At 37.6% G+C, this 144,179-nt stretch overlaps 1 protein-coding gene and 1 long non-coding RNA gene across 4 annotated transcripts; one reads left to right on the forward strand and one right to left on the reverse strand.

The window, feature by feature from the left end:
* The first annotated feature begins 3,258 nt into the window (after positions 1-3,258).
* Positions 3,259-87,844, forward strand: UGT8 (UDP glycosyltransferase 8). Of its 3 annotated transcripts, XM_036920793.2 has the most exons (7): positions 3,259-3,540; positions 23,032-23,073; positions 27,670-28,493; positions 76,006-76,148; positions 77,649-77,725; positions 80,221-80,440; positions 85,247-87,844. In XM_036920793.2, exons 3-7 carry the CDS (start codon positions 27,672-27,674, stop codon positions 85,608-85,610), a joined length of 1,626 nt encoding a protein of 541 aa, XP_036776688.1. In that variant the 5' UTR covers positions 3,259-3,540; positions 23,032-23,073; positions 27,670-27,671; the 3' UTR covers positions 85,611-87,844. The 3 variants fall into 3 exon arrangements, with proteins under 3 accessions (XP_036776688.1, XP_036776689.1, XP_036776687.1); XM_036920794.2 differs by lacking the exon at positions 23,032-23,073 and having other exon boundaries at positions 3,259-3,462; XM_036920792.2 differs by lacking the exon at positions 23,032-23,073 and having other exon boundaries at positions 3,261-3,540.
* A 3,343-nt stretch (positions 87,845-91,187) lies between these two features.
* On the reverse strand, positions 91,188-93,455 carry LOC130683830 (uncharacterized). The gene is made up of 2 exons (XR_008997830.1): positions 92,421-93,455; positions 91,188-91,435 (listed from the first exon to the last, which is right to left on the reverse strand). It is a non-coding gene; the product is annotated as an uncharacterized LOC130683830 (long non-coding RNA).
* Positions 93,456-144,179: the final 50,724 nt, after the last annotated feature.

The raw sequence follows: 144,179 nt of genomic DNA on the forward strand, positions 1-144,179 counted from the left end.
TGGCAAAGATTTTAAATTAGGCAATAGGAAATTAAGCCCCACTTATCAGGAGGCATCTTCACATTGTGGCTTGCCTATTAAGCAGTTGTTCTGAGGTGAAAGAGGAGACACAGCAAGGGTGTGTTGGGTGCTTCTTCAATTTCAAGGCTTCCTCAAATGGCCAGCCTGGATGGACGTACTTCAGCTTTTTCTCTGACCAAAATTTACACTGCACTGTAAAATCCAGTCTGAATAGCTCGAGTAGTTTAGGGCATGATCTTTGCCTCAGATAGATTTCCATTACACTCTCAGTTTTTCAGCTTTCCAGCTGTGAACTTGGAAAAGTTTTACTCCCCAATGTGCTCCTATACTACCTTCAAGAGGGAAAAGAATAGCACCTACCTCCAGGATTTTAATGACTGAGATCACTCTTGCTAACTGCTTAGCATTGTGCCTGGAATACACTTTCAAAACTTGAGTAGAAGCCAAAATAATCACTATTATTATCATGGAAAGCAGCATCAAATTAGACCTAATGAGTGTTTGTGTACAATTCAGGCTATGCTTCTCAGAGCTTCAAAATGGACAGTCACATTTCAAGGGAATTTAGCAGAGCTCCAAGGCTTGGTTCATGAAGCCAGTGAGGGTTTCAGTCATGTAATGCCCCACTGCAATATATTCAAATATTTGGGACTGTTAACAAAGGGGTATTGAAATGTACAAAATCTTCCCATGACTGAACTTAAATCCACTCAGCCTAATTCTATATTATACGACCTACATTACATGGTCAAATGACACAAAATTATGCCATTTATAACTGAAGTTCAATTCTAGGGAGGCTGGTTCCAGAGATCATGGTTAATAATCACCAGGCAAAGCTAGTATCTCTCATAGGTTATTGTTTATTGTTTTCCAGTGAAATCCTATGGGCGCAAGTGGATGAAGAATCATAACAAGCATTTTTTAAAAATTAACAATGAGTATACTGATATACGTAGCTTACAGAAATGACGAGGAAATTTTGATATCATACTCTACATTGACTAGAACTTCCTTACTACAGATATTTGTCCAAATCAACATCTATAAACTAAAGATAGGGAGATTTTTGTGTGAATCTGGATGGGAGCTTGGCAGATGGATTAAATATGCATTCTACCTAAAGAAAAGTAGCACATGCTTTCATTATTCACTTTAGCCTGTCATTAAGTCAATAATATTCAGTGCTAACTGTTGGTAAATTTTGTTAGAGAGAAACTTACCACTCTTTTATAATTTCAAGTTCCAAAAATGCAATTCAACTATTTATATTTAATTATTGACTTGTCTTAAGTTGTGCAATGTCCTTTGCGTGCAGAGCTGTGAGAAATTCAATAATCATATAGAACCTGTGGAAGAAAATAGAGAGACCATAGAAACAGTAAACATGGATATATCCACGCCTAATAGAGTAATATATTTTCTACCCAAAAGTCTAAGAAAAATCTTCTATGATGGTCAGTTTGCATGATTTCATTACGAAAAGGTATGTGATACAAATTTTAGAAGTATTTTAATAAATTAAAAAAAGGTTTTGCTTAAATTCTAATGATTTTTTAACCAAGAATTTACATACGCATTACCAAACACTGGCTTGCAATTCCTTCAATAGCTTGATGCTTGACGCTTGCGAATCAGAGTTTTTAAAGTAATGCTTAAATTGTCTTATTCCGGATGGTTATCCATTATGTTCAATTATTTTTAAGTTTTCCTAGTGTAATTTAAATAAGAAATATAGGGAATAGTAAACTTAGGTCAGATACAAAACCTGGGGAAGTATATACCCTGAGTTTTTCATATTTGAAATTTCTAACCTGCAAAGGAAAGCCCATTCTTTTTGAAATCGGCACTTGAAAAGACTCTCCATTCTTGATCATTCTTTAGTATATGGACTTTAGTCTCGGCACTTATTAAACATAGAAACACTAATACGGTGAGAACAATGGTGTATATTATTGTTTTTTCCCTATTTATCAAGTAATAATATACACAATAAAATATAATTTTCGTCTTCTTATCTAAGGACAGAAAATATCAACCTATTTCTGAAATTCGGTTTGGAGCAAGGGAAAAAAAAAAAAAAAGGCTGACTTGGCAGTTTTTGATTCCCAGGGTTTAAATGCTTAACTTTTGTGTGGAGTGTTCTTTCTTCGCTTCTGGAGTTTATGCCCGACGTTGAGTTTTGCTTTTGTGAAAGTTCAAACAAACGGTTCCACTCATGTATATATATTTATTGAATACAACGCCAATCACGCTCAGAGGAAAAGCGAACAACATTATTAGATTTTCCTGGTTCCCAGGAAGCCCACAATCTACCATGAGACTCTTAAAGGCGCTGGCCTCTCAGATGTGAGGCGACACAGGAAGGCTGCTCCAGGAGGCCTAGGTGTAAAATCGCTCCCTGGCCGGGAAGCCAACTAGGCAAAGATCTGCTGCTGGCAAACACTGATTACTCAGGTTAAAGTCGCCACAGACTCAACCAAGCAAAGCATAAATGGCCCTTTCAGCACGAGCCTGCGAGGAGGGGTGTTACTGAGCCCCGCAACCCAGCTTACTTTTTTGGATTCCCTAAAGTCACGTTTTCTAACGCTTTCCGACTCACGACGCAGGTGCAGATCACCTAAACCTCCTTCCACCCCCACTCCCACCCTTCTTTCGCATTATCTCCTGCACCTCCCACGTCCAAGTTCGACTTTTTTAAGGGTTCGTGTGGAGAGAGGTAGGCTAGGAAGCTGGGAAGGTGAGAGAAGGCGCGCTACCACCACGCAGATAAGCGCCTCGCTGGCACGCTTTAAAAAAGGCGGGCACGGGGAGCAGACGGGTGGCAGAGCGAGCACAGGGCACGCCTTGCAGGGGGAGCGGGGGCGGGGCCACGTGCCAGTCCCAGGGTTCCCAGCTCGTGCGCGACCGAGGGCCCGCGAGCGTCTCATCTGGCCAGCCGACCGCCGCTCCGCAGCCGAGCATCCCAGTCCCAGCCGGCTGACCCTCGCCCAGCCCGCGAGCGCGCGGCACGAAGGCGCGTCCGCATCCATGCCCCAGCCCGGGGAGCAGGCGGCGCTCCAAGCACCAGGCGTGTGATGCGAGGCTGAGCGCGTGGCACTCGCGTCGTGCCCCGCTGAGCCAGGCGCGGTAGGAGCGGGGAGTGCTACAGCTCTGCTCGCCGCACGCGGGGCGGGGCGGGGCGGCCGGCAGCCGGGTGTGCGGCGGAGGAGCAGGCGCGCTGCCGCCCGAGGGAGGGCCCCGTTAGAGCTTTGCCATCAATCGTGAACTCGGAGCGTCCGTCCTAAGCTAACTAACTCTGCAGCCTCCCTCACTCCCCCAAACAACCGGAGGTGGCGACACCCGATCCAGCGCACAAACACGGGTCTCCTCTGTCCCCGGATACAGTTACGCGGCAGACACGCACTCACTCAGACTCACGCGCAGCAGCCAAGAGCCGAGGTAAGCGAAGGGACCACGCCGCTCCAGCGGATGAAGGGGGGCGGGCCGGGAGGAGGAGACGGGCGTTGTTTGCTGGAGGTGAGTGCTGGGCGAATGGCTGCGATCCAGGGGAGGGGGGTGAGGATCGGAAAGCGCAGACGTGGTCGGGCTGAGGGAGTTAAGAGTCTAGGAAGTTGGCGGTGGGGTGCGTAGTGGAGAGAACGCCGGGGGTTGGGCGGAAAGGAGATCTTTCCCGGGATTTTCCCCATCGTGCTCGCACTCCTTTCCCTCCCATATGGCACAGGCTTGAGGGTCCTCACGGGTTCGTGCGTGCCGGCGCAGCGGTGGGGGGAGAACCGGGCGCGGGTTTGACTGAGGACCTTGTAGCTGGCCCTGGAGGGATTGGCACCACCGAGGCCCGAGGCCGGAGCCACGCCTAGGCGGGGATGGGGAACTGCGAGGTGCTTCGGGACGTCTCCAACTCTCCTCTACCTCGTCCTGCCCCTAAGGGGGAGCTAGAGCTGGTGCGTTGGGGGGTGGGGAGTGTCTCAGGGCGCTACACACACCTAGTCACACACTCTGGGACCTTCCAGCATCTGCGGGACCCACATGCCCACTCGACCCCCGGAGTGGTCCGTGGTGCCCGGGTCGCTCCCAGGTTCCCACGCGGCTGAGAGAACCGAACGGCGTGCCCTTAGAGTCGAGCGCGGGGGCGGACCGCCGGGGCTGGAGAGGAGATGAGAAGGACGCGCCGCGTGAAGTAGGGCGCCTTCCACGGGCGGGAGGAGCGGCGAGGGGGCCTGAGATGCCTGGTTTGGGTTGTAGGAGGCAAACCGCGTCGTGCAGGGCGACGGGGCCAAAGGACAGTGGCAATGGTGTACGCAATCTTTAGGTGTAAATTGGTTTAACAAGGATTTATGAAGTTGAGTACGGTGAATGTACCAGTCTGCATCACTTCTTCAGGTAAAGGACCGCCTCTGTAACTACTGCTGGTTTCCACCACCTTTTAAAACATGGGGGTGCTGGGGAGCAGTGAAGGTGGGAGAACTTGAGAGTCCCGCAGACTAACTCGGAAAGCTCGATTGTGTTAACTAGCCTTTTCTCAAGGGTGAGAGGTCGTATTACAAGGGGACGGGGTGGGTGGAGGTCTCAACCAGGTTTGACCCCAAGTCACCTCTATTATGAGTCAATGTTAGTTAATAGGGACAGCCTTGCATTTCAGATGGGTTCTACCCAGAAAAGATTAAGACACACACACACACACACACACACACACACACACACACACACACACACACACACACACACAAAACAACTACTCTAAAACCCTCCATTCCCTCAGGCTGTCACCATGTATAATGAACTTTTCAAGATTAATGACATGAAGGTGTGGCCATTTGGCACTATGCCAGTGTTGTTTCTGTGTATGGTAATTTCATACATAGAAAAGTCATCACTCAGAAGTGGTGTGCTTTTTTTCCACCTATCCCCAGAAAAAAAATGACTGCCCTTTGAGGGAAGCATAGAAAGTGCTTTTTAATTGGTATTTTATTAGTATTAGGGGTAATCACACTTTGTTCCCTGGAGACATTTAAATTAATTGAAGCATCATGCGCTTTGATGTTATATGGTAAAGGAGTCCAGAACTTTGTGATCCTAAGTCAGCCTGTGTTTTTTCTATCTTAGAAAGGAAATGGTAATCAGTGAATGAAGTTTACTCCTATAGAAACTTTCTTTTGGTAGTTTGAGGTTTTGCTTTGGATATGTATCTCTGTTTTAGAACTATTTTAGGTAATTCCAGAGGGAAATACTTTAGTATTGTTTGATTGGCCTGCCACTTATTGTTGTGTGATTTAGTCCTACTGGAATGTTTAAAACTACAGTGAAGCATGGTACCCTAATAAGTAAAAACTTGGTAGTGTATTAGTAGTTTGCGCCCCACTGAGTGGAAACTGTATTTCAGACTCTGTCTGGGTAATACTACAGTAGTTTCAAACTCTTAAATCTAAAGTTTCCAGAGCTTATGCTTGTTGTATTAATACCTAGTGCACATAATAGAATAAGTAAGCTGATGGAGTAAATACATTTGTAACAAATGTTATTTTTTGTATAATCTATTTTTCATGTAAAGATTTGACAGTTAACATTTAAATTTTTAAAACATTTTATGGTACCTTATAAATAACCACCAGCTTAATTACTATTGAGTACTGATCACAAAGGAAACAATAAGCATAGTCTTATTCTCAAACTCCTTTTCAAAGTTATTTATGTGCTTATTTATCAAATAATACTGATTTGGTTCTGTATAATTCACACTAGATTCCCAAAGTACACAGGAGAATAAGAACTTCGGGTTGTTTATGTTTATATACATATATAAAATAGTATCTCACATATTTTACACCATCAGTGTTGTTGCTTGTTTACATAAAGCACATTTTCTGAGAAACTTGACCCCCAATACCATTAATTGCTGAAACTTAGATAAATCGGCTGTTAAAACAAGAAATTTCTAAAAAGTTAAACTTGCTCTCCTCAGTATGAGTTAATTTTTTTGTTAGATTGTCTTTTTTGAGCATGAAGTCATAAAGAATTGAACAGTGCTAATCGTTGAGGTGTATAGAGCTGTTTTTGTTTATAACAAATGGTCTCAGCCTGCATAGTTGAAATACTAGAATGTAGACAGAAGTATTATTCTTTCTATGGTTTTTCCCAGTCCTCTTTCTGTTCTGGCTGTTACCATTTTCTACTTTTGTCAGGCTGTGAGCAGGCCCTGCTGCTATATTATCTGTTGTGTTTTTTAACATGAAATGATGTGGGCTAGCGCCTGAATATAAAGGCTATGGACATTGTGACAGATACTTGCTGTTCTCATGCTTTATTTCTGGGCTGGATTGTGAGCTCAATGGCTGAAGCTCCTAGAATGGTGGCCTCTATAAAAATGTTTTTTATTCGTTTATTTTTTTAATAGAAAATATTGTCTGTGAGATCTTTAGAAGGGTGTCTTAATTTCAGACAATCTTCTGGAAAATCCTTGCTTTTCTGAGAAATTGAAACAGCCCTTTAAAAAAGTTAACTTTTCTTATAGTAGGTCCATAACATCTTTGTTTAGGAATATGTACAATGTGATATTTTACATACCACTAGATTCTGCCATTGAAACTCACTGCTATATATGATGTTGGTAATATTTCCTTACTATGGAAGCCAGGAATAAGTATGATTTGATAATTGTGATAACCTGCTTGAGGCTGGGTCAACCTTTTCAATATTCCTTTGCATATCTACCTTTGGAGGAGCTACATAATCACATTAGTTCATATAAAGTAGTTTAATTTAGTCTTGGAACAGTAGGAATCATGTCTTCCTAATCTATTCACATTCGTTCTTTTATTCAATAAATGTTTATTAAAAGCATGCAATGCATCAGGCACTATGCTCTTGTGCTCTGAGGATACACAGACATTTAAGACCCTGGAAAGGTTCTGGGTTTAAGAGGATTAAATAGACAACAAATTTGTTACAGTAAACGCAATACAGTGCCATGAATTCTGTGAGTGCTGTGATAGAGGTATGTGCAGAGCACCCTGAACTGGCATTTGGAAGTAGCTGGTTCTACACGGGGGCAGGAGACTAGAGAGGCATCACAGAGAAGATGACACAACAGACCAGTGTAGGCAGAGGCAGGATCAGGGAGGGCTGTTCACCATCCCAAGGAGTACGGATGAACTTTCTTTTTAAGATTATTTCAAACAAAGGATGACATGATGAGAAGACAGCTCTAACAGTCTACAAGGGTGGCCTGAGGAATGTGAGACAGGAACAGCGGTTTTGAAGGTAACAGGGTAATGGTGTTAGAGAGATTGAAGACTTTACACCCACGCGGTAGCAGTGAGATGAAGAAAAGTGTGTGATCACACAGATGTTGAGGTGGAAGAATGTCTTGCATTAAGTGAGTGATTAGATGGGGGTGCTACAGGAGGATGGGACAGAACTTTAAAGAGAGGGAGGCTGGAGGAGCAAGGATGATAGAGTTCAGTTTTGGACATGTAGAATATGATGTGCTTATAGAAAATCCAACTGGTGTTGAGTGCCTGATGGATCACTGCATAGAAGTTCTGAGTGGAGAGGTCTGAGCTAGATAGGGAGGCAAATAAATGTGCAACCTGATTTAGCAGTTTTTAGCATATAGGTTGGTTGTAGAATAAAAGGAGTCAGGTCTTCCAGGGCTGGTACAAAGAGTAAGAGGGAAATAGAGACCTAGAGAGATCCTAAAAATTAAGTGTTGGGTAGAAAGATAGGGAGCAGTAAAGAATGAGAAAGTACAGAGTGAAAGACAGGAAGAGAATTAGGGGAAAGCAGCTCTTTAGTAGTTGAAGGACGAAAGTATTTCAACAAGTAAGAGGTCGGGTACTAAAATGAGGAGTATCAAGACAGTACTGCTTCTGTCCCTGACTAGCTCTGTGGCCTTGAATCAGAATTTAGTTCCCTTTCTCCATCTACAAAATGAGGATCAAAGCACCTACTTCATAGGGCTACTGTGAGGATCAAATGAGATAAAGTCTGCCAAGCTCAGTGCCTGGAAGGCTATACTAGTTTGTGGTCATAGATGCTAGCTGTTTTTATGAGAAGCAGAATTTGGATTTGGTGATGAGGAAGTCTGTAGAAACTTACTGCTTTCAGCAGTACTCGCTCTCAGGTCTTGGGGAGGGTGATTAAAAGATACATTTAAGATGAAAACGTCATCATATTTATAGCCTTTGGGAAAGAATAGAGGTTGCTGAAGGTGGAACAGAGAAAGCCATTGGAACACATTTCTTAAGGTGAGGGTCGGGGCTGCATCAAGAGCTCTTAGGAGATGTTACGTTAGCTTCTTCTGGAGACGCCACGCTTCTACCAGCCTTGAGGGATCAGTAGCATATAGGTTGTATTTTTTCAAAGCATCTGTTAACCAACTCGTAGACATATTTAATATCTTGTTGAACAGATTCTTGGAACTCTAAGTGAACTCTTATTTCTTAGGTAATCTATTAAAGACAAAGTGTGCATTTCAAAAGACTGAAAACAAAAACAAAACAATGATGGTATTAAAACTGAAAAAAATTAAATATTAATGATTCAGATGGTACTTCCATATTTTCTGGGGGTCCAAGACTATGGAAAAAAATTATTAACCTGTGTAATAGGGGAAGGACTGATTTGTAGATTTTTTTTTTTAATTGAACCTATAGTTAATATTGAAAAACACCTACTTTTTCCTCTAGGATTCTATTTGGATGAAGTAATGCCTTATATTAAACATCTCAAATTAGGTTTCTAATTTAATATGTCTATGGATTTTTTACCCTGTAGTTCATAGGTATTTTGAGAAAATGTTTACATCAGTGAACTGGTTTGGGAACCAATCAACAATTGAACAGAGTGCATATTGTTTACTAATTGGTTATAAGGCACATTGGTTATTAATTGATTAGAAATGATATCTATTGTCTATTTAAATTCAAATTAGAAAATCTGTTTCAATACATACAAGTTGTTACTCACTAACAATCATTTGTTTATAGAGCACATAGAGTAGTACATAGTTTTTAGGACATACAGTAACTGTTTTTTGAGTAAAATGAAATAAGATATTCAGTATTTTGGGGTGAACTGAAGTCTACTATGTATGTAGATTTTAATCTTTGATGATATCTTTGTCTGAAATTTTCTAGCCACACATTTTGCTATCAAGACCTCTCCATTTTAATGCTGAGTTTCAATGCTTTTTGCCCACTGTGCCAACTCCCTCACAGTATATGATCCTATCTTGCAAAGATAATGATCTGTGCAGGTGATTTATAGCTTAGGACTTCTGACATCTCCATGTTGTATATTCACCAACTCAATTTTAGGCCGTGTAGTGTCCTGCTCAGCACTCCCGTACAGAGATGACAAAGCCAAGCTGAAGTTGGCTTAGACATGAGCACCATACTTAGCTCAGCATTCAGGAGTATGGAGCCAGAAGAAAAGGAAATTTTAGCTTTAGGAATGGCAGGGTATCTAGGACAACCTAGGTCAGTTCCTACTTTGGCTGGAAATTTATGTAAGTATTATAGCATGTGGATTAAATGGAAGAATGTATAGTTAGGAACATTTCAGAAATACTGTGTGTTTTGCTCATAGTTTGTGCTATTTACAAACTTTTCATAATCGAAGTCATCACTGTATTGGTTTTATAGTGAAGGCATACTCAGTTCTCTTTGACAATTTATATAACTGAAATCCATTTGCAGGTATTCCAGTTCACTGAATACATTTACATTATAGCTGATTTGGTTAATATTTGCTTGATTTTGGAAAATTATTATTATAAAATATGTGTACAATTATTTTGCACTTTTCAATTCTCTGTTGAAGCAATTTAATACCTGAAATATTTTCAAGACACTGAGCTATAATTTTTTGGCTATTATATTGGTTTCACTTGCTTTCATAAATAATAACCATGGGGCTGATTTTCCTCCAAGTGAGACATTTTAGTTTAAATAATATGTTCCCATGAATTTAAACAATTTTAAGAAAAGGAAGTAGAATCAAGTATATAAATGTGCTGTGTATTCTATATGTTCCTGAAAAATTTCATAAAATTCACTTTTTGTAAAGTGAATTGTATTTATAGAATTTAAAATTTTCAAAGCATCCAAAGAAAATAGGCAAAATTTTAACACTTTTTAGATATAGGTTGTAGGTATGCAGATGTTTGTTCTATTAATCTTTATATTTTTCTATATCTTTGAACTGTTTTACAGTTTAAAAAAACGTGGACAAGGATTTTAAAGCATTTCATACCCTAAATGTACCAGAGACTTTGCTATTTAAAGCAGCATCAAAGTAAATCTTTCTATAAAAAGAATCCTATCTTGATCCTGTTTTGCAAATTCAAATTCTCCTAGTTGTACATAAGCAAACACATACATCAACAAAACTTGGGCATGACTCTATACCACATTTTGAATGTAGTTACATCCACCAGAATTATTTAACCTTTAAATTTAAGATGAAGGCTTAATCTGATTCTTAACCTCATCCTCTTCATAATATCCCTTATTAAGAAGAGAAGGCCTGGACTGGGAGAATTTTTTTTCTTAGGAGCATGGGATGAATGATTCAGTGGCCTGGTCTCCCGGCTTAGGGGGAGCCACTCTTAAGACTGGGTGGTTGGTGCGTGCTCAGTCCTAGGCTCTTCGCTGCTGCTCTCTTTATGAAGAAGGTTAAGGCCTTGGGCATTCTGTAGCTTTTGCATTTGTGCTACTGTGTCTGTGCATTTGTACTCAGCGGCCAATCAGGAGAGCAGGGCTGGAGGAAAACTAGTCAAACAGGTTTGCTTGTCTTTTTAAAAGGGGGGAAAAAGCAGTGAAATTTGTGGATAAGGTCAAGGCTGAAACTGTTTTAAGGACTATTAATGCTAATCACTGACTCATTCATTCTCCTGGTTTTGAAAATACTTTAGTCCTTTGTGAAGATATATCTTAATGGAGCTAGAGTGAGTTGTAAGGGAAACTGGAAGGAGAAGTAAATAAGGAATAGGAATTGGAATAAGGTGGACAGAGGGAAAAGCAAAACAATAGTGGAGGAAATAAAAAGACCAAGCGTTTCAATGTCCCTTCTGTGCTTTGTATAAACTGGTGTGTGAGAGCAGGAAACCGTGGTATTAATCTGACAAGGAGTTTTAAGTAAAGTGAACAAGCTCCCGTGGTCTTCAACAACCCCGACGGGAAACACCCTACCAGGTCAGGGTTGAGGTTTACTAGGAGTGGTGTGTTGGTGGTAAAACGTAGTTCCTGTCTCCAACACTAACTTTGCCTTGGAAATATTCAATTCCCTTGAGCAATAGTAAAATATTAACATTCAGTGCAGCTTTTTTGTAGTTTACAAATCTCTTACACATTTTATCCTCATTCCTCCTGTGAGCTTGTCCAGTAGGTAGTCACATTTTGCAAACCATTATTTGGGGGTGCAGGACTCTTAAGTAACTTCTGGAGACCACGGGACAATCTGGGGGATTTGATGTTGGGACCCTGCTTTCTTGCCTAGAGTAGTGACCTGGTTCTGCAGCTCACCATCTGCTGGAACCTTGATGCCATTGAAATGGCCTTTATGTAGTCACTCTTTAGTCCCTGCCACACACTTCTTCTTCCCACTTACTGAGGTCTTCTTGCTCTTTACTTCTGGAATGGTTATTCCTGCTCATGGATTGGATGTTTATCTATAGATGATTCACAGTTCTGTACTTCTAGCTCTACCCTCTTAGGTACTCTCTCAAGACCTCAAGTTCCCAGCTCAGCATCTAAACTGAACTCTGACACCATCATTTGCACCAGTCTTCAAATAGAGACTTTGGTATTATTTTGGAGTTCACCCTCTCCTCTATCCCTTATATCTAGTCTGGTCCCTAATGCCACCAGAATCGTTTTCATTAAGACCTTTTACACACTGATGTTGATGCTTCCCACTCCCCACCTGCTGTCTTTGTGCAGTCCCTGTCCCATGACCATGTTAGTGCCTCCTCCTCACCATCTCCTTGGTGGTTGATTCCCTCCCTTCTCCACTGGTCAGATGTCCTTACTGGGACCCATCTGCCTCCGGTGAGCACCATTCACTCATTTACCCAGGGGAATTTTCGACTTTCCATGCTCTTCGTGTACAGCTGCACTCTGATCATCCCTATTTATTTCCTCCTGCTCCCCAGCAGGATTGCATTTATCCTTGCAGGCATTTGCTTCAGGATATGCCCCTACCTGAATGGTCCTTTTCTCCTTTGTTCTTGCAAATTCTTAATCTTCAAGGTTTTGGTACTCAAGTCCCACTTCAGACTATTGCTCCCCAATCTCTTGTACTTTTCTTTGACTCTCATTTTATGTATGTTGATAATCCATTAAAACTTGATTATGTTGATTCTCCCTCTAAGGAAGTATGAGCTCTTTGGACTCACTCTTAGTTTCCCCATAATGACATAGACAAACATATTGATCAGAAATAAGATGTTGAAGATGTCAAATATAATAGAATGGTACCTTTAGTGACTTATAAGATAGCAAAGGAGGTAAGTTCCCCAGTTTTCTGTATGTATATTGATGCTTTTTTCCTTTTGATTTTTCTAAAACTCTATCATTCAATCTTCAAATGCTCCCTTTTTGGTTTTTAAATGAAATGTTCTTTATCGACTGCTGTATCATTTAGTCACAACAGGAAAAAAAAAGTGTGATCTGTAGAATGGTCATATTATAGGTTCTTTGAACTCTATATTCCCTTTTCCTCCATCCCCCACCCCCCACCCAGATAAAATCTTTTATACCAAGATATTCAAAGCACTAGCCCAGAGTTCTTTTTTCCCACTTTTGTGTTTATTTCCTCCTTTGGTAATCGCCAAAATTCTTTCAGACTCTTCCATCCCCTTCTGGGCAAGGCAGTAGGAATAGGCATATATATATACATATATATATAACATAACATATTATTATGCATAATATAGAATAATTAAAATATGTATAATAATATACTATATATTATACTATAAATTTTACATATATTATATAATTTAGGAATAGGAACAAGAACACATTTTAAGAAACCTCTTCAGGAAATAGAAGGGAAATAAAAGGCTATGTAAGACTGTTAATAAGAAGGAATGCCTGGCTCTCATTTGCCAGTTTTAAGTAATTCTTGAGAGTATGGAGAGGTAACTGTTATTCTGATCTGTTAGACTTTATCAGAGCATATTCTTTGAAATATACTTTTTGTCCAGATTTCCAGATGATATAACATATGCAGAAGCAAAGGCCCTCTGGCTGTCCTCCCTTTCTTTGCTATTCCACTCTTTTTTCCTTCCTTCCTTTCTCGCTCTCTCTTTTTCTCCCTCCCCTCCTTCCTTCCTTCTTTTCTTCCTTTACTCTCTTTTCTTCTTTCTTTGTCCTCTCTTAACATCTGTCTGCCCTCTTGGAGATAAAGCCCTTGCCTTTGGTGGTGAATCAGAGGAGGGATTGTCTTACAGATTGGTTGTGGTATTGGGTAGAAGTGGAAAGACAGGGGTCTGTCCATCACTAGCATAGAGTCTGGTCGTTTTATTCAAATCATTCTGTACAGAGGTTCACCAGCCTCTATATGGGCCCTAAATGCTTTGTGCTTCCTCATTAGTTTTTCCAGTAAAAATAACTCAGTTTATTATTTTGATGCTACTCAAATGCATTCCTACTTCATTCCTACTTGTCCTGGTCTGCCCCAAAGGGCATGAAAGGGGAGACATTTTGAACCAGATGTGTTGACTTCCTAGAGGTTTGTATAGTGAGCATCTGTAACATATAAGAATTAATTTAATCATTACTCAACAAGCAGCCTATTATATGATAGAATTCTTCTATGGTGATTTTTAAATCTGGTATAAAATTTAAATGTTTTGTGTATAAAGATTTAAGAAGGTCATGACTAAGGCTTTTTAAAGACTGTTGTTTTGATTTATGCATCCCAGAATTCAAGTAAAAGTCGATCTATTATCAACATATGGCAGTGGCAACTCTGAAGGGTCTTTATATGGTACAGGTAAGATATAGTGCATTAGGACCTAGGAAACTGGACTGCTAGTTCCGACTCTGCCAGTGAGTAACTGTGAACCAGCCAAGTGATGCTCAGCAACCACCCCACTGAAGGCCCTGGTCCTTTCTCTACAAGTGAGAGGGTTTGGACTCAGTTATCTTTAGTTTGTAAATTGAAATTCTAGTTTTTTTTAAATGAAAATATGTATCTTAAAAAATATTTGGTATCATTTATAGCAAGTATGTTAAGTATCAGTGTTTAAGTATGTTTGCAAAACTAATAATAATGACAGTGAGATACAAAAGATTTCTCTGCATTTGCTTCATTATGCTGAGCATCAGGTATAATCATGCTTAGAAGACACAAAAATACATTTTTAATTGTTAGTAAGGGAGCTTCAGAGAAATGCATTCTGCCTTTCTGAAGAACTGCCAAAATCTTTCTTTTCTGGGGAATAATTTAACTTTTCTGTTCTAGCTAATACTCCATGACAACCTTTCCTTAGAAATTATACTGGCATTTCATAAGACAACAGTTGGGAAAGTTTATTTATTCACTCTGTAGGACTTCTAAGGAATTGAGTAGGGAAATATCCTGACTTTTTTTAGTTTTTATTTCTTGGGGGTTATATTTGGCCAAAAATCTTTGGTCCCCCAAACTGTTAAAGACATCACATGGGAATTTATTTTGTGACTCTTAATAAGGTTAATGTAGATAATGTTAAAAATCCAATTAAACTAGTGATATTAAAGAAAAGATATTATTAGTAAGTTAGGGAAATAATCTTATGATCTATTGTGATCCTGGTTCATTTCTTAAACCTTAAGAATCTCTAAGTAACGTGTTTTGAAAAGCAATTTCCCCCATATGTGAATTTGTCTCATTCTGGGAGAAGATGAAAATTTGATCTGGATTTCCTCCCATTCACTGGTTCGCTGTGGTATTCCATTAATTAAAATCCCAATACAAGAGATATATTAAAAGCCTTAAGGAAACATTTTGAAACATTAACCATCTTTTTTTTTAAGAAAGCATATACCTATCAGAACTTAAAGCCTGATACAATCTTAATTGTATGATTAATGAAACTTTTCTCATTTGTTTAAGGATGAGATCAGAACTAAAACAAAGAATTTCCTTATTCTTTGCTGAATGTAATCATGTGATGCAGACACATGGAGATAACTGGTACCAAGCTGCTCTTGAGGAGTTGTGGAAAGAGAAATCCACACCTTATTCTTGTAGAGGATATGTGTATGTATTCTCTCTATATATAAAATAGATATATGTACATAATATATATATCTTAAAGCTAGGTATGTAATAAGGGTTGAAAGTATTTAACGCCAATGTTTCCATTATTAAAAAAGAAAATTGTAGTTTTTAAAATTGCAAACTTTTATCTCTGTCAGTAATTCTCAAAATGGTCCCTGGTCCAGCAGCAGTAGCATCATGCGGGAATTTGTTAAACATGCAGATTCTTGGGCCCATCCCAGATCTATGGCATCAGAAACTCTGAGGGCAGGCCCAACAATGATTCTCATGCATGTTAAAGTTTGAGAATCACTGATCTATAATGCTAAATATAGTCAGTTCCATTTTAACTTATGATGACAGAAGTTCTGATCATTTTAGGGACAAAGGAAAGATTCAGTTTTGGTTTCAAAATGCTTTCCTGGTTACCACTTTCCTGATTAGTTTTTATAACTGAAACTTATGTTGTTGTATTCTGTTTACTAATTGGTTATTTAGACAAATGCAAGTATTTTTACTTAAGTTCAAACACACACACACAAGCTCCTCAGTTTATTGAACAAAATAGCAACAAATGGATTGGCTCAGTTGTTTACTTTTGTATATTTCACTATGACTTTGTATAATTGTAGTCCAGTGGTTCTCAATATTATGATCACTTGAGGAGCATTTAAAAAAAAGCAAAAAACCTAGGCCTCCTCTCCAGAAATTCTAGTTTAATTGACCTAGATTGATGTCAGATAGTCAGGCATCTCTAGTTTTAACAAGCTCCCCGGGGGATTATATTGGGTAGTCAGAGTTGAGAGCCACTGGAATGGAACCATATATTCAAAGATTGGCTCATGTACCATATATCATTCCCTTAAATAAATTGTATTTTAGGTCCATTAGGTCCTTTCATTATTTTAAGAAAATTGTTTCTTATGCTTCTGTGATCAGAAATAATTTGTTTTTCAGTAGGCTATTGGTATTGTTGACTGGTTGGCCATGTTATTGATCCTGTTTTATTGTTCTTTATTCTACTTCTTGGCTCTACCCTGACTCCCTGTTTACTTAAAGTGCAGCAGTATTCCTTATCACTAGAGAGCTTGTTAGAAATAACTAACTTGGGGCCCCACACCTAACATACTGAGTCAGAATTTGCATTTTAACAGTAACTCTATGAAATTAGGCACAGAGAAATCGAGTGACCTGGCCAAAATTACAAAGGCTACTAATTTGGGGATCCATAAATGCATGCCATATATATTTTTATTTTTTCTTTCATTTATGACATCACTTAAAATGATATTATTTTAATAATATAAACAACTTGAAATGTGATCTACCTGAGAAGACAGTCTTAGATTACCCAAATATGACACATACACAGGAAACCAAAATTTTCAGTACACATTGACATTTAAATGATCTAAAGTGATAATTGATAATACTTTACCAATACACTAATATTTCAAATTATCTTAAAATTTGTGTAATTAAGTGATATGGGAAAGTTGAATATTAATTTTAAATTAAATGAAAAGGGAAAGTTACTGCCGTGTCCTTATAAATTACTAAAACTGTATTCATGTGCCCCTGAGAGATCACAGGTACTTTGTACCAGGACATTAAAAAAAAATGGGATTATTTGTTTATTCTGAGTTTGTCAGGATCAGGCCTGGGCATTATGCTTTTCTGAATTCGCCAGGACAGGGCTTTATGTTTCAGTTCCACTTGTCCATTATTTGTATTTGTCCTTCTGTTATTGCACAAAAGGATTTAGTATTAGTTCCTTGTCTGTCCAAAATCTCCAGCTGCTTATTAAAAATGCAGACTTGGTTTTTTTTCCTCAGCTTCATAAAAGTGTGCAGTGTGCTGAAGAGACCCTGGAAGCTGCCTTTTTAGTAAAGCACCACAGGTGATTCTCTGGCACAAACATTTGAGAACCATTTCATGAAGTGATTTAAGTTTGTGGGTTTACTATAAATGTCATCACCATCGTCAAGCATTAATTGGATAATATTATAAACAAGGTGCCCAATTCAATGTCTGTAGCTATTTATATCATCCTGTTTTTCTCTTCTATTTTCTTGTGTTGCTCTAACCTTCCCACCCTGATGATTTCAGGGATGTGCCCCAGGCGGGCCTGAGCCAGCTGTCACTGATAAGCAAGTAGCATTGAGTTTCCCATTACAGCTTCACCACCTGTACTGTAGATGTCTGAAAGGAGATAGCTGCAGGTACTGGCAGCATAGATGAGTGGTTAGTGCCTCCAGCTTGGCATGCTACAAGAGCAAACAACAACAGAAACATTCTTTACAACCTCTCCTTCAAGGTGAAGTTTTTTGCATGTCCGTTGGCAGTCATCAAAGTCCTAGATTCAGAATTGCACTTCTTGAATGGTACTGCAAATGGTTTATTCCATTCAGTATTTTGTATATATAAAGAAAAGTTCTGCTTGTGTGGGACTTCTACAAATTTATATTAGTTTTATTTTCTTTAAGATGACATGTTAGTATAAGGAATGTAGTAATAGAATTTTTTCCATTATGCCCTTTTTCACGTGATTCTGTTATTAGACAAAAATATTTTTAAAAAAGCAAAAGTGACTGTGTTAGAAATTTTGACTAAAAACTTTTGACAAGTAGCTTTGGATTATTTTATTTTGTTAAATTTGTGAAGTGGAACCAGATTTCTTCCTTTGATTCAGTATATTCCAGTTGTATTTCTGTAGTTAAGCTGTGCACTTCCATACAAATAAATAAGCTTCTTTAATTCTACTGAATGAATCAAAAACTAATTTGGTGAAATGGCAGATATGAAGATCTGAGACTTAACCTGTCATTATTTTTTAACTGCTGACAGCCAGCCTGAGTTGTTTTACTCCCAATGTGGGGTTTTTACCCAGATTGCACTCTTAGTTAATTAAAGATGCCGGACTATTGCCAGATCACCAGTTTTTGCAAGGTGGGAGGGCTTATTGACAGAAGGGCTCATTGACAGGGAGGGCTCAGAACAGAAGGTGTTGCCTATATATGAAACATAAGTGTTTAAACCTGGGCTATTTAACAACTCTGACACAAAAGCATATGGATCTTCTTCAGCAAGAATATGGATAGCTTGCTTTAATTTGAAATGCTGTCTCCTCATCACTGCACCCCAAGTCAAGGTGTTTCCATTTCACAGTGTGATTTTTGAGGATTTCTTGCGTTTAGTAGTTTACTTGAAAATATAATCATATTTATTTCAGAACAGAAGGTGTTGCCTATATATGAAACATAAGTGTTTAAACCTGGGCTATTTAACAACTCTGACACAAAAGCAGAGTTTTCCTCCAATTTGCCCATGGTTACATCTTTTTCAGTTTTACTTTCTTCCTTTCTATACATGGTGGGATAAAAATGGGTTAAAAATGGAGAGCAGTTCTGCAACATACTAGATCCTAGATCTTGCTCAAGTTTAATCCCCCTCAATCTTACTCTCTCTATAAATGGGAACAACTATTTTTGCCTTTGAATGGTCTCTCAGTATAAAATGAGATAAAGTGCAGGAAGGTACACAGCACATAATAGAGCTCTTTTTTAAGAGCTTCTGTTGGTAGTTTTAAGTTAGGACATAAATTCCGAGCTATAGGATGCCTGGCTTCTTCTGGTGTGCCCAGGACTTTCCCAGTTTTAGCACTGCAAGCCCCATATCCTGCAAATCCCCTCAGTTCTGGGCAAACCAGGATGGCTGGTCACCCATGTGCTTGAGTCAGAGACTGAAAATAACTGGCTTCAAAAAGGCAGTTTAGTTGCCTCACAGATGTGGGCATAATGGACATAAGCAGGCAGGGCTTACATTCTGGGCCACACTGTCAACCCAAGTGTCTTTGTTGTTATGCCTGGTTTATACTTCTGCCTGCATGGTCCAGGATGTTAGTCATTACCATGTCCTCATTCCAGCCAGCAGGAAGGTGAAAAATGAAACCTCTAAGGGCGTAAGTTAGAAATCATCCTTATCACTTCTGCTTCTACCTCATGCCCATTTACTTGAACTTACTTAGGTGGCTAAAACTAGCTCCTGGAGAGGCTGGGAAATGTCTGAATCTTTTTGACTTTAAGCCAAGCTGAAGTAGAAGATTCCATTACTAGAAAAGAGGAGGAAACTTACGACAGTCATCTCTTGTATGCTTATGTATGGCATTCCCCAAATTCCAGCTTCCTGTCATATAGTTGTTGCTATTTAATCTAACGGTAATTTTCTTGGTTGCTATTTACTCTAATGGTAATTTACGACATTGAAGAGAGTGTCTAAGAAGTTAACAAGATGAAAAAAGACCTCTGGACTTCAGAAAATGCTGTAATGAAATCTATACTTTGACTTATTACTTTCTTCCTCCAGCTGCATGCAGACCCATTACCCCAGAGATTTTCTCCTTGATATAGATGTGTGACTAACTTGGGTGCCTCAGACAAAAGATTTTAATTTAGAATTGTGTTCAGAAGTAAGACTATTGATAAACTTACAAGTTCACTCATTTAAAATTAAAGAAAAAAATGGGGCTATTTGTGAAGTGCCTGTGGTCCAGCTACATATCCTGGTTCAAAATCACTTACTACATGGTGACCCAATGGGGTTAAAACAGTAACCAACTTTTACTAAAATCTCTACCCGTAGGGCCTTAAATTGTGTTGGAAGGATACAGAAAATAGATTTTTAAAGTAAAGTTTATATAAATTAAAATCACTTGTAATGATGCCCAATTAGGCTTTCCTTTGGTGGGTTGCTTTGTTTATTTTTTATTTTACTGGATGATATTTTCCAAGGCTTACCTGTAGACAGTGCTTTGAAGAGAGATGAAATTCTTCTAGCAGTATTTCATATAGTTCCAAGTTGACCTTTGGTGGCAGTCAGTTATGACCGATATATTTTCTCACTTTATTGCCATACTTATAACACTAAAAGTGAAGGCAACTTAAAAGTACTAAGAATTTCAGCTGTTTGCCAGACTACATAGTCTGCCATGAGACTAAATCATCCACTTCATGTTTCTAAATAGCCCAATTCACCGTGTACAGACTTGATTTTCAATTTCTCATGAGCCGTTCTTTGGTTTTTCTTTTAATTCGAAAACGCTTTAATTCTTGCTGAAAATGATAGACGTGAATCGCGATGGTAGGCTGTCATAACCTCAATTCTCTCCTGTAGTTTATATTATATGCTTGCCGTTTTTTGCCTGTGTAGTTCATCCTCGTGTGCTTTCCAGTTCAGGGTTATTAATGACCTCTCCTCAAAAAGGAAGAACTAGAGAAAGAATTCTTTCATGTGGTGGCCACAGGTGATTCCTCCACATTTTCTTTTTCTTTTTTTTTCTTTAAGTAAGTAGATGGGAACAGCATTTTAAAGTAAGGTTGTCAGAGGTCTAGTATGGTATTAGGCTCTGGTATCTTACATTCTTGTTTGAAAAAATGGGAAAAACAAGTGATGTATAAAGTCTGTTTTCCATCTTAAAAAAATCTCACTAGTAAATTGAGGTGAGCCTGTGTCCAATTTCCGTCTATTTGAACCACTGATGCTTAGGAGCTGGAACAGTATAGCTAATCTAATTTTTGTTTGATGCTCTAGGGGTTTAGAGCCTTGGAGCGGTCACTTTTGAAAGTGAGTGCTTTGGGTATGCAATATATAAGTGAGGTGCAATCCCAATAGCCTTGTTGTTTTGCCTGAATCAGTTCACATTTGAATATTGACTGGCTTCCTTATATGGTTGGGGTGGGTGCACTTAGTAAAACTGACATTCTTTCTTGTCTGGAATGCAGGCATGGAAATAATTTTTAGTATAAAGAAGAAAGGGTTAGCTGATAAATAAAATGAAATTTGTTTGGAGTCTTTGAATATGGATCTTCTTCAGTATTCCGGCAGTGGGGTCCAGTCCAGTAACAGTAGCATCTCAGAAGCCAAAAGAGAATTTGGAGGAGGAGGGGTTCAGTGTTGTCTAGTGTTAGAAGCCCAGTCAGATAAGTGCTGGAAAAGAGAGCAGTGCGTGCACATCAGGGGGTATTAGTGCCCTTGACAAGGAGTGTTTGGGCAGAGGTGCAGGGAATCAAGGGCCCACTGTGACCATCTGGGGTGTAAGTGGAGCCCAGCAAATAGAGATTGCTGTTTTAAGACCCCTGATACCCATGGGAGAGTGAGAGTAAGGTGCAGGTCAAGGGGGGTGTAAATTGAATAAGTATGTTGTAAATATTATGTATTTTTGGCAGAAAACTTCAAAAAATCCAGAAATACAAAAATAAGAGAACTAAATCAATTTGGCAATTCAAACTTACTACTGATAACAGTTTGATATTTACTTTGTTGTCATTATTTTGTGTATATATATTGTTTATTATATATATATACACACACACACACACATATCATTTTCTTAATCTTAGGAGGATTTTATCATATTAGAATTTTTTAAAACATGGTTTTTGATGGTTCCATAATGTTTCATTATAAAATATACTATAATATGATTAATCCTCTACTGCTAGATTCTTAGTGATTTCCAGCTCTTTGCTGTTGGAAGTGAATGGAGGGAACATCCTTGGACATGTGTGTTGGTATTTCTGATTTAGAGTAGTTTCATGAATGGAAAAAAAAATGTGCCAGCTGTTTTTCAGAACATTGCACCAATTTACATTTTTTAACAGCTGCCTAAGACTGTGGTATATCTTTGCAAGGGCTGAGCATTACCAATAAAAATGATACCTTGTTACTTTTATGAAAGAAAAGTCTGGTTTGTTCATATGTTCAGTCATTTAGCAAGTTGTTAGCTCCTTGGACTACCTGGAGATGGAGTGCAAACTGCATGTATGGGTGTGGCTTATTCAATGACCAGTGCCTTTATCTAGGGTACACGGATGAGGAACAGTATGTTACCTCCCATATACCAGTTAGCAGGGTTTTCCCCAAGTTATCAGTCTAATCCCTCTTCACGCAGATGACCCACTCTATCTAGAGAATTGATCTACATTTTTATTTTTGTGAGTAAATGCAGTATGCCCCTGGGGGAGTGAAGGGAAAATGGGATAGATGTGGAAAACTGGCAGAGGGAGCTCCTCATCAGAGAGCTCTTCCTCTTGATTGCTTGCTCTGCCCAACTCTTACTCTCATGGCATGTGCACTTGGACTCTTCACTGAGCTGGAGCAGTTTTCATCTCTGCTGCAGGCTTCTCCTCTGTGCTTTGGGTTATGACGTTCTCTGTTCACTTTTATACCTCAGTAAGTTATTCTTAGAATTTGTTTTCTAGGCATTTGTCAAAAATCCATTCCACTGATGATGTAGCCTCATCTCCTCATGCTAATTCTCAGAGATATTAGTTATTTGTTCTCTTTGGTATTCTTTGGAGCTTTGGGGGAAAGGAGTAGAAACACTGTGCTCAGCCAGCCATCTTGAATTGGAAACGTTTGGTCCAAATGTTCCAAATAATTTAAGAAATTTAATGATTATGTAATTGAATCTAATAATATTTGTAGTAGTGATTTTTTTTCTTTGCTTTGTGCTCAGAAAGATTTTCTCCTTCTAGAGATCATTTAAAGCTCCACATTTTTAATGGCTTTGTTAAACAGTTCTGTCACACACAATTCTATCTGAAGGTAAGAAACTTCAGGTAAAAAACTTAGTGATTTTGTTTCTCAAATATAAAGCCAATTTTTAACACACCATATTGACTATGCTGTTGCTTCCTCATCTACTTGTTGTATTTACTTGACCCCAAATCTTGTTCATATTTATTCAAATAATTCTTACAGGCTACCTGCTCTGATCCATTGATTTTAAACTAGGATTTTTGGGTGAGTTTCACAATATTTTAATTGCTTTTTAAAATAGGTTTTAATATTTACTTTGCTGTCCCACATCATCACTGTTTCTTTGTAAAAAGTGCATTCTGTTTTCTTGCCTATTCCAACAAATGAATGGGTATAATTTGGTCAAATTCCAAACAGAGAACAAAACAAACCATCAGGTGGGATTTTGAAAGGAATTTATTCAAGTTTATTTATAATGGGAAAAGATTGGCTTTTTTAGAATATTGTCTTCTATTAATATAATATTTCTGTACATTTAGTATTATTTATATGAATGTATCTTCAGAGAAAGTCTTGCCATACTTAATATAGCAAACAAATATCCTTCCCAGTTAATGTTAAAGGTATCTTATGTACTTTCTTATTATTGTGAATGAGTACTTTTTTCATTACATATTATTTTTAAATAATATTCTTTTAATTAAGAGAACATGTTCACTGTAGAAAAAGTTAAAATCCCTTATAATTCACATTTTCCAGAAAGCAAAAAAAACACTGCTCTTTGGGTGCTTATCATTCCTATGTATATATATGGTACACACTATGTATATTGTTTAGTAGACTAATTTTCAGTCAGTGGTAAATGTTGATTGTCTTTTCATGCCATTAAATATTATTTTACATATTATTTTAGTGGCTACATTGTATGAATGAATGAATGTTTATTTAACCAGTCTCCAATCGTTGAGAATTTAACATATCCCCAAAGGTTTGCAATTAGTAACAGTCCTCTCCTGCCCTAAATAATGACTTCATGAAAATGCTCATGGAAGTTAAATGATCTATTCATATTGCAGGTGTTTTTCTAGGATATCATTTTCCATTTAATTTTGTGGATAGTGAATTTGATACAATATCATCCATTTTTTAATTGTCTAGTTGACTTTCTTTTTATTAATTTAAGTTTTTGTTTTTCAGCTCGCTTTCAGTTTTTTTCTTAAATTCATGAAGTCCATTTTTGTAGTGTGTTTAGGTCTACAACAAAATTGAGCTGGAAGTACACAGAGTTCCCATACCCCTTGCCCCCACATATTTATACCTTTCTCAGCTATCAACATCTTTCACCACAGTGGTACATTTGTTAAAATCCATGACCCTACATTGACACATCATTATCTCCCAAAGTCCATGCTTTACATTAGGGTTCACTCTTGGTTTTGTACCTTCTGTGGGTTTGGGCAAATGTATAATGACATGTATCTAGCATCGTAGCATCAATACAATAGTTTCAATAATAGCCCTAAAAATCCAATGTTCTGTCTGTTCATCCCTACCTGTCTTCCCCACCCTCAACGCCTCATTTTTTTACTTCTCCCTAGTTTTGCCTTTTCTAGAATGTTGTATAATTGGAATCATACAGTATGTAGCCTTTTGAGATTGGCTTCTTTCACTTAGCAAGGCGCATTTAAGTTTCCTCCCTCCCTTACCATGACACAGGCTCATTTCTTTTTAACACTGAATAATATTCCCTTGTCTGTATGTACCACAGTTTATTTATCCATTCCCCTACTGAAGGACATCTTGGCTGCTTCTAAGTTTTGGCAATTATGAGTAAAGTCACTATAAACATCCATATGCAGGTCTTTGTGTGGACATAAGTTTTCAGCTCCTTTGAGTAAATACCAAGGAATACAGTTACTGGATCATATGGTAAAAGTATGTTTAGTTTTGTTAAGAAACCAACGACCTATCTTCTAAAGTGGCTGTACCATATGGGGCATTCCCACCAGCAATGAATGAGAGTTCCTGGTACTCCATACCCTCTCCATCATTTGGTGGTGTTAGTGCTCTGGATTTTGGCTCTTCTACTAGGTGTGTAGTGATATCTCATTACTGTTTTAATTTGCATTTCCCTAATGGTGTACGATGTGGAGCATCTCATATGCTCAATTGCCATCTGTATATTTGCTTTGCGAGGTACTTATTAAGGTCTTTGGCCCATTTTTAAATCAAGTTGTTTCTTATTATTGAGTTTTAAGAGTTCTTTGTATATTTTGGAAAAAAATCCTTTGTCAGATAGGCCTTTTGCAAATATTTTCTCCCAGTCTGTGGCTTGTCTTTTCATTCTCTTGACATTATTTTTCTCTGAGCAGAAGTTTTTAGTATTAATGAAGTCCAACTTATCAATAGGTACACTCTGGGAACTCTGGACCAGCAAGAATCTCACCATTTTTTTGTAGTTGTGTTACACATTTTGTTATCCACCACAATGATGTTTATGAGATTAAAGTGTTGCTGTAGTCCTTCATAATTAACTTTGAACATCAGAATAACACACTTGTACATGTGACACTTCTTTGTTGGTGATCAGTATTTTTTCATGAAGACATAAGATATAGTGGACATTATTTTTAGAAGTTATTTTGCCACATGAATATTGGTATTTCTGAGTAGTTACCTTGAGAATCTATATTACAGAATCTATGTGCTTTTTCTAACCTTATTTTAATATGGTAGCCCTTAGTACTAAGTTAACTGAAAATTTAGTTCCTCAGTCATGCTAACCACATTTCAGCTCCTCAGTAGGGGCTGCTGTGTTGGAAGTGAGGGTGTAGAACGTTTTCAGACATCACAGAAAACTCTATTGGACAGTGCTATTCTAGAACACTAGCAGTTGTGCCTTTAAAAAAATAACAACCATTTTGTGTGATTTCTTTTTACTTTGTAGTAATTATTGAAATAAGATCTGAATAAAAGAGTAAAAGAAGAGACCCAGTGAAAAAAATTGTTTCCCTACTATTATTTTTTGTTTTGTTATTTATTTATTTATTATGGATAAGGTAATAGTTGTAGCTGCTGCTGAATGAGCTGAGTTGAGTGTGCCGTCTCTCAAGTGGATGCGGAGCACCACAGGCAGAGCGCTGCCTCCCATTGGCCCATCCTTCGGTGTGTCTTCCTGGGTGTATGAACAGGGACAGGCAATACCAATCACAGGAGTGGACAACAGCTGCTGAAATGACTGTTTTGCATAAATCTCATTCCTGGAATTAATAACATGTCTACTTAACATCCCTGATTTTTTCTTATTTGGAATCAGAAGAAGGACACACCAGAAAGGCACATTGGAGAGGCAGTGAGAAAGAATAAAAGGTCTGCAAAGTTTTCTCCAAGATGGGCTGCTTTATTTTCTTCCTTCATTGACTTTGTAATAAACTTTGTAATACTTCATTGTCATAGACACAGTGTTTTTTCCAAGTTTATTTGTTAAAGACCTCAAATTCAAGCAACATTTACCATAGGCTTTTATATGTTTATAATATGCATTGCTTCTGTTTACACTTAATGTTACAGTGCCAGTTCATCTAGAAGTAGTTTGAACATTTCCCTGGTGTGAGAGAGGGAAGCGGTACCTGGAAATAGAACTTTTTATTTAGTTTAATCTTGATAGTGAAAGAATTTATCATTTGCCTGATATTTAATTCTTTCTTCTTTCCTACTTTTTTCTTTAGGTTGCAGTGTTTGATTGTTGAGAAGATATAGTTGTTAAAACTGCATTTAAATGGTGGGAATTTTACAAGTAGGAAGGTTAATATATGATAATGAGTAAAAATAGATAATGATTTTGGTAATGTGCATATAAATTTATTCCTTGAAGTAAAAGTGCCTGGTTTGCATGGCTACTCTATTTGAACATATATTTAGAGTCTAAGAAAAAATTATATTTGGTAGCATAGGTGGAGTTCACACACTGTATGGCCCCACAGGTAGTGTACTTATTTCTAAAAAATGATAGACGTTGACTCTAATTATTGTACATAATCCATCAGAATGAAAGAGTAGGAGAAGTGTTAGCCATCAAGTGTACATCCATCATCTGACTTGCCATTTGCACCTGAGTTATAGGTACAACATAGGAAATGTGGTCAGGGACATACTCATTCATCATTCACCTCTACTGTAAGCATTTACAGAGATCCAGTTAACCCTCTTGAACTTTCCTATTAAAAGTTTCTCTTGTAGATAATGTCCTGAAATGAATCAGCAAATTACATAGAGATATAAATTATATACAGAGAGACTGCCAGCCTACTTAAGTGTATTTAGCTAAAGAGGAAACTCAGATTAAAGAGCATTTGTTGTGTAGGAAATATATTTTCTATAGAACTGCTAATTGAGTTATTTTCTAAAACATATTCTTTTTTTGGTATGCTTTGGTCATAATTGGGAATGTAACTGCTATGGTAAAATGACTTACAAAGAGACACACACATATGCTGATATACCTGGAAATCAAAAACCTTGTTTTTTAATCCTGGGGTTAACATTGCTGTTATTCAAGAAGATCTTTTTTTGTCCAGTCTTATAGATTATTTTTTTGAATTCTAAGAGATGTAGTTCTGCATTATTGATGCAGTTGTGTGCTCCAGAACGGACACATTTTTAATTAATTTCAGTTTATGTCAGTTTTGCTGTCAGTTCTTTCACAAATACAAAGGTAATTATACAGGATAATTTTTTAAAGTGGACCATAGACAAAGAATTGTATCATCTGGATACTTTGATAAGAAGTCTTTTGTGATTGTTGTTTTGAATGGCAAGTAGTTCATGCTGTTTTAAGTCTCTTTCTGGTTGTCATTTCAGCTATGAGGTCTTACACTTCGTATTTCATGCTCCTATGGAGTGCTGTCGGGATAGTGGAGGCTGCCAAAATCATCATCGTGCCGCCAATTATGTTTGAAAGCCATATGTACATTTTCAAGACACTAGCCTCAGCCTTACATGAGAGAGGCCACCATACAGTGTTCCTCCTCTCAGAAGGACGGGACATCGCGCCATCTAATCACTACAGCCTCCAGCGCTACCCAGGGATATTTAACAGTACCACCTCAGATGCTTTCCTGCAGTCCAAAATGCGGAATATTTTCTCTGGGAGACTGACAGCAGTCGAACTGTTTGACATACTGGATCACTACACAAAGAACTGCGATATGATGGTTGGCAACCGTGCCCTGATCGAGGGTCTGAAAAAGGAAGAGTTTGATCTGCTGCTGGTGGACCCTAATGACATGTGTGGATTTCTGATAGCTCACCTTTTAGGGGTTAAATATGCTGTATTTTCGACTGGCCTTTGGTATCCTGCTGAAGTGGGTGCTCCTGCCCCATTAGCTTATGTCCCAGAGTTTAACTCACTCCTCACAGACCACATGAACTTGCTGCAAAGGATGAAAAACACCGGCGTTTACCTCATTTCCAGACTAGGGGTCAGCTTTCTGGTTCTCCCCAAATATGAAAGGATAATGCAGAAGTACAACCTGCTGCCGGAGAAGTCCATGTATGATTTGGTCCATGGCTCCAGCCTGTGGATGCTGTGTACTGATGTAGCACTGGAGTTTCCAAGACCCACTCTGCCTAATGTTGTTTATGTGGGAGGAATCCTAACCAAGCCAGCTAGCCCACTGCCAGAAGTAAGGTTTGCTGAACTCCTTGGTAATCTTTTCTAAACATAAAGGTCAATTTGTTAGTTTTGAGTTTTGGAAGAGATATGATTGGTTATTGTTGGAAAGCAAATTCTACTCAAAAAGTGATTAAGACACAGAGTCTACCAAGGTCCCTGTGTTTGTGGTGCCTCATTCCCCTGGAACACATTCCTGCTTTAAATGAGCATTTCTGTAGTGCTGAGAGGCCATTCTGCCATCTGGTCAAAAAACTGACAGGGAAATAGATTTTTGATTTTGTGGAACTGTAGTATGTGAGGAGAACATAGTTAGATAGTTAGTTTTAATGAGTGTAAGTGATTTTCTGTTAATTAAACAGAGCTCCCTCTGTTCTCACCCAGAGAGGACAATCACAAGTTTCTAGGCCAGATTCAGTTCAGTGAATTCAAAGAGACAGAAACCATGTGACTAGAGGTTCTTCTTCCAGCAGCCATAACCACTAGAAAGTTTACGTCCAGCAATGGAAACAAGGTTGTGGTTTCCATCAAACTAGGGAGCCAACCAGTTTTAAGTTAGTAAGCAAATGTAACTGTTTTAAGGGAGTCGTGCCCCACTGCAATTTAATTTCAGAGGTGGAATTCATTGCACCTGCCCCAAACCTTGTACTCTCTAAGTCAAACCTAAATCCTCTGCTGGCTGAGCTGTCAGTGAATCCCTGGTGTTCTGTTCTCCAGCCTAGTTTGTTTTCTTTTTAGCTCCCTCACACTCACAGGAGCCATGCTTGCATATCTATTTTTGTAGTGTGTTTTCTAACTTCAGGTTGACCCTCTGCATTTAATCTTAACCTCTGATGGCATTCACCCAGAATCGAAGAAATTTAGCTATGATTTTCTCTATTGAAATTAACTCTAGTCTTGAAATTCTAGAAGTAGTCACTCACAACTCTGCTCAATTGTTTGTTTCTAGCTCTGGTCACTGCATAGTAAAAATTCTGTCAATGCCTTGATGAAGAGTATATCCAGATTTTCTCATATAGCCATCAGAAAAAGGCAATCACTGGGCAGAATTTCCTCTTGAAGAAGTACTGTGACCAGAATATACAACCTGCAGACCCTTCTAACACATCCATTAGAAGTGTAATTAATAAATAATACATTGATATATTTCATGTGACATGAAAAAATAAAACTTGCCAGATCTTTCTTTGGCCCATACAGCCCTAGCAGTTGAAAAGGATGCCCCTGGTGGAGGCTATTGAGGGCACAATTTCCTCTGACATCAACTGTAAAGGAAGGAGATCAATCTCAGCCTGTCACAGCCATTTATGACTTTATCCAAGCCCATTTTTGAATCCTCAGTATTCTCTACCAGAGTCACTGTGTGATGGTGACTAAGATAGCTAAGATCAGATTTTAGAAGCGGCTTCTAAAAGACTTGGTAAGTAAATCTGTCATTAACAGTCATTCATAATGTCCCACAGATCAAACCTGTTCCTTCCAGGTCTTTCCCTTTTCCCAGCCTGCCCGTCTGCCTGCTCCTCCTGGGTCTTGTTTGCATGCTGTCTCCCTTCTTTAGTCACCTGGTTGAAGAAGCAAACCAGTGGTGAAAAGACATCTTCTGATTGCCTTTTTGTCCCCTTCGGTCCTGGTACATTTTTCTTTAGTTGCAGCAACTTGAAATATGCAGTACATTTTTACAGAATTTACAGTACAGAATTATTTTTTATGCTTTGTTTTCTGTACTCTGTCCTTCATTAAGGTACATGGCATGTGAGAAGGTTTCTCTTTTTTCCCTATAACCCAAGTTCATCTTTTCCACCATGGGTCTCTTCACCCACTAGTTGCACTATTTTGTTTTACTTCTAAGTGTATTTTGAGTGTTTTTTTGTAGCCTCATATAAATGTTATTAGTCAAAATGTTTTCTGATTTGCCATCATTTCTAGCTTGACTCTGGCTTGATCTATTTAGTGGGCATCCTTGTTCTCCTTTCCTCTTGGCTTTTTGCAATGACTCCTTTGAAAATGTGCTTTTTATTTACAGTAATCATTTTGACTGTGCCAATTAGATCACACACACGCACAGATACATATGCATATGGCATGTACATGTGTTACAAGGTGGGCCTGATAAGCATATTATTATTGAAAGTCTATTAGGTTATAAGTGTGAAGGGTCATTTTCATTTCAGAGTGCCATTTACAAAGCTCTTCAATAGCAAGTATTTAAGAATGGTGTGTCTTATTCTTTCAGATATTCCTTACTCTGGTGAGGTTTTATATGCTTAGGAGGAAATTCTTTACTGGAATTTCTCTAGTAGATCTGATTGATATGGTAAATGGTACTTTAGGATTCTACAAGTCAGTGAGTTTCTCAAATGCCTGTATTATTTACAGGTCATGGTGTGACTCTAAAATGCTAGGGCCCAACAAGTGGCTGCTTAGAACACATGATTACTAATAAATGCTTAGTTGTTAACTGCCATTGTAGCTACATGGGAATGGATTAGGTTTTCCAGATGTCTGGAGTGATTTGGCAGTGGAATTTCATTTCACAACCTGTGATGAAAGGCTAGAGAAAATTTCTGAAAGACATTTTTTAGAAGCTTTCATAATATGTGGGCCTAAAGAAACTCTAGATAGTATCTAGTTCAGCTCCATTTACTTAATTTTCCTTCTCAAAATATGGAGAATAATCCATTCATCACATAGAAGATTCAGAGAGGTTGAATGTCTTGTTCAAGACACACAGATAGTTTGTGGCACAGCCAAGTGAAACGAGGATTGTTTTGCTATTGATTAGCTATTTCATCAAGATACCTGTATCTCTTGTCACTCATTTTACTCACACATTTACCATTTATATGAAACTATGCAGAGACAACAGTTTCTCTAATATTTATTTGATAACTCAAAGATTGTAAAGACTTTATGAGACTCAAACTATTTGGACCCTTACTTATGTTTTAGAGATTTAATAATAGAAATCATCCAGAATCTAATTACTTTTGATAACAAAGTGTTTCCTTGGTATAGAGTGAAGAAATTCTATGCCTTGTTAATAGAATTATTTTAACATACATGTTAGCAATAGGACAAACTTATTATACCATTTACTACCTGGCTGCCTATAGTAGGAGTCCTTAAAATGTGTGGTTTAAAGGGGTGGAGATCTGGGTTGATTGTATCCATATAATGGCTCATCTGCTCTTTCATTGCAGGTGTGGAGAGCATGGATACAAATTTTTTAAAAAAAGGTTTGCTCTTGCCAGGAAGGAGGTCTGTAAACAGATCTCTCATTAGGTCCTATAAGTATTAAAATTGAATGAAATAATATCATCTGGTAAGGAGTGATTGTAGCTTTTAGTAGTTTTATTAGGGAGTAGTAACAATAATACCACTAAAGAAGAGCACATTAACATAAGGAGTTAATGCTTATTAAAAGTAACATGTTTCAGGTATAATTTTTAGATAATTTTCCATTGGCTGAAGTGGTCTGGCTCTGCCAGACAGTCGATCTCTGCCATGTTTCTGCTTCTGCAGCCATGAACTGTAATTGCACCTAACAGATTGTACCTTAACTACTGGTTTTCCTCACTACTGTCTCCCTAACTAGAGTGTGGATGTCAAAGGATGAAAACCCTACTTATTCACCTTTGTACCCTGAGTACCTTGAAAATGGTAGGTGCTCACTAAATGTTTAAAATTAAATGAACCACATCAAATGGAGATAGTTGCAAAAGAAAATAGGTGATTCAGTTAGTGTACAATTCATTAACATTATAACCATTATCTAATCTATTCCAAATGTGTGTCCACCTACCACCCTAGCCATTAAGTGACCAAACATTCCAGGCTAAGTTATTTTAATGAACTAAAAGAGCTACCAAATCTTAGTGATCTTGAGAAAAGGAGATCACCATACATTACCCAGTTGATGAACTTAATGGTCTGTGGTGGGTTTCAAATGTGCATATTAACAAGAGTAGTAATGCAAGTCAGGCCAGCTGCTGCTCCCCTGAATGATGATTTGGGGTGGATTGGCACTCATTTGGTGTAACTCAGCGGTGCTTTATTGCCAGGCTAAGAGTAGTAAGAGCATTCATTTCACCAGTTGTAGAGACATTTTTAGTTTAGGGAAATGCAGTCCTGGGGAGAGAGACAGGCAAGATAAGAGATAAACAAAGATAAGAAAAGGCATGAGGCCAAGGACAGGCTCATGAGATACTCACAGTTTGCCATTTTGTCATTTGCCAGAACTCCCTCACAGAGAAAAGTTTTGGAGAAAATGAGACAACATTGACCAACAGATTAACAATTTGTGATTAGATCAGGTTATGAGACAATAAAATCAACAAGCAACACAGTGGCTTTCCATATTCAGTTTTCATTGACTCACCAGAAGTCATTTCTTACTATTATGTGTGGTGATGGAAAGCTGACTACCTCAGTAATGAATGAGGGTCTAGGCTGAGAGTGTCCTTGGGGCTAAGACACTTGTTCTAGAATTGCAGCGGATGTGGAAATTGAGGGGCATTTTAATAATATGTTACATACAAGTTAACTCATGAAATGAAAAGCTAAAGATGGTATTATAACCACTGCACCGTAATGTCCACTTGAAAATAAGTATCATTAAATCAAAATATGTCCTCTGTAGATGGTTCCTTATTTTGGATACCATCACTCAGAAATAAATAATGTCTTACAATGTCTTTATCTGCATAGTATTACTTTATTGGGAACTATGTGAGGAGCAGAAAATTGAGAACTGTAATGTTTGGAACAGAATAGTGATTAATCCCAATTAATAATATTCTCCACAACATGATAGTTGAGCAGAAATGATAGATTCCCTTTGAGAACTCATTAATGTAAAATGTTGTTGCAGATATTTCTTACAGAAGTTTTGTAGGTTGATTGTGCATTTTGTCTTTATTTTGTAGTAAGAAACCATGTTACCTTGCTAAGTGACTTTGTCCAGGAAGTAAATCAGGCACTATTGAAACCATCAATAACTTACTGTTCACTTCACTGATACGGTAATTTTCTAAGCTGCACTGAACTTTTAAATAGCTTATCAGTTTCTTCTGTAAGCATTATGGGCTCACAAGGATTTTGTGATAAAATAGAAGACCCAAATATAATTGAAATTGCAGAGTCTGACATGATTTTTAAACACCTTCCTCCCTCTGCTATTAAGTATTTAAGCTTTAAGATGCCCTACAGAATCGTTCATTTAGATACTAATTCAAAACACTGGCGATGATAGGGGAAATATTTTTAACTAATCATTTTTACAAATAGTAATTTTCATAATTAAATTACTGTTGGCACTGGTGTTTTGGTATCATACTCTTCACAGATACCCTCCTTCCAAGCCACACTGTTGTATTTTTGAAATTAGAATCTCTGCTGTCAGTGAGTTGGTCAGATTGCTTCCTGAGTGCAGATTCTGATGGAGAGGGTGGAGCAAGCCCGCGCTTCTGAAGAGTCAGTGTCACTGGGGACAAACCACCTAATTCATGGTTTTGCTTATGGATCAGGAACTCTTGTTTCTTCACATGAGCTGCAGTTACTGAATCACTGTCGCTTGCTGTCCACGTGGGAAATGGAGAGTTTCAGGGGTGTAGGAGGGGTGGAGGACGTGTCTTCGGCTGCACCTCTACTTATTTTAGGAGCGGGCACTCGGTGCTTCTGCTTCCACCTCGGGAATGTTTATTTCTCTTTCCTTCACCCTCTTTCTCCCCAAAGCATAAAGAAAATGCCAGTTGAGATATGTGGGGTTTATACCAGCTGAATGTCTTAAGAAATGAGCAGAAGCTGGCATGCTTATCTTCTCATGGGTGAGAGAAGAGAGTGGCGGATGGCTGGCCTCCTTGGGCTCAGTGGTTTTGCCCTTAAGTGGAGGAGCTGGAACTCCAGCCCTTTCTAATGGCTCCGCCCCCCGCTAGGCTCCTGCTTCTTTGCTTCCCATTCTTAAGGGAGCTTAGGGGAAACTCCAGGCAAACGACTGCCTGCCTTCTAGCCAGATATTTTACCCAGATTCTCCTCCACACACAGTCCCTCTAACTTGATTATTAGGTTATATAACTAGAAACCTCAAAAAAAAATGTTTTAAGGTTTTCTTCTCAGACCTGGAGTGCAGACTTGGTAACCACCCAGTCCGTATCCTGACTTCTCCCACATCTCTGTAGCGTGGCCCAGTGTTACTCTCTGTCTTCTCCTTTAGTGTTGTTTATATCAGCATGCCATGGAGTTCTTGTTGAAACGTGGACTGTAGAGCCATTTAATGAGTCTGGGATAGACCTACTAATCTGTAACCAGCTCCCAGGTGAAATGGATGCTGCTGGTCAGAGCACCAGCTACACTTTGAGAACCAATGATGCAGATTCAGACTATCTATGTGATTCCTAAATTTTAATTACATTATGTAATGTATTTTGTATACAAGATATATAATTTTTTTTCATATTTGATCATTAGAGGCCTTCTCTTTTTTTAGTAAATCATTTTCAATGTAAGTTTTGTGTGTGTGTGTGTGTGTGTGTGTGTGTGTATTTCAAGTAGTAGAAAAGCCCTGGGTTCGATTGTATATCTGCAGAATTCATTACCTTATAATTCTATTTTGTGAAATTAAGATACTACTGAATTATCAATCTTTGCTTTAAGAAAACAGCTTTAAACAGAATGTCCATGTGCAGCCTTATTAATAATAGGGGTAAGGCTTTCAGAACTAATACCCTCAATTCTTCTCCCTATTTTTATTCCTTTACACCATTTTCCTTCTTTTTTTAGAACATTCTAAAACTGTTTTTTCTCAAGTTAATATACAGTATTAAATAAAAGCAGTCTTTGATTTTATAGTTATATTACATAAATGCCTATTTTCTAAAATTCCAAGAATTTATATGCTGAAATAACTTTTTTACCTGCAGTCTTATATCCAAAATTTAACAGCAAACATTATGCCTTATACTCTATATAATATTCTGTAAATGTTCACTACTGATTGATGTATTATAAATATTAAAAAAATGAGAAAGAGGGTTTTTGGTTTTTAGTATCCAAACTTTATGTTGGCTTACTTATTCAGGAATTATTTTTATGCTGTGAGAACCACTTTATTTTTTACTTTGAAGGTATCTCTCTCATATGTTTGCAAACCCTGAGCATGCACTTAAGCAAGCTTAATTCTGGTCCCTGTCTGATATGCCCAGTGTGAACCTGGGGCAAAGACTTGCTTTGTAATGGGTATTTTTTTTTTTTTTGGTAGCAAAAGAACAGGAGAAATAGGCAAAGAGAACTAGGCATTGAAGTAATGGGACAGAGTTTTTCAGGCACTTCTTATTCCAGAATGTGTTCTAATGCCATCTAAAATCAGAGGTGTGCAGAAAGCTCCTCCAAGCACAGAGCCGATGGAAGCTCATTTCACAGGACCTAGGGTTGAGGGCTGAAGGGCACTCACAAGCCTGTTCTTCCTCCATTACCTGTCCTCAGGGACAGGAACTGGACACCAAAATAAAAATGACAGAACTATTCAGACAAGAACCCTGGCTTTTATGAAGGATGGCCTGTATTTTAACTGTGAACACAAAGCAATGGCTGCCCACACACCTTTGTGCTACCAAATAGGGTACAGAATGGACCAGCATGGGGTTCCGATAACCCCACCATTTTCTTTCAGCTTTTTGTCAAGGTATATTTTTGTAAAGCAACACTTATTGCTAATATAAGAACCACTTTTAGTAGGAGATTCAAGAATTCTGATTCTATCAGTGTAAATATATTCAGTTAATCTAACAAAGCATCCATTCTAGGATGTCCTATGAGAGATAAAAGTTCTGTGAAATGAGAATGAGAGAAGGAAGGCCGCACAGAGAGGCAGACAACTTTTCCAAAGTTTACTTCACAGAAGAGTTCCTAAGAAATGGTCATTTATTGATAAGTACACTATTTCCTATGAGTGCTTTATTCTGACATGGTGGCTTTTAAGGAGAGTTATGGTGTTCAAATTCAAGAGGGGAAATTATTTAGAGGAAATTTCCATGTGGAGGAAATTATGTACTTTCCCTCAATTCTCCTCTGCTTTTTTCTTTTCTAAATATATGACATAGTAAAAGTAAACTTTATCAAAGTAAGCTGGACTGATTTTATACTTCTTGAGTATAACAAATATTTAATAAGCATCTGTTGAATTGTTTTATACTCAAATCAGGAGAAAAGTCCTTTGAATAGAAGTTGAAAAAATTTAATTTGCATAGATCTTTAAGAAAAATCCTAGGTGCTAAAAAAAACTGGCAACTTATCAAAAAGAGAAATGGAGGAAGCAAAACTCTTTGAGAGCAGGGATCCCAGCTCATCTTTTATATCCCACCCATTTTCATACCTACCACAGCACTTGGCTTAGTATAGGCCTTCATACGTGTATTTTGAATGAATATAATTTCAAGTTGTAAAAACTGATGCATTCACCCAATTATTTATTTTTTTTCAAGTGAGATTTATTGAGGCATACTTGACATTCAGTGAAATTCATACTTTTCTATGTACAGTTCTATGAATTTTGACAAATGCACATAATCATGTAATTACCATCACAATCATAATATGGAATATGTCCATCACTATCCAAAATCCTCTTGTGTCCCTTTTACACACATTATTTAAGCATCCTCACTACTTTATAGGTATTCACATTTACTATTCTCATTTTTTTTGGAGAAGAGAAGCTGGGGCTAAGAGCAGCTGAGTAACTTACTCAGGCTTACACAGTAAGTGGTAGCAATTGGATTCCAGCCCAACATCTGGTTGATCATAATCCTATGATTCAAGCACTCTACCATATTTATTATTTTGCTGTATTCTATTTCTTCAGCATTATATTTCAAATTTCGTTACACAGAATAGCCATAGAGCTGTGACATTAAGAGGAAATTTAAATGACACTTTCGAAATTACTAAGAATGGGGTAAATGAGTTATGAGATAAATTTTATGTGAAGTTAGAGGTGGACATTTTTTGCACAAGATGAACAGCAAGCACATTTTCAGTTTATGAATGTGGTAGTAAACATTTCAGTAGTGGTGAGTTTTTTTTTGGGGGGATCATTAATCTACAATTACATGAAGAACATTATGTTTACTAGGCTCCCCCCTTCACCAAGTCCCCCCCACATACCCCTTCACAGTCACTGTCCATCTGCATAGTAAGATGCTGTAAAATCACTACTTGTCTTCTCTGTGTTGCACAGCCCTCCCCATGCGCCCCCCAACATTATACATGCTAATCATAATGCCCCTTTTCTTTTTCCCCGCCCTTATCCCTCCCTTCCCACCCATCCTCCCCAGTCCCTTTCCCTTTGGTAACTGTTAGTCCATTCTTGGGTTCTGTGATTCTGCTACTGTTTTGTTCCTTCAGTTTTCCTTTGTTCTTATACTACACATATGAGTGAAATCATTTGGTACTTGTCTTTCACCACCTGGCTTATTTCACTGAGCGTAATACCCTCTAGCTCCATCCATGTTGTTGCGAATGGTAGGATATGTTTTTTCCTTATGGCTGAATAATATTCCATTGTGTATATGTACCACATCTTCTTTATCCATTCATCTTCTGATGGACATTAAGGCTGCTTCCATATCTTGGCTATTGTAAATAGTGCAGCGATAAACATAGGGGTGCATCTGTCTTTTTCAAAATGGAGTGCTGCATTCTTAGGGTAAATTCCTAGAAGTGGAATTCCTGGGTCAAATGGTATTTCTATTTTGAGCATTCTGAGGAACCTCCATACTGCTTTCCACAATGGCTGAACTAATTTACATTCCCACCAGCAGTGTAGGAGGGTTCCCCTTTCTCCACAACCTAGCCAACATTTGTTGTTTGTCTTTTCGATGATGGCGATCCTTACTGGTGTGAGGTGATATCTCATTGTGGTTTTAATTTGCATTTCTCTGATGACAAGAGATGTGGAGCATCTTTTCATGTGTCTGTTGGCCATCTGAATTTCTTCTTTAGAGAACTGTCTATTCAGCTCCTCTGCCCATTTTTTAATTGAATTATTTGCTTTTTGTTTGTTGAGGTGTCTGAGCTCTTTATATATTTTGGATGTCAATCCTTTATTGGATTAGTCATTTATGAATGTATTCTCTCATACTGTAGGTAGGCTGCCTTTTTGTTCTATTGATGATGTCCTTTGCTGTACAGAAGCTTTTTAGCTTGATATAGTCCCACTTGTTCATTTTTGCTTTGGTTTCCCTTGTCCTGGGAGATATGTTCATGAAGAAGTCACTCATGTTTATGTCCATGAGATTTTTGCCTATGCTTTTTTCTAAGAGTTCTATGGTTTCATGACTTACATTCAGGTCTTTGATCCATTTCGAATTTACTTTTGTGTATGGGGTTAGACAGTGATCAGTTTCATTCTCTTACATGTAGCTGTCCAGTTTTGCCAGCACCATCTGTTGAATAGACTGTCATTTACCCATTGTATGTCCATGGCTCCTATACGTTTTGGGTTACGAATTGGCCATATACGTTTGGGTTAATGTTTGGAATCTTTGTTCTGTTCCGCTGGTCTGTGGCTCTGTTCTTGTGCCAGTACCAAATTGTCTTGATTACTGTGGCTTTGTAGTAGAGCTTGAAGTTGGGGAGCGAGATCCCCCCCACTTTATTCTTCTTTCTCAGGATTGCTTTGGCTGTTCGGGTTCTTTGGTGTTTCCATATGAATTTTTGAACTATTTGTTCCAGTTCATTGAAGAATGCTGTTGGTAATTTGATAGGGATTGCATCAAATCTGTATATTGCTTTGGGCAGGATGGCCATTTTGACAATATTAATTTTTTCTAGCCAGGAACATGGGATGAGTTTCCATTGGTCAGTGTCCTCTTTAATTTCTCTTAAGAGTGTCTTGTAGTTTTCAGGGTATAGGTCTTTCACTTCTTTGGTTTGGTTTATTCCTAGGTATTTTATTCTTTTTGATGCAATTGTGAATGGAGTTGTTTTCCTGATTTCTCTTTCTATTGGTTCATTGTTAGTGTATAGGAAAGCCACAGATTTCTGTGTGTTAATTTTGTATCCTGCAACTTTGCTGAATTTCAATATTAGTTCTAGTAGTTCTGCAGTGTAGTCTTCAGGGTTTTTTATGTACAGTATCATGTCATCAAATAGTGACAGTTTGACTTCTTCTTTACCAATCTGGATTCCTTGTATTTCTTTGTTTTGTCTGATTGCCATGGCTAGGACCTCCAGTACTATGTTAAATAACAGTGGAGAGAGTGGGCATCCCTGTCTAGTTCCCGATCTCAGAGGAAATGCTTTCAGCTTCTCGCTGTTCAATATAATGTTGGCTGTGGGTTTATCATAGATGGCCTTTATTATGTTGAGGTACTTGCCCTCTATTCCCATTTTGCTGAGAGTTTTTATCATGAATGGATGTTGAACTTTGTCAAATGCTTTTTCAGCATCTATGGAGATGATCATGTGGTTTTTGTCTTTCTTTTTGTTGATGTGGTGGATGATGTTGATGGACTTTCGAATGTTGTACCATCCTTGCATCCCTGGGATGAATCCCACTTGTTCATGGTGTATGATCCTTTTGATGTATTTTTGAATTCGGTTTGCTAATATTTTGTTGAGTATTTATGCATCTACGTTCATCAGGGATATTGGTCTGTAGTTTTCTATTTTGGTGGTGTCTTTGCCTGGTTTTGGTATTAGGGTGATGTTAGCTTCATAGAATGAGTTTGGGAGTATCCCCTCCTCATCTATTTTTTGGAAAACTTTAAGGAGAATGGGTATTATGTCTTCCCTGTATGTCTGATAAAAGTCCGATGTAAATCCATCTGGCCCGGGGGTTTTGTTCTTGGGTAGTTTTTTGATTACTGATTCAGTTTCGTTGTTGGTAATTGGTCTGTTTAGATTTTCTGTTTCTTTCTGGGTCAGTCTTGGAAGGTTGTATTTTTCTAGGCAGTTGTCCAATTCTCCTAGGTTTTCCAGCTTGTTAGCATATAGGTTTTTATAGTATTTTCTAATAATTCTTCGTATCTCTCTGGGGTCCGTCGTCTCGTTTTTGATTCTGTTGATGTGTGTTGACTCTCTTTTTCTCTTAATAAGTCTGGCTAGAGGTTTATCTATTTTGTTTATTTTCTTGAAGAACCAGCTCTTGGTTTCATTGATTTTTTTTTCTATTGTTTTAGTCTTCTCAATTTTATTTTTTTTTTCTCTGATCTTTATTATGTCCCTCCGTCTGCTGAACTTAGGCCTCATTTGTTCTTCTTTTTCCAATTTCGATAATTGTGACATTAGACTATTCATTTGGGATTGTTGTTCCTTCTTTAAATATGCCTGGATTGCTATATACTTTCCTCTTAAGACTGCTTTTGCTGTGTCCCACAGAAGTTGGGGCTTTGTGTTGTTGTTGTCATTTGTTTCCATATATTGCTGGATCTCCATTTTAATTTGGTCGTTGATCCATTGATTATTAGGAACATGTTGTTAAGCCTCCATGTGTTTGTAGCCTTTTTGCTTTCTTTGTACAGTTTATTTCTAGTTTTATACCTTTGTGGTCTGAAAAGTTGGTTGGTAGGATTTCAATCTTTTGGAATTTACTGAGGCTCTTTTTGTGGCCTAGTATGTGGTCTATTCTGGAGAATGTTCCATGTGCACTTGAGAAGAATGTATATCCCGCTGCTTTTGGATGTAGAGTTCTATAGATGTCTATTAGGTCCATCTGTTCTAGTGTGTTCTTCAGTGCCTCTGTGTCCTTACTTATTTTCTGTCAGGTGGATCTGTCCTTTGCAGTGAGTGGTGTGTTAACATCTCCCAAAATGAGTGCATTGCATTCTATTTCCTCCTTTAATTCTGTTAGTATTTGTTTTACATATATTGGTGCTCCTGTATAGGGTTCATATATGTTTATAATGGTTATATCCTCTTGTTGGACTGAGCCCTTTATCATTACATAATGTCCTTCTTTATCTCTTGTTACTTTCTTTATTTTGAATCTTTTTTGTATGATACTAGTATTGCAACACCTGCTTTTTTCTCCCTGTTGTTTGCATGAAATATCTTTTTCCATCCCTTGACTTTTAATTTGTGCATGTCTTTGGGTTTGAGGTGAGTCTCTTGTAAGCAGCATATAGATGGGTTTTTCTTTTTTATCCATTCTATTACTCTGTGTCTTTTGATTGGTGCATTCAGTCCATTTATATTTAGGGTGATTTTTGTAAGATATTTACTTATTGCCATTGCAGGCATTAGATTTGGGTTACCAAGCGTTCAAGGTTAGCTTCTTTACTATCTTACTGTCTAACTTAACTCACTTATTGAGTTACTATAAACACAGTCTGATGATTATTTCTCTCCCTTCTTATTCCTCCTCCTCCATTCTTCATATGTTTCGTGTTTTGTTGTGTGCTCTTTTTAGAAGTGCTCCCATCTGGAGCAGTCCCTCTAAGATACCCTTTAGAGGTGGTTTTGGGGAGGCAAATTCCCTCAATTTTTGCTTGTCTGGCAATTGTTTAATCCCTCCTTCATATTTAAATGATAATCATGCTGGATACAGTATCCTTGATTCAAGGCCCTTCTGTTTCATTGCATTAAATATATCATGCCATTCTCTTCTGGCCTGTAAGGTTTCTGTTGAGAAGTGTGATGATAACCTGATATGTTTTCCTTTGTAGGTGACCTTTTTTCTCTTTCTGGCTGCCTTTAATACTCTGTTCTTGTTCTTGATCTTTGTCATTTTAATTATTATGTGTCTTGGTGTTGTCCTCTTTGGGTCCCTTGTCATGGGAGTTCTGTGTGCTTCCGTAGTCTGAGCAACTATTTCCTCTCCCAGTTTGGGGAAGTTCTCAGCAATTATTTCTTCATAAACACTTTCTATCCCTTTTTCCCTCTCTTCTTCTTCTGGTACCCCTATAATGCAGATATTGTTCCTTTTAGATTGGTCACGCAGTTCTCTTAATATTGTTTCATTCCTGGAGATCCTTTTTTCTCTCTCTGCGTCAGCTTCTATTCATTCCTATTCTCTGGTTTCTATTCCATCAATGTCCTCTTGCCTCTTATCCATTCTGCTTGTATATCATTCCAGAGATTGTTTCACTTCTGTAGTCTCCCTCCGGACATCATCCCTTAGCTCTTGTATATTTCTCTGCAGCTCTGTCAGCATGTTTATGATTTTTATTTTGAATTCTTTTTCAGGGAGACTGGTTAGGTGTGTCCCTGCGGATCTTCTCTCAGGTGTTGTCTGAACTATCTTGGACTGGACTAAATATTTTTGCCTTTTCATGGTGATAGCAGTGGCTGTAGGCATGTTGCGGGTGTGTCAGCTGGGAGAAGAAAGTCCTTTCCTGCTTGCTGGATACCTTGCCCTTCTCCACTGCCTGTGTCGGTTGCCCGCACTCCTGGAACAGCCACCGGATTAATCCCCTAAGCTGCTGTGGGCGCGGTCTCTGTCAGAGCAGTGCGGAGCTCTGCGGTGGAGTGGTAGGCACGCCAGGTGTGCTCCTCTGTGATAGTGGCGCTCCTGCCGGGCAGCTGTGTACCACCAGCGGCCTTTGGGTCTGGCCTGGGCGGCTGTGGATTGGGCTGGGATTCTGGTCTTCTGCTGGGTGCATGGCTGCTCCCTCTAGCACTGCTGCAGGTGCACGCGGGCCTCTCCCCACGCGGACCTCTCCCGGGCTCCTCTGGCCCCACTGCCCCCTGCGCATGTGGGCTGCACCCGGGCTGTTTGGTCGCTGCCGCGGCAGGCTCTCACAAGCCACTCCTGGTCCCCTCTGGCACCGCCGGCGCATGCGATCCACTCCCAGTCCCCTCTGGCGCCGCCACCCCGGCACGTGCTGCCATTCTTCCACTACTGCGCCAGTGTGTCAGGGTCTGCACCCATTGAGGAACGACTGGCAGGCTGCTTAGTGCCAGGAGGTGCTTCAGATCTATGCTGCTGCCCCGGGGTTTAGAGCGCCTAAAGTTCCCCAGGATTCCCAGTGGCTAAGTGTGCTGGGACAACTTTGTCCAGCTGTGGGGTCCCTGTCTCTTTAAGACTTGCAGAAAGCACTCGCTTTTCTTTTGTCTCAGGGGTGCCAGTTGCAGGCATCTGCCCGCAGATTTTGCTTTTCCGTTTCTCTAATATCCAGCACCCCGTGCACCTTGCGTCTGCTCTCCGGGTGTGGATTTCTAGAGCTGGTTGTTTAGCAGTCCAGGGCTTTCACTCCCCGTTCCGACTCCTTTCTTCCTGCCGGGTTCTGGTGTGAGGGAGCATTCGGGTCCCGCCTGGCCACAGCTTGTATCTTACCCCCTTCGTGTGATGTTGAGTTCTCGCAGATGTAGATGTATCCTGGCTGTTGTACTGCATCCACTGGTGTCTCTTTTAGGAATAGTTGTTTTTATTGTATTTTCATAAATATATATGTTTTGGGGAGGAGATTTCCACTGAACTACTCATGCCGCCATCTTCCCTTGATCACCACCCAATTATTTTGCAAAAATGGGATAAAATTGTTTTTACACTATAGAGTCACCAGGCTTTTATCAGTGAAAAGCAGCTCAAGAGGCTTGATAAATGTTACTAAAACCTTGAGGCTAACTGCCGGAGTCCAGCTCCAGCTGAGGTGTGGGTCAAGGAGGAAAGGACAGCGTCAGCGAGTGAGGAGACAAAACACCCAGTTAAAGTTGTAACATCTCCTGACATTAAGCAGCAGGGTCTTTATTTTTATGTTTTTAAAGTTTACATAATGTTAAACATTTTTCTTTAATCATGAATAATACAATTCTTTTCCTGTCAATCTACATAAATCCGGCTTGTTACCCTTAAGTAAATATCTTCATTTCTTTTAACTTTCCCCTAGTCTATTGTGATTAGTTATTCATAAAAGCTACGTGCTAAGTGCTAAACAGGAAATGGCGTGAGACAGTATGTGAGCTAAGCATGTGGGCTATGATTTTTACTTTAAGCATGTAAAATTATATTAAGTTTAAGATATGTGTCTAAGGCTACATAAAGTTTAAGCGGGTTATATAAAATGCAAGCTATATGTCTTTTGGTTATTGAGTGTAACTATATTATTATTTAAATCCTGTCCTACACATGTGGGTTGAGGCTTACATCTAAAGTCTAGGGATGGTACTCCTATCACCCATTCCTCAACATTCCTACAAATACAATAAAAACACCTTATTCTTTCATAATATTCATTCCACAATTTCAGATGTTAACACTTTCCTCCTGCATCTACAGGCACTAGGGCCTTGCAGTCTTCTTTATCCTTTACATAATAACACTAAATCTGCTCTTACCACCTTACCGTTAATATAATAATATTTTATCATAAATTTATTATAAACTTTTATATATGGGATATTTATAAATATAAATTTTCTTATTTTGCTCATAAATTCTTTCTATGAGGGGGATTCCATAGGTGTCTTCTAATATTATAAGCAACATAAGGGGGACCCTGGGCAGTGGGGACTATTAATTTTATTACTTTGCTGTTTCATATAAATTTCTTGGAAAAATGGATTTTTCTATGGGGATTTTTCTAAGGCCCAGTTTACCATAACTCCTGGTTAATCATGTTTCAATTGTTACAAAAGGAGGAACAAACTGCATCTAGTTTTGAGAGGCCTGAGTTGTTCTGCCTCACTTATTTGTGGCAATATACTTGGAACAGTTGGTCCCATAACACTGCTTTCATTTCTGCTTTGATCAATATTTTGGGTTATGTTATTTACTAAAGATAAATAAATCTTAAATACATAAGATTTCCCATATATGAGCCCAATCACCAACATCATAACTGCAAAAATAAGTGCAGGAATTAGCGGTGGCCAGCTATGAGGTTTCCTGTTTTCAGAATTCCTCCTCATGCCTGGACCTTGTCAAACAGCATGAGCAGCATGGCCTGCGCCAGCTAACTAAATTCCCTACCACTTATAACCTTAGTGAGGAATAGCTCAACCGTCTTGACATTTTGTTTTTCACTGCTAAGTCCTTTTAGAACTTTTTCATGTGTGTAGGAGTGAAAAGTTTTTATAATTCACAAAGGGGTGGCCACTCATAAAAGGTACAGATTGCTATTTTGTTATATAGTCAATGCCTATTTATTAGGTGCCTGATGTGTACTGGGCACTGGGCCAGCAGTGGGAGGTGCAAGTCATAGTTTCTTTGTGTTTTGCCACCTGTAGTCTAATGGGAGAAATGATTAATAAATATAGACACAAATTTATAAGATGCATAATGTCAGTGTTGTAGTGCTACAAAAAAAGAAAAAACCCAACAGGATGCACTGCTAAAGAACCAGGAGTCTTCTCAGGGGAGAGAGCAGGTCCTCAGGAGAAGGTGGAGCCAGTCAGAGGAAAGAGCATTCCAGGCAATAAGCATGCCTATCCTGTGTAGCAGGGGCAACTTGCATATTGAAGACCTAAGTTCGTAACGCTGAAGAGCTGAAGGCATGGGGCTGGGGCAGGTGGCTCGGGTGAATGTTGAGAGCTAAGCAGAGATCATTTCTTGGAAGTTCTTATACACGACCAGGGGTTAGGGTTTCATTCAGTGAGTTTAAGCATGATTGGATTTGCTTTTAGAAAGAAACACTCTGGTTTGTGGAGAAAATATTGTAGAAGGGAAAGAAAGGAAAGAGGAGGACCCTTGGAGTGTGAATGTTGTCATAGCTCAGAACACAGGTGGGTTGGTGGGGGTGGTGAGAAGAGGTTTGATACTGTGTGTATTTGGGAGGTAGAGTTAACTGTGCAGAGGTGGATGAAAGGGGATTCTGTGAAAACAGCAGGTCTCCTAGTTGAGTAACCAGCAGATGTCATTTCCTTGATGAGAAAGATGGAGGGTTGAACCAGCTTTTGAGGGAAAGTTCATTCTTTAGTTTGGGGCATACTGGATTTTAGAAAACTTGAATATATGAGTACAAATGTTAAGTTGACCTTTGAATATGTAAGTATGGAGTTGATAGGAAAGGTCAGGGCTGGGTATTCAAATGTGGGGTTTATCTTAAGGAGATTTAACTAATGTGGTGCAGATAAATAGAATTACTTACAAAGAGGGATAGAAGGAGAGGAGGGCTTATGTTTGAGCCAACAACACTGCCAGGGAGAGGCTGGATGAAGGAAGAGAAGCCTCCGAGAAAATGCTGAGAAGTCATGATCTAAGAGAAGGCGTATCCAGGAAAAAAGCAGTATTTTAGAATCCCAAGAAATGAGTGTTTCAAGAAGACAGATTACCAGTTAATGTTGCTGCTAAATCAGATGTTTCCATATGTTAGCTGGGGACAGATACACATGGTCCTACATCACTAGATAATTTTACTTGTAACTAAGTAGATTAATAACAACAAAAAGCTAAAGTCTGGCTCACCTTTAACTGTCCACTTGCATCTGCTCCGCCAGTCCACTGGTGAAGTGGAAAGATCACCCGCTGGCAAATATGTGTGCGAGGTTTCCCTAGTGAGGCCTTTGGGATGGTCACTTTATCTTTCCAGAGACCCAGTTTCTTTATCACTAAATTGTGAGTGGGTCAGTTGGAGTGGGGGATGATTGGACTGGTTTTAAGTTTCTTTCATTTAAGTGATGGTGTGAAATAGAACATTTTGACCATCATGCACCCCTTAAAATACACACATATTCTGAAACCATTTTGATTTCTGGTGCATTTATGTTGACAGAACCAAAGTCAAGTTGACCTTTCTGTGTAGGTGATTATAAGTAATAGTTCATAGAGGTGGAGACTTGCAGAGGATGGACAAGGGTTAGGTTTGGAAAGGGTTTGATTTTACAATTTATATATAGTGAGCTTTGATTTTCTAACAAATCAAGCAGTAATTAGAAACAGTATTATGATTCATAGTTTTTGATTTGTAAAAAAAATTTATTAAAAATTCAGACTATCATTTGATTTTATTTTGCATAATACAGAAAAATGCATGTTTTGGCAAAGATAATTGAATTATCACTTTTACTGAAGGATTTTTTCTTTATACTCTTAAAAAGAATTTTAAAACATATCAAGCCACATAATTTTTCTTTGCGCTTTAGAAATTGTATCTGAATTTTAGCTTTTTGTGACAGAATTTGTGAATAAGATTTTGTAAAATATGTTTCTTTTAAAAGGCAAAAACTGAAATTAATAGGGAAATGCTTAAAGCCTTTGCAAATTAGATTTCATTTTGGTGAAGTTCATACTTTCTTAAATACTAACAGAGTAGTAAAAAGGAGGAAATTCACCCCCCTATGCTGTGAACACGTAGATGCATGAAAATGTGGCTTATAAACAGAAATATCTAGATTGAGAATCAGTTATCTGAGGCGTTTAGCACTAACCTGTTTTCTTTTGACAATGCCTATCAAGGAATGCATTTATTTTTTATTTTTATAATTTATAGTTATTTAAGTTAAGTCTTCTATAACTTGCTTCATAAATAAAACTTCAAATGAGCCTTACTAGATCTTTATGTCTTAAGGGGTAGAAGTTGATACTGACACATAAAATTTGGGTCACCTTTCTGTTATGAAGACAGAAAAGCGTCCAGCGTTTTCAGCTATTTAAAAGTGTTACATATTACCAAGCATAAAGTTACATTAAGTTTAAAAGTGAAGTTATTTATGTACTAGATTATGTACAATTTTTTGAAAGGCAGAAAAGTTCATTTTTCTCAAAAATAATAGGCTTCCTATAAAAATGTTGAAATACAGTTTCTCTATACTTGCTTAGTAATAAAGACTTTAAATTATGATGATTTAATGGAGATCATATTTAGTATGTTATAATGTGAGTTCAATTAGATGAGTTACTTACGATAGGCTCATTTGCTTTCTAGTCTAAATAGCTTTTCAACAAAGGTGGCAAATACTACATAGCTATTAGCTTTATTCACATATTCTATGTAATCACTGTTTACATTGACAACTTTACTTCTTTCAGCTGAATAGGGCCTCAAAAGTTTTATATCCAGTGTTTGAGTACTATTGTTTTTCTCTTTAAAAGTCAGTATTAGGCACTACTGGTTACTACCAGCTGAAGCCTCACACAGCTGTGTACTTAGCATTTAATCATGCTGAGAATTGCTAATTAGAAGATCAAACTGGACAAAGCGTACCCAGTGGAGTTGATACAATACCATTTTTGTTTGAGAAACATAAATAAATAATCTTTACACATTAGTGGTTTCATTAATAAGCATTTGTGCAGAATATGTAAAGCAGGCAATCTTTAACAAAATGTTTTAACCTGCTAGGAATATTTGTCAGTATCATCCTTTTACCAAAACCCATAATCTGAAATATGGCCAGCTTTAGTAAACATTTTCAAGTTTACATGTGGCCTTTGGATTTCAGTTTCTATTTTTCACCTTATTCAGCCCCCAGATGCCCCCAGTCCAGTGCCTCCTCCTCCCCTACCGCAAACACACATAAATTTCCTACTGCTTTGTGTTCACCTGAACCCTGGGGCCAGGAACATCACTAGAGCGCCCTCAGTCAACTTTACTTGGGCTCAGGCTGCCTAAACCTCCCAAATCTCCTTCTCCTTTTCTTGTTTTAAAACCACCTTATTTGTAAAAACGACGTGTAGCTAGCTGTAGCAACGATGAAGACTGAGAAATCATTCAGTGCTGTATTAATGGCTGATAGCAATTTAATGTATTACCTTTCTACGAGTAGTAAATATTTTATACTGAAGTCGGAGGTCTAGTGACAGTAAGACATTAGTCAGAAGACTCAGTATCTGCAGCTTAATTAGTCTGGTTAGAAAGAGGGAGGGTAGTGGTCCCAGGGGATGAGGGGCACACTCTGTGTGTCCTTAATACCAGTTCTTGTCACCCACTCATGTGGGTGATTATACTCTTATTAAAGTTTCAAGCCTTTTCCAGGAAGGATGTATTGTATGTAGCACTGGTAGCTTTTACAGCATCAGATCTTTTATAGTCATTGTGATTCAGAGGTAATAGGAATGCTACAAGGTCTGATGTGGTGCTACTGTAATAGGTGCTTAACACTCCTTCAGGTTTGACTTTCCCTTTTCTGGTTTAAGGATTCAATAGGCCAGATAAGTATAATACTATATGAGAAGCTAAGATACGTGGAAAATATTTAAATACAGTGTGTGAATGATTAAATGGAACAGCTTTTGTTGAAACATTTCCATTTAGAAATATGCATTTGGGGAAGTACTGAAGTAATGACTGTGTGAAATTCAACAAGTGCCCACTTCTTAGTGTTTTCCTGTTGGTTTTAGCCTTTGCAGACTAACTCTGCTGCACAAATTCTAAATGATCAAACCTGTGTCCCTGTAGTAGCAGAGGAGACCTGGGATTCAAGAGACTGGAGTGAATCTCATGTCTGCCACTTACCTGTTTCTCACCATGTGCTTGTCACATGAACTCTCCAGGTGCAGTTTTCTTATTTGTAAAAAGAGAGGAATAATAATATTATTGTCTATATCAAAAATGTCCATTGACGATCACTTGAAATCATATATGTAAGTACCTATAAATTATAGAGCTTTATATATAAGTAAAGGATTATTGTAACATTATGTAGGAGATTTACCTTATGAATTTCAAAAAATAAGTCATTTACTAAGACAAGCTGCAATTTTAAGAGAACATTTGGTGGAGATCTGAGTTTTAGTGCCATTTCTCCAACTCCAATTACAAACATGCTTTTTCTGGTAGTCTTATTTATCTGGATGCAAACAAGAGCTAAAAAGAAGTCAAAAAGACATTTGAGAAGCCAAAATAAATGCCCAAAATGTCCAAGAACAAAAGTTCATGTACTGGACTCAAAAGTAGATACCTTTAGGCCTTCTTCACCCAGAGGTAATTTACTCGAATTATACATCCAAAAAACACCTTGTTATTTTATTTCAAAGCCCATCAATGATTAAAACAGCAAATAAATTTTTGAGATAGACATGCTGAAAACAGTGAAAAGTGACAATTTAATAACCTGACAGAAAAAGAGACTCTTGCAGAATAACTACAGAATGAATATAAGTAACTTAAAAAGCATAGGTCTTTTTGGGTCATTTAGTGTCACAAACCCTGAAGACAGCACTCTGATATAGTCACATGAAATATAATTAGGTTCATATATTAGATATTTATCCTGTATAATGAAGAAAGGAAGTTCATAGCATCTTTTATAAGTACTTCCATCAACAATAGGCCTTAGCTATCCTATAAACTAAAGGATCCAGAATGACACAATTCACAGCAGGCATCAGATATATATTTATACTTAGGTTAAGGGATCCAGAAATACTTCATCAAGATGAGCCCAGTTTATTGATTTGCAAAATGAAGAATTTGAGCTAAACTTCAGAATTATAGAATAAAATATGTAACCTCATGTATCGCTTCTACTAGAATAATAATGTTTTAAAACTCTGCCAGATTTCTTGAAATCAGTTTTCCCATAGAATATATATGATATAGATACAGAATGGCATGTCATACCTGTTATGTTCACTTAAAAACACCAAAAAATGTCATTTGTCATTATAATTAGACCATAAAATAATACTTAGAAATTTAGGTTATTTATTTAATAAACATACGTTAAGCAATTTCCAAATCCAGGGACTGTGTTAGCTCCTGAGAACGGAGAATTTAGCAAAGTACTCTTATGCTGTTAAGGAACTAAAATTTGGTGGGAGAGATCGATGTTAAACTTCAAGTCACATTAAATGACATTTGGAAATGCAATGGAGATGACAGGGACCTGGAGAAGGTGACATTAGAACCTAGGGATAAGAAACAGACAGGGTCCATTAAGAGCTCTTTACCTGAGGGTCCTAAGAATATTCCTCGGTAGTTTTCTATCCCCAGCTTCTGGATCTGTGCTGTGGAAATGCTTACGGTGTAAGACCTTTACCTCTACCTTATAACAAGACCCTCTGGGGAACCAGAACTAAATTCCTTGAAAGGAGTAGTAAAGAAAACTCCAGACCAGGCAAGTGTGGGGGGCATTTGTCTGCTCCTCTCTTCCTGGTTCCCTTCTGCCCACCCTACCTCTGACTCTCTTTTCCTTCTTTTGCCAGCCTTTCTGCAAAAATGTATTGAAGGTCACCATGTGTGGAGCATTATTCACTGTCCTATTTTAAAACTCATCTTTGACAAGGAGCAAGGATCTCCTGCTACCATTGTGATTAACATTTTAGGTCATTCTGATCTTTGGTTCATGTTAAATGTTCTCTACTTACTGGAACATTGGAACATTTCCTTGTTCACTCCCACTAGCTGCTGTTTGAGTAATGAATTCTCTTCATCCTTTTGCAGTTTCACTGTTTTGCAGGTTTCCTGAAATTTTATGGATCTGTAACCAGCATATCCATACTCAGGCCCAGCTGTCAATCTTAGATATCTTTTACTGCAGAAGCTTTTTCTGTTTCCATCCCAAGCTCACTGAGGATGTTTAGGTCTCACAGACTTTACTAATTTGATGGGGATCTCGGCTGAGGGCATCACTTCATCGTTACTAAATTCCCAGTCCTTCATACCTATATCCTTGGTTTATTCACTCATTCACTTATTGAGCTATGTTTGTGAGTGCCTACCATACTCAAGGTACTCCATTAAATGCTTGGGATGCAAAATAAACCATTATAGTCCCTAAAGCTTTGAAGGATCTTACATGCAATCTATCAGTTTTATAGCCCACTAGTTCCACTTGTGAAATAAAGTCCCAAGTGGAAATAAAGCACATCCATTTTTGGCTTTCTGCCCCCCTCTTTACCAGAATCCATTCACTTATTTCATTCACTCCTCAGTTCTGTCAGCAGTACTTATTCAGAGCTAGGCATTATTCTAACTGCCATGGCCAAGTAGTGTATTAACCATGGCCCCTCTGTTAAAGGAACTGCAAGAGCCTGCCATCCCCAGACCTGACCTGTGGACACTCTGATGCCCCTAGCTCTCTTGTTTAACAAGGGCTTTCATATATCCATTGTGCCTAAGCACACAGTTGAAACAAAGATGGAATAGGATTATGTCCTTAGAAAGTGGTGCCAGGAAGAGCAGCCTTGCTGGACTCCAGTTAATTTGCAATGAAAAATCTGTGCCCTATAAGCTTTCCCATTTCTTTGTTTTGCCTTTTTTTATTGTTCCTTGATGTTTCCCATCAGGTCCAAGTGCAGTTACTTTTGGAATCCATCTTTATTGGGACTGACCTAAGGAGGCCACCTGGTCCTGGCCTTAACACAGGCAAATCTGTGTTTCAACCATGGTTTTATTATTACTAGTTTTAGGTTATTGGGCAAGTTATTTAGTTCCTCTGAGCCTCAGCTTGTTTATCCATGAAATAAGAAAAATAATGCTGTTGTAACATGAACATGACAAATTGTAAGTACCTGGAACACAGAGACTCACTCTCCTTTGGTCGCTGAGCACAGACTCTCAGCAATGGCTTGCGGGGTTCATGGGTGAGCACGGCGCTGGAAAGGAGGTGGCGGATGCTTTACTGGATGCATGAAACCCAAAGTGTTGACTTCACTTTCATGGGACATTCTCTGCATTTTCCTTTTCACTGTTACACTCAGATTAGATTATGATCAGTTAGATTGAGAGTTTCCATATAAGACATATTAGAAAAGTTCTTCGGAATTTTTCTTAGAAACATTCCTCAGGTTCCTACTTCTGTAATATTCTTCGGGAGAAATAAATTCATAACGATTGTCCCCAGTAGATGTTAGCTGCCATCCAAAATAAATCCTTAAGTGTATTTTTAAATAGTATTAAAATAGTATTAAAGTAAAAAAAAAATATATATATATATATATATATGATATCCTAGGGTCATATATTGCTAGGTTTATCTCAAAGATCTAGCCTAGAAAATATCAATAAAAGGACAGGATATTCTCACCTTAAAAGTGAAACCCTGGTTTTTGTGACACTTTAATTATTGTTGTCAATCATAGTGTAATTTATTTGGAAAAATTCCACTAAACTTGAGTGTCACTGTGTTCAAAAACCTGACAGCAAAATGTACATTTATTTTAAAAAATTATGTAATAATTTTAGCCTTGAGAAAGGCTAAAGATGAAGTTTGAATTAATCATCTATAATGAATCTTTGTCAACTGATAATTGCTGAAAAAAGACCCACACAAGCCTATTATGGATCGCACTGCTGTCTTCATAGATAATAACGTAACTATAAAATACAACCTAATTGTTAGTTTGTTCCTTCCCTTGCCTCCAACCATGTAAGAGATCTGCCCCTCTTTGCTCAATCTCACTTTGTTTTTGTTTCCATAAAGCAACACTTGAATTGGGATTATATTCAGTTTTGGTCTGCTGACCATCCTATGACCTAGTCATAGATTCCAGTTCATACAGGTGGTGAGAAAGTTATGTCATTATCTGAATTATTAGGTCTAGACATTTTTCATAATATAATGTTAGTTGAAAAGGGGAAAAAAAAGCATATTTGGAGTCTACAAACTTCTACGGATGTTAAACATAGGTTTATTTGTGTACGCTTATGTAACTGGGGTTATAATGAGATTAAGACCCCAGGTATATTGACATTATTTACTGATTCATAAAATGATTAACCATGGAAGCAAATGATAGAAAAATGAGTGAGAGGGATGGAGAAAAAATTGTTAATTATTTTTAGAAGACAATTTAAGAGTAGTTTTAGGTTCATAGCAAAATTGAGATGGTACAGAGATTTCCTGTATATACCCCCTGACCCCACACATGCACAGCCTCCCCCTTTTTCAGCGTCCCCCACCACAGTGGTACATTTGTTATAATTGGTGAACCTACATGGACACATCATAGTCACCCAATTTCCATAGTTTATCTTAGGGTTCACTCTTGGTGGTGTACATTCTGTGGGTTTGGATAAATGCATAATGGCATGTATCCATCCTTACAGTATCAGACAGAGTATTCTCACTGCCCTAAAGGTTCCCCGTGCTCTGCCTATTCATACCTTCCCACCCCTCCACCCCTGGCAACCATTTATCTTTTTTCACTGTCTTCACAGTTTTGCTTTTTTAAAAATGTCATATAGTTGAAACCACATAGTCTGTAGTCTTTTCAGATTGGCTTATTTCACTTAGTAATACAGATTTAAGTTTTCCCCAGGTCTTTTCATGGATTGACAGCTCATTTTTTTTCCAGTGCTGATAAATACTGCATTGTCTTGAAGTATCATGGTTTATTTATCCACTCACGTACTGAAGGACATCTTGGTTGCTTCAGAGTTTGACAGTTATAAATAAAGCTGCTGCAAATATCTGTGTGCAGGATTTTGTGTGGACAGAAGTTTTCATTCCTTTCTGATAAATACCAAGGAGTGTGATTGTTGGGTTACATAGTAAGAATATGTTTAGTTTTGTAAGAAACCACCAAACTCTTTCAAAGTGCCTGTATCACTTTGCTTTCCCACCAGCAGTGAGTGAAAGTTCCTATTGTTCCAAATGCTTTTCAGCATTTAGGGTTGTAGGTGGGTGTTCTGGATTTTCTCATTCCAGCAGGTGTGTAGTGGTGTCTCATTGTTATTTTAATTTACATTTCCCTGATGACACATGTGTGGGACATCATTTCATATGCTTATTTGCTGTCTGTCTATCTTTGGTGAGGTGTAAGAGGCAGGTCTTCGGCTTAGTTTTAAATAAAATGCTTGTTTTCTTATTGTTGAGTTCTAAGAGGTCTTTGTTTATTATGGATAGTGGTCCTTTATCAGATGTGTCGTTTGCAAATATTTCCTCCTAGACTGTGGCTTATCTTATTCTCTTGTAATTGCCTTTTGCAGAGCATAAGTTTTTAAATTTTAATATAGTCCAGCTTTTTGGTTCTGTCTTTCAAGGACGGTGCCTTTGCTGTTTATCTAAAATGGTGTCACCACACCAAGGTCATGTAGGTTTTCTCCTGTTATCCTCTCTGAGTTTCATAGTTTTGTGTTTTACATTTGTGTCTGTGATCCATTTTGAGTTCATTTCTGTGAAGAGTGTAGGGTCTTTGTCAGATTCACTTTTTTTGCATGTGGATGTCCATCTGGCCTAGCACTGTTTGTTGAAGAGACTGTCTTTGCCCCATTGTGTTGCCTTTCTTCCTGTGTCAAAGATCAGTTGACTTTGTTTATGTGGCTCTCTTTCTGAGCTCTCTATTCTGTTCCATTGACCTGTTTGTCCGCTCTTTTGTTAATACCATAGTGTCTTGGTTACTGTATATAGTAAATCCTGAGGTCGGGTAGTGCCAGTCCTCCAACTTTATTGTTCTCGTTCAATATTGTGTTGGCCATTCTGGTTATTTTGCCTCTCTGTATAAACTTTAAAGCACTTTGCTGATACCCACAAGATAACTTCCTGGAATTTTTATTGGGATTGCATCAAATCTATTGATGGAGTTAGGAAAAACTGATATCTTCACAATTTGTATTCTTCCTGCCCATGGACATGGAATATCTCTTTATTTAGTTCTTTAATTTCATTCATCAGAATCATGTAGTTTTCCTCACATAGCTCTTGTACATATTTTGCTCGATTTATAACTAAGCATTTCATTTTTGGAGATGCTAATTTAAATGGTATTGTGTTTTCAAATTCAAATTGCACTTGTTCATTGATTGTGTATAGGAAAGTGATTGACTTTTGTATGTTACCTTTGTATCCTGAAACCTTGTTAGAATCACTTACTAGTTTCAGTGGTTATTTTGTCATTCTTTTGGATTTTCTACAGAGACAATCATGCCATCCGTGAACAAAGACAGTTTTATTTCTAACTTCCCAATCTGTATATGTTCATTTCATTTTCTTGTCTTAATGTATTAGCTAGGACTTCCAGTACATAACTAAAAAGGAGGAGTGAGGAGGACACCCTTGCCTTGTTCTGATCTTTAATAGGGAAGCTTCAAGTTTCTCACCACTAAGTATTGATATTAGATGTGGGGTTTTTGTAGAAAGTCTTTGTCAAGTTGAAGAAGTCCAACTTTATTCCTAGTTTACTAAGAGTCTTTGTCATGAATGGGTGTTAGATATTGTCAATTTTTTTTCCATATAAATTGATACGATCATGCAATTTCTGTTTTAGTCTACTGATATGATAGAATATATCAATTTATTTTTTAATGTTGAACCAACCCTGCATGCATGGGGTTTTATTACATTTTTAGAACCTGTAACAGATGTAGTTGAACTTGAAGGAATAGGGTCTAAATTTCTCCATTGCTTGAATTAGTGTTCTTATCTTCATTTCAATCTAACTGAAAAACACAAATATATAGCCATTATATTTTTCCATTCATCTGTGCTCTGAAAGATATTACAACATGACTGATAACTTAAAAAATCAATTTGAAATGTTATGAGCTGAGATTTCATAGTTTTTAAGTACATGAAAATTCCTATTAAAAAGAAAAGATAAACTTCAATTAAAGGAGGGGATGGGCTCATTATGCCTTTTAAGGTAGTCGATCTGGGAGTTAGTGTTACATATAGGTTGAGTGATAATCTCCTCTTATTAAAACTGTTAACACAATCCTCATGTATTTAATAGAATTGTACGTCAGGTGCAGCAACGGCTGGCAGAAAGATCATGAGCTTTTTCAGCTTATGTTAACCTTAGATTTTTTAATTTTAATTATTTATATCTTTGAGATACTGGGTCTTTGAGCTTGCAGTTTTCTCATCTGTATAACAGAAAAACTATCTACTTTATAGAGATTTTTTCAGTTTAGATAGGATAGTAGAGTGAGTAAAGCACATTATTTAATGCCATGACCAGCATATATTAGGCACACAGTAATCAGTAGCTATTAGCTTTTAGCCACTTAAATGTTCTCTTACAATTTTTCTAGTTGTAGAATGTATTCTTTTCAATATTAGATTCTTTAGCACCTGTTCTTTTTGCCGACTTTTTATGTATATTTTGCTTCCTGAATTCTACTCGTATATTTTCACTTGAAAGAGCAGCTGTTAACTGACTCACCCAGCATGGACAGCTGAAATAAACTGGCACTCACCAAGTCAGTAAATAAAACTTCATTTGTATATTTCTCCTTACTCACTGATAGCTATTTTAGTTTGTAAGTAACAGGACTTAAGTTTGCTGCATTTTTCTGTTGAGTTTAGAGGAATTCTTTTTAATGCAAATTATGGTGCTTTTCTTTTGTGAGTTATTATCTGTGGGTTTCTGAGGTAAGATATGTGGTAAATTGAACATTTCAATCAGAACAAAATGAGGAACAGCTGCCTCTTTAAAGGATTATTTTTCTCCTAGAGTGGGAAATCACTTTTGGGGTGCTTTGATAGGAAAACAAAAAAAACTTCTTGGTTCTTGGTATTTTAATGGTGTTCTGGTTTGTACAATTTTGGTTTAACGTCCACAGTAAAACCTGTGAAAGAGCAGAGCCCAGTACTGAAGGCACACAGTCCCGTTTTGTCTGAATTTTTTATTTATATTAAGTCATAAAAACGATGTCTGGAGGCAGGACAGTGGCAGTGCTTCAGTGCAGCTGCTGGGCGGTTAGGCGCTGGTGTTCCAGCGGGTGGAAAGGACAGCAAACCTTACTTTAAATTTTAATACTTACACAGTACTGGTAAATGATAAAGCACCTAGGTAAGCCCTTTGAATTACAGTGGGGACAATTAGACAAGAACATCCTTGAAAAGAATTGTGTGGAGCCATCTGGCAGCGGGAGGAGATGCTCATGTGCTTTGTGGTGGTCCATTGGCTGCTAATATAAAAAGGCACTGGTGAGCCTTAGAAAAAGTGTTATCACATGTTCCGAGTGAGTTAATGTTCAGCTTTTAAATAGCTTCTTCAGGGCATTATTTAAGATTAAGACACTGTCTCACAAACAAAAAATAAATCACTCAAACCTTAATTCTGATAATGCTGTGCTCAGTATTTGGCATATACACAGCAGGGAAACAGAGAATCTCTGATGGAGCATGAATGCATTTGTAATTTTTATATTAGTTTCTCAGGTGCAAGCTAAAATGTCAAGCGTGGTATGTAGCCAAGTTATAGAAAGGGAACCACTTGGCTAACTTAGGCTTTTTTTTTTTTAAATGTTCTGTTGAAAACTCTTGAAACCTATGGCATATCAAAAACAATATACATATTTGGTAAACTCCTTCAATGCATCTTCCTTATTTCAGCAAATACTGGTGGTCCTTTCTTGGAATGTTATCTGTCCCTCTCTGTTCCTCTTTTTTTTCCTCACTCCCATTTTCTGCAGATTGTTACAACCTCATGGGTGAACAATACAGAGCCTGCTAACCTGTTTCCCAGGCTTTACCCTTCGGTCATGGGGCCCCTTTTCCCTGAATCTAATCACCCTAAAAACAATAACTGATTAATCTTCCCACAGTACAGCACTGGTCAGTTATTTCTCTCTTGACAAACTCTCTGTAGTTTCCTTACATAAATGGTCAGGTTCCAAAACCTGCGACTGGCGGGGAGGCCTTGTATCTTCCTAATCTGATTCCTCACAATTCACTCACAAATGATGCATGCCCTATTTTTAACATCACTTCATTTGAAAAGCTTCCTGGACCCTTTGATATTTTTATTAAATTCCATAATCTGTTTTAGCACATCCCGTTGAGTTGCAATTCTTCACTCACCTTTCCCTTGATGGACTATGAGCCTCTTGAGGAAGGCACCTTGTTTCATCATTTTTCCATCCCTCAAGTTAGGATATTGTAGGCCTTCCATAGACATGCACTGAGTGAATGAATTCACATAACTTAAAATTTGTAGTGTATGCCTTTTAAAAATCTTTCACTGCCTGAATTGACCTATCTTTGTTTTCTGCCTGTTACAATTCCCACATCTCCTTCTTTCTTTTGTTCAGTGAAAGCTTACTTCATGTTGACACGATGCTAGGTGCTTAGTATCTGGTGGCTTGTGTGCTCTCCTTGTTGGTCCGCCTACCGAGAAAGCGGTGTGCTTGCTTTGGTTTGGATGTGCTTATGTTACCATTCTGATGGGTGCCGTTGCTGGCACTCATCACATTGCTAGTTATTCACTTGGGTCTTTATTATTCCTAACCTGGTTATTACCTCACTAAAGTCACACTCAGTTTCTACTACAATTAAATACTTATAAAACACTCCCTACATACAAGGTACAGAAGTACAGGTTTCCTGTCTATCTTCAAGGACTGGAAATAAACAAGGAAACTTTGTGGGAGGAATTCAGACAGTGTTTACAGAGGAGAAATGTTAAAGAGCAAATCCATTAACGAGTCTAAGAATTTCTCAAAAATTGTTTGGAAAGCCATTGTAGAATTTCTTGAATGAGAATAAGTATCAAGAATTTCACTACCTCTTTGTTGGGGATGAACAAAGAGAGGCACACTCACCAGATACTAAGCACCTAGCACCGTGTCAACATGCAGTAAGCTTTCACTGAACAAAAGTAAGAAGGAGACGTGGGAAATAATCCCAGGGGTTGTCATTTGGTGCAGGCTTATCATTGAAGAGGTGTGGTCTTGAGTGTTGTACAGGCACCATTTCATTTTATCCTCATGCTTGTTAACTGACAGACCCGTGGAAGATATTCCAGCTCATGCATAATGTAGGGCTCTTGCTTATTATTATAGTTAGTTTATGTCAATTCACTGTCTTTTGTTTGCCAGCTGGGAGGTTTTCTACCCTGATGAATCTAATATTTAGTGGGTTTAGCCTTTCTTCTAAGTCCTTTGCTTATTTAGTACCTGGGCATATATAATGAAAGATTCCTTATTTTGAGTCCCTATATGTATCTTCATTGTATGAAATGGAATGTCACTCCAGCATATTGAGCTTATGCTGAGTGGATCAGTATGTGCTAACATCTACATGTTTTACTAATATTCAAAAGCATTTGAGAAATGAGGAGTATGTGCTTCTTTTGCCTGTGGTGAGGAAGGAGGTCTAAGTGTCATGTACATGTATGGTCAGTAGTGTCATTTATATGAGACCTCAAACACAGTCTATCTATTTTTTTAGTCAAACACAGGGTACTTAATGACTGATATTTAGGTTGTATGTAACAGTTCTGGAGAAAGGCATTTTTTTTTAATCTTGCCATCGTGACACAGAATGAGATTTGAGATATATGTACTTTTAGTCCAGTTTTATCATGAATCACAATTAAATAAAAATACATTTATGAGGAAGAAGCATTTCATACATTGTTTTTATCTTCCTTTCAGCACTGTGAAGGGGAAAGTAAAATGCAGTCTTGGAGGATATAATACAGCATAGTATCTTTCTATGGAGCAAGTAAAAGAAAAAATTATGAGCTACTTGGATAAATACATAATATTACAAAATCAGTTTACATAACATTATTCTTCTGAGAAACTTAAAATAGTCTTCACATTATCTCTTAGAAATATGTGGCCATGCTAACATTCTAGAAGAGAGGGTCCTGGAATTTAGACACGCAGTTCTAGCTCTGGTTCTGATTACCTATCAGTTCACATCATACTTCATTTTCTTCAGCTGTAAAATAAATCATTAGGACAACATGAATTTCAGCTCTTCTTCAAGCTTTATGACACTGGGGTGATGTTGGTTTTTCAGATGCAGCTCCTGGTCACTAGGGTACTAGAGGTTGGTAATATAGTATGGGTAGAGTATTGCAATGTTAAAGCAACCTGAATGACCCAGAAATTAGTATTATGTTAATATCTTGCATCACAGTACTTTGCAAACCTACGCACGACAGAGTAATGAGTTTGTTCACCTGGGTCATGCTGGGAAAGCCATATACAGTCGGCTGTAAGTATGGACATTTATTTGAAGTCTCCTGTGTTGCATCCTTCTTCATGACTGTGTCATTTAGGGTTATGTTTTAATGCAGATTAACAGAAAACAAGTAGCCATACACAATGGAAATTTTTTTGTGTGTCACATAAAGGAAGTTCTAAGGTAGGCAGTCCTGGATGGGTGGCAACTCTGGGCCCTCAGCAGATATCCAGCCTTCTGTTCTGCACCCTGAGTGCAGATCTCATCCTCATGGTCAGGACGGCTGCTGCATTCCAGCTATTGCAAGACCCACTTAACTTCTGTTTACGTCTCACTGTACAGGGCAGTGGCTAGTCACATATTCTTGCTCAGCTTCAGCCAAGGCTGACAGTCATCTTTACTTGGGCTGTAGTGTGCCCAGCTCAAAGTTAGGAATGGTTCCAAAGGAAGTAGAGGAAATGGATATTACTAGGCAACTAGCAGTCTTTCTTATAATGACATACCCTCATTTGTTTTATTATAAGGAGGGATTTCAATGCTATTTATGGGTTAATATTAACATTCCAGGATAATGTATTTCTGTTACGGCTTTATAGTGTGCATTCCCTGGTACACGTTGGTTTATCCCCACTTTGAAAAGTACAGATTTACATGTTGATTGTTTAAAATCAATCAAAATTGATTTAAATGTCATGTTAATTAAAAGCAGCAGTGTTTGGGACCAGCGGGTTTTTTTATTTTTGTTTTTGTGTTTTTAACCACACTGGATTGGTTTGCAGAGATTTTCCCAAACTGAGCTCACATGGAGATTCTGCTTTTGCCCTGAGGACCTGATGTGTGTTGGGATCACTGATTTCCCTCTTCCCAGGTGCTGAATTCTTGCAGTGATTCCAGCTTTGCAGTCACACTTGTTGCCTTTGGAATTGTATTATTTCAGAATGACTGGCAGTGAGCCAGCCTTGCACCCCTTTTCCTTACAAATCTTTTCTGCATGTTAATACATGTACAGTATTAAATAGCACTTGTTGGGTGATTTTCCACATTCATATTCCTCTTATGTATGAGCTATTTTTTAAAGGCTCATATGCTTTGAAGCAGTCCATGTACTCTGCATACAAATTTGTTAAGGTAAATTTGTCCATTTTTACTTTAAAATGATATGTGTGCATTCTTACATTTTTATGAAATAGCACAGTATTATGACTATAATTTCTATAATGTTTTTCATGGTGTTGTTTTTGACTTTTGGTTGTTTTTCATCTGTTTTGAGAGTTATTCATTTTGTAAGAATCACAAATCCTATTACAGTCAGGTAGCAGGAACCCAGGATGAACTCATAAACTCAGGGGTTTTGGGTTCTGTTATTATTATTATTATTATTATTTTTTTTAACCTTTGAGACCTCTGGCACCTACCTGGTCACTTATCATACTCATTTCTTGCTTTTCCATAGAAAGGATTTTTCCTTCTTAGATGTGCAAATTCTCTTTATATTCTATAACATATTTCTTACTGCTTTTTTCCATTGAACGTGCCCTTTCCTTTGCCCAAAAAGTCCATTTTCACTCTACCATTTCCTGTCTCTAATATCACAAAATTTCTTACCTCTTCAAAACTCCTTCTTGATTGATCCTGGAAAAATATGATCTCTGCTTTACTCAGTATTTCTTCTGTACTTTTGTTCTCAGTTTACCCAGCTTTAGGCTCACATTTTCAGAGCTAGGTGAGATATTTGAGATCTTTGGCATCAAACTTTGTCTTTATATAGCTCTCAATTAGGGGGAAAGTTTGTTTATCCATTTTTCCAATTTTTCATTCATTCTAGTGAATTCTGATCATTCATTCTTGTGGGTGATTGTCATACAAATTTTACTTTGGAGTCACATAGTAAAATAAGTCACATATACCAAGAAAATATGTGAACAATTTGACTTAAAAAGATTTCTTTTTGGTTCTTCCCATTTTTTCTCAGCTGAGATTTGAAGAGTCCTCTTCTTAGAAGTATTACTTAAGCCTTTTTCTTTGGCTTTGTCTTTCTTACATAATATAAAGGTCTCACATGTTTTAATTTTATGTGAAATTTAAGACAGTTTCAAGAATAGAAATAAGTAAGGGCTGCTTTCCTGTATGTACATCATTTCTGCTCCCATGCTGAATTGCTCTTCTCTGGATTTCCTTCAAGTCCCCTCTGCTACAAACATCTCTTAGATTCATAGACTCCTTAGGATACTTACCATTAAGCATATCCAGAGAGATTATTTGTTTGAAAAGATGCAGCATGCCTATCAGTTTTGGATACCCAGGAATGGGAGTAGAGAATGTGATTTTTTCTTTTTCTGAAGTTCCCATTGGAATAGGAACTACAGCTAATTTCTTAAGGCATCACCCAATGTCTTTTAAATTATAATTAATCCATAATATACCTGAAGTACTGAAGTGCAACTTGAGTTATCCTAAATCGCCATGTATAACAACAACCATCTGTGAAAATAAACACTGATTTCAGAAAAAGAAGATTTACAAATGAACCTTTGGGATGAACCCTTTTATAAGTTGATAGATGTTTGCATGGGTTTGATTTAGCAAAACAATAATGAAAATATAATATAAGCTATCAGGTATGTATTCAGTGAATGTTTATCGAATGTACATGAGTTGTGGACAGTATACTCTTTTGGGTGCTTGGATATTTAAGAAATTTATAGTCTGCTAAAGGAGATGACATTTGTATACAAATACTTTTATGACACATTCAAGCATGAACAGTACTGCAAGACGGATATAAAGTACTATCTAAGAAGAGAAATGAATAAATTCTTGAGCTTGGCAAGATCAAAGATTCATGTAAAAGCTGGCTTGAGGGATCTGTGGAAACTGGATAGATGGAAGTACTGTAATGCAAGCGTTTTCAGAGTAAACAAAGTCACCAGTGTTGGCAGGGGTGGGGCAGGCTAAGAGAAGGTAAAGTCACTTATGTTGTTCAGTGTAGAAAGTGAGAAGCTGATTGGCCTTGAATAGTCAATAAAAATTTTAAGATTTTTCTCATTAATAAAGTTTAAAAAGTGTAGTAAGAACTTGAGTATTGATGTTGATTATACTCGTTCAGATTGGGTGGCAAACTTTTATGAGCAGGCCTGGGAATTAAGATTAAAACAAATACGTGAGAATGCAAATGTTGGGCTGCTTATTGAAAGATAAACTTCTGTTATAGACTTCACCATGAGAATAGTGGTTAATTTTTTTTTAATGGAAGGAAACCATGATATTAATGAATTGCAAGAACAGATAAATCCAAATTTTAGTTCCTCAGGATTGCCTTAAGAGTATGACTATCAGAGCAGTACCTGGAGGGAAACTGAGGGGCATAACAACCCAAACAGCTTTTTGATGTTTATCCTTTGTTTTTATAGCCCTTGATGGGCCTAACTAGGATTTTTTTTTTTTCTGATCTTCTTGTTCTCTATCCAAGCAGAGAGTGAGTTTTGTTTTGTAAATTGTCTTTATTTAGGGCAGTACACGGAAGATTACACAGTCTAGCAGGCACTGTTACCATGGCTCTGCATGTTTCTGCCCCAGGTAGAAATGCTTTCCCTGAGGTGACTCAACTACTCATCCTAGGATCAATGCACCACTGCCTAGGTCCTCTGGGTCATTGGTTTTGTTGCATAGGGGGAGCTGTACTTCCTGAATAGCTGTGCAAATAGATTATCTGTAGGGGGAGTGGGATGGAGGGGAAGTGGTGGGTCAGTTCGTAGGTTTCAAATCTGTATTGTCACTCACTGCCAGCAGACAGTAAAAGTAAAGCAAAGAATTCTCCTGCTTCTTCCTGGCTGCATACAGCATTTATGTTTGGCATGGAAAAATGCTAGAGTTAAAGGAAATATCCATGAAGTCATAGAATGTGATCTTATTGCATATTTTGGTGTTTGTCTAGCTTCATATTTCTTAGGCACTTGGGAGAAGCTGACTCAGGTGTAGTCTGATGCTGTCATTGACCTGGAAGGATCTGAGTGATTTGCCCTGGAAATGATTTGACCTCAGTTGGTTTTAGTCAGTTTCTGTATATCCTATTATTTCCTTTAGAGAATTATAATCTGGAAACATCAAACATTGGTATTGTAGTATCAAAAAAGAGATTTTTCTTTGATTTATGAAGGAATTATTTAGTAGTCAAGGAAGTCTTGATATTTTAAATTCACTATCAGTGTGTTTCTAACCAGTTTTGGGACTATTGGCATGCAACTTTTAATCTCTTGCCACCACACTATTCCATTGGAAATTCAACTCAGAAATCAAGAGAAAACCAAGCTATAACTTAACAGAAATTTGACGTTAATGCATGTTGTGAAATTACTAATTTCCAGGGTCTCCATTTCCCCAGCACAGAGGGTGGAAGCAGGACAAAGGTGGAATTATGTACTGCTGGGAGTGAAGCCGAGTCTGACCTGGACTGTGAGCTTCTGGGCAGTGAACCATATCTTGCTCTTTTGTATTCCTGGCACATAGAAAGTGACCAATTAAAGTTTAACTGTTATTGAATTATTGATGAAATGAATATTCCTTCAGATTTATTAAGGGCACTGCTTTCAGGCCCTGTTGACAATATCAGTGTACTTCAGAAGGGAATGTGGCTATCAGAATTATTTTGGAAAAATACCAGGCCAATATTACATTTTCTCTATTGAAGTATGATGAGAACTACAGCTCCATGGCTTAGAATTAGGTTATTTGGTATTATTGGTCCTCAACTTCATTCATTATCTTATTTTCTTGAAGAAATAATTTAGATGGGTTTAACATCATAAAGCAGGTATTTAGTGACCATTAATTACTTCCTATTGAGGAAAAAATGCTAGGGACTTCAGGTGGATCTCTAAGCCTTATTTTTAAGATCTACCTGTGAGTCTTGAGTAAGTAACCAAATCCTGAAGATGCTTTGAAATATGCCAGTTGTGAGAGCTGTAAAAACAACCTCGGTGACATTTAAGCAACCATTTATTATGTCCATAGAATCTGTAGGTGGGGAATTGACTTGCCAGTGTGTCACATTGTCTGAGGCCTCAGCCGGAAGACTTGAGAACCAGCAGCTAGAATTACCTTCAGGCTCATTCAGTCACATTTGGCTGTTGGCTGAGACCTTAGTTACTACTGTAACTAAATAGAACACCTTCTTGTGGCCTCTCTGTGTGGCAAGGATTTGCTCATAGTGGGGTGACCGGGCATCAAGGCTACATGTTTTATGACAGAGAAGCAGGAGGCATCTTTACCCTTTTTTAAGATCTAGCCTTGAATTCAGATAGCATTACTCCTACTATATTATTGGAGAAGTCACAAACCTACTTGTGTTTAAGGGGTATGGACACAGATAGCCTCACTTGGGGAGTAGCACAGTTCTGAAAGCACACTTGGGACTAGAATTATTGCCTTAACTGTTGCTGGGGAAGTACAATCTGCCACACCGTATAATTCCCATGTCTTCTGCTAGAAGTTTTACATAAGATTACTATTTTCTATCACACTAGATTGCTTTTACCTAATATGGACTACTTACTGGTACCTTGTATCTAGTTTTTTTAAAAAATAAATTGTAGTTAAGTGTGTTAATCAGATAGAAAAATTGATGGAGGGAAGTTTAATTTTAAAAATAAAAATTAATAGATTATCTAGAATTTTTTGTATTTCCGAGTGAAAAGAATTACAGGTTTGTTAATATTTTGGAGAGCAAATAGAATTGATAATAAAATGAGGTTGTAAAAGGAATAAAATGATGACATCCTTCTCCAGCTCAAGTAAATAATGAGTACTTAGCTTCTAGGTAGTCTTTTCTGGTATCTTTTTGCTATATGCTATTTGACTTCTCTTGCCATTAATTTTAATCAAAGTCATCTTATCTTCATTCAGACATACAGCAAAGACAGAGTTGTCAATGAACTACCATTGTCCATTTCTTTATTGCTCTAACCTATATTATGTGATAAGACAGAGAATATATTAGAGAGATTTTATATGGGAATTTCTCAGTGGAAAATAATGAGCTCCAAGAAATATCAAAATTAATATAGTCTCCCTTTCTCAAACTTCCTTGTTTTGTATTATTCTCTTCAGCCTAGTTTTGCTAGTTAGGAAGTCTTTATTTGCCTGAATAGTGCTGAATTCAGTGAGTCAGCCTCCAGAGATGAGCTCAGCTACTTCTGCTCAGCTTGAGGGTGGTCTGGGAGCCCGAGCATGGGATTTCCATGGAATTAAAGCCATCAGAGTAAGTTGGACTAGTTCTGGAGTCAGAGCAATGATCACTTTGAGAGTTTGATCAGGTTTGGGATCCTCTCTGAAGGAAGCAGATTGAAAATAATAGGTCCAAATTGGCCTTTTTGCGGGTTCCCTGGACTAGAACTGCAGGTATGTACATCCAGTCTCTATGTTCCAACTTAGTGGGTTGTGTTCTAATCAGTGCTGTGAGCAGAAATGTAGCTAACTTACCCTCAGAGTATTCAAGACCCAGAGTCTCTTCGTCTCACTCTTCCTTAAAATTTGCAATAATTTCTTCCCTATATTCTCTTTGGGAGAAAGGTACAATAAAGAAGCCACTGGGGTTACCTGTTGTCTGTAACACTTGTGGGTTTACACCCCTTTGCATAGTGGAGAGCTCTACAGAGCTGTGTCTGTAGTCTAGTTTTCCCTCCCAGGTTTCATATGTCCCACTGCTTTCTGGATAGTTCCACTTGGGTATTCCACAGAAATCTCAGTCATTATGTTCAAACATAAACTCTTCTTCTTAACTCCTCAGATCTGTTTTTCCATATGTGTTTCTTTTCTTGGTTAATTACATAATTATTCCTAGCCAACCTGAAAATCAGCCTAGAAAATCATTCTCTTCACCCCTCACTAAATCTTTGGTCCTAATACTGCATCCATTCCTTACTCTTCTCACCAGCACCTCATCCTCCTCTGTCTCTTCTCTCTTTTCTCCCCATCTCTTCTAAATGTCCTATAATAATCTGTCCCTGCACGAATCTCACTTTATTAAAGCCGTTTGATTTGTCTGCCTCCGTACTAGATGTGGATTTTTGCCTTGCTCTCTGTGTCTCAGTGTTAATTTGTCTAATTAACTGAATGAAAAATAAAGCAGCATATTTATTATCTTTTTAAGGTTGTAGATTACTATTAGTCTTCTTAATTGATTAAAAGAAATGAGTAATGACCACCTACTATGTCTCACAACCTGGGAAGAGAGAAAGTCTTACACATAAACTCACACTGTACAGGTGATGTGGTAAGTGACCTGGGAGAGCACGGCTCCTCTCACAGAGGAGAGCAACAGAGAATAGTATCCTTCCTCAAGGTTTTCATAAATAACTGATATGAGGAGGAAACTGGAGGCACCAGAAGGCAGGCTGAATGAAGAGCAGGTAAAGTGCTGAAGCTGATGGGAGATAAAGGGAGAAGGAGGTTAGGTTATGGCCACATTGTAAACTCTCTGAGGACAGGAATTTTTTTTCACGTACTCATCTGATAAGTCTCAAGTGCCTAGAAGAATGCCAGCTGAGGTATATAGTAGGTATCTGATAGTGTTTGCTGAATTAATGAATGAACTTTGAAACACACCTAACTCACAAGGACACTGTTTGATAAGCTATTTTTGATAGCCATGACCTTTTTTTTAACCTAGCAGAACTTTGGACATCTAGCTGACAGTAGATTGTTTAGGAAAGAATGTTCCAGGATCTTCAGATCTGTACACTAGACTCAGATGTGCAAAGAAAATATATGCCTCCTCTTCTGCATCTCTGTCCCTTCCCTCCACACCCACTTCGCTCACTCTATTGGAAATATACCTGCTCAAATCTCATTTTCCCCAACTCTGTATTTGTAATTTCTTTTTGTACCATAAGAAAGCTTCAGATGCCATTTTTGGACTGATTTTTCTTTTCTGGTAAGATTTTCATCTTTTTATACACAGTGGCGACTTTCCATAGTGCCTTAGTCTCCTGCCATGATCATATCCACGAGACATCCCGACTGTGTGTAGTTTCTTGAAGGTCCTAAGAACCCTGAAAGCTTTATTCTCTTCAAAGTCAAATCAGGGTTTCAAGTTTTGCTTACTTCTTTTCATTGTAACTGTAAGGCAAACATTAAAAGCTTTATCAAGAAAGGAAAAAGATACTGTGGAATCTCAGTGGAAATAAGTACACTCTTCTAGGTACTTATTTCATTTTCCTAAATATCCACTGTGTTAAAAAAAATGGCATCTTCGAGATTTTTAAAAATTAGAACCATCACCTTGACATTTATCACTTTATTGCATCTTCAGGTTAGTTGTGGCTTAACCCTCTGGATAATTTTGGCAATCACTTGAATATTCTGGAAAACTGAGAATTTGGTACTACATATAAAATATTTTTTGTGTGTTACTTCTCATTTATGTACTTGTTTTAACCAGCTTTTTTTGAAGCATCTAAAACCTATGAACAGAGTATAACTAAGAGAAGAATATCTTGGTGCAGAATGACTTTTTTCCCGCCTTTTCTCAATGTGGCTTTCATTTCTGTAATTAATCTGCATATTGTTTATCAGACATCCTGTCAGGGAAAATAATGGTAATTTTTATTTGGCAAAGCACTTTTGTGTATTTGATCCCATTTAATCTTCATAAAGTCCCTGTGAAATGTTACCAGCTACTTCAGAGATGTGAAAGCTGGGCTTCAGAGAGACTGGGCAACTAGATTGAGATCATGTAGCAAATTTTGGAATTGGGGTTTGAGCCAAATCCTTTGCCAACCAAACCAGTAAAAACAAATGGTTGGACACTTTCATTTTGAAAGGTAATTTTTGTATTTTCAATGGTATTTTTTGCTGTTTAATAAGTCTGTGTTAACTATCTTAGCAGTAGCCAAAGGTCACATTTGATGTCCCACAATATTTTAAAAACATTTTGTTGGAAAATGTTCATTATTATAGTACCTCATGGACTTTACAGAATGAATATGTCAATTCTCTGCAGCCCACCGGACCAGTGCGGAACATTCTTTATATCAGACACTTTAAAATGGGAAAAGAGGCCTATTGATGTTGGTGTTGGGAACAAGAAGAGAGGTCCCAGCACCCTCCCCCCTCTTCTGCCATCATCATTTCTGTGTAGGATTCTCTCACAGTCCAGGCATTCTTTGCCTCAGAATGATGGGCTTGACAAAGGATACAGTGTTATTGGTTTCTCAACTGGCTGGTCCCCTCTCAACGCTCCTATTTTGTGGGGAGAGAAAAGAGTAGGTTTGGGTCACAGGCTGCCATCGGGGCAGATGTGGTGCCAGCCACAGCGGCCAGGTCTGTCTTGTCCTGCGGGTCAGCCCAGATTCTGACGTCCTCAGCATTAGGCCTAGGATAGAGTTGGCCTGTGTCATCCAGCTGTTAGTTATTCTTTCATTGGTTCTGAAGTGATTATCTTTTTAGAATCTTCTTTTGTTTCTGGAGTTGGGACGTATTTTACATTGGCCACAAGTGACAGGAAGTTTCTGTTTGTTTTGGGGGGGTGCGCTAAACAAGTATATGCGGAGGGGTCACCCAGTGACTGTCTTTTCCAAAAGTCTCAGGATCTTGCCTTCCAGTCCTTTTAATATTTTCTTCCCTATCTTCCATTTATCAGTATCCATCATATCAAAATATTACCTAAAGTCATTCAAAATGTGACTCTTTGGGGAGCTACTGCTTTCCCAGTCTAGCTCTGGCACTTCCTTGGCTCCTCTCCAGCCGCGTCTCCTGTCTCAGGAGCCGGGCTCCTTCGCCATGAGCTGCCCCCCATGTGGGGGCGTGGGGAGCCAGGAGAACATACTTCTCAGCGCCTTATTCTTCTACAGCCTTACTCTCACACAAGGCATTTGGTGTGTGATTACTCTGGGAAAGGATCCCACAGTACTAGGCAACAAACCACTGTGTACCAGGCCATGACCATAAAAACAAAAGCAAATACATTAACATACAATATTTGATTATGATAAATATGTTACCCATAGTTCCTCAGTACACTACCTTTTCCCACTAAGGGATTAAGACAGTTGTGTAAGAAGATAAAATGATTGTTTTTATTGTGCAGTTGTCTTTTCAAAAGATGTGTGTGTGTGTGTGTGTGTGTGTGTATAATTATTTTATAGTAAAGTATAGGTATATATCTAACTTGATTTATTGTACAGGAATGGAATTCCTCATAGTAATATAGTGAGAGATGCACCAATAACGGTTACTGGTGACCTGCTCAATATCTGATCCATTACTGTGATAATTTTGCTTTTATTGCATTTTGAACATGACGAGTTCCTCCCCTAGACAACGAGCAGGAAAAACCATAGAGAACGCCTCTGGGTTTGGGCGTGTGATGGTAGTTGCAGCCTGGGAAATACTCTGCAGAGACCAGACATCCGTGCTCCATTCCTGCCGTGCCATCTAGTGGAACAGTGTGCATGCAGTGCTGCCCAATGCCACTTCTAAACTCGTGTAGTCTGTGAGATGAAATATTTGTCCTGTACACATTTGCACAAAAACCCACATCACCCATAAAAAGTGGCACTGCTAGTAATTGGCAGCTGATGAATTACAACAGAAAAGACTCCTTAAAAATTGTACTACATACAGGAATAACTAGTAAAATCCTCAGAATGAAAAATAATGAGAGAAATCTGAACTGCCGATATTAAAATGTATTATAAAATAACAGTAAAGAAAACTCTTTGGCACTGGCACAGGAATGACTAGATAGATCAGTGGAACAGAATAGAATTCAGAAGTTGACTGAGAGGGTGGCATTCAAATGAGGACGAGAGGAAATATTCAGTAGTTTTGAGAAGACTGCTAGTCACTTGGTTAAAAATAAAAATAGATCCCAGACTCATACTTTCCTCCAAATAAAAATTCTGGATTGTGAAAGGTTAAAAATTAAAGAAATGTAACTGTACAATTAATAAAAGAAAGTGTGGGTATTTAAAAGATAATCTCAAAGTGTGAAAATTTTGCTAAATAAGACAATAAGTCCAGAGGCCATTTAGGAAAAGACATTATATCCATCTAGCAAAACAAACAAACAATGTTGACAGAAAATTATAAAATAATTCTTAAAGATAATATTGCATTCAGTATTTTTTTAAGTTAAAATGAATTAAATGAAAATATATTGACGTCATCCAGTAGAGTATTATATAAACTAAAGAGAGAATAAGAACTGAAAATTTGAATTTGTTTCTCTGATTAACCATGTGAGGCTAAGCATCTTTCCACATTTAGGCCATTTGCTTTCTTTTTTTTAAGATATCAATCCTTTATTACATATATTGCAAATATTTCTGCATCTACTAATTGTTCTTTTGTTTTTTTAAGTGTGTTTCATACTCTAGACGTTTTATTGTTCTATAGTGAGAGGTGTCAGTCTTTTCCTTATGACCTCTGAGGTCTGAGGCTGGCTTAGGAAAGTCTTCTCAACCCAGATACAATAGAATTCTCTTTTTGGGTTTTCTGGAGGAACTTCATATATTTTAACACATTTTGATGTTTTAATCCTTCTATAATTTATGTTAGTGGAGGGATCTAACTGTATTATGTTTCTCTGAAACAGTAGTGGATGACCTCTTCCCCCACTGATGAAAATACTAAGTTCCCGTCTGCACAGTAGTCTTTGCCACCCTCATTGTCTCTCTTTTCCTAACATTGAAGACTTTTCTAGATGGCTCTAGAGTATAGAGTACATTTTAATATGGAGAAGGGAAAACTCTTTCTGTGTTCTTTTTCAAAATATTCTTGGCCTTCTTGTGCATGTTCTTTTCTAGGTTTTAGAATGTTAGACTCAGCTTTTCAAGTTCCATAACAGTCTTCGTGGAATATAGGTTAGGAATGCATTGAACGTGATTTTATGAAAAAAAATTATCATCTAAATAACACTGATATTTCTTTCTTGGCCCATGTTACATCTTTCTATTTATTCATCTTTTCTTTTTTGTCCTTCAATAAAGTTTTCTTCTTTTCTTCATGTACTTATTTTGTATATTTTGTTAGATTTACTCTACACTTAGATGTGTGTGATTTTTGTTGATATTGTAAATAAACTTGTTTTTTTTTTCAGTCCAATTTTTTAATTGATATTTCACTAGGGACTGGTGCATTCTAAAGCAACTTTATCTTTAATGGCATTAAGTTTCTGAAATTGGGATTTTTTTTTACACTGAACCCATTTATTATAAAGGTTATTTTTTTGTTGATGAGTTGTTATTAAGTCAGTTTGCACTTTATAATTGATAGGGTTTTGAATTCCAGAAAATACTACATGTGTGCAAGGAGGCAAGATACACCTGCAGCCCCAGCCCATTGGAAATCTAGGCATACTTTTCATGAAGTTCCAATTCCGCGTCTTCACCAGCAAATTCAATATCCCTTCAGTCTCCGGCTCCTGCAATTGTTCATGCTGCCTGAATGTTATCCTTTCTAGGCAAACCCAAACTCAGCTTCTGCTTTGTCCCCATAAAATATTAGCCACACACAGCATTTTGTGAATTTAGGCTGAAGATCAGAGATTGCAGGGAAGGGTTACATCCAGGAGCAGCCTGGTATCCCAGCTCACAGGCTCTACTCTGACTTCTTACTCTCTCCTTCCCCTTCAATCCAGGTAACAACATTTTGGAATCACCTCGGGGCCTCACTCTCACTTCCAAGCCAAGTGTAGTGTTACCTTCTTAAAATACTGAGTCCTCTTTCTGAAGGGGACCATAATGAATAAAATTTTCTCTATTCCCTTACGTATCAGTAAAGGCTATATACTTGAATATATTTTTGTAAATGGTTAATGACTAAGAGAAAAGCTAGAAAAATAGGTTTATGGATTTTATTTTATATCATGCAAAACAGGACAAACAGAAGAAGTATTTATTGCACAGAGTTAGTTGAAACTCAAAGACCTTTTAAGTCCTTGGAAAACAAAATTTAAATAAGGTTATTACTGTAAGGCTTAGTATACCTCAATGTAAACTTTTTGTAAATGGTATTGACTCTGAAAGTTTTATCTTTAGAGAATTGGGTAGTAGGTGATAAATTATTTGAAGACAAACCATAGGGATACAACACCATATGTATTCAAGTCATCCTACCACGTAGCATTTATATTTGTTTTAAGTACATCTAGCTTAGGACTCTACATAAAATAAAAATTTTAAATCAGTTTGCTCTAGAGTCTTACTTTGAATCCACAGATAAGACCATCATATTTTTCTTTCGCATATGTGATATATTCTTGGTAAATGTAGTAGAAAGAAGTTAAAAGCTTTAATCTAAAGTTAATGTAGTCTCTATTTTTTTATATATATTCATAAATAGAGATTCATGGAAAATGAAGTGTTTGGTAAGGTTTTCTTCCTTTCCAAATAGGTATTTTCCAAAAATAGTGTTTTCCTCACTCAGTAGCTAGAAGGGTGTACCTCCTCCCGTCATCACTCTCGGTCATTAGTGATACGATGTGGTCCCTTCTTCCCTGCTAAGATTGAGCTAGTTCATGTAGATCTCATTAAGTGATACAAAAAAAAGGGAAAAATCAAAAATAAAAATAAAAGAGAAGACATAGGGAGGCCTGATGTTCCCTCTAAATACTCAGTACTAAACTTGGTGGTAATGCCATTATGAGGATACTTCTTACTGTGCAGTTGCCCCCAAATCAGGTTATGCCAGAAAATGGCATGGGATGAAAAGACCTTGGGTGACAGAGTTATTGCAGTAATTCACCCTGAACCAGAGCCCTGCAGGGTGTGTGATGATAATTGTGACAGCTCACTCTGCACAGTATGAATACAGAGTGGGTCCATCCGCTCTATATATCCATAACATATCCATAGTGTAGTTTTCATGACTATCTTACAGCCATAGGTGTTGTCAATGGACAGCACATTTGTCTTCTTTACAGTGGAATGATGTGTCCTCAAAGTGCTGTGGCTTTATTAGTTTTCACATGGGGAACTGAAGCTCCTGTCTTTGACAAAGACTTATTCAAAGGGATAACTTGCTATAAAAACAAGCTTGTACCTAAAGAATAAAATAAAGCAAGAGGAGTAACCCTTAAAGTGAACTGCTTTCATTTGCAGTACAAATCAGCCATACCAGCAAAAATGTGTTAATGAGTCTCCCTACAAAATGATTAATTTCAGCAATTTTAGAGTTCCCCTAATTTTAGAGTTTAGCATTCTTGCACACAATGAGGAAGAGTAACCACTCAGAGATTTCCACAACTCCTGGATGCCTCACTACAGGGCATGTGTGATTTCTGTTCTGCGTGAACTGGAGAAATATTTAGAGAAATAGTAAAACTCATTAAGCCTATGGAAATTTGGAACTCTTAATTCCTTCTCTTTCTCAGTCATGTGATACAATATGGCTCTTCAGAGGTAAAAATTATCAGGCTTAGACCATGATAAAATCAGCCCACTACTAAAATGTAAATCTCTCTGGGTGGGGGCCATAGGTGGTAATTTTGTCATATATCCAACCCACATCTTTCACTTGCATTCTCATACAGATTTATCTCTGGCCATGTTTTAGACATCAGTTGCAATCTTTTTTTTACTTCTGTTTGAGATCTTAGTTCATTAACTACTAACTTTTTATTGTTGTCACTTACTGATCTTACCAAATTAACTATCTGCCCTCCTTATTTCAGTTAGCATTGTCAGATGAAATATTTGAAATGAAAGCAGTTATTTAAAGGAAACTACTATATCCTCTATTTTCTAATTGTTTGATTACCAGAGAGCTATTTTAAAGCTGGGCTCTTGATGACACTGATTATGAACTATCCTGGTCTCTCATAAAATTAACTGCCCTATTTTGATTTACAGGATCTCCAAAGGTGGGTAAACGGTGCTAATGAACATGGTTTTGTCCTGGTGTCTTTCGGAGCGGGTGTCAAGTATCTGTCTGAAGACATTGCTAACAAACTGGCTGGCGCTCTGGGAAGACTGCCCCAAAAGGTGATTTGGAGGTAAGGTACCAGTATGGATTGCTTCTGCACTGCTGAATTTCAGCAGCCCCTTGCGTAGCCTGCAGGTCCCAGGGAAGCACAGCACGCTAATTCCTGGCACGATTAGCAGAATGCCTCTGACTTTTCATCTTATTGCTTAGTGTATTGAAATCTAGGGATTACTTTATAAGACTCTGTGATGGATAAAGGGACATCTAGTCTACAGCATAGAAAGATGATGTGATGCAGAATGATTTATCCTTTTGGCAGATCATTTTTATGTCACCATCAGCTTTTTTTTTTCCTTTCTGTTATTCATTAACATTTAAAGAAATTTTTCTTGTAATTGCATGCATTTCTCTATACTCCTTCAAATCAGTGTTGGAATGAGGTAAACCATAATGAATGAATGAATGAATGAATGAATGAATAGGTAAAGTATTTCATGGAACATTTTGAGCTCCCACTATGTCTCCTTAATAAATGCTTTGGATTTCTTTTTTTCTGAGACCAGACCTTTAAAAACACAAAAGCTTGCCAGTTAGCTCTGTTTAAAACAGACCCATAGATGACCCCAGCTTCCTTCGGAAGGCACTGCCATCATGGGTCTGTCTTGGAATTTCCAATTCAGTGTGTTTGGACCTGAACACTTTATTTGTCGTATATTTATTTAGTACAGGCCACCACCATGGGGGCCTAGGAGTGGGGCAGGGAATGACATCGGCCCCCCAGCCTCAAGCCATTACAAGTAGGCTCTGAGTCATAGGAGTTTCTCCTTGATAACAACTGGGTAAGAATTAGCTCCCGCTTCTCTTGAGCTATGAAATAGATACATGTTCTATTCCAACCATTCAGACTTCTCCCTTTGCATTGCAGTCCTTTTGCATTTCCTCTATGAGGCATAATCCAGAAACTACCCCTTCTGCTTTACCTTAGGACAGGTTTTCTTCTCAGTCCAGACTTGTTTGCCATTCTCTCAGTTGTTCAGCACCTTTATGGTTTATCTTTCTTTCAGAGATCAAGGCAGGAACCAGTCTAATTATGTCCTTTGCATGGCAGAACTGCCATTTCTGGGGCCAAGCTAAAAAAGTGTATTTTTCTGCTTTCTTTCAATTTCACACCCTCCCTTAGACTCTAGGTGTCAAGGATTGGAGCTGTTGACTGCTCAGTGGTGGCCTGCCCTGGTCCTTCATGGTCATCTCCTGAGTACTGATAGAGAATGACTTTCTGCTATAGGTTTATTTGATTGCTTTTTCCCCCCATCTCTGTGTATAGGTAAGAAGAGCTGAAGGAAAATAGGTCTGCACACTATAAGCAAGGTGTTTCTTATTTATCCCTCAGTCAATGCAAATGATTGATGAAAAAGAAAATCAAATTTTAGTTGTTACTGAAGCCTTATTTCCTTCTTAAGATATTAACAGAAGATCATGTAACATTTATTTTAAATCAAACAGTTTAACCAGAGAGTTCATGCCAAGAGTAAAGATTAATATTTGAAAGATCCCATTGTCTGGTTTTCAGGTTTTCTGGAACCAAACCAAAGAATCTAGGAAACAACACTAAGCTCATAGAATGGTTACCACAAAATGACCTGCTTGGTAAGTCAGGGATGTGTGGGTTGGCTTTTTTATTTTAATTATGTACATGTGATTTTTATTTTGAATGGTTTGTATAATATGCATGTCATTTGTAATAGAGCGGCTATGTGATCTAATATCTCAAGTCTCAAATTTCAGATCAAGAAATTGAATCTTTATTTATTGGAAAGTAATTTGTAAAGTATAATCCTTTGGGCCCATAAATTAAAACTGTTAGATCAGTCACCAATTTTAGTTTTCCGGAAAATATACTTCATAAACTATATAAATTAGTAGTGAGGAAAGTTACACCTAATTAGGCTAATCAACTAAAAGTAGTAAAATTAAAACAGCAAAAAACATAGATTTGTGTGAAAGTGTTGCAGAAAGTGTGAAAACCAAGCAGTCAGTTTTCATTTTATTTGGGTCATCTGTCTAGATTTCCCCTTGAATCACTAGGCATTTTTTAAACACTTTACTTCTTTTGATTTATTAATTTCTTGGGATCCTGAGCCTCAACTCAAAATTAAAATAACAATTATGTATATCTTTTAAGATCTTTCAGTCTGAATAATTTAACTCTTCAGTAAGCACAGATAGTAAAAAATGTAAATTGTTCTAGTAATTAAATTTGTAGGAAAATAAAATGCCATATTATCTTTTAAGATATTATTTATTAAGGAAATTATATAAACATCATTGATTTTGACAATACTGACCATTGTCTGTTAAATAATACTAAAATGTAACAGATTATATAAAAGTGGATTTAAATTTTAAAATATATTCTTAAAAATAGGGTTTTGAAAGTATTTTTTAGAAGCTAAAATGAACCCTCCAAAGAACCAGCAAATTGTATTTCATAAATGAAAACCAGTAAGAAATTGTCTTTATATGTGTAATTCCTTTTCACCTAATTCATAAAAAATATTATTTAATAAATGATCAACCTGAGGAAAAAACAGGGCTATTTACCTTTCTCGATATTTGTATTATTTTTTCCTTTTCTTATTTATGTCTTGACTATTATAACTTCACACATCCCAGAAGGTAGGTAAGAAGCAGGAGACTAAAATAAGATATCTTGACCATGAGCTGCCTCAGTTGAACAGTGTGGCGCAGCTGTTTGGGAGCCTTGAGACTGTCCTGTGAGGCCCTCTGCAGTTGTCCACAGCCAAAGGCCCTCCTCACCTTCATTATCTCTTCTGGGTTTCTCAGAACCTCAGCTCTCTACCTTTCCCAAGATTAGTGTCCTTTTTAACTCTAGGCATCACCTTTGTGGGTCTCTTTTGGCTTCTCACTATGACCAGAAGATTCTTCTAGGCTGGGAGGTAGGAACCAAATCAGCATCTCTCCCTCCCTTCTTGCCATGGTCCCCCAGTCATTTGCTCTCCATGTGCCAGCTCTGCTTTATTTTTCCCTGCTGGTCTTGCTGGTAAGGTTTTGTTCAGAGAAAGGGTTTGCTGCTAAAAAGAAAGTTGAAATCTAGTGGGAGAGTAAATTCCTTAGCTGGGCTGAGTTGAAAAGCCACCTGTGGTTATAGGTGAGAGATGCTGAGTGACCGACCCCACCAGACATCGGGATGTGGGTGCCCTGGAGCCCCACTGTGACTGAGGTTCACCCACAGAGTCCGTTTTGTACTTGGAGTGTTTATGTTTAAAAGACAATATATTTTTGCAAGCTTTAATTCCATTCTGGTCATGTAACATACTTCCTAAGTTTAACTTTCTTTGTCTTACACTTCTTTTGCCATCTTTCCATCCCTTTTATGAAATGCAGGCTGCTCATGAAGAGATCTGGGTTTTGAAATGCCTCATTATTTTTGATAAATTATCTTTTATCAAAGATAATTTATCATTTCTTTTATCCCCATAACAACTAGATGTTACATGATGTTCCACCTCATACAACTCATTTTATAAGTGTCTGTCCCAACTTGTTTGTCTACCTAATATGTGAAATTAGACCCCAAAATTGGGAAGAAAAGATCCTGACCAACCTGAGTGTTACAAATGCTGGATACTATATTATGTTCCTCCTGGATAAGCACATAAACTCTTCATGGACTTTGGAAGCCAGCCCCACAATTTTTTTTTAACAAGTGTGTTTGACTTTAGTGTGGTTAAATGCTTGAGTAGCCAGAAGTCTACTTTTAGTTGAATGTGGTTTCACCCTGGTAATTTTTGGCATATCTTACTTTTGACTTCATATTAATTATTGGCCATCTAAATAGATGTTGCTGGCCAACTGATATTTGTATCTGAGAGAAAGTTGTAATATACTTGTCTAGCTATAAATCTTATCTATGAGAAATGGCTTTGAAAATTTGAGATAATTATGTATATATAAAGCACTTTAATTGGTTTAGAACAGGAATCAGTGAAATTACACCTTTAAAAATCCTATACCTGAAATGTATGTTTACTATATTGTCAACTTTTAAGAAATTTCTGGAAAATTCTTCCTGGACTAAGGAATACATGGTATTGTTGTTTTCTTTTTTAATCCTTTTTTAGGGCATTCAAATATAAAAGCCTTCCTGAGCCATGGTGGTTTGAATAGTATTTTTGAAACAATGTATCACGGTGTGCCTGTAGTGGGAATCCCACTCTTTGGAGACCACTATGATACGATGACACGGGTACAGGCAAAAGGCATGGGCATATTGCTGGAATGGAAGACCATTACTGAAGGAGAGCTGTATGAAGCACTGGTGAAAGTTATCAACAATCCAAGGTAAGGTATGAATTAATATGAAAGCAGGTGAAATATATATACCCCAACATACTGTCAATAGTCACTTACTGCCAGGAGGCTATCAGTAAACCAGTTAGAGAAATATCCTTTGGATTCCTGTGTATGATGGCTTGTACATGTTTTCTGTAATTTGATAAATAAAAATAGCAATCATTTGGCCAGCCATGTATGACATCGAATAGTATTTGGCCAGGATTTTCCAAACTGAGAGAGAAACTACAGTGGAACAATCACTGGATCCCTACAGTGTGTCAAATTCTTGTGTCCTTGATCTCATTTTAATACTCATAGCTATGTCACAGTTTTCATTATTCACATTATAGAGTTGAGGCACTTGAGACTCAGATAATGTAAGTAATTTGCCCATAAATATACAGCCACAAGACTAGAAAATTGAGCCAGGATTGCCTGATTCCAAAGCTCCGATGCTCTTTGTACTGCCTGGCCCTGGGTTCCCTTGCACCCGGTATCACTGTAATGCTGGCATTTATTTACTTAGGTGAATGACTAATCTGAATCTTTATATTCTTGAGTTTCTAAAAATTTCTGATGTGTCTTGAATTAATCCAGTTCACAACTGAGTCTCCAAGGGTGGAGAGCTGGCCTGTGCAGTTTTCAACAAAGCAGCAGTTTTCCCCATATTTACGTGGCATTTAATTGATCTTGCATTTCCAATGACATTTGTGTTTGGAAGAGTGTGAGCTTTTTCTGCTTATGTCCATGAATATGGCTTAACACTGTCTTGAGAAACACTGTCATATTTTAAGAAACAACCAACAATCAGGAAAATTATTTCATATAGAATGATGTAGCTATCATAAAAAAGGCTGGATTCAAGCATGCTGAAGTTCCTCACGCTGGCTTATGTGGGCACAGAGGTGGCCTTCCTGCTCTGACCCCTTAAAGGGTCCAGTGTCTTGGTCGTGACCGTGGCACCTGAGGTGGTTTGGTCTATGACCCACATGTATGTTCCCTTCCTGTATGTTCTATAGCTTCACTTTTATTAAAGTCTAGTGGTTTTCAAAACATGATGTTCTTATGAAAAATTATGTGTATCATACAGGCCTCTTAAGAAAGGTTTGTAAAATGCAGCCCTGAAGTACAGTTTTTTGGGGGGTAGTTGCTGACTACAGAGATTGGATTAGTTATACAGACAGAGCAGAAGGTTAGATTACCTACACATAATCAGCCCACCTGTATTCAGTGAGATATAAATAGGGTCAAGTTAGAGACCAGGCTATAGCCTTAGGTCACACTGCAATTAAATAACAACTAGATGGTCTTCAAGGATATGGAAGTACTTGACTTAATAATATTTTTTATTTGTGCAATGAATAAATTTATATCCGCAAAATATTCATATGAGATAATGAATTAATTGCATATTACCCTTGAAAAGTTTAAATATTAACAAGCTTTTGTACATTTAGGGGAGTAGATGTCTTATTCAATATAAAAATGACAATGATTGAGGGAGTATGTTCTTTGCTAAAATTATATGTAAACATATGTATTATATGTATATATGTGAAGTCATTTATGTTTCAAATATATGACAATGTTCCATATTTAACATATAATAATTGAAGAGGCTCATTTGCTTCACTAATGTTGTATCTGAGATATTCTAATTAAACCAGGTAATCTATATTGCTAAGGAAATATTACTTCTTTTTTTTTTAACACATAACTTAAAGGAAATCATTATACACATTAGACATCTCCTTCCCTTACTAGTTGTTTGGATTTGTTTAGTGAGAGCTCTTGCTTTTGTTCTTTGGGAGAAACTATTTGGAATCTGGAAATTTTATCATTTTAAAGCAAGTTGTGGTGAAAGATTGGTAGTTAATCCTTATTAATTTAACACATATGGTTATTAACTTTTAATAGTAGACACTCTCTTATAAAATACCATGTACAAATCACACAGGCCCCTTACAAGGTAATTCTTTTTATTGAAAGGGGTTTTACCCAAAAGATTCCTAGGAATAGTTTAGAAGTGGTTTAAAGTTACCATTTTAATCACACTACTTTTTTTTTTTCATTTTGCAACCTTCATATTCCTACTGAAAGAAATGTTGAATTGTACAACAAACTGCTGAGAGGACAGTGCCACTTAACTCAAAGTTTGAGACCGTTTCTAACATGGAAAACTGCCTTCCCTTCAAACTAATCTTTTGGTGAAATCCCTAATATTCCTTCCCAGCTCATCCATAGACCTGTTACCTCTGAAAGGAGGAGACCTGGGAAATTTGATTGGTTAGTAAGTACTCAGATTTATGAGTCTGCTCCTGGGTAGGAGTGAGAGTTTGACTGACAAAAGAGTCTTTACTGCTCACATAAGTGAGGTCCAGTAAGACTGAGTCAGGACCAGTGAACCTCCTGGAGTCTCATGTGAGGCAGTCGGCAGTTCGGCGGGGCTAGAGGTCAGCTTCCCCACAGAGAATGTTGTGTGCATGTGACCGACCTGTCTGTCATCTCCAGAGAATGGGGCCTATTCACAGGTACATTCAGGTACCTGAGGACAAGGTTGTTTTTATCTTCTTCTCCTTTGTTAAAGTAGAAGGTTGAATTTTATTTTCTAAGATACTGTTTCATTTCTTCATTTTAAAGATGTCCTTTTACTCTGTAAGAATTTCTCACAAAACGAAATAATCAAAAGTTACAAATTTACCTTTTGCCATCAGTTCGAAATAAATGATTACAAATGGTTACAAAACATGGTTAGAATGGCCTCTTAATATTTGGGCAAGGTTTTACATTTTTAAAACAACTGGATTTTTTTATGTGACAGTAATTTTGTTGGGAAGCTATGATGAGGGAGGAAATGTGCGTTGTCTCTTTTTTAGTCATATGATTATTCAAAATACAGGAAAACAATTTAAGAAAACAAATTAACAAACATTTTACCATATTCTTGGTTTCCTCACAAACGTTTCAACACATGATAGGCAATGTGGCTTAGCAGAAAGATCACGGACTCTGGAAGCCAGAAAACACCGCTAAAACTCTAGCTATGTCATTTAGCAAATGTACCATGTCGTTCTAATCATTTCATTGATTTCCTAATCTGCAGTATGGGAATAATAATAAATAATAACATTCTCTCATTTTCTCATCCTATGTGACTCTATAGAAAGAAACCTTCAAGTAACTGCCTTGACTTGCACTTTCTCTCAGTCCTAACACCCTGCTGTTCACTGCTCTCAATTTTGTTCTCATATTTGTTAAAGTTTAATGGTTAGGGCTAGAACTAAGTCATACCCCTCCCCGCAAAAAGGTTATCAAATCAACACTTATATATTAGAGTAGACTTTTTGTTAGGCACTGATGATCCAACAGCTCCAGCCTCACATTTCCAGCTGCCTTCTGGTCCGTACCTTTTCATTATGACCCAAATTGTAATCGTTTCTCTCAGCCATTCAGTGTTCTGCGTTTCCGTGTCCTGTTAATGCTTACCATGTGAAGTCGCCAAGGTTGGAAACCCTGCAGTTACATCTGACCTCTCTCTTTCCTTGGCATTTAATAAAGGCTGTTACCAACTCCTTGCCAGCTCCTCCGCCACACCATTTCCCCTATCTGTCTGATCTCACCACCATGTTGGGGGACAGATTCTCTTGGTCGTTAATGTGGTCTTTTGAATGGTCTTCCCATCATCAGTCTCTTCCCTCCTTTAATCCTCTACCCAAAGCTTTACTAGTTTAACAGCCTGTCTCCCTGATCTAATGGTTCCTTGGTTCTAAGAATCTACATGTTTTGTCATTCTGTAGACCCACAGGCAGGACTCACCTTCTTCCAATCTAACTTCCAACCAAACAGCTCCCGTGCTATATGCTCTCTGCAAACCACTTTGGTCTGGGCACACTCTTGTTCTCCCACTTGGCTTATCATGTTTTTGTGTCCAAACTTTTGATCCTCTATAAGGCACAGCTCAAGGGGCCACACCCTCCGTGGTGTGTTTGCAGTCCCTCCAACTAGAAATTGTTTCTTATATCTGAACAATGCAAACTCTAATCAGCAATCCATGCTCAAGAAGTGTTTGGCCATGTGTCAAAGATTGGCACACAAATGTACAATTACATGTTTCCAGTAAAAATTTTTACATGATATTTTATAACTTTTTGTGATTATCCTCTTTAGCTGATTAGCCATTTAAAAGAGTGTTTTCTTTATACATACTTATATACCTGCATACATATGCATAAACATGACACACTACATATAACTTCATAGTGGCGTTTTTCATTTCCTTGTCATCTTTTTAATTAATGTAATAACCTTACACCACCACCTAATGTTATTTTGAATCAGAACAAAATTTAATTTCAGTGCTAAAAAAGGATATTGGGAAAAAGTCCAGCAATTTCTCCATCTCTCTGTTTTAGAATCTAATAAATTCACTCCTCTTCCTTGTTGAGAGTCATTGATAAATAGCATTTATAAGCATGTGGAGAGAAGAATCACATGTGTGTAAGAGGTATGATATAGTACAGAAAGAGCATGGGGTTTGGAGTCGGAAAAAGTTGAATCTGAATCTCAACCTTGTAACCATAATCAGCTTACTTAGTCTCTCTGGTTTTTATTTCCCTTACCTGTTTAAAATTTATTTTTTTGTGTTAATATAAGAAAATGTACTTAATGAAGTTAACACAATGCCTGGCACACACTAGGTACTTAATAAAGGATAGCTTTTTCAATTTATTTTCCTCATTTTTAGATTGAGAGAGTCCTGATTTTGAATGTTGTATCTACATCATCATTCTGTGTTTTGCCTCTACTCCATAGCTACCGACAGAGGGCCCAGAAGCTTTCAGAAATCCACAGGGATCAGCCTGGCCACCCTGTCAATCGGACTGTCTACTGGATAGATTATATTCTTCGTCACGATGGAGCCCATCACCTACGTGCCGCTGTCTATCAGATCTCCTTCTGCCAGTACTTTTTACTGGATATTGCCTTTGTGCTTTTGCTTGGTGCTGCCTTGTTTTACATCTTCTTGTCCTGGGTGACAAAATTTATCTACAGAAAAATCAAAAGTTTGTGGTCTAAAAATAAGCACAGCACAGTTAACGGACATTACCATAACGGAATCCTCAATGGCAAGTACAAAAGAAATGGTCATATTAAACATGAAAAGAAGGTAAAATGAGCCAACAGCCCATGTGATAGGAACAAATCTGTTCAGTCATTGAATTGTTATTGCTATAATTTAGTCTAACAATCACTAAGGTAAAACATCAGTAAACAATTCTAATACTTCCTTATCTGATCTTACTAACAAAATTCTGTGGAATTAAGATGGCTGTAAAAAGCACAAACCTAAAATGCAAAAATGTATTTTATTCAAATACTGATACAGAGAGTTTTCGCACTGAACCTTTTAGAAGCCTTAATTATTTAAATCAATTAAGTGACCATGTCAGACCTTAGTTTTAAATCTTGATATGTGTGTGTCCCAGATAAGTAATAGTTTCTTTTCTCTTTAAAAGGTTTGCTTATGTGTGTGTGTGTGTATGTGCGTGTATTCCCTATCTAAGAGAATTTTTAGCTGGCTGCTTGTTACATTTGCTGAAGGTACAACAACATATTCAGGAAGGAAGTACAAAGATGGGATTCAAATGTTTCTCTTCTAGAATGTAACATATGTGAACTCAGAACACCACCAACACTTTCCCCTCAAAACTGAATGCAGAGGAAGAAAATGAAAAGATAAATGGCACCATTTTTTGTAATTTTTTTGGCTTTGTTTTAATTTTTTGTCAAGTTTTTTTTTTCTTTTCGTACAGACTCTGGACACTTCTATGGGGAAAACCATAGGCATAAGTAAATGTATAAATTGGCTGTCATATTTTACTTTTATTTTCTCCCTAACAATAATTTGACCCTGGAAAAAAATTTTCGATTTTTTTTCTATTTCATTTTAATGAGTCACATTATGTTAAATGCACAATTAAGACAAAGCAACAAAGCTGACTTTTATTCAGAGTACTGGAGATAATTACTTATAGGGCATCGTTAAAGAGGGCCATTATTTGAATGTTTTTGTAATTGTTTGATGGCTTGTCTATAGTGTAATTTTGAACATTAGGTGTTCTCTTTCCAAAGTTTTAACTTTAAAAACCATCTTCTTCATCCCTTTGGTTGTCTGGGGCACACAATCTTTATTACATAGGTGCCAACATTTAATTCTTTTAAAGGGAACATTTGCATTTCTTCATATGGTACCTGCTTTGTCTGAGAGGTTTGAGATTTAACAAATCAAACTTTATGTGATATACAGAAGGGACAGAGAAATTACACCACTTGTTTGTGAAAATGAGTTCCTACTTCCCTCCTCACTCAGACTACATACCCCTCAGCAGCCTTTTCCAGTTATTGTGGCTGACATGGAGCCAGGACAGTATTCATCTGAGACTAGGGATGCAAGTCACAGACATCATAAAATCAGGACCTCCCAGCTGAACCATTCATTAGTTGGCAACTATGAGTTTATTCCATGTCATTCTGTTTACTTGGCATTTGCACTACACATATTGAGTGTATGCTTTATTTATTCGTAGTTTGAAATCCTGTGTCTGACAGCTTAGAGTAGGAAAATACAACATTTACCTAATGACATTCACTAACATGGGAAGAGTTGTGAAAATTCTAGAATGCTGTAAATCCTTGTCATACACCATGACATACAACTTCATTACACTCCCACCAGGAGCCATTCTCCTAGACTTAGAAATAATGTCACAAGTAAGTTTCTAATGTACAACGCAGACAAATGTACTGCTCTCTGAATACTTGAAGAAATGGTGTTATACATATAAGCCTATTATACCTTTTCACAATCTTTTAGTGTTGCTGATAAAAGGGAAAAAAAGATGCAGGCAATGAATGGTGGGATGGTAACAGGACTTAGAGTGTATGAATGAGCTGATTTTACATTTTTGGAATTGGATGAAGTTGACAGTAAGCACTCACTGGATGATTAAGCATAAATTAATCTCCACTGTGATAAAAACTTAATAAACATCATTTAAAAATAGAGAAATGTTGGAATAAAATTTTTATTCAGACTTTATTTCAAGCTATTATGTATGTCCAATATAAACATGTTTCTAAGATAATTCTCCCAACTTTTATATGTGTATATGAGTATGAAAACAGTGTGTTATATGTGAGAATGTTTTTTTTTACTATTATTAAACAGAGGGATTTACATCAACATGGATCTTAAAATTGTCCCATAATTAAGAATGTTGAGTGTAGGTTTTTACTGATCATTGTTGTTTTTTCCTAGTAAGCTGATTGTTAGCCAGTTTTGGTAAATAGAATGATTTAAAATTTTCCACACTTGGGCTAAATTCTCTAATAAAGTAAAGTTTTCAAGAAGGTATTTATTCATTTATTTTTTTAAAAAGAGCCTCTGCAAATATTTCCATAGCTGGTCATCATCATGTCAAATGCAAATGAAAATTAAGACATGCATCCATTTTTCCCTCTAGAGCTGTAATTTTTAATATCCCTCCACATAGAGATGGGGCAGAATTTGGATGTCCAGGATTAGAGGAATCTAATGTTTGGACTAAAGCAATGGTTATTGACTGAAGTTGAAGAAAGCTAGAGATTCTCTCTTGAGAACATAGAAACTTTGTATTATATTTTGGGAATATTCTTAGACTCCCAAGTACTACATTTATCATTTTTTGGTAAGGTCTCCTCTGGTGTTTATTAACTAAGGCTGTGGGGGTACAGTCCTCAAAGAGTCACCTCTGAACTTTACCCAACTACGTATTTTCTACCCTACCCCTAGACTGTAATACACAACAACACCCTACTCTGACTGGGCTGGGATCCACCAGGTGGGATCCTCAGAGGACACTAATTCAAAAAGCCTGTTCACATGATCTGATATCTGCACCTGCCTTCCTTCTTCCCTGCTAGGAACCAATAGCAGTGAGGCACTGCAGACTGAGGAAGTGGCACCCTGGGATTTCTTCACTCATTTCCTGCTGCTGTCAAGACTGTAGGAATATTTGCTCTCAGATGACCTAATAGAGTCTGATAACCTGCCTCGGTGCCCTGCTTCCAGCTTCACTTTGTACTTAGGCATTATGGGGCATAAAAATGCACTGAAATTAACATAAAAGTGGTTCAGTTTGTTACGAAAACATCTTGTAGATATTGCTATTTATAAACGGTAAGTACCTTCTCTGAAATAAACAACTGCAATGAATTGAAGAAAGAATACTTATTTATCCACAAGAACTTAGATTAGAAACTGCCATGGCAAGGGGTGGTGGCATCCATCCAACAGTGTTGTCTGTCATGTACCAGATAGTATGTTAGATACCCAGGGAACTTACATAGAAGGGCAACGTCTCCTTCTAAGATCTTGTTCTAGTGGGAGACACGGACACATAAGTAATTATATGGAAAGTGCTGAAGGCTATAGTAGACATACGTGCAGAATACTATGGGACTATTTAGGAGGCAATAAAACTTCAGAGAAGTCCTGGTATGCACCAGAGGACTCCACACTCAACTACTGGCTTGTTTTGTGGCCATTCATACAACTCCCATGTCATAGCTGCTTCGTCAGGAGTATCCTCACAATCTTTAACTTTTGAATTCCTTATTTGTATAATAATAACCTCATGGGCTCATCATGAATAAACACACACACACATATTTACACTGGCTACTATACTAAATGCTTTTAAAGTTGTGTGTGCATTTAAAACACTTAGCATAATGGCCAGCACAGAATGAGCGCTCAAACCTGTGGGGTTCATTCTGGGTACACTGACTAATCTCTTTTATGTTTTTGGGCTTTCAGTTTTTGAAAGTTGTTTAAAAATTGTTTTATTTATTCATTCACCAACCATTTGTTGAGTCTTCTGTCCACCCAGTGATGTCAGGTCCCTGCAGTGCCCTACAGGTGTCTTTGTTATGTTTTGTCTCCTCTCTTCATAGCTGAGCTCCTCAGTGAATCCCAGAATGCTACTAAAATTAAATGACTCCACTTTGCAAAGAAAAAGTTTAAAAGTGAGAGAACCAAAGTTAAGGTGATGAAACAACTTCAAGGGATGATTCAGTGATCTGTTTCACTACCAAAAGTGTAGTTGATTCTACTTCATTCTTGCTTCTAAGTAATTCAACTGGTTTATAAATATAAAATCACATTAGAGAATGCTTCTTTGCAACTGGTATAATCAAAAACATTTTGAAATGGAAAACTTTTAAAACTTAAGAATTGTATGAATACTATTAGTGAAAATTCTTCCCAGAATATGCATTAAAGAGTTCCCTTCTCGGAGAACGTAAGATTTTTAGCGAGCTTTTAAAAACATGTTTCATGCAGAAATGCTAGCAAAATTTTTGCAGATATAAAAAATATGTTTCCAGCAAATTCTTGTTAGAAATGCCTTAAAATCCATACAATTAAAGTATATTCATACTGCCATTTTTCTACAAATTCTGCAAATTATTACAAGTTCTCAATCACTAAGGTGTTGGGTAGTTGACTTGGGGCTGGACAGAGAATGGCATGGAAGCCCTCAAGTATTCCAAATTATGGAAATCAAAAGACAAACAATAATTACATTATTCACAGTCTTTACTTCTGGGTAAATAGGACATAATTTAAGAAAGATATAATTAATATAGTCCACAAGATTACTAATGATATGCCTAGTTAGTGTAATAAAACCAGCAGTTTTTTTCAACAGGGCACTTGTGGGTAAAATTGTAACACTTCCAGAATATCTTGCCTGGCTTTAGAACATCTGCGTATCAATAGGTGTTCAGTGGTGGAAAGAAGTATGGCTTTAGTGCATTTGTATCATTCATCAGGGGTGGAGAGAAGTGCATCTCCATATCAATGGGTAATTACCTGGGCAAGGAGGGCTTATCTGTACCTGAGAGGTGAGGAGGAGGACCGGTTTTGTTTCTGCTAGAACAGGAAAGAGAAGGGCCGGCACTGCAGTTTGTGAGCCATAAATAGATTTTAAACTTTATTTCTCCCTTTGACTGATTTCGGTTTTTAGAGATATTTTTTCCCAGGATTTCCTCTCCCCGGACTTACACCTGGTGCAGTTGGTAGGATTCTTCTGAACCCAAAATCTGCTGTAATAGGTGCGATCTTTGGGAGGGCCGCCCCAAGAAATGATGGGGAGAAGTGGCACGCGCACCAAGGGACATGTGTCTACACTTGTGTGGTCGTGGAGGCACCACCACCGCTGCTGGCCATGCCGACCCCGGCCTGTGACCCAAGCCTAAGGCTGCCACTGCTGCTGCTCCTGCTGCCGGCTGGAGCCTGGCCACAACCATGGAAAGGAGCAGAGGTCAAGGTCACCTTGAAGCAACAGATTGCTGTGTACCATGCCTTGCTGGCTACAGAGCCCATCGCCGTGACAGCTCCGACCAAGGTAATAATCGCCTATCCCATCGTGGGGTGGGTGCGAGACTGTACCCAAAGGCCACGAGTGGTGTGGCACAGGCATTTACTCTCATGTTGTTAGGCAGGAAAATAGATATGAGCAGGGTGGAAAGAGAAAAAGGCCAGAAAGTCCACTAACAAAGACCCAAAATTAATCGATTAAAGCTCAAAAAGCCAAGAGCAACTTGGCCTGGAATATTTGAACATTTCCCAGATAAAGGAAGGTACCTCAGCATAGCCTGTTGTGCCCAAAGTCATGAATCCCAGAAGACCGCAAAGGAGCCAACACCGATGCAAAAGCAAAGAGCCTTTATTCGAGCTAGCTCGAGCTCAATCTCTCATCTACACCAACGCAGTGGCAAGATGCCAGAGAAAGAGAGCGCGTTTTCCCCAGAACAAAGGTTTTATGGGTTTCCAGGGCTGTTTGAGGGGGTGATGGCCGTGGCCCTGGCTGATTGGCTGGGCCTGGGGGTAGTTGGAGGGTGATGAGTCGTGGCTTTGGTCAGTTGGCAGGGTCCAGGGGTGGTGGGTGTTCTTGCTAACTGGAGGGGAGAGAGGGACTAAGCTCCGATTGGGTGAAATAAGATCCAGGTCCCGATTGGCTGAAATAGGATCCAGGTCCCAATTGGCTGAAATAGAATCTGGGAGCTTGCCCTTTCATTCCCCCCTTTCTCTGGATCCTAAGGGACCCAATCATGGGTCTAATAAGGTTTTGCTGTTGTAAGGAGATAAAGGCTGATACTGTTGTCTTAGCACCATTAGCTGAACTGTATTAATTCTATCTTTAATAAAAGTTATCAGTTTATTGAGGATACATGGTCTAAAGGTAAGCAGGAGTAACAAGATTACTAGGGGCTTGTATTGAGCATGGAGGACTATCAGTTGGACAGCCCCCACGTGGTCTCTGACAATCTGGACCAGCCTGTTGATGATACAGGGCTCAAGGGTTAGTAAAAGGAGTAGGATAGCAAGGGGTCTTTGAATATTAAAGATAATTTCCTGCCTTTATTTCTCTCTGGGACACTGGCGCCTTGGTTTGGGCGCACATCAAAAGACTGCGTGCCCAGCCTCTAAGGTGGGCTGCGATATTGTCTATTTGCTAAAGAATCCTGCCTTTTACTATGCCGTCTACAGCTGGGTCTGCATGCTAAGTCAGTTGCTCAGCTTGCAAAATTACCTCGTCAGATCTGAAGGAGGAAAGACAGCACATAGGCCTGGGCCTTTTAGTATGCTAAAGTGAATCTTATACACGATTACAAATGATTAGCATAATAAAATATGTGCTACTCTTCCTTATCTGGGGAACATTAACTGATCTCACTGAAGAATGATTCTAGAGCTTAATGTTCAACATAGTTTTAGTAGGGGGGGGTTCTAGCATGTAGTTACATTGCTCTGATTGCAAATATCCTGCCTTGCTTTCTCCAGAGGCTCCCACTTTATTCTGTCTAAGCGTATGGTCCCCTTCTCATTCTCCCCTCTACAGATAGAGACTCTAGCTGCTGCTAGGGGAAAAGGGGCGATGACCGCTCTGGCTGCTTCGTGCTGAGAAGGGGGCGCAGTAAAGGGTGCAGCGAGGTCTCCATCACTGGTCAGTTGAGAGGGCCTCAGAAGGTTGGCGCTTCTATTCTGGGTTTCATTTCTATTACTATTTGCAGTTTTGTGGCTTCTAGGCAAGATAGAACAAATTGTGTTATTAGGTTATGTAGCAACATCTGGAGTTGGATTTTCCATTCTGGAAGGACAAACTTGATGAGATTAAGAATGCATGGTTGAATATGAGAACTAGAAATAGTAAAACTTTAATTGCAATGATAGGAGAAAACTAAAATATCTGGAAAATCATAGCTAGATATTTTGAAGAAGCTGGAATTCTGGATCTAGTTTATGTCTCAATGACTAGTATTAGGATTTTGAATGGATAAGGCCGCGTTATTGCAACAATACTTTTCTCTAAAATCACTCTCATTTTTATTAGAAGTAACCAGGTTAAGAAAATAATTAACAGCTGGCTTGATTATTTGCATAAGTGCAGCAAGAAGAGCAATTGATTACCCAGGCTCTTTTAAATATGCTTTGCTGGAACTTTCTGTAAGGAATTTCAGATTGAACTTTTAAAGGCCTCTTGAGGCCAGACAGCCAAGCCAGACTTGCCATCAGGCTTTGCCTGTAGTACCTGTAGATTTGGATGAATTCCTCTCTTCTCGAGGTCTCTGAGACATCCTGAGATTCCTGCACCTGCCAGGAAGTGACTTTCCTTACTCACCTGGTAAGGCTGCTGGGAACTTCGTAAGCAAGGTACCAGGCCAGTTCTTCCAAGGGGCTTCATTGGGGCTTTGTTGGCTTTATAAAGTCAACCTTAGTTCCTTAAAGCTGATCATACCTTTATGCATGTGTCTCTCAGGTATGACATTCCAGTCAAAGCCTTGGTGGTATAACCTGTGTTTTTAGTTGGTCCTCTTATAAGGAAAGCAGGTTCTTATTGAACTTATGCAAATAAACATACTGCCATGAAATATAAAAATAGTCACTGAGAGTTTTTAAATTCTGGAGGGATCAGGTAGAAAGATAAAGTTTCAATTCTGCTTATAAAGATAGTTATTTAATAAACTGTTGTCAGCTTAAGAGAAAAAGCTTAAAGCACTTTATCAGCAATATCTGAAACAAAAAGCCACAAAATCATCTTCTTTAGTTTACTTAACCCTATGTAACTAATACTTGTTCTGCTGAAATTTAGTTCTTTACTAGTTTAGGAATAATAAAACAGTGACTATAAATGACAAAAGACTTACAAATGACAATGGCTAAAGATCTGATGAGAGCTTACTGCAAGACAGTTGACGTAAGGAAATTCAGATATTTCTGTAACAAAAAAACATTCAGTAACAAAGTTTAGCATCATTCCCTTTGACAGTGCTTTCCAGGTAATTAAGCAGGTAAGTATATATCAGATAAATAAGCCAAATTAGTCAAATACTTTCTCCAATGAGAAAAAAATTCCTCTGACATGTTCCAGGGGCCCTCTGGAAAATATCAGAGTTAACTAGAGGTAAAAGTACCTTTTTGAATTTGATTTTGGGAAGTTGTCAGAAGAAAGTTTATTTGGCACTTGCTTAAATAGTATTATAGGTTGCTATGAAGCAATACTTACCCATTTAACCTGAATGACAACAAAATACCTCAAAGGCAAATGAAGAAGGTTACACAGTTGTTAACATAGTTTAGCTTTTAGTCCTTTTAATATTAAGATCTCATTTTCTTCAATACTCAGACAACTCATTGAGACTTTAAGCATGAGAAACTGCTTTGATAAAACAATTAGAGAACCCTTTGTAATCTTTCAACAGAAAAAGCAGATTAACAGTTAAGAAAACCTAGTCTTTTTAACTGAAAACAAAATTCTAATTTTGCTGTGTACTTGATACTGAGACTCATTTGCTTTAATTTTATATAGCATGACCATATCAATTCTTTCACAAACTTTCTACAACTTCCTTTTACATTCAGTTCTCCCTCTTTAAATAAACAGCTGTACTTCAGAACAAAGTTACTTTCTTTTATCAAAAGACACATTCTTTAGCATGTAGAACGAATTTCCATTCCTTATACTTTCTCTTATTAAAACATACATCTTTTAGCATACAGAAATGTTTTATTACTTTAAGTAGTTTTAATTAGAACTTAAAACCATTAGAAACTTTAATTTTCAGTGAACACTGAGAAGTAGGCTATTGTAAACGGTTACACTAGCATTCTTTAGATTGACAAATTTATGAACATTTTATAATTTCTGTAACTATGAGCTTTACAGCACAATCTCTCACTAAACATAAAGTATATCTTCTTAACTTAGCAAAACTTTAAGGTTTTAGGTTACCACAAAGATTCTCAGGCTGTAGGTAGGTATACACACTGTAACACACAATTAAAAAGGTGTTCACTTGCCACACTCATTTAGTTCACTCATTCGTAACAACTATGCTAGATTACTTACAAGACCTTTACTGAATATTAGACAAAGCCAAGCCGTTAAGCATTTTATTCTTAAAAGATTTAGCAGATAACATTGACTTAAATGACCTTAGGTAAATTTAGGCAGCTGATAACTACAAGGACATGCGGGCCTCAGCCAAACTCAAATTAGCATTAATGCTTAACATTTTTTATCAGATTTTCTGGAAGTTTTAGAATGCCTAATTTTCACAAGCGCTTGTCTTTAAATCAATTTCATTAATACCATCCGGAGGTAGAAAGATATTTTCATTTACACACTTAGACACACAAACATACAGATTGAGACATAATGATAACGTTCCCTCTGGCAGCCATCCGACATTGAAAACTGGCTACTCACAAGAACAAAAAGTGTGCCACCGACCCTTCTGGACTTCCACACTGAGGTTGTTAGCTCTCCCCCTAATATCTTTAACCTGTAAAAGAGTGGTTGGATTAAATGCTCCCTCTGGCAGCCAGCCAACGTTAAAGGACGGCCACTCGGAGGTGCAGAAAACATGAAATTTTCCTTTCCTGATGTCCGTGCTCAAATTGTGAGCTCTCTCCCTAACGTCTGAGAAAAATGGTCTGTCATGAGAGTTTATAGTTCATGATCCATGATCAAAACTGGAAGTTTCTGTGATATGACTGCCCTTGCATTGTTCACCATGTAAGAACTTGTTCACCATGTAAGAACTTGTTCGTTATGCTTCAGAAGATTGGATACTGTTGAGAGTTAGGCTTGTGGTTGATTAATGATTGTGTATTGAGTCCCCTATACAGAATTTTATTTTTGTTAATAACCATTTGATCAATAAATATGAGAGGTGCCCTCTCAGCACCACTCTTGAGTTATTGCCTTGAGTTCCCTGGCTGGTCCTTTCAGATCTTTGGTATCTCATCGTGTCTCCTCCCTTACCTGTGGGTCAGGGGCAGGGGGAACCGACAAATGTGACTGGCCATTTGCCTTTGGCATTCCCCAGGGAATAATGAAGCAGATGCATTGGCCCAGGTGTGCTGGCTAAAAGGAAAGCTTGCCTCTGATGTGGCCCAATGGCTACATCAGCGTTTGGTGCACACGGGGCAAAAGACAATGTGGGCTGTAGCCGTTGGTGGGTCTTGCCATTGACCTTTGGAGAAGTCAGCTGATCCCAGAAGGAGTGCCGTGCACGTGGTGCAAATCATCAAACCACCAAGAGGGGCCTAGACATCTCTTTGCAGCCTATGGCCCATTGCCAGTGATTGAGAGCAATCAAGGCACCCACTTTATTGGACATGTATTTCAAGGATGGGTGCAGCAATTAGGAATAAAATGGATGTAGCATTGGACATTTCAACACATGAATCGGCTATGGCTGTCTCCTCTGGCACCTTGGGGAAAAGACCTGGAAGCTGGCCTCCTGTGTATTCCTGGAATAACAGAAAAGTGGCCCCGCACAATCATGGTTATTTGCTTCTACAGTCCTTGTGTCCTGGATGTGCCCTCTGGCTGCATCTGCTGCATGATGGCTAGAATGGACAAGCTTTGGACTTAGACTGCCTGGGACTTTGAACCTAGCTGAGTCCTCTGGCTTGAGAATTATAATGACTGTGCTGCTGTTGTCAAGAAAAAAATGCTTGACTTTGTCTAATGTTTGGTAAAAGTTTTGTGAGCAATCTAGCATAGTTGTTAGGAATGAGTAAACGTGTAGAAACCTATTTTGTGCTTAGTGAGAGACTATGCTGTAAAGTACACTTAATCTGCATAGGCTGAATCCTCTGGCTTGAGGATTATCAAGATTTTATTGCTGTTGCTATTGTATGTTATTAGATAGGTCGGAAGAGAGGGAATGAGTAAATTGTAAAATGAGATTTCTGGAGGGGTGGCCTGTGGATAAAATTGTAACATTTCCAGAATATCTCGCCTGGCTTTAGAACATCTGCATATCATTAGGCATTCAGTGGTGGAAAGAGGTATGGCTTTAGTGCCAGGGGTGGAGAGAAGTTCATCTCCATATCAATGGGTAATTACCTGGGCAAGGAGGGCTTATCTGTACCTGAGAGGTGAAGGGGAGGACCGGTTTTGTTTCTTCTAGAGCAGGAAAGAGAGAAGGGCCCCAGACTGCAGTTTGTGAGCAATAAACATTTTAAACTTTATTTCTCCCTTTGACTGATTTCGGTTTTTAGAGGTATTTTGCCCCAGGATTTCCTCTCCCCAGACTTAAAGCAATATATAACTGAAGTTAAGACTGAAATTTATATGAAATTACAGTTATTATCAAATTGTCAAATAAAAGTCATTGTCAACTATGTTATTGTCCAATAAATTTCCAGGTGCAGATTTCATGCTTCATATTGCACAACCCATGTTCCTTCCTTACCCGGTCTCCCACCTTATTGCTTCCAAGTTTCTGATTTCCTCCCCTGGATTTTCTGCTATTTGGTGTTTAATTTAGAGTTGCCCTACTACTTCCAGGTTTATGGGGCATCAGCTGTGTTTATGTAACTTAAGCTTTTGATTTTTAATAGAATATGGAAACAAAATTGGAAGTTCAAGCATTCTAAATTACAAAAGACCAAATGGAGAAAATGGCCAGCTGTGTTATAAAATCTTTTGCCTGCAGTAGCTGAAGGCCATTTCGAATGTAAGGTCCATCAGAAACAATGACTCTGCAGAGAGAGCTGCTTCCTTAAGGGCTGGGGAGGAACATGAAGGCTACATGACCCCCCTCCACCCCCTCCCGGGTGAGTCCTGCCTCCCTCTGGCCCTGCAGGCCTCTGGCTGGGGGACAGCAGGAACTGGTTTGGGATATAGCTCAGTGATCATTAAACTGTCAAGCTCCATGTACCCTTTTTTACCCCTGCTGACCAAAATTTTATAAACTGGTTTGTACATTCCCTTTCTCCAGTGGAAGCCTGCCTCTTAAATTTGTTATTGATGTTCATAAATTGATCTTCTGCACCAGGATGCATTTTCTCTCTGATCCTCTCTGACAGCATTGCTTTTTCTCCTGATACTGACAAAAGATGCTGGAACTGCAGCCAGCTGTCCGGTGGAACCAGAGAAAGGTCCAGGGCTGAGACGTGATAGACGTTCCAAAACTTATCTCAGCCTAGGATTACAATGGGTTTATCTGCTGGTGGCAGTAACCAGAAGGTGTGGATAGCAAGGCAAGAACAACCTGGGAAGGAGGCATCAAAGCAAACCAAAAACTACATTAGGCACGCCTCTCCTGCTTTTCAGTGTTTTATCTGCTGGCTCTATTCCAGTAGCGATTGCAGAGAGGCTGATCTGGGTTGGACGGATCGTTCCTCCAGCCAGACACTTTGTACCGAGGAATGGTAAAACACCTTTTCTTGTTTTCACCAGAGAGAAGGTGGGAAAGGGCAAAAGCGAGCAAGAATCTTTAAAGGTCTTGAATATAGGAGCCAGAGAAGTCAATGGGATTTGGCAAATGCCAGATTTTGACAATATCCAGATATCCACATAGGTGTGCAAGCCCTGTTGTGTCACCCATGTCCTAGTGATGCAGCTGTCCACAAGAACAGGTGAGGTCCCAGAGCGTGTGACTGTACCACTGGAGGGCGGGTAGAGTCGGCTGGTGTATTTGTGCACAGTAACATGGAAAGGCACAAAACATATCCCTGCTGCTACAGTTTATTTCCTCAAATAAAAGGGAAATAATAGCAATTTAATAACTTCTTATTCTCCAATTTTAAAAGTGAACAGATTAAAATTAGTATTTGATTATGTGGAATTTTGTTTTACGGCCAAATGTGTTCTATGAGTCTACAACTTCAGCTGTCAGCTCTAGGACATCTTCAAAAGAATTAAGACCTAAAAAAATGTTAACTTTTTTTCCCACATTAAAATGTTTTCTGTTTACCAGTCTAACACCTCTGATACCCTTCCATATCTCCTCCTGCTATTCCCACATCACTGCTTAGGAAATGACTCCGAGATTTTTATGGTAAATGTTTTCAAATTCCTCACACAACGGATTCTATGAAAACTAGATGGAAAAGAAACAGATGGAGGAAATAATACAGTTTTAAAAGGTGTTTTAGTTTCTCTATGATTTCATGCCACTTACATTGCTGTAACTTTTTATTCTATTAAATAAATAGTAGCCATCTAGTTTTCTTCTTACATGATTACTTTATACTACTCAGGCTTTAAAATTTCAGTCTTGAGAATGTCATCCTAAAATCCTTTTAGCAAGTACAGAGGAAGACTAATTATTACACCTTTCCTTAACCTCCAGAAAACATAAACCCTCTAGTCATGCGATTTAATGGAATAATTATTGCTCTACATGACTGTGTATGGCATAGGATGCCATGTTTGTTACTTTTGAGGTTTTCTTATAATCTTTGCTTTTGGACCCCAATTGTAAACAAAAATATGTGAGCTGTGGGTTACTTGTTAGTTTTTGGCTATAACGCAGAGAATTGTTCAAGGCTACCTGTTCCCTGACTCACTGAGGTTCAGACTCTGCAGACCCTTACCAGCCACCTCAAATGCTCTGATTAATTCAAGGTCGGAGAACATCTTGTTGTTAGCCTCATACAGCTCCAGTTGTTCTTGTTCTGGGTTTTCTCCTCCTAGAAGACGCTCCAATTCATTGTAAGTTAAACACCCATTTGCATTGCTGTCAGCGCTGTAGAAAAACACTTAAAGATCTATGGAAAGGAAACGCTTCATATATTTCAACTCAAATTTTCAATGGAACCCAAATAACTGTCACCCTTTCTCCTTGTTGGGTTGGTTTTTCTTTTCCTCAGACGTACCCAGGTCATTTTTATCTTCTGCCTCAGCATTTGCTGACATTTTTAACGAGTCAATTATCCTTTACCTTTCTTTGAACACTCAGTTTAATGCCTCTCTTCATTCTACTCTGAATTTTGATAATTATGCTTCTGTTATCTGTGTCCTTGTGGTGTTTTATAGTTCTCTATTTTTCTTTGTTCTCTATTTGCTTCATTTATTAATGCAAGCATATTAACATATTAATGGAGTATTCTCCTTCATATATACTACAGTTCTTGATAGATCTATTGGGTCTTCTTCCTTTCCTGAAACTGTCACTGAAAGCATCCGTCTGACTAACTTGTGATGCTCTTTTTATCCCTAGTCCTTGACTTACTGTGCTTACATTCACTTCCTACCTCCTAGTTTTCTAACATTTCTTAATTTTACAAAAGATGCCTACTCGTTTTGCTATCAATTCTGAATATACTGACATCTCTTATACTGTTGGATGTCATCTGAAAAGTGATTTTAGTTTACATATAATCAAATGTTTCTTGGTTTATAACACCACTAAATAACATTCCTTTGTCAGTATTCTTATTATCCACTGCTCTAAGTACTGCCTTTTATTAAAGCACAATGAAACATTGTGTTCTGTTTTTCTAAAGTGCCAGGCACTGTATGTGATTCTGGGGATGCAAGGATGAAGGAGCCACCGTCCCTGACTTCAAGGAGACAAAACCAGCAAGGACGCAGTTTCAATCAGCAGTGGAACCTATATTGTAATGGGCGTAGAGACAATGAGCCATTGAAGCCGACTGACAAATGAGGGCAGGTTCCACCTGGGGGTTGTTTTACTTGAATTATGAAGCATGAATAGATGTTCACCAGGCAGAGAAATGGATAGAGGTAGTTTTTGGAAGGCTGTAGGTAAAATTTCAGTATTTCCAGAATCTCTCTCCTGGCCTTAGTGCATCTCCATATCAATAGGTGTTTCCAAGGCGCGGAGAGAAGTAGTCCATCTCTGTATCAGTGGGTAATTACAAGGGTGAGCAAGGGCATAGGTGGACCAGAGTCATGTATTAGTGATTTTTTATATTTGTATTCCCAGCACTTAGCACAGACCCAAGACACAGGAAGCACACATGCAATATTTATTGAATGAATGAAAGAACATTCTAGTTCTTCCCTGTCTCACTGTTTCCAGATCAGCATATGTTAAGATCTGGGGCGAGAATTTAGGGTAGGAATAGGGCTAAACTTATATGTAATGAGACAAAATTCATTTAACTGTTACGTTTTGACCACTGTCTCTCAAGTAAGGCCCTCTTTCTCACATTCTGAGAGCACTAAGCACATGTTTACTGTTTTATCTCTCCTACTAGGTTTTAAGTTCCTCCACTGCAGGAACCAGGTCTGTCTTGTCCACTGATGTACAGTCAATATTGGGCACAGGACATGTTCTCAATAGAGACTGTGGAATTAGCTAATTGACTCCTTCAGGGGCAAAGTCTAGAGGGAGAGTGAGGGAGGAGGCTCTGTTTATCTTGAAGTCCACATTGTTCTTTTTTTCTATTGGTTAGCATGGATATTTATTTATTTTTATTTATTTATTTTTTATTAAGGTATTATTGATATACACTCTTATGAAGGTTTCACATGAAAAACACTGCGGTTACTACATTCACCCATATTATTGTGCCCCCCATACCCCATTGCAGTCACTGCCCGTCAGTGTAGTAAGATGCCACAGAGTCACTATTTGTCTTCCATGTGCTACACTGTCTTCCCCATGATGCCCCCCAAACCATGTGTGTCAATCATAATGCCCTTCAACCCCTCCTCCCTCCCTCCCCACCTGCCCTTCCCCACCCCTCCCCTTTGGTAACTGCTAGTCACTTCTTGGAGTCTGTGAGTCTGTTGCTGTTTGTTCCTTCAGTTTTGCTTCATTGTTATACTCCACAAATGAGGGAAGTCATTTGGTACTTGTCTTTCTCTGCCTGGCTTATTTCACTAGCATAATATCCTCCAGCTCCAACCATGTTGTTGCAAATGGTAGGATTTGTTTCTTTCTTATGGCTGAATAGTATTCCATTGTGTATATGTACCACCTCTTCTTTATCCATTCATCTACTGATGGGCACTTAGGTTGCTTCCATACCTTGGCAACTGTAAATAGTGCTGCAGTAAACATAGGGGTGCATATGTCTTTTTGAATATGAGAAGTTGTATTCTTTGGGTAAATTCCTAGGAGTGGAATTCCTGGGTCAAATGGTATTTCTATTTTTAGATTTTTGAGGAACCTCCATATTGCTTTCCACAATCGTTGAACTGGCTTACATTCCCACCAACAGTGTAGGAGGATTCCCCTTTCTCTGCATCCTTACCAGCATTTGTTGTTGTTAGTCTTTTTGATACTGGCCATCCTAACTTGTGTGAAGTTCTAGCTCTTGTGGTTTTTATTTGCATTTCCCTGATAATTAGTGATGTGGAGCATCTTTTCATGTGCCTGTTCGCCATCTGAATTTCTTCTTTGGAGAATTGTCTGTTCATATCCTCCACCCATTTTTTAATCGGGTTATTTGCTTTTTGGTTGTTGAGGTGTGTGAGTTCTTTATTTTGGTTGTTAACCCCTTGTCAGATATGTCATTTACAAATATATTCTCCCATACTGTAGGATGCCTTTTTGTTCTGCTGATGGTATCCTTTGCTGTACAGAAGTTTTTTAGTTTGACGTAGTCCCATGTGTTCATTTTTGCTTTTGTTTCCCTGAGGAGATACGTTCAGGAAAAAGTTGCTCATGTTTATATTCAGGAGATTTTTGCCTATGTTGTCTTATAAGAGTTTTATGGTTTCATAACTTACATTCAGGTCTTTGATCCATTTAGAGTTTACTTCTGTATATGGGGATAGAGAATAATCCAGTTTAGTTCTCTTGCATGTAGCTGTCCAGTTTTGCCAAAACCAGTTGTTGAAGAGGCTGTCATTTCCCCATTGTAAGCCCATGGCTCCTTTATTGTATATTAATTGACCATATATGCTTGGGTTTATATCTGGGCTCTCTAGTCTGTTCCCTTGGTCTATGCATCTGTTCTTGTGCCAGTACCAAATTGTTTTGATTTTTGTGGTTTTGTAGTAGAGCTTGAAGTCAGGGAGCGTAATCCCCCCTGCTTTATTCCTCCTTTTCAGGATTGCTTTGGCTATTCGGAGTCTTTTGTGGTTCCATATGAATTTTAGAACAATTTGCTCTAGCTCATGAAGAGTGCTGTTGGTATTTTGATAGGGATTTCATTGACTCTGTAGATTGCTTTAGGCAGAATGGCCATTTTGACAATATTAATTCTTCCTATCCATGAGCACGGGATGTGTTTCCATTTATTGATATCTTCTTTAATTTCTCTCATGAGTGTCTTGTAGTTTTCAGAGTATAGGTCTTTCACTTCTTTGGTTAGGTTTATTCCTAGGTACTTTATTCTTTTTGATGCAATTGTGAATGGAATCGTTTTCTGATTTCTCTTTCTGCTAGTTCATCGTTAGTGTATAGGAATACAACAGATTTCTGTGTATTAATTTTGTATCCTGCCACTTTGCTGAATTCAGATATTTTATCTAGTAGTTTTGGAGTGGATTCTTTAGGGTTTTTTATGTACAGTATCATGTCATTTGCAGTAACAGTTTAACTTCTTCCTTGCCAATCTGGATGCCTTTCATTTCTCTGTGTTGTCTGATTGCTGTGGCAAGGACCTTCAAAACTATGTTGAATAAAAGTGGAGAGAGTAGGCATCCTTGTCTTGTTCTCAATCTTAAAGGAAAGGCTTTCAGCTTCTTGCTCTTAAGTATGATGTTGGCTGTGGGTTTGACATATATGGCCTTTATTATGTTGAGGTACTTGCCCTCTATACCCATTTTGTTGAGAGTTTTTATCATTAATGGTTGTTGAATTTTGTCGAATGCTTTTTTGGCATCTGTGGAGATGATCATGTGGTTTTTGTCCTTTTTGTTGATGTTGTGGATGATGTTGATGGATTTTCTAATATTGTATCATCCTTGCATCCCTGGAATAAATCCCAGTTGATCATGATGGATGATCTTTTAGATGTATTTTTGAATTTGGTCTGCTAATATTTTGCTGAGTATTTTTGCATGTATATTCATCAAGGATATTTGTTTGTAATTTTCTTTTTTGGTGGTGTCTTTGCCTGGTTTCGGTATTAGGGTGATATTGGCCTCACAGAGTGAGTTTGCAAGATTCCCATCTCTTCTACTTTTTGGAAAACTTAAAAGAGCATGGGTTATTAGGTCTTCACTTAAATGTTTGATAGAATTCAGTGTGAAGCCATGTGGTACAGGGGTTTTGTTCTTAGGTAGTTTTTTGATTACCAATTCAATTTTATTGCTAGCAATTGGTCTGTTCAGATTTTTGGTTTCTTCCTGGGTCAGCCTTAGAAGGTTAGATTTTTCTAGAAAGTTCTCCCTTTCTTCTAGATTATCTAGTTGGTTAGCATATAACTTTTCATAGCATTCTCTAATAATTCTTTGTACTTCTGTGGTGTCTGCAATGATTTTTCCTTTCTCATTTCTGATTCTGTTTATGTGTCTAGACTCTCTTTTTTTCTTGGTAAGTCTGGCTAGGGGTTTGTCTCTTTTTTTAATTTTCTCAAAGAACCAGCTCCTGCTTTCATTTATTTTTTCTCTTTTTTTAATCTTCTCGATTTTATTTATTTATGCTCTAATCTTTATTATGTCCCTCTTACTTACTTTGGGCCTCATTTGTTCTACTTTTTCTTGTTTCATTAATTGTGAGTTTAGATTGTTCATATGGGATTGGTCTTCTTTCCTGAGGTAGGCCTGTATTGACATATACTTCCCTCTTAACACAACTTTTGTTGCATCCCACAGATTTTGTGGTGTTGAATTATTGTTGTCATTTGTCTCCATATATTGCTTGATCTCTGTTTTTATTTGGTCATTGATCCATTTGTTATTTAGGATCATGTTGTGAAGCCTCCATGTGTTTGTGGGACTTTTCATTTTCTTTGCATAATTTATTTCCAGTTTCATACCTTTGTAGTCTGAGAAGCTGGTTGGTACAATTTCAATCTGCTTGAATTTACTGAGGCTCTTTTTGTGGCCTAGTATATGATCTATTCTTGAAAATGTTCCATGTGCACTTGAGAAGAATGTGTATTCTGCTGCTTTTGGGTGCAGAGTTCTGTAGATGTCTGTTAGTTCCATCTGTTCTAATGTGTTGTTCGATGCCTCTGTCTCCTTACTTATTTTCTGTCTGGTGGATCTATCCTTTGGAGTGAGTGGAGTGTTGAAGTCTCCTAGAATGAATGCATTGCATTATATTTTCCCTTTTAATTCTGTTAGTATTTGTTTCACATATGTAGTTACTCCTGTGTTGGGTGCATAGATATTTACAATGGTTATATCCTCTTGTTGGATTGACCCCTTTATCATTATGGAATGTCATTCTTTGTCTTTTGTGACTTTCTTTGTTTGAAGCCTATTTTGTCTGATACAAGTACTGCAACTCACTCCTGCTTTTTTCTCCCTATGAGCTGCATGAAATATCTTTTTCCATGCCTTCACTTTTACTCTGTGTATGTCTTTGGGTTTAAAGTGAGTCTCTTGTAGGCAGCATATAGTTGGGTCTTGTTTTTTCATCCATTAGGTGATTCTATGTTTTTTGATTGGTGCATTCAGACCATTTACATTTAGGGTGATTATCGATAGGTATGTACTTATTGCCATTGCAGGCTTTAAATTTGTGATTACCAAAGTTTCAAGGGTAACTTCCTTACTGTCTACGAGTCTAACTTAACTCACTTAATATGCTATTACAAACACAATCTAAAGGTTCTTTTCTTTTTCTCCTTTTTCTTCCTCCTCCATTCTTTATATATTAGGTATCATATTCTGTACACTGTCTATCCCTTGCCTGACTTTGGGGTAGTTGATTTAATTTTGCATTTGCTTAGTAATTAACTGTTCTACTTTCTTTACTGTGGTTTTATTACCTCTGGTAACTGCTATTTAGCCTTAGGAACACTTCCATCTATAGTAGTCCCTCCAAAATACACGGTAGAGATGGTTTGTGGCCGGTAAATTTTCTCAGCTTTTGCTTATCTGGAAATTGTTTAATTCCTCCTTCAAATTTAAATGATAATCTTGCTGGATAAAGGATTCTTTGTTTGAGGCCTTTCTGCTTCATTGCTTTAAGTATATCATGCCACTCCCTTCTGGCCTGTAAGGTTTCTCGTGAGAGGTCTCATGGGTTTTCCTTTGTATGTGAATTTTTTTCTCTCTCTGGCTGCTTTTAACAGTCTGTCCTTATCCTTCATCTTTGCCATTTTAATTATTATATGTCTTGGTGTTGTCCTCCTTGGGTCCCTTGTGTTGGGAGATCTGTGCACCTCTATGGCCTGAGAGATTATCTCCTTCCCAAGATTGGGGAAGTTTTCAGCAATTACTTCTTTAAAGATATTTTCTATCCCTTTTTCTCTCTCTTCTTTTTCTGGTACCCCTATAATGTGAATATTGTTCTGCTTGGATTGGTCACACAGTTCTCTCAATATTCTTTCATTCTTAGAGACCCTTTTTTCTCTCTGTGCCTCAGCTTTTTGTATTCCTCTTCTCTAATTTCTATTTCATTTACCGTCTCGTCCACTGCAACTAATCTGCTTTTAAACCCTCCATTGTGGTCCTTAACAATTTGATCTCTGTCCTAAATTCATTCCTGGGTTCTTGAATATTTTTCTGTACCCCCAGGAGCATGTTTATGATTTTTATTTTGAAATCTCTTTTGGGAAATTGATTAGTTCAGTCTTACTTGACACTTTTTCTGATGTTTTGTGGGATTTTTGTTTGAACCAGATTGCTTTGATATTTCATATTTCTATGTAGTGCCCTCTAGTGCCCCGAAGCTCTACTCTCTGGAGCTGCTCAGCCCCTAGATGTTGTCGGGGGTCGCAGGGGAGTGGTGCTGCTGCTTGTTGGGGGCCGCAGGGGAGTGGTGCTGCTGCCTGTGGGTAGGAAAGAGCTGTTTCCTGTTTCCCAGATGCTATGCCTGTCTCCACTGCCCGAACCAGTGGGCCAAACACGCAGGTGTAAGCCTCTGTGCTTTGCATTTGTACCTGCTGTAGGGGGGGGCTTCTCTCTGGCTGATCTGATGCCAGGGCAAGGTTTGCTGGTTTGCGAGCCAGGTGTGAGCTGGCTGGTAGGAAGGTGCAGCAGTCTGTGAATCACAGTGGTGGGCCTTGGAGGTGTGTAGCCAGCCTGGGGTATGGAGCGCCTGGAGATCCTGAAGTTCCCACCCTGTTGGGCAGAGTGTGCCCAGACCATTTTGTCTACCGTCCTTTCTCCTGAGCAGTAAACTCTGTGCAATCCTTGTCCCTTTAGCAGCCCTCTCTCTGTTAGGAAGTCTCTCAGACTGCCCACACAGAGCAGCCAGATATGGATCCCTGTTTTCTACTAGCAGCTGGAATCTCAGCCTCTCCAGGTATTCCACCTGTCTTAGCTTTCCAACCACACTAAATCACCAGAGCATCATGCAGTGTAGGTTTGTGCTCCCAGAGCAGATCTCTAGGGCTAGGTGCTCACAGTCCCAGGCCTGCACTTCCTTCCCCACTCCGTTTCTCTTCCTCCTGCCAGTGAGCTGTACTGGGGGAAGAACTTGGGTCCCACGGGGCCATGGCTTTGGTACCTTACCCTGTTCCATGAGGTTTGTTCTTTTCTCCAGGTGTATGCAGTCTGGCACAACCCTCTTTCCTGTTGTTCTTTTAGGATTAGTTGTAATAATTGTATTTTTGTATTATATGTGGTTTTAGGAGCTCTCTGTCTTACCTCTCATGCTGCCATCTTTAATCCTTTCAAAAGTTTCCACACTGTTCTTGAGCCTTTCAAGATAACCTTATTTTTGACTGTGTAGTAGCTTCCTTTCCTCCTTGTGGCCCTGGTTAAGTCATAGATGTGACAACTTAAAGCATAAATTCACTGGTTTTCCATTTATTGGCAAACATGAATTCAATATATCATATTTATCATGATTTTGTATACTGGATATATAATCATGTGTTATATTTTGCATGTGAGTTATGTCTCAATAAAGATGTTATTTAAAAAATATGAACACATGCAAATATATTATTCTAACATGAGAAAAGTTGAAAGTTAAATAATAACTAATAGCTATGTCAAAGGCAGGCAACATATGGTCATTTTCTTAAGTTCTTTAGTAACCATTTCCCATATTTTCATGTTTTTATCTTTTTATGAGTTAACATGTTCACAAATATTCATGTAATATAGGGTTCAACAAAAATTTTTATAATTGGATGAGTTTTACCAACAGCCCTAATAGGTGGACTTTTATGCCTTTAAAACTTGGTTGTGAATCATTTAAGCTCATATGATTCTTCCTTTCATGTATATAATAAACTGTATATTAGAGTATGGTAGGACAAAATGAATAAATTATACTTTTCAGTTATCTCTAGCCCCAGAGTTATTTTAGAGTTAAATATATGAAAATACATTGAATGGTTGAATGGTTGGGCAAAAGAAAAAGCATATGTATATAATTAAATCTTAACATTTAATATTTACAGGAAAGATATTACTAAAAATAATCCAGGTGGTATGGAGACAAACTGCTTCTTCCATGTTGAGTCTTTCCCAGCTGATTTGCACTCTATATCAAATTGTGAAACTTAAACTTACCTGTAAGATTTTTTTATGAATAAAATGATAATCTTGGGTTTCTCTTCCAATATTTCAGAATCTACTACATCTTTAGGATCTTGTGGTACTGATTCTGGTACAACTTTTTCTAAAGGAGAATGAAACAGTCAAATGACCTTGGTCTAAGGGATGTGAGAAAATGCATAGTCACTACTGGTATAATACATCTGGGCAAACAAAGTGTAGGTCTAAATTTTCACTCTAATTCTGCAGTCATCTCATCAAGTGATGTGGAACAGAGTGTTTAGCTCCATGCTCTTTTTAGTTGTAAGCACAATAAAAGGCCTGCCTATTCTCACAAGTTAATGTTTCATTTCCTTCTCTGTCTTAACTGGGTGCTTGTCCGTATGTTATTTAGTTTTCTCAGCAGGATCATCATTTCTTTGTTCACTTGAAGACACATTTATGTAGCGCCCACTCCGTGCTAGGCAGGGGACTGTGTGTCATGGATACAAGGCTGAAGAGACATTGTCTTTGGCACAAAGACTCTACTGATGATAAATTCGACAGAAGCTTTCAGAGGTATGATGTAGAAATTGCCAGGCTGAGATTTCTAGTACAACTGATATTCTCAGTAGTTTCAACCAATTCCCTGTTAAAGTAGTGGTGGTGACTGTGACAAGCATAAAAATTGACTCCAAAAGCTAAAGAAACCAAGCAACAACTAACCACCTGAGAACTCTAAGAGACATTTTGACTAAATATAAAGTATCAGATGGCATTACTTGCAAGTCTGCTACTCAGGAAGAATTGGAAGATTCCCAAAAGTTTTGGGAGTTCTACAGAATAAAATAGGAGAACTTGCTGTAATTCGCTGCTTTGAACCCATATAAATGCTTATGAGTTAAAATTGAAAACCCAAACTTTTTAAATGCAAGCCTATGCTGGCACTGAACTTTGTGAGTCATGGCTCTTTACGCATTACACATACAAAGTAGAAATCTACTCAGAGGCAGGGAGTGAACACAGACAAATCTCACGTTAGTCCAGCAGAGTCACACTTGGGATTAGTTGCTTCAACAACGTCCAGGTGTGGATCTTTGTTGAACTCTCCTGGGAAAACCCAACCCTATGTACGTATTCACCTGGGAAACCCAATTATCTACCTACTCACTGTGTGCCTGCCCCAGAACAGCTGAATATTGCTAGGGAACCAGCATGCTGACCAGTCCTTTCACTATACTCATGACCCCGAACTTAAATGGACCCTCAGCACTGCTCACTTCCCTCTACCTTTGCCTGGTAGATTGGCTATTTTACCTTCTATTAATCCTTTTATAGGCCCTCTTCTCCTTCAGGTTCAGATGATAACTCCTAAAAAGGACGGTGTCCTTTTTTCAGTCATGAACTTCCAGCCTTCCCTGCACTGTGTCTGCATTTACTTTGCCTTGATAATTGTTGTAATGCATCGTGTCTCAGCTCCAGATCAAAAGTCAGTTCATTTCTATTTGCAGTTTGGAGCCCTTCCTGATTTTTCAAGGTTTTACTACAGCAATTACCATCTTTCCCATGTATATATATATATTCCCAGCAGAATAAAACTATTTCTTGGTATCTCCAATCTTCTAAAAAATTCTGGATATCATGTTTCCCTTTAACTAATTTATGTTCTTTTTCCCTTTCATTGCGAAACGCCTCAAAAAGGTTCCCCTATTCTTTACATAACCCACTCCTGTTGGGCTTCCATCCTCATCCTTCTGTTGGACCTGTTTTTTCCAAGATCACCAATGATCTCCATCTACTCAAATTTGAGGATCACTTTTACATCTTTATCTTATTCAACCTCAACCTCCATCTCTCGGCATATTTGATATAGTTCTTGAACTACTTTCTTTTCCTAATTTTCCTGTCTCAATATCTTCTATAAGGGAGAAATTAAATAGTATCTCTGTCATATGGTGGTTGTGAGAATTAAATAAGTTAATACATAAACAGAGTTTCAAATGGTGCCTGGCATATAATATTTCTCAATAAATGAAAGCTGTGATTGTTTCCTAAGATGTACTATCCTGTTTCCCCTCCTTTTTCAGTGACCACTTCCACTTGGATTTCTGGCTACACGTCCACTGTCAGATGTGTAAGTGTTGGAGCTCCCCAGAACTGGAGCCCTGAGCTCCTTTCCCTTCTCTGTCATCACTCTCTCCCTACCCCATCCCACAGAGCACCATGCTTTTGATTCTCATCCTTACATTGATGTCCCAAATTTATATCTGCAGCCATTATCTGTCCCTACAGTTTCCAACTAAACTGACTGTTGGCATCTTCATTTTTGAGTCTGATCACACTTAAAGTTTAAAATGTCAAAAACAAAATTTTTAGTTTCCCCCAGATTTTCCCATATTGTATACAGTACTAATACATACCCAGTTACTCAAACACCTCAATTGCTGTGTTTTTCTCATTCTCCAATCAAACAGTTAATTCCTGTGGACCTACTGTTAGACATTTTCCTGAAATCTATTATTTCTTTCCACCTCAGCCACAATGACCTCTCATCTAGCATAATGCACAAAATTCTTAATCTGTTATTGGCTTTCTAATACCTAGTTTTACTCAACAGAGTCCTCTTCAAAAAACGTTTATCCTGCCATTATGCACCTGTCAAAACCCAGTGGCTTCCTAAACATCTTACTGTGGCTGCCTGGTCGTCCACGTTCTTGCTATTTTCTGAATTTTCAACCAGCTATATTGCACTTTACAGTGTGCTTACTAAGCTTCAGCTTTACAGCAATTTTTGTTTCTCAAACATATTGAACGCACTTGTCGCCTAAGGTGTTTGCAGGCTGTTCCTTCCGCTTGGATGCCCCTCCTTCAGGTGTCCGTGTGGATGCCTTTTCCACTCATTCAGGCCTCTGTCCAAATGCCTTCTGCTCAGAGATCATTGAGAAGACCCTGATCACTCAGTTTAAGCCACCCTTATCCATGGTTTATTATCTAATCACTATTTTCTAATTTCTTCATAAAACTTATCATCTAAAATCATCTTAATTATGCATTTATTTCTTGTATGTTTATATGTCTCGATGAGAATGCAGTCTCTACAAGAGCAGAGATCTTCAAGGAAGAGGCCTTCTTGACCAGAGCAATGCCTGGTGCTTGGCACTTGGTAAATAAATATTGTTGCATAAGTGAAATTCTAATAGGTGATATTTCCAATTGAAGTGTGAGAACCACCTAAAGCAATCCACATATTCTCTCTGTTGGTAACACTGAAGATTACAGATATCCTCTCCTTAAATATAAGTAATATATCCCTTAAACAATACTCCCTTCAAACTCTACCCTTGGTCAACACGGACTTGACTATCAAAACTACTGGGTTGCAAGGAATATGGCATATGCATACTGAAGTTTCAAAGAAAGTGTTTAAATACATGTGACTTGATTTTTCAGTTATCTCAGGCTGCTCATTTTCTCCTTTTATGAATTATTGTTGATAATAATCTCTGCCTAACTTGCAAGGCAAGTTGTAGAAATAAAATATTGCCCATGTTAAAATGATTTGTCATTATGTTACTATCATTGACATGACACTTGACATTTGGATTATTTATAGAAATAGGGATTGTAAAAATTTAGAAAAATCCAAAATCTCTCTTCTCATGATTACTGTCATGTATCATTGGGTATCATTTGTGCATTTATTCATTCTTTCAACAAACACATACTAAATACCTAATATGTGCCAGGAAATAACATCTGAAGGTAGGCAATGAATAAAAACATACATAAGCCCACCCTTTTCTGAATATCATACTAAAGTGAATCATCAGTATAAATAATGAACAACACCAAAAATATCATAATTTTGACTAGATATTACATTTGGCAGTCCTGGCGTATAAAATGTCTTTTCTTTTTCTTGGAAGGATGGAGTTGGTGATGTATATGAATTTGAATGTTCCAGCCTAGTTATATTTAATATATTCTCCAAAACAGAGAGATTATCTTTAAGTTGGGAAAGCTGCCAAAAAACATCATCTAGGTCCTAGAAAGCAAATGATAATTAATTAATGAGCTGTTAAAAGAAGATAAAAATGCTCAACAAAAATAGTTTCAATTATGTCACATTATACCTTGAAAAAAAGAGATGCTATAAAACACACCCATGGGAACATTTACTACCCAAAGAGGTTTCTGAAGCACATTATAAAAACGGTAACTTATTCATTATTCAAAGTATTTTATCATCAATTTTTCCTTTTTGTTCTCTTCATGTTTAAAAGTCCACCAATTACATGAATTTACCCCCACCACCCTAAACAAAGAAAAGAGATAATTCTATAGGGTTTTTTTGAATAAAATTATATACATGGCATGGAAGTTTGCTGTTTAAAGGAATTCTACCATAAAACCTTATGAAGCAAATATCTATTAACCTTTCTTGTGTGAATAAATCCAGTGAATGAGAAGTATATATTCAAATTATTTAAGACAATTACACATGTAAAATTAATTGTCATGTTCTTCATCTTTGTCTATAATAAAATGTTCACAGTGATATGAATAGTTTAGATTGTAAATAATTTTAAAATTTCCCAAATCAGTGAGGTATCTCACGGGTGAAAGGCCAACTTTAGATTTTCTAATGAAGAGAGATTATATTCATATATATTTTGTTATGAACATATTAATATATAGTATTCATTATGAAATAACTCTCAAGTTGACAGCACCTGTTTTATTATTTGAAATAATAAAGTGACTTCCCTGTTGATATGTCTTTGAGTTATTTTTATATATTCTAAACCTATTATTACATATGGTAACACGATATTTAGGCATTGAGGAATTAGATGTTTGAAGAACACCAACCAGTTTCCTAGTTGTACTAAGTAGAACAAATAATTTTTTTGACAGTTGCTGGAGAGATCAGAAGGCAAAATGCTGTGTCACTGATATTATGGACAAATCTTTGGTGACCCCTAGTGGCGAAATATAGATTTAGTTACTCTTCAGAGTTTTAAAATGGCTATATTGTATACAATCTTGAAAGATGCTGAGATAAATTGGAGATTGGAATAAAATAGAGAAATCTATAAACATCTTTTCCTCAGAAAAATAACTTAAAACTGGTTCATAATAAAGGGGAAGGCAGAAAAGAGAAGCAACTTTTACTAAGCATTTTTATATTTTGTGAAATTTGTGTAAAGAATACAATTAAAAACAATTTGTTCATGAAATTATGTTTCATGTATGGATCTGCTCCCATTCTTAGAAGTATTATACTTACTTGTTCTGATTAGTAAATTCCAGTATATGGTCTTCAAGAGAATTTAGATAGGATCTGATAGAGAATGTATTTATATATTTTGTTTGCTGTAATCTACCATTATTCATTATATGTTATTACCATTACATTTTTGGGATTAAAGGATAAAGATATACTTATAAACAGTGGCAGAAAACCCTGTTGATCTAGGTTTCCATTTTGTGTTATTTAATCAAAATCGACTGCCATATAATGAAGTCTTTGATTTTTACTAGTCTTGTAAGGGACAAAATTACCTGTATTTTTAACAAATGAACTCACTTAGAGCTTGAGTCAGTATGTTTCAGTAGCAGAACCACTGTGCTGGACACAGTCAGAACTGTATTCAGATTTCAGATGTATATCTAATAACGAAAGTCATGGTAAATTATTTAATATCTTCAAGTTTCAACCTTATTTTTAGGATGAAAATACTGATAATCAAATGAAAAATCTTAGATAAACTTCAAGCTACCTCTGAATCCCAATCTTCTTTGATTTTTATGACTATCTATATGTTTTATATACTCTTTGCAACAAAATTCTACCAAAGAGTAGAAAAAAAATTCCCAATCGCATGTCTGAAGGCTATGTCCACATATTATAAGTGGAATTGGCATTTTGCTAATTATCCAGTTAATTTAATTACTTTGAGCATTTAAATCCAAACACAATTTTTCATAGTCTCATTTACTTACGTTAATGTGTCTGCATTGATTAAATTAGATGTTTAGTTTGTACTTTGCAATGTTGATTTAGCCCTGTGAACTGACAGGGAAGTAATAAGAGAGTAGAGTATATAATAATGTAAGCTACTACAACTTCTCAGGGGAAATACATGTTTTCTTTTCACTAGGTAAGCTCCATTGCATTCATTATACTTGAAATAGATAAAATATTTGAAATACATGGTCAAAATTTGAGGTACAGTTATCATTTTCGTTAATTCATTTAAAATACATATACTGAACATCTGCTAAGTGCCAAGAACATTATGTTTAGGGAGACAGTGGAGAATCAGACCCAAACCTCCAGGGGCCATCGGTCTGTCTCTGGCACTGATGGAATTAGAACTAAATGAGTCATGCAAGATCCAGTGGGCATTTCTAATAACAAAAGACTCTACAATCGTCAGGAAATTTAGAATGCATACCAAAACTATATATATTTAATTCACTATTTCTAGATGACTCTCAAACAAAGATTTTCAAGCTGTTTTAGTTTGTCTTCTTGCGGGAGCTAAAAGTGAGAGCTGCACTCAAAAACAGGGATGTGATCAACTGCAACGTGTGTCACAAGTAATGACTGGTTTTTAAAAAACAGAGCAAACTCAACGTCACTCTATACTAACACTGTTCTCACTAGTGTTCGCCTTGCGTTTGAGTCAGAGGGTGGAAGTGTTCACGGCCGGTGAATCAGGAACGTTGCAGGCTCGTAAGGGGGCACTGTTCACGCCGACTGTCATGAACATCAAGGCAGGGGAAACCCAAGCCTTTACCTTTGCTTTTGAGGATCTTCTGTAGTATTCAATTGTTCTCTGATTTGGTGTCATGTGTGATTCTTGGACCCCTCTGTTTTCCTGAAAGGTGGGTAAGTTTTTGTCTTCTTACCTCCAAAATGCAGATTATAAAGCTGCGACTGGTGTCCTCAGCTCGTGTCCTCAGCTCGGATGAGGCACTAACATGCATCCCGCCCCACCCTAGCTGCTGTTCCCACACCACCATTTATATGTAAAGAAATGGTATCTGAGAAAGGCTTAGGACATACGACTAACAAAGTTGGAAAAATAAAGACAAAACAACACAACAAAATCATACATAACTCTACAAATGTGAATGGCTTTATTCTAGAGAATTCTTTCTTGTCTTATTAAAGTGTTTATGCTTTTTTCATCTGTGTCATCATGGTAGTGTATGTATATAATTTTCTATTTTTTTCACTTGGAATTGTAGAGTATACCATTTTTCCACGTTGCTAAGGGTTATGTTTATCAATTGTAGTCTTGTGAGATAGTCTATTACAGTATAAAATGTCATAGTTTACTTAAGCAGTGTGTGTGTGTGTGTGTGTGTAATTAATTATGTTGCATATTTATTTCCCATTGTTTACTTTTATGAAAAATGCTTTCAGGAAAATCTTTGTGTTTGCTACTTCTGCAATATTCATGTTATTTTATTAGGATGAGACCTGGAACTGAAATTCAAGTGATCAATGGATAGGAATGTTTTACAGCTCCTGATAGACAATGTCAAACTACTTTCTAAAAACTTTCAACAGTTTACAATATCCTTAGTACCTTTTTTTCCCACCATGCATCATTATTAGGCATTAAACTTGCTCTTTTTTCTTTTGCTAGTTTGCCAAGTGAAAATTGTGTCTCAGTTTGAATTTAATTTTCATTTCTTCACTGAAAAAAAATCCTTACAGGTATTTTCTTGTCTGCTAATATTTAAAACTTTTTCTTCAGGAGTTCCATAAACTTTTTCTTTTTTTTGAGGGGGGTGTGCAAATATCTCCTACTGTGTGAATTGCCTTTAATGTTTCCACATTATAGCTTAATTTTTTTCTAATGTATCTTTTCTTTTTTGACTTCTCTTGTTTTCAGACTACAGAGTCACTGCTGCCCCCTTTCAGAGTATTGGCAAATATTTCATTGTAATTTCTTGTAGTTTGTTTATTGTCACACTTTGAATATTTTAGATCCTAAACAATATAAATTTAGTGTTTGATATGATATATTTGTCTGAACTAATTTTCTCCCCAAATGATAAATAACTAGGCCAGCACTCTTTACTATATGCTTTCTTTACTCTGGTTTGTCACATGAAAGTTTTTAAGTTTATCAGGACCAATATCTGTATCTTGCAGGTTTCATACTGTTACATGCATTGTCCATCACTGACCTTGAGTAATATACATTTAGTGAATGGCTCTAATTTTTAATATGTTTTGTTGCCTGATAAGCTAATTGGTGTTCATATCTTCTGACATTAAGTCTAGGCATCTGTCTTTTACATTTTGGACCTTTGCCCATTTCAATGCAATTTTGTTCAAATGTCTCCTAAAGATGTTGGCTCTCAGATGTGTCACGTGGGGACATCTGAAAACCCAGCTTGGTTCATTCAAGGCAGCACTTTTTCTAAGAAAAGCTACATGGTTACATATTTGCGAGTCACTTAACATTTGATCAATTAGCAACCAGATACTCAGAAACAAAGACAAAGTTTTCAACAAAATGGTATGAACAGATGACAAATCCGGGAAAGAAAGCCTTTTTCCCATTTAACCCAGTAACACTTTTTTTCCTGGACTAGAATAGGGATGATTTCAAAGATGCTTTTATGCTGTGGCACGAAATTATTCTGTACTGTTTTGTGGATGAATACAGGCTAGCCATTCAGTGATGCAACTCTGCCACTGTCTTAAACAAAAGAACAATTCAAGAATAACTGACCTTGATCCCTTCGTATTTTATCTTTGAACATAAATTTGATATTTGCAGTTCTAGTGTGAAGTATACGTTCGGAAAGTAAAGCTGAAAAGACATGTGAATGTAAATTCAGTTATTAATACCACTCATATCATTAAACATACTCTATTTGAAAACATTCCCAGAATATAAGTAGTGATTTATTTGTTAGGGGTGATAGGTATGGAAATTCCTCCTCCTTCTCACGAAACAATGTCAGCTGAGTTCTACTTGTTCAGTAAATTCTAAGCACTGGGGAATACATTTTCCTTCCTATAACTCGATGTGGTTTGCATTAGTCCTTAATAAATATATTATGAAATGCTATATACCTCCGTTTTCAGTTTCAAAAATCATTGTTTAGCTTCCTGCCAACTACCTCCAAAATGAACAAATAGGCCATTGCGCTCAAGGTGAGTAACTGTGTATCTTTTAAAATTGAATTATTATCCTTTTAAAAAATTAATCATCCTCACTTGTGCACCAGCCTAGACAAGAGTACTGACCTCCTCTAAGCTGTTTTGAAGGTTATTCAAAGTGGCAGTGACATTTTCAAGTTGTTTTCCAAATGCATTCATTTGTGAACCAACAAGATTCTGTAGCTACTGAAGAAAGAAGCATCAGGAAGACATCACACGGGGCGAACACAGTAAGATCAGTAGCTGGGCTGCAGGTAAAACTATTGAAAGCAGTTTGATTTTTAAGTTTCTCAGTAAAGAATAAAGTTCTTTTTTTTGCAAGGTAAAAGTGCCAGTGATATTTTGGTGGTACAATACTGACATCCAATGGAGAGACAAATTTTGTGTATTTCCTTTGAAGAGATAGAAAAGAGTTGTTCATGCTATTCCTAAGCACATGGAAGCGTCCATTCAGTTCTAATTCTTGCAAATTCATATCTGTATATTGTCTCTTTTTCATCTCTGGATATTGTCCCTTTGAAACAGTGCTACAATTATCAACATAGTTGCATAGACATGTTAAAAGTTTCTGATGTAATCTCTTTTTGTTGTGGTTGATTTTTGTAAATTCTCTGTAGGCAAACACTTGTTTCTTATTTCATCTGGCTATAAGCACTGAGTAAATACAAACATTTGCTTATTTATATTTATGACATTAAAAGGAACCTCTAAAAGATATGCTGTTCATCCTAAAGAGAACTGGTTATTTTTCCCCCATAATAGGGTAGGGTTGAGCTGAGTCAATGTTTGGTTGGTTATATAAGTTGATGCATTTTAACAATTAAAAATATGAAAGAGCCTTTAGAGCTGGTGTACCCAGTCATAGTCTGTATAACTGAATGCTTCTAAAAAGCCACTGATGTCAGTGGAAATCAGAACCTCAGGCCTATATCTTTCCTGTCAGCAGAAAGCAATGTGGATGCAGCCCAGCAGGCATGCATGAATTCTTACTCAAAACTCATAAGTTTAATAGTTTAGATTGAGGACTCAAGAGTCACATTAAAAAAAAAAAATTGAAATGAGGCCATGGTGGACATCTATATGTGTGTGTGCACATGTGTTTTCCTATTTAGCATACATCCTCATTCTTTTGCTAATGGAACTCCTCTTTACGGTGGTGGGACTCCATGTAGTTTGGTGGGAAAAATCCTTCCCCACAGTGACAGGAATGTGCATGAGTCAGGTTTGGTCAGTCTGAGTAACCCATGTCTTGCCAGTAGTGATTAGTGCAGAGATCAGCACGAGAACCCGGAACAAGCTATCTTTTCAGGACTTCAAAACCTGTAAGACAGGAGCTTTAGACACAGTGGCTCTGGATAGCTGGATCCAGCTGTAGCTGAAACCATTACTGGATAAATTTTTCCATTGCATGAGTTGATCCATCCATTTGTATACTTGTTAGTTTAATATAGACTTATTTGTCTTTGCTTATAACAAAAAATAACTGAACAATGTAGTGAACCACATATTGATGATAACAAGGATTTTGAAATGAATCACACTACCTTATAGCCATGGATTGATGCTACCAGAACATATCTCTTATCATTTTACATTAGAGTTCCTTTTGAGGACAAAATGAAATTTGCTCTCTATTACCCATGCAGGAAAAAATAAATAAATAAAAGTATTTAAACTACTTGTGAATACTTCTGGGTGGAATCTATTAATAATTTTCTTACTAATCAATTCAGTCATTTTAAAACAAGTAACTTATGTTTTGTTTTCTTCATGTGCTTTATGAAGGAGTTGATTCTCACAACATAAATCTAACGCATACTAGATGCCTATCCTGGCTAGTAGAGGGACTATACCCACTGATAGCTGATAGTCTCCTGCACAGAACCAGCTGGGGAACACTCACACACACATGCACACACACTTCCGCCCCACCAAAAAAAAAGAAAAAGAAAACAAACAAACAAAAAATGTATATGAAATTGTAATACCCTAAATTCTTTTTACATCAACATCTCAGCCAAAGAATTTATTCATTTTGTCTTAGTTTTGCCTTTTGTCTTTCATACACGTTTTGGGTGTTGTGAAGCTTAGGGATAGGAATCTGTCCCCCCCACTCCGCCCACACACATACACACTTTTCCTTCTAAGTCTTTTGTGAAAAGCTTAATGAACAGAGATCCAAACAGAGGAAAAGTGTAAGAACAGCTTGTATATATTAGAATGTGGAAAATCAGAGTAAACAGCAGTTTTTCCTCCTTCATTCAACAATTCAGTTCAACACAGACTTATTGAATGCCTACTATGTGCTAGGCACTTCACAAGAGTATTTTCCTACTGTTTGAAAAAAAAAAAACATATATTGATGCTGGATTATTTGAGGCAGGAACAGATGAAAGGGGTTGGGTAATTTAAGCATTATTTTAATTAGGACATTTTCCCCCAGACAATATTCAGTCTCTCTGTGTACAAATTTGAATTGAGCAAGACATAGGTGAAGCAGAGAAAATGCTAAGATGATCAAGGTGCTTTCAGGTTGTCTTTGAGATTTGCTGCTACTTAAAGACCACTGAAAACTCTCTAGCATTTGAGAGAGAGCTTTTGCTTTCCCTGCCATAGAGGATCAATAATCTACACTTAATTTATCCATCTAACATCCCAGGAAATGAGGAATTTCTGGCTTAGTATATGCTCTTTATAAAGATTAGGCAGTGGAAAAATTTCTAACCAGACTAGCAAGCTCATGAGAAAGATAAAAATTGGAAGTGATCACTGAGTCTGATTAAATGTGAAAATGTGTGTTTCTTTTACAATTTAGTTACAAATAATTCCATGGGTGGAAAGCTGATTTGTGGATATATCCAGGAAGGAGGATAGAGAGATAAGGAGACAACTCATCCACATATGAAGTTAGTAATTAATCTGTTGAATCTCAGATATAAATTCTCACAAGAGTGATAAATTTTTTTTAGCATAGTACCAATACCAGTGCCAGATTCTTAGTTACTCTCAGATTGAGCCCTATGCAGTAATTGAGCTAAAATAATAAGGCTGAGCTCAATACTGCATTGGGGGTGGGGAAGGTGGCTGTTGGATGACCACAAAGCTTTATATTTCGATCTAAACTATTCTATTGCTTAATTCAAGTATGACTATCTCAGGTCAGTATTCATTAGGAACTGTAGGCTGTATTCAGGCACTGCTGTTACAGGACTTACCACTATTACGCTTCATACCACTTTGTCACCAGCATTTCCACAGTAACCTAAGTGGCTTTCAGTGATGCTTTCTGAATCTTTAAATTTGTGGGCAGAGATTATTAAGGATTACACTGAACTGATTAATATCAACTGGTTAACAGAGTATAAAGATTTACATTGTAATACTATTAAGGATCAAAGTCAGTAGGAATGGGTTATTGGTGCATTAGATACTATCATCTAGAGGAAGGAAATAGACATGTCCTGGTCACTCTCCCCCATTTTAATACACTCCATAAATATTTTATATCTGTAGATGAATGTTCCCCTGCTACAGACAATTGAATGATAAGCATTCTCTTGTACAAAAATGAATTTGTTTTATTGCCAGGATCTAATAGTGGTTCTAATAGAAGCTAGCTCCAACAACTATCCTATTTCCTGGCAGAAAAAGGAGTTACAACTAAAATATTCTAAAATGGAAGCTAACATGGGTAGAATGTTTGGCTTATTTACAACTTATTGCATATGAATGTGTGAGGCTCATCTTGTACTCTGTATGGTTTATTGGGCATTTTTATATGGTTTAAGAGGCAATGGGCACTGCCCTTTAAACATGCTCCAAGCTGAAATTGTCCAGTCATGCTTTATGGCTTGGAATTGTGAAGGCCTGCATGCCCAGTTATTGCTGTAAAAGAATCCAGAATTGCTGTCTGATGATAATCTTAGCCTCACTTGTAGGTATAACCTGGCTCACCTTGGAGCAGAGGTGAACAGCCATTCCAGTCAGGTACATGCCCTTTTCAGGATTCTTAAGTTTTACAAGAGGAGTCAGCCTGCTCCCAGCACAGCTGCCAATGGAAGCCTACGTCACTGCACTTAACTCCTGCAGGAAAGTGACTGCACTCAAGGCCCTTTCCAAGAGTGTAATCTTGACGTGACTGTCTTTCAATAGCTTTCAAAAGCTTGGCTGAGATAAATAATAGTCATAAAGAACTTCATGAAGATTGTTTTATCTATCCATTCATCTAGATATGTGTTTTCAAAGAGTTTTTTTCAGTAGCAGACTACATTTATCAAGTCGGATTTTACATGCAGCCTGGTAAATAAAATGAACTGAAAGAGGGTCTACTCCAGAATTGCTCTGACTGACCCGGGAAGCCTGGTATCTTCCACAGAACCTATGGCAGTGCCATGACAGTTTGAAAACCATTGCTCTAATCTGGACTTGCAAGTCCAAATGTCTTTAGAAGCCACTCAGGTAAAGGTAAATGAATCTTTGTCTAAGATACTCAGGAAGTAGTGAGGAATGTAAAAGAAAAATAATATTTGAATGAATATTTAGAGAGGTATGTCTGTTCTTGTATGTGTGTGTGATAACTGACAAAACTGTGTCATCTAGGAAATTCATTTAATCTCTCTGAGGTACTGATCCCATTTTTTAAATGGGGGATATTATTATCTAACAAGTAAATTTGTTAGATAATTAAATGAGATTATGCATGTGAAATACTTATCAGAATGCATAGCACATAATGAACATTCAATAAGTTACATAGGAGTGTTTATTTTATAGCTAGAAAAATATATGCCAACATGACAACTAATGAAAATCATCAATTATGTTTTGGAAATTGATAGCTTTGTTTTTCACATTATAACTCCATTTTTATTTGCTGAGCCATTGTGAAATAAATTACATACATCATTACATTTCCTAAGTACTTCCAATGTGCATCTTTATAAAAATAAGCAGACACACACACACACACACACACACCTAAAATAACATTACCACATCAGAAAATAAAAATTCCTTAATGTCTTCTAGTACTTTTCCACTGTCAAATTTTTCTATTTGTCCCCCAAAGGTCTTTTATAGTATGTTTGTCCAATAAACATATTAAATGGGAAAACCCTTACTGGGTTGCTTTCTATACAGTCTAAAACATCATTTGGCCATTTGTAAGCAATTAATTTTATACAAGTTGGCTAGTAGACCAGGCCAAATGTTAGGCAAATGGAAAGGGCAAGGGAAAGAGCTGGCTAGAATAGTCTGTGGCATCTGAGTGGGCAGCCAGAGCACGTTGTTCATAGCAATTGTTATTTTTGAAGCTGGACTCCAGTGTCAGAACAGGGAATCGTGCTTTTAAAATTTATTTCAGCAAGTAATATGACAGTGAACAATAATACGAACCTGAGAATTGACAGTACAGAACAGAGAATTCATGACTCTTTCCACAAAAAGAAACTGATCTGATAAATTATGCATATAATTGTACAGCTGGATGATTTTGTCTTTCCTTTCATGAAGTTCCAGTGTAGTGGACACACTCAGTTTGTGAGCACATTCACATAGACAGGATACTGCCTATGAAGTGGAAATTAAAGGGGCACAGAAAACAAAAGAGTTATTTTTAAAAAGTTAGTTTATTAATATTTTCTGCGGGGTAAAGAGTTAAGCACCAAAAAGATACGTTGATTCAAAGGAATGAAGTTTTAGTCAGGTCAACAAAATTCTGATCTTCTATTAGAAAATGATATGGTTATTTTTCACCCGTCACATGTGAGTGCTAACTGCTTTGATTTGTGAGCTGTTGACCCACATTTCCACTACTTGTGTTTTTGTATTTTGTGAGAGTCTCACAACAATCAGAGAAAAGATGAACAAGAATGAAACTAAGCATTTGTTTTTTTATTTATGTCAGCCTGAGGTTTTCCAAACATGCATGTTATGTTACTCCATCAAGTGAACTCCCCAAAATTTGATCTTTGCAGGTAAGGCTGTAATTGTTAGTTATATTTTCCCTGTACTAACTCCCCATCAAACATACACACAGACACAATCAGACTGATAAAGTACTTGTATAATATTTTTTAGAAGTATTTGACAACCTCAAGAGTCGTCAGTATGATTTATGGTTTCATAAGAAGTAATTAATTTATTAAGAGCTGGGGAAGCTGGAATCAAGTCAGATATTTTAACCACTCCTTCTTGGTGTCCTTCCTTGTAGCCACTGCTCTATGTTTTCTCATTCTGAGCATTCTTTCTGAGTGACCACATTCATTATGCTTCAGCAATGTTAGGTTTCTTATTCAAATATATAATTAACTCAGCAAATATAATTAAGCACCTACTATGTATCAGGTATTTTCTAGGCGCTAGAGATACAATAGTAAATAATAGAAACAAACATTTCTTTCCATATGGAGCTTGCGTGCCAGAGGGAGAAAAGAGAAAAATAACCAAAGTAAACAAGGGGGATATATCATAAGCAAAGGAGAAAAATAAATTGAAGAAGGAAGAAAGGGGGTTCTGGTGAAGCTGGAGTGGTGAGAGGAGCCACAGTTGTGGGGAAGGCTCTTGTTACCCACGGCCACCCAAGTCCACGTGAGTCCTGCTCAGCCCAGTTGAGCTAGAGTCAGCCCACAGACCTGTGAGTGGAAAAGTAAATGATTGTTGTTATAAACCACTGAGTTTTGGGGTTGTTTGTCTTGAAGCAAGGAACTAATTCAGCCTCAACTAGATTCTCCCTGGGAATCTATCCAGGGAACACTGGTGGTGTAGTATTCTGAAGATACAGAGTTTAAAGCTTTTTTTTTTTCCTTCTTTATAGGGATGGGAGGGAACATGATCTGGAATCTACTCTGAAACAATAACATGCTCCACATATAAGTCAGGAGCGTAAGTGCTGTGAGAGGGAAATCAAACTCAGTGTTAGAGGTTCCAAGGGAGACAAAGCCTGCAGGAAAGACTTGTATTTTCATTAGCATAAGCAGGTGAAGGGGAAATTTAGAGGAGAAGTTGAGAATATAGGTGAACTTGCTAGTGATTGTCCGTAACACAGTTCTGTAACATAGTGATAAAATTTCTGCTTTGCTTTCTTTCTTATTTCAGGTCGTTATTTTCCACAGTCTGGAAGTGTATGTCAATATGATGAACCAGGCATCTAAAGCTCAAAAAAGCCAAAACTAAACCTGATATTTCCCCTGGAAACATGCTTCTCCTCCTATAACATCTTTTATTTCTCTTAAGCTGGAGTTTCAAGACATCATTGATTTATTCTTCTCTCTCCTTTACCTCTTACATTCATTGGATGCCTAGATTCTGTCTATTACACTCTTAAGGCATTTCCCAAATAGGTCCCCATTTTTTCATTCTCATACTACTGACCTAGTTACATACCCTCTTTTCATCACTTGTGTGAGATAATAAAATAATTTTCTAAAATGCCTTTATGTCTCTAGTCTCCCCTTAAATTAATCAGCTTATCTTGTGACAAGAATATGAATTCTGGAGTCAAATATTTCTCAGTTTGAATATTGGCTTTGAGACTGACTATGGAACAAGAGAAAAGATAATTAAAACTTTGTGATTTTAAACTTTCCTCACCTGTCAAAATAGGACACAATAAAATTATCTACTTTACAAGGTTGTTGCTAGAGTTAAATGAAATAGTGCCTAACTAATTTATGGCGCTAAATGGTGTCCAATTGATTTTAGTTTTATTCTTTCTCCTGTATTTTTAGAGTAATCTTTCTATAATGCTAATTTGATGGTGTTATTCTGTGGAAAAAGAACAACCTCAGATAGATTCTCCCTGAATACAGAATGCAAAAAAAAAAATCTGTACCATAGCAGGAAAGGAGTTCAATGACCTGGTCTTTTTATATCTCTTCCCCTTGCACCCTTGGTCACAGCTGGTGGTTACAGTTAACTCCACTGGTGCTAAAGACACATGTCTACCACTTGGACTATTTTCTGAGTAGTACACCATCCTGGAAACTGCCAATTGCTCACCAAAAATCCTTTTTTTTATTGTAGCAGAAATCTACCAGCAGTAATCATTATTTAACTTGTCTCACTCCTTATACTCTGTATATGTTTTGATCTTCTGCATTAAGGTGGGGCCATGTTTCTGAGTAGTGGGTAGTGAAATTTACACAGAAGTGATACATACCATTTCCAGGCCTGGCCTCTAAGCCTTATATAATCCTCCAAGTTCATTTTCTCTTCCTTTGTCTGCAGGCCAGTATAGTGGAGGACTGTGAGCCTCTAAGTTATGGCAGAGCCATGAGAAGACAAGAGTTTGATTCTCTGAATAATTACATGAAGCAGTGTCCCCTCCAGCCTAAACTAATATAAACAAGAAAGAAGCTTTTGAGAGGAGTGATAATCCATTGACATTTTAACACTGATGCTAATAACCTTAGCCTACCAGAGTAACACAAAAATTGGCGGGTGGGGGTTCTGCTATAATAAAACCTAAAGTATCTGTCACTGGCTCAGTGGTTGAGCAGTGAGCTATAAAGAGCAGATGTAACAGGATGACAGTTGAGATTCATTCTTTATTATGGCAAAATATTTGGTAAAAGTGAAACTTATGATAACTAGAAAAGTAAACCTCAAGCCTACCAATGCTATCTCTATGAAAAGAGATTAGAAAACATTATTCATGAGTGTTTGCTTTGGATGAGTTAGCAAGGTATTGCAAGAAAGAGAAGAGATCAGAAAACAGTTGGTCACTATTCTTTTTTTTGTTAGCAAAAAAGGAACTGGAGGAATTTGGAGGCCTTTCTAAGGAGGGAAAGGCAATTGATTATGAATTCTGAAATGGTAAGAGACACGAAAGATAAGACTGAAAAAAGACTTTGAGCACTGATACCCATGTGAGATTTTTCAGTTGAACTGAGTTATTCAGCCCCACAGACAAATCAGATTAAAGTTACCTTCCCATATAGGCTTATTGTTCAACCTGGTGTCAAGGTACCTCATTCAGTTGATAGTTGAGGGTGAACAGGCACAGAAAATAAAATGAGGTCTAGGAACATATTTTGAGTGTGGTTACTTGCCTGTGAAACTGACTGGAAGCAAATAAATCAGAAGCCTACTTCTAAATTTTTGAGGGCCTTGTATTGTCCAGGCAACAACGTAAATGAAAAAAGCCTTTGAATGTTCAAGATATTAAACAAAATTCAGGCCACCAAACTTACTCCAAGAGGAAATGAGCTATGAAAGCTGGGCACCCACAAAGGATGGCATTCTTCCCAGTGGAGAATGATGGAAAATGAAGAGCATTCTATGAGGTGAGTCAGGGCCCAGGGAGAACAATGGAAAATAAAGACTTTCTCCCAGAAAGCAAAACGGTGTAATTTAGAAACCTCTACCAAGTGTGAGGAAGAGAATCTTCATCCACCGTGTTGCCTAACAGGATTTCAGAGTTGCTGCAATTCAATGGCTTGCCTTCATTCTTCCTGTCTTCAAATGGGTGTATTTACTGTAGTAATTCTGTCCCTGCTCCATATTGTGTGTGTGTGTGTATGTGTGTATACACACATTTGGTGGCATCCACACAAACCTGTCTGAGTGCATATAGTGTCATGGGGAACAGCATTTGCCCTTGAAATCCTAGACCTTGAGCTAGAGTTGCTGATGGACGAGACTTTGGCTATCTCCTTTGGGGCAGGTGGTGAGGGAATTCTGGATGTGGAGAGTAAAAGGTGTATTCAAAACATAAGGGTGTCAAAGACTGGCTAGTTGTTCACAAATATCTATTTTATTGGGCAAACAGCTAGACATTACTTCCCGACCCTTTCATAGGTGGGACTATATGAATAATTTCTGCTCACAGGGTTGTGAGTAGAAGGGATGTCCACTATTTTCAGGCCTGGCCTCTCACATATTTCTGTCTCCTTTTTTGTCTTCTGGCTACTGCTGAGGATCATACAGAAGCCTTAACTTTCTAGGTTACGGTCAGACCACTATATGGAAGAAAGCTCATCCATGAATGACTTATGCCTCTGATAACCTTCATCGCATGGTTATATAAGCAAGAAGCAAACATTTACTGTCAAAAGCTATTGAGGCTTTTTTTATTCATAGACATTAGCCTCCCCTGCCAAGTACACTAGAATTCCAGAAAACAAAGGCAGAGTATAGTTCCCTTCCCTTAGAGTTAATTGTGATCATGTGACTAGGTTCTATTAAGTGGAATATGAATAGATGTGAAATGGGCCATTTCTGGTGCTAGCAGATACGACCTTCCAAGATCTCACACCATCTGTTGGGTAGATGTGGAAAACAATCATGCCTTAGGAGATAGCAGAGCCCTTGAAGGAAGGACACTGGGATTCTGAGTCACTACTTGGAGAAAAGCCCCATGTCTCCAGTCTTTTTGTAATAGTCTTAGCTTACTCTAAGTAACAGATCTGCCATATACCTTTGTATCCCCATTGCTTGCATATTGGTCAGTCAGTTAGGGATGCCTTTCCCTGATGTCTCCATCTGAAAACTATTCAACCTTTAAAACTGTCTCAAAGCTCAACTACTTGCTAAACTTTTCTTAATTTTCCGAGCAGTCATTTATTTTCTTCTTTAGGATAATCGGGAATTTTATAATCTCTTGTCTTTATATTATTTAATTATAATTATTGATTTGCAAATCAATCTTCCCTTTTTGACAATTAAATCATAGAGGGCAGGAGTTTACTTTGTATTGCTCTGTGTCTACCATGCCTCATACAGAGCAGATGATACGTGGTTTTCAAATGAAAAAAAAATCATTTGTATTGAGATATACTGTCATTTTATGTGGTCAAAGTGACTGACATGTTTTATGAGTACTGAATATATGTGGAGTAAGTATCAAACTAGAAAATGTAGTTTAAAAGTAAACCTTAGTACAACAGATTTCAGTTTTGGAACTCACAGAATGAGTTATGTCCCTGTCTCTGTCAGTTTCAGTATATTGAAATCTTAACAGCACCATGACCCTGATGGAAGAGACACAGAATGCTTTTTTCTCACTCACTTCAGGTTAAGATGGGGTTTTAATTATTCCTGCACTAATCTATTAATTATTCACAACCTGGTGATCTGAGCACTCCAGCTCCACTCTACCAGGGTAAGGTTTCAGGCCTCCTCAGACATGTGTTATGTATGGGTTGTTAAAGTGTTTTCAGTTTAGACCTTTGCAGGGATTCCTACCACTTTCTTCAAGGTCTTTTATGACTGAATAGAAGTATTCTTTCATCAAATGAATTCCAACTGTGACAGAAAGCCATTTTGAAGAAGGTAATTATGTTTGATTTTTCAATATAAACAAAGGAAAACAACTTATATGCAAAGTTCAGTTTCCATTTGATTGGTTTGTGTTTGATTTACTTATGTGATTCTAAGAGTTTTCTCCTGTAAAATTTACCTGAATAGTTTAAGAAACTGAATATCAAGAATATGAATCAAATGTACTTGTAGTAACTAAATTATCAAAATTTTTAATTTTATTACACCACAATATATAAATATAGTGACATGGCCAAAGCTCATTTACTCTGGATAGAAAATTCCTCAGAGAAAATGTTGTCTTCAGGTCCATACTGTCTATACATGAGAACTTATTTCTGGATAATGTGATAGGGCTTGATCACCAAAAGGCAATCAAAGTGGACAAAACTGTCATGAGCTTAACTATCAGAACCCCTTATTTTGCTATCCTCATTTTTTTCTCTATGTATTTTCTTAATACCTGGAGTAAAGCTCTTATTAGATGTTTTCTTTTAGACTGCCTTCAAGTGGCAGCCCCCAATTTTTTATGTATTTGTGAAGATGAACAAGCTAATAGGTATCTGACACTATTTACTCTAAGTTGTCTATCCTTTGTCCTTATGATTAACTTCTTATAAGATATAAATATTGAAATTCTCATGATATTTTGAAATAAATGTCACCGTTTTAAGCAAGAATAAGCTCAAAGAGAGAGATTAGCTGAGTCATACTTAGTAAAATAAAACAATAAAAGATGCATCTAGACTTACAATTTCCCAGCATCTACTATTTCCTATTGTCAGTGATTGAATGTGTAGGGAATTTAAGCAGCACCAGGGTGAGAAAATATAATAGGAGGTATCTGATGCTAATGAATAAGAAGGCTTTACTTTGCCTCTCCTTTTCTTTGTAAAAGATTACCTAGCAAGTAAAGAACAGACTGTTTTATATTTGTTCCTACTATAAATCTTGTTCCTCTGGGTGAGCTATACCATGCTGCACAAATACAGCGGGGAGAAATACAGCAGTGGTAGAGCCTAAAGGCTGTTATTATTTTTTTTAAATGTTACAGTGACTTAAAAACTGATAGGACAGAAATCACAAGAATACTTATATTCAACATAAAAGCATACTCTTTCCAGCTTAAAGGGGTCAGTGCACCAACTGTCTTGGTTTTTTGAGCAATATCTTCTATACATCATACCAAGTAAAAGAGAAAAGAGATCATTTTTCTATGTGTAAGAGAAACAGGACAGAATCATTTTGAATTCTCTGATATGAGGTAGGAATCTAGACAGGTAAATGTTGGTATGAAATTCTATAGCCTGACTTCCACATGCTCTTTAATGCCTTAATTACTTGTTGTACTCAAGTTCTCAAAATAATTTAACTCAGCATTTCTATTGCATTAGTTCTAGGCTTCCCCTTCTCCAACCCATCCCTTGTCATTATGAGGTGGACACCAGAGATTGCAAACTTAACAATTATTAAACTCAAGTCTTTATTTCCATCTGTTCCCCAAAAGACCTTGACCTGCCACTTACCCACATTTCCTCGGTGACAGCACCACCTTGTGCTCAGGAAATCAAGCCATCCCTCAGAGTCACTTTCTCTTCTCAGTCATCTCCGTTTACCTCAGCCATTCAGGCCTAAAGCCTCCTCCAGCTCCCAGTTATCTCACATCGATCCCCTCCATCCCATTCTCATGTCAGACTCTACTCAGGACCTTGTTATTTCCTTCCTAGAACTAATCTGCTAACTGAGCTTTCCATTTCTAGTTTCTCTCCTTCCTAATTTTATCTCTTCTCATCCTTTAAACTCATGTTTCTGAAACAAACTTGATCTTGTCACTATTCTTATAGAAAAACTCCATTAAGTTCTTATTAAATGCATGGTAGTTAAACAGTTCTCAACTTGGTTCACGAGGTCCCTAATTAGGTCGCTCCACATTACCCTTCCTGTACAACTCCCTACTATCACCTTCTATCCCCACCACACTAGATCATCAGTGTCCCTAGCTCTGATCATCCTCATCATTACACCTGATAATCTGTTTCCTAGAATGAGAGATTAGAAAGGGAGCAGAGTTTAGTGTTCAGGGCTATGGATTTTGGAATCAACTTTAATAGGCTTTGAGTCACTGTTCTGTAATTTGCTAGCCACAAGGCTTGGTCAAGCAACCTAAAATTACTAGGCTCAAGGCCCAATTTCTCATCTATAAAATAGGAATAATACTTCTCATGGTTGACATGCAGATCATATACTTTTGCATCTACAAAGTGCTTAGTGCATGACTGGGAAACAGCAACTGCCCAATAAATAGTTGTTACCCCATTGCTGTTATGATTGCTATGGCTACTATTACTATTGTCTCTGTAGCTGTTTTTGCCTTTAGTTGCTAACACACTTTTTGAAACTCTCAGTGAGAGAGATTTCTTTTCCTGAAAGTATGCTTAATTATTAGAAATAACTGAAAAATATTGCTATTTAACTCCTTTAAAATGAGTGATCACATTTTGTAATACTATCCTGGTCAAAAGATGAGATTTGATTATAAAATAATGTTCTAAGATTCCAGTTTGGGTGATTGACCTTGAAAATCATCTCAACAGTTCAGTTAAAAAGTGTTTGGAGAAGTAGCTGAAGCATCATCAAGTAGCTGTTCGGTTAGGATGAGTATGTAATTAATTATCCAATCACTTTTTAGAATAAAGGGAGAACTACTAATAATTATGCTGAGACTAGAGGAAAAAGCAAGGATATTCCCTGGAAAATACTCCCTTCCCCAAAGTTAGTTCAGTGGATTTTATCCTGAGATTCAAAGGCTTAGATTGCAGAAAATTAAACACCAAAACCCAAATATTATATCAGCGACATACAAACATCAATACTATATAATTTAACATAAAAACACCACCCAAGTCAGTCACTGTCCTTTGGATAAAAATAAACTTACCTTTTCTCAGTTTTTGCTATGTGTGGCATATGTAAACAAAACCTATTGAAACGGTTATTGTCAGATTACCAATTCATTGAGAATTTAATTTTGATGAGGAAGAGGAGTACTTTGGATAATTTCCCAAATGTGCTAAGGACAAAGTAGCTCATAGGTAAGTCACAATATGCCTAGCTGCCAATGAACTTTTTTGGGTTATTGAGACAGCAGAGAAATTTCAGGATTTTCTTTAATATATGCATGAAGGCAAGAAGACCTCCTTAAGGTAAAAGTGTTACTGAGGGCTCTCTGAAAGCAATGAAATGACAGGCATGAAAATACTAAATATGTATAGCGTTGAGAGGTTGTCATCACTATTGGGGAAATCCCAAAGCAGAATTCTCTCTTCTCTTTGACATCAAGTTCCTTATGTCTTTCATAACTTCTTCTAAGAAAGGTGAACTATTTGATTAGCTGGCAGTTGGTAGTTTGCACTTCAAAAGGGATACAGAATGCAAGGAAAATGCTGAATCCCCTAAAGGAACACATTTCTGAGAGTATTCACCTACTGAGAATCTCACATGCATTTTGCTAAGTTGGGAGTGTAAATATTCTCTATTTATTATTATCATTGGCTTCACTGCATGCTCATTAGGTGCTTACTATGTGTATAAATACTTTGCTAAGTACTGAGATTGCAAAAGTTTGTGAAGCAGAGTTTCTTCTGGAAAGATATTGGGTGGTGGCTTTAGATGTTCTATAGTGTGGCTACACTTGCCCGGACCTTAAGAACAACTTCACAGAAGACAGGCTCAATAGGCTCTTGCCAGAGTTAAGTAGACTCACTCAGTGTTTTTATTTGTATTCATTTTTCTTAATAACTTTTTCTTGCTTCTCCAAGTCCTAACTAAGACTTGGCTCTAATTTCTAGACTTCAATTCAGAACCTTTGGTTCATATCACTTTATAACTTTGTCCTCACATCTTTAATTAGAGTAGCCTTACAAATTGCATACTATTTGAAAACCACTAGTTTTGGACTTGAGGTACCACATATGCTGCTCCTATCCACTTATAATTTACTTAGGGAGGAAGGCTGGCATTTCTAGAAATGCACGTTACTCATAACCATAGAATATCACAAAAGTAAACTTGTCAGAAATATTTTTAAAAAATACATAAAATCTATATAAATATGACAAATTCATTAAAAAAACATTACTTGTGCATCTACTATATCCAGCACTATTGAAAATGTTGTGCACAGAGCATTCAAAAGAGCAATAAAGTTCCTGTTCTCATGCTGCTTATATTCTAGTTTATGTATGGAAAACAGACAATGTATTGCAGGTATCATATGATATGTCAACTAGTGATGTGTTCTGTAAAAAATAAAGCAGAACAAGGAGGCCCGGGTATGACTGAGGACATTATGTTTTACAGGGTAGACACAAAAGTCACTCTGGTAAAGTATTATTTGTCAGAGCCATGAAAGAAATGAAGGGGCTAAAGACAGATGGGGGAAGAGAATTTCAGATAAAGAAAAGTTCAGTTGCAAAGGCCCCAAATAAGCAGTGTTCTTGATGTTTTCAAAGAATGGTAAGTAGGGTTAAAGATCAATAAATGATAAGAAGAGTATAAAGAAATATGGTTAGAGAGGTTGGGAGAGGCAGATCATGGAGAACCTTCTAGACCATGTTGAGGATTTATTGTGTGAGACACAAAGCCATTGAGAATTTACAGCAGAAGAGTAACATGTGGTTGATTTCCATCTTAAAGGATTACACTGGCTGCTGTGAGGGGTATAGGCCATAGGAAGGACAAAGTTGAAGACAAGGACATCAGTCCTGAAACTACCAGAACATACCATGTGAGAGATGGTAGGGCTTGGATTGGGTGGAAATGGTAACTATGGTGAAGTTTTGAATCCTGGAGGTATTTGAAAGGTAGAGGTGACAGGATTTGCAGATGTCTGGGCTACGAATGAAGATTAAGTTAAATTTTAAGTATTTTGGTCTGAACAACTAGTAAAATGTTTTTCTGTTTTTTTTTTAATAACTAAAACTAAAAGTAATTTATTGATACAAAATGTCCACACCCACCCCAAACGCTATCTTCAGAGTAAAGCACCCCCCAGAAAAAGATTTTTGTGGTTAAATCTCTATCTGCTTTGCTATTCTAATTAAGATAGACAGGATTATGGAGCAGGCAGGTGTGCACATGTGTGTCATCTCAAGAGTTTGGTGTCATTATGACATTTGTAGAAGAAAACACAGGGAAAAACACCCTAACATGGATCTTGATCATGATTTTTTGGAAATCGCAACTAAGGCACAAGGAACAAAATAAAAGTAGAGAAGTGAAACTACATCAAACTAAAAAGCTTCTGGGAAGCAAAATAAACCATCAACACAGTGAAAAGAAAACTTATGGAATGTGAAAAAATATTTGCGGACCATAGACCATATACTGATAAGGGGTTAACATCCAAAATATATAAGTAATTCTCACGACTCAATAGCAAAACAAAAACAAAAACAAATAGTCCAATTTAAAAATGGGCAAAAGACTCAAATAGACATTTTCCCAAAGAAGTTACATTTCTCTATACAAATGGCCAACGTGTTCATGAAAAGATGCTCAACATTGCTAGTTATTAGGGAAATACACATTAAACCACATTGAAATATCACCTTGTGCTTATTAGAATAGCCATCACCAAAAGACAAGAGATAACAAATGCTGGACTGGAAATGGACAGAGGGGAAGAAACAAGGGAAAGTGGTAACTGACAGAGTAAAGAACAGTTTTCAAGGAAGGAAGGATCACCTGTATCAAAGTGCTGCTTAAGAGATCCAGTAAGACAAGGGTACTGAATGATCATTAGATGTGGCGATGTGGAGGCCATGGCTGTGTGTGACCAGGGCAGTTCCAGTGGGGTGGCCAGGACAAAGTCTTGACTAGCTGGATTTAGCAGGGTCCTGGAAGAGACTAAGAAACTATTTTAAGCACACATGATGAAAAGTTTGGCTCATATTTATTGAATACTTCAGATGTCTAGGTATTTCTCTAAGGACTATTTGTTCATTAACTTTCTATGAGGAAGATAGGAGTATTAGCCACAATTTATAGACAGGAAAACTGAGTTAACAGAAAGCCAAGTAAGTTGAATAATAACACACAGTAAGTGGTGGAGCAAAGATTTATAACCCAAGGAGACTGGTTCCAGGAATCTGGCTCTTAATCCTTAAGTTATGCCAGAAAAATCACTGTGATCAGTTTCACAATGTCCTAATGCTAAGACTGCAAAAGTTAAATGTGCCATTTCACAGGAATAATTTTGATGATGCATTCTAGTTTAAATGAAGTCACTAGCAAAACATTTAACATCTTAAGTCTTCCTGCCTCTTCAGAAAATAAAATAGCAAAACATTTCCAGTATAGATTAATTAGGAAAGAGGACCAGAAAACACACTGAAAATATTTATTATGTGATTACTATGGGCCAGGCACAGCAGATACCAAGCAACATGACAAATCATTGGTCTTCCAAAGTTATAGTCTACTAAACACAGAGCCAATATTTAATATCACCCTGTTATAAAACAATGTGATGTTTTGGTGAATGTTATAGTAAGGCAGGCATAGATGCATTGGAAACACCAAGCAGAGGGTCTAATCTGATTCAGAACCCAGGGAAGCAAGCACTGCTAAAGTTGATATATGAGGAATATATTGACTGTCATATGCTATGCTATATTTATACTCTATTACATATTATATACTATATTATATTTTATGATACTCAGAAAAACTCTGAATGGGTTGCCTTATAAAGACTATGTGTATATACATTTTTTTATGTATGTGTGTATATACAATTTTATGTAAATTTTATTTTAAAATTTTATCTTAATTTATGTATTTTCACTTTTGTTTTTATAGATTGGGTTCAGTAAACTGTGATGATGGGCCAAATATGGCCCCCTTCCTTTTTTGGTAAATAAAGTTTTATTGGAACATAACCACGGGTCATTTGTGTATTTATGGCTGCTTTCTCACTACAATGGCAGAGTCTAGTTGCCATATTACCTGCAAAATAGAAAATACTTATTATCTGTCTCTTTATAGAAAGTTTTGCCAACCCCTGATATAGATAACCTACTTAATTGCATGCATAAAGCTACTTGTCCTTAGAATGAATGTTTTTAAGGTGCATTTGCAAGGATTTATCATTTGGCCAACACAGTGTTTAGAATAACTTTGAATTAGTTTCTCAAATTAAAAATATTTGAAAAAAGTGTTAAAATGCATTGGAACACTGGCCTGATTTTTCATAAGCCAGTTACCGACTAGAGTTTATTTGCTGTGGCCCCTTTAACATGGGGCATCAGTTCTCCAGATCATCACAGTCCTGTTACTGTTTATTTTTCTTAACTGGCTCACTGTCACTCATTTATATTACCTTTCTGGATGCTCTAGGAACTTCAATTTTGATGCTTGGAAAGTAAATCTAAGATGAGGGTGTCTTTCTAAGCAAAGACAAGTAGAGACAATCAATGGAAGTTCAAAGATTAAAATATAAATTACTGGCAGAGGTCTTGGCACATGTAAATGAATCTCTTTGTAGGTTTTAAAGAGTTGAACCCTCATCAATTTTATTTTCTTTCTCAGAGAATTACAGAGACCAAGGTTGGAGCTTTTAGCTTAAGAAAAAAGGATTCAGTAGTTTCCTAGGAAGGAAAAAGAGAAAGATTTTATTGGACCCAAGTTCCATGGAAATAGGAGAACATTGTGTCAATGAAAGAACAATATAAAAAATAGGCAAAAAGATGTCTAGACCCACTTTCACTTGAATGCAGATTATAGTTGACATGACCAGTGTTGCCTTTGTAATTTTACCATTGCTTATGATGTTGTTCACTGTATGTTTCCCTGCAGTTATTTCAGGGAAGGCAAGCTAAAGAAGAGACAAGGAGATAGCATTCCTTTCTGTAAAGAAATTAGAGAAAGTGTCCAACTGAGAGAGGAATGGTTGCAGAGAAGAAAGAAGGAAGCAGAAAGATGCAGGCCAAGTGAATGGGGTGCTAGGAGTCCATATGGGTTTTAATCATGGGAGGAGGCTCTGCATGGCATTGTGCATGATTAACAATAAGAAGAACATTTTGCTGACTCCATGCGTGAGCTGGGCTTGTATAGCTCATCTGTGTAGGTAGCAAGGTCCCAGAGTGTGGGCTGAAGGTTAAGTGATCCCAGCTGTGAAGACCATAGAGCAGTAGGACATTGTGTTTACATTTTGTGAAGCCAAATGTTTGGCATTTCAATTGTATCATCTGAAATTTAGCAGGAAATATGATTCTTCCATCAAATGTAACACCAGTAAATGGATATCCTCTTCTATTTATAAATTGTAATGTCATGTAATGGGTTAAGACACAAGTTGCCAGAATTTGTTTTGAGCCTGGAAATGTGAATTAATTTTCTTTTAGAAAATAAAATTAATAGCTAATGGAGGAGGAAAGGAAAAAAATGTAAGTCCAGTTCTATTTTGCTAAGCTAAAAATAGGTCCAATTCTTTCAGAATTGCTTTTGCTGTGACCCATCTAATACAGATTTACACAGGAGATTTCCAAGAAGATACAGTTTCTTTTTCTTTGTTAAAGAATTTTTAAGACATTCCATGATCTTTCTATACCTCCTGCCTTTTGATTCCTTCTCCTTTTTGTTCTGTCTTCTCATCTCTTTCTTTTCTCATTCTTTTCATTTCTTTGTTTAAGAAAGTAGAGACTGGTAAAAGGGGTAATTTGGCAAACTAGTTGATAGAGCAAGAGGTTCCTGAGGAAAGAAAATTTCTCTGGTTCTTTTCACTTCATCTTGTATTTCAAATTAGGTTGGACCTTAAGAAAGTGCAGATACGTAATGCTTTTGACTTGCAAAAAAATGCAAATTTGTATGGTTCCACCTGCTCCAAAGTTCATGGTATCACTCTTACCCAAGACACTTTCAATCACTTCCCGTTGCTGACAGTGTAATATTTAGGCTCCATAAAACCTGGGCATTCAACAAGTTTCATAATCTGGGCATAATATTTTCTAGCACAAATTGCCTAATTCAGCCAAGTTAGCCCAACTCAAGACCCACTTCCTTTAGAAGGTTTCACAGCTCAAAGTAGCTAAACACCAGCACTGTATGCACACAAATCCTGCGCTGTACGCCGTGTAATTAAATGTGAACTGATTTTTTGGTGTTGTAATACTCTGTAAAATGTTAGTTCAATCCCAAAGTAAATTGAAAACTGCTAATGAGTATTTTGTTGGAATCTGGATTCTAAACTTAAGATTTAGTTGTTTCTTAAGTTCAAGGAAACGGTGGTCAAAAGTGTGGGAAGCAAACTTATGTTTGGGAGAGCATTTCAGCCAGGATTCATTTGCAAAAGAATCCCTTTGCAAAAAAGTATGCGAACTGTCCAAAAGAAGAAAAACCACACCTCACACAAACACTAAGCTCCCGGCAAAGAGACAGTGTGGGAAAGTTAATTGCAGGCAACCCACTGAAGGATTTTTCTGCATGTGACAGCAGGGCTGACAGGAGGGGCGCAGCAGCTGGCGTGCGGCAGGTAGGGACTGCTGTGGGGCTGGCAGAGGCCCCAGCGTGTGACTGGCGGGGCCGTCGTGCGGCAGGTGGGAGCACCGGGGGGCAGCCGCCTGAGCCTGTGGCTGGCAGGACGACGGTCAGGCAGCCGGCAGGGGGCCGTGAGCGGTAACCCGGCAGGAGCCGCGGTCGGCAGTTCAAAAAGGGCACGGACCTTTCTTAGAGTTCTCTGAGAAATCCAGGGTTGATACCGCCTGATTCTAAAGATAATCAGCCAGCCACATGAACCGGCGAAATAGAACCATTTCGTGTCTGTTTGCCTTCTCCATGAATTCTGATAACCGGTTATTTTGTTGGTATTTTGTTTTCTTCAGTGTGCAACCATAGGTCGTAGCTGTTTAAGGACATTTTGCACCAATAGAGAGACTCTTGAATCCATCCCTGTAAATGCCTAATTAAATGTAGTTTTGACCAGCAATAAATTAGGGAAGCATTTCGTTCTTATAACCAAAGTTTAGGACAGTAGTGCTCAAAGGTAACTTTCATTTTTATAGAAACAAGGTTGTAATCTAATATTAAAGAAAGGTCACCTTTGCTGGCAACCCACATTTGTGTTTGCAATTATTTTAATCCAAAGTACATCCAAATGAAAGAACATTAGGACAGCCAAGGTTAGCATTGGGCTAGTGGAAAACACACACACACACACATACACACACACAACTCTTGAATACACTTGGTTGCTTTACAAATGATGTTATGTGAGGAAGTAAGATTCAGATCTGTAGTATTATAAGAGGTGAGTAAAACTGTAGTTTGAGAGTTTCCTGGCTTTCCTGTGCCTGCTGCATCTACAAGGAATTCCTTTTTGGCATTTACTTGTAGCAATATGGTATGGATTAGTGATCCTCCTGTTGAAGATTATGGCTTTTAAGGAAACTGTAGGACAGTCTGAAGACTTTAAGGAAATAAAAATTGTTTCTCTGAAAAATGGCAGCAGCACTCTTTTAAAATGAAGAATCTTCTTTCTCCTCCAATCTCCATTCTTTCACCGTTTTCCTTAGATCTTTTCATGAATTTGATATCACCTCAGCACTTTCAAATAAAATTTCAAGCTCTCTTTTTTAATAATACTATTAAACCCCATTTTCAACAGCCAGCATCTCCTGATAGAATTTAGTGATGAGAAATAAAGTTTTTGTTGAGGGCATTTCTTAAGTGGGGGTGTGGGGGTCATTTTACAAAAGAAAGCCTCTTTCCCATTCTTGGCTGTACTGGCCATTGGAGTCATTTTGGATAAGTCACCTGCTTGTGTTTCAGTTTGTTCCCTAAGAGAATGGGGGCTTAAGCTAATGTAATATCCCTCCACTGGATTTTTAAGAGCTGATAATATCTAAAATCATACTTTGCAAATTGTCGTGATGTCCTTAAACCTAAAAACTTTGTATAATTAAACAGCCCACTTTTTTAACACTTTTAATAAAGTAGAAGTAAATAATTTGTAGATAGAAGCTTTTCACTGTTTTAAACTTAATTTAGCATTTTCATTATTGTGTTTATGATACTGAAAATATAAATTTACTTAGTTTATATTTGCAAATTCTTTGTTACATGACAGAGGGATATTGCACACAATATGAAAACATTTCTCAAATATTTACTACTAATAGTCATTTTTCTTAATACCATTTTATTTTCTTCTGTCTCAGGAAGTCCTAAGCAATGCACACTACTGAATGTTATTTTGAAATATTACAGGTTTTTTTTTTTTTCCCTTCTAACTATAAAGATACACCATTCCCGACATTACTACTTTGGAGAAAGGAATTGCTCTGGAAACGAGGCTGTCATTATGAAATAGTTGTTTCTGATATCCTTTTAGATAAACAATGAAAAAAATACTGTTCTATTTTGATTATCTCATGAGTCTGCTTTTTGTGTGTAATATAGGCAAAACTGTTCTCCCTGAAACTCAGAATCATAATCACAAAGAACACTCGTGAGAGCAAGTCGTTGGCTGTCAGGAGCTCACAGCTTGGGGTCAGCGAGTCCTGCACTGGAAACCTAGCCCGCCTTCTTACCAGTACTCGCCCTGAGAATTGTTAACGTCACCAAAGACATGCTTGTTCATTGACAAAATGGAGGCAACAATAAAAGGCCCATCACAGGATTATTATGAAGGTTTAACATGGAAGGGTGTGGCCTAGAACCTTACAAACATGGGTAGAAGAAAGGACGGGCCAGTCTCCCTAGAAGCTACATTCTTTTCCTATCAGTCTGTTCCTAGTTCCTGCATGACAGCACCTGGCTTTTATCTTTAGGAATGCCAGTTTCATTTTTCTCAGCTGATGTCGACTGTTCTTCAGTGTTTCTGGAAATAATAGTTTCTATGGAGGCAGATCTCTGAAAAATAAAAGTAAGTGAACCAACAAAAATCATAATAGACATAAAAAACTTTGTGGAAAAAAATTAAAGCTGTTACGGTTGGTCTGCTTTGTTTTCTAGGATATTAGCACCTAAATTTTGTAAAGATGACTTAGGCCTTCTATACTAAAAAATAAATCCAGACCTTCCCCGAGGTAAGTTATACATTTCTTACTCATCTCATTATAATTAAAAAGAAATCTGTTGACTGCCTACTGTGTCCCAGGTGCTGTGTGTGCACTGGGCATTATGCTGTAGAATGTTAAGGCCCATCTCCTGCTGTCTAGCAGCTTCCAGTGGAGAGTTGGATCCGAGGTGCATCATGAAGTTATGAGAGTGGCAGGTGTGGGGGAGGGAAAAACTAGGTAATATGGGAACCAAGTAAGGGAAATTTACTATAATCTGTCTGGGTCATAAATTCTCTCTAGAGTAGAAAATATATGAGTTCTGCCTTAATAAGGAGAGCAGTTGTATCAGAGATAGGTGGCTTTCTTTACTAGTAAAGTATTTTTGCTGGGTCTGCATCAACACAAATCACTTTTTTCAATTATCTTTGTTATGGAGAGAAAGTATTGGGCCCTTTTTTTTGTCTTTGCTATACACAACTTAACTATGATTTGGTGAATACTTGCTATTGGTTAATATTATTGTAGGGGCTTTACAGAATTTTCATTTAACTCTGTGAAGCATTATTCCTGTTTGTTATGTAAAGACACTGAGAGGCACAGAATTGAAGTAACATTTTGAACGTCACACAGGCAGAAAATGATAGAGTTGAGATGTCTGCCCAAGTCTGGTATCTTCAACACTGACAAGTTGTGTAATTCTTAGGACAATATAATCCCAGTCAGAGCAAGCATGCTCATTCATTAGCAGGGAGCTGGTGTTTACATGTGCTTTTCTTTAAAATGTGTCCACATGTCCTTAATAATGCATCTGATCAGGATTTGAATGGAATAGAAATTTTTATACTCAGATGAAACCAATGGCTTAGTGGTCATTGAATGAAGAGCTAAGAATGTGAGCTCACCAAGAGAAGGGATCTTTGGTTGATTCATTGATTAACTCATATGCCTAGAACAGTGCCTGGCACTGAAAATTATTTGTTGAATCAATGAAATGACAAGCAAGAAAGATTAGCCAAAAATAAATGAATCACATTCATTATTGCAGAGCAGAAAAGATGCAGCTTACTTGTATTGGAAGTTGTTAACCTCTCTCAAATTCCTTTAAATCAAATGAGATATATTACTGGACCACTTAATTATGAACTTAGAAATTATTTAGGACCCTGATGAAGAATACTGGGAAGACAAGTTGCTTGGTATGGCATTGAGTAAGCTTATTTTATAAGGTAAACATGAAGATGCAGTGGAAAGTTGTGTCTATGTGGATGAATTGACAATAATTTTAGGGATAAAATGATAGTTCTTTAGGAATGCCCTATTACTGAAATAAATTATTTTGCAATCTTCTTCTCCTGCATGAAAAAAACTGAGGATCTGAGGAGGCTGCCAGGGTGTTGAAGCACTCAGAATAGTACATTTAACTTGCAAAACTGATTAGAAATGTAACAGTAGTCTTCCAAGAACAAGATACTACCATGTTTTAGAACAAATGATCAATCACTATCAGAAAGCATGATCCTACAGGATTGCTGTTTGTATTTAATCAGTCACTTTCTCACTCAACGAATATTTATTTGTGATACTATGTTCCACACACTGATTCATGTCCTTGAAATAGATCATTAAATGAAATAAACAAAGGACCCTGCCCCTATGGAACACACCATTCTAAAAGGGGAGACAACATACACTAAGGATAAGAAATAAACAAATTACATAGAATTCAAAATACGATCAGTGTTGTAGAAAAAAGAAAAAGGAGAGTGGTTAAGGAATACTGAGAAAGGGGTAGTTACATTTTAGATAGGGAGAGCAGAAGAGGTCTCACTGAGGCGACATTTTAAGAAAGGTGAAGGCAGTGAGGGAAGTAGCTGTAACTATATCCGGGAAGAGCCTTGTAGGCAGTGGGAACAGACAGTGCAGTGGACGGTGTGGTTTGCGAAGGTGGGGAATCAGAACACGAAGAGCCTTGTGGCATCGTAAGGCCCTTTGCTCTAACTGGGAGTAGAATGGACGGCATTTGAATGTTTTGCATAGACTGATGGCATGAGCTGACCTACATTTCCAAGGATCATTCTACAGAGGGCAAGAGTGGTAAAGGGACACCGGTTAGGAGATTTTTTTTCCAGGTAAGAGACAGCAGTGTATTGGACAAGGCAGGTTACTGTGGGCGTGGTGAGAAGTCATCAAGTCATCAAGTTCTGGACATATATTGATTGATGGATAAATTGGTTGTGGGAATTAACAGAAACAAAGATTCTTTTGCTAGAAATGATGTTAAGCTTCAGTCATGAAGTTGAATTTTGGTGAGCATGCAATGTTAACCCAGTGTGATTGCCTTACCTTGGTAAAGCATTTTTATTTAAATGGAAATATTTCATGTGAATGAATCCCAAATCGCTGATTTCACCAATGCCCTTTTTAAAAAAAAGTTCAGTTATATGAGGTTAGGTAGAGTAAGTCTTATGATTTAAATCCTCATACATTAGTATCACCTGGAGAACTCTAAAAATCTGCTAGATGCCAGGTACTACTCCAGGACTACTGAGGCTTTCTGAAGGTGGTGCCTGGGTATTGATATTTTTTAGTTTAAAAGTTGCCTAGGTGATTCTGATGTACAGCAGGGTTAGGAATCCTGCAGCATCGTCTGTTTGTCCTAAGTCAGGACAAGTAGTTCCCCTGCAAAGAGGAAGAAGTTTGTAACTTGATCTTGATATTCCAGTAACATAATTTTAAATCTTTCTGAATAACTTAAAGACAAAAATCCAAGCACCAAAAAATATTTCCTTATCCTTTTAGATTTCATGCCAAGCAAGGGAGGCCATGTATTATAGCTTTTTAGCTAGAACTTGCAGAAATTAGCACTTGATTGCAGGAGATATGCACATTATTTCTGAAAGCATTATTGTTGCCAAGCCTAGCATGAAGATGGAAGCCATGTTGATCACATGGGTTCAGATCCATTAGAAACACCAGAGAGGGAGAAATATTCCTTTTTGCCAAATGAAAAATGTCAAAAAATCAGCAGGGTAAAAAAGAATTGGATTTTCATGCTTCTAAGAAGGGGAAAGAGAAGCAAAACATAAATTATGAACATGTCAGCAGATTCTCTTAAATAAGTCAATTGAGTATGTGTCTATCAGCAATTTAAAGATACAACTTTGTTTAATTGACCATATCTTTAAAACAAAAATATCCCCTTCCCCTGAATCATGTCTTCTCTCTACCTGCTGTTGCAAACTTCAGGTCTAAGCCTGGTAAACCATGAATCTGTCCTTACCTGCTGGTTTAAGTCTTTGAAATCAGAATCCGTCTGTTGTTTTCTGCTGTTAATTGTTTCTGCATCCATCTGCTCATTG

Source organism: Manis pentadactyla, chromosome 5 (genome assembly GCF_030020395.1).
Source record: "Manis pentadactyla isolate mManPen7 chromosome 5, mManPen7.hap1, whole genome shotgun sequence".
Taxonomy (NCBI): Eukaryota; Metazoa; Chordata; class Mammalia; order Pholidota; family Manidae; genus Manis; species Manis pentadactyla.

Excerpts from the sequence above, each read along its gene's own strand:
- UGT8 (XM_036920793.2), top strand. The coding sequence starts at position 27,672 with ATGAGGTCTTACACTTCGTATTTCATGCTCCTATGGAGTGCTGTCGGG. Across the intron at positions 76,149-77,648 it reads CCCCAAAAGGTGATTTGGAG|GTTTTCTGGAACCAAACCAA; the intron begins GTAAGGTACCAG and ends TCTGGTTTTCAG. Across the intron at positions 77,726-80,220 it reads ACCACAAAATGACCTGCTTG|GGCATTCAAATATAAAAGCC; the intron begins GTAAGTCAGGGA and ends ATCCTTTTTTAG.